The sequence below is a fragment of the Brassica rapa genome, chromosome A02, assembly GCF_000309985.2.
Source record: "Brassica rapa cultivar Chiifu-401-42 chromosome A02, CAAS_Brap_v3.01, whole genome shotgun sequence".
Lineage (NCBI taxonomy): Eukaryota > Viridiplantae > Streptophyta > Magnoliopsida > Brassicales > Brassicaceae > Brassica > Brassica rapa.
The window spans coordinates 27,044,469-27,183,390 of record NC_024796.2 but is presented as its reverse complement, the minus strand read 5'-3'; the positions used below and the strand labels follow the sequence as shown (position 1 = coordinate 27,183,390).

Sequence of the window (138,922 nt, the reverse complement as noted above, 5' to 3'; positions counted from 1 at the left end):
GGGGTATGATGGATTCTGCGAGATTAATGGTTATACGCACCATTATCTCGAGAGAGGGTATTGGAGAGAAGATCCCACATCGAATATATGAAAGGGACTTGAGTAATATATAAGTGACTTGGATCAATCCACTAATTGCCAATTGGTTTTAAGTTGGAAGCCCAAGAAACTTATCACTAGATTCCACGTTATCCCATGTGAATCTCAATTGAACTTGGATTTAGATTTTTGTCAATAAACATACTGTCTCTTCTCCTCAAAATCTAATGTTTAGATCACTTGATTCCGCCAGTTTCTAGTGGGTGTTTTTCCTTAAATGGTAGTAGTAAATTAGTTAGACAAATATACTAATTCTGTCGTTTAAAAAATAAATAAAACACCGTGTTTTCAAATCTTAAATAAAATATGAAAATTCATCTTCGTGTATTGACATGTCATCTTTTTTGTATCCAAAATTGCATTAGTAGCTACGAACTTGAGATTCTTGATCTGAAATAAGAATATAATATAATTAGTTTACAAAAAAAAAAAGAAATAAGAATATAATTTGACTTGACAAGTAGAAAGAGAAGCATGTTATTGTAATATAGAGTTTGATTGGTAGCTGTGATTTTATTTTTTAATTGTAGCTGTGATTTTTTTTTGTTTTGATTTTAAATTTTAAAAAAATTTAAAATCTTTAAATTTGGAATGTAAAAGTTTTTTTTTTTTTTTGTAAATCCTCTGCCTTCTCTCTAGAGACCCCAACCAGTTCTTATGTTCTCCGGCTCCGGCTGCTCTCATAGAGCCGGAGTTCGGTTTAGTTCTTTCAGATCTGTTTTCTTTTGTGTTTGTCGGGTTAGATCTCTTTTGGTTCTCTTGTCTCTCTCAACGGTTGAATCTAGATCTTGTTCTAGTCTTTTTCCTATATGGAGTGATTGGGGCTCGCTCTTGATCTTCCTTTGTTCATCACCTTGATGCATGTGCTTTCTGACTGACCCTTCGATGTTCTATTTGGTCCCTGGTTCTGTCGGATCATTTGCATGTTGGTCTCAAGATTTCTTTGCTTCGTCTCTGGTTCGATCTTCTGCCTTGCTCGTCTTCTGGTGAGTGGTGAAATCCCGAGGTGAAAAGTTCGCTCCTTGTCATTAACTTATAGATCTGTTCGAGATCTAATCTTTAATCAAGCTTCAGTTTGGTGGTTCGAATCAAATCTCTTCGTTTCCGCCGAGTCCGGTTTCTTTCTCATGAACTTTTGTAGTTCAATGTTGCCTGTCTCCGAAGCTGTTGTTCTCAATATGTTTGGGCTTATTCACTATAGGAGGATTCGCTAGTCTTTGGACTAATCAATTGGAGTCCATTGATTCTTCTCCGTCAAAAAAATCTCTTGATGACTACATGCATGTTTCGATTTTAGGTTATGGGCATCAATAGAATTATCCTTTGTTCTTCATTAGGGTCTGTTGTAATCAAGGTTTATGTGTATGGTTTTTATGTCTCTGGGAAAACTTGTTGTTTTCGCCGGCTACTTTTACCGGAGTTATTCATTTGTACTGTCGGTCTGTATCTATTCCACCTTTGTATATTTCAATGTTGAATGAAACTTTTAGTGTGAAAAAAAAAAAGAATGTAAAAGTTTATCTATGCGGAACAATTATAAATACATGAATTTAAAAAAGTATTGTGGATTTAAAAAAGACTGTAAATTTAAAAAAAATACAAATCTAAATTGGTGTAGATATAGAACTGTAGATATAATTGTGGCGGCAGAGAGCATTGATAATCGATATCAATACTCTTCATGTGAAAATTATTATAATAAATTGGGTTCCATGTGAAAATTTGACTTTGATTTGACAAAGTCAAAATTGGACTAAATATCACAACGCTCGAGGATATTTTCAATCAGGATGACTTGACTAAGCGCATCAAAGTGGCTAGGGCGCGATGCGCAGGTGCACATGGTTTGAATGGTAAACACCAAAACATGTGGTATAAATTAAGTAGATCATATGAAGAAACATAATCACTTCCGAAGATATATACCATGTATGGTTTGATACGAAATAAGTTGGCTTAATAACTGTTGATTCGGGGAATCTACAATGTTATTTTGATGGAATATTTGTCTTTTATTTTCCTGAGATTCTCCCCCGAACTAATATTAAATAGTCCTCTCAAAATCTTTGACTCCCAGATCCTACGGTCAAAATCCCCAAATAGGAGGAATATTTTACGTGGCTCTAAACAAAGATTAGTAATAATGATAAGAAGCCTTTTCAAAGGAAACAAAAGGCAAAGTTGAAGAAGACTAAAGTGGCATAATATTTCGTTGTAAGCTAAAAGTCCAAGCCTAGCGAAATGGCTAAGCACTAATCCTACAGTGTGACACATAGTTTTTTACATATATAATCTCTGCATCAAAATTTAATTATAATTTTTCTCAGATTTTATTTTATAAGATTGGTCTATTAAAGGAAATCAAAAGAGTAAATTAACTCGATATACTCAAAAGAGTGGGATACCATTAAATTGGCCAGTATATGGTGGTTTCGGCCATCCTTGTGGTGGCTGCGTTGCATCCATAACGAATCTGCGGGCTTCAGCTAAATTTATGATTTAAATATGCAATTATTTTATATATTGGTACATTATTTATTTATTTTTATTTTTTTTTGTCAAAAGTACATTATTTATTTATACACCTTTGCTGTATAAGAAGCTGGCAACAATGAATCTGTAATGGATTTTTCGAATGATAAAGAAATATAGCTTATATTATATAAGTTTAGGATAAGCTCATAAGCACACTCGTTTTGGTTTTATGTAAAAGCGTCATTGTCTCTTAGTTTTAGGGTCAGATATCAGATTTAGGGCTTGAAACATTTTTTAAGAAGTCTAGTAAATTTTTCTTTTTATGTACTTTAGAGGTTTATAATAATATATAGAAATTTTTAAAAGAAATTGGAGATTATAGTCTAAAGCTAATGTTTCATCGTTCTGTGCCAAAATCTGGCCCTTCTTAGTTTAACATGGAAAATTTTAAGCAAAAGAAAACCGACACATGTTTGCTTGATTCCACCAATAAGGAAAAATATTAAACCCCCACCCATAATTTACTAGAGAAACATTAGAACGTTCGTAACTTAATTTGATATTATTACTTTAGTTGTTAGCTCTTAATTACGAAGAAAAGGATATAAGTCATAATACTTTGATATCATATCTATGTAGGGATCTATATATAATTAGACATGGATTTGATGGATGCACAAGTTCAACCAAAGTCACATGCATCACAATGTTTTGCAACTACCCACACTTTTTGTCTGTTAAAAACTGCTAAGGGCTTTACGCATTACAATCGTAGATGAAGAAGCCATACATCTTATTTTTAAAGAAAAAGTGATAAGAAGTTAAAAAAACTTTTTCATCAATGTTGAAACTAAGAAGAATAACCAACACACTGCTAGAAAATATTCTTATAGCTGAGCTTTGGGGTTGGCTCCACTATAGTTCTCTTTATAACACCCATGTGTGAAGGTCCCCATTACATTTTCTTTTGGTTGTTTCATGTCCAAGTGCTTGTCTTGGCTGTTGTTTCTTTTTCTCTATCGTCTTCAGCTTTTCTTCATTTTCAAATATTCAGTATTAATAGATATGTGTGTACATTTATTTTTAGAAAGGATACGAATATATTATATCCTCTCATCCATATCAACAATGGTTCTATCAAATGAGCAAAAATAATAATCTGAAATGATGAGTAAACTAGTTGCATTCCCCCACCCCCCCCCCCCCCCCCCCCCCCCCCCCCCTCCTTTTCTTTTTCTTTTCTTTTTCTTTCTTTTTTCTTCTAGGCGCACATCTATATTAACCTCTGTTTTCTTTATCAAATATATGGAAAAGTAAGTTATCATTTGTTTAGCCATGCGAAATTATTTGTTTACACCTCATTTAAAAATTAGAGTTGGATTATTCATCGGCTTCGACGTCTTAGGGGTTTATTCAGACTCGGTCGAGACATCCACACTAACAACAAAATATCGAAAGTATGTATTGATATGACAAGTCATATTCATAGGGTTTGATAGATATATTACAATCTAGGTTTGGTAGCTTTGTGTTATGGACGTCGTCTGCTAGTTCCGTTAAGTCATAGTTCTTGTACTAGTTGACTTCACTAATTTCGGATTTAGTTTGAATTAGCATGAAGGGTTATAAGATTTTTTTTTGCCAAGAACATAAAAATTTATTAACCTGTAATGGAAGTCTGATTACAATAAACTTGAAATCTCATATGCTTAAAAGCTATTTAGATCCTAATTACTGCAATAACAAAGAACTAAGAATATAGATGAACAAAATTTAGAACTAAGCTTATTGCAATAAACATCACCTTTTGTTTCTTGCACAAGCACTTAATAATACCTGGACTAAGCTTGAAGTATCTAGGAGCATGATAAGTGGAGTTGATTTGCTGAAGACAACCCCAAAGCTTCTTTCAAGCTACGATGACATCAAAAAACCCATTCGGAAGACTTCGATTAAAAACAACACCACTAACCACTCGGAACGCTCACTTATAGACTAATCAAGATGTTCACACTTGCCAAAAAAATGAAGGATGAGACCATGATCAAGTGCATGGGGTATAAATGCTCATGAATCCGGCCACGCGACGCAATGGAAAATCAGAGGATAAGCGAAGACTTCAAATCTGCAACAAAAAAACATCCTAGAGCTTGACGGATGAGATGAAGAGCAGGAGAAGCCAGAAGACCTCTCAAAAGCAGGTGAATCCCAGTGCACGTAACACTCAAGCATTGTGACTTGGATGAAACACATCAAGACTATCCTCACAAGTGTTTACAAGTGAAGGGTTAGAGTCATGCTCTGCAAAGTCAGCCTTGTGCCCACGGGGCGAATTGTCACATAACAATCGATTTTTATTGTAACAACATGTCCTGTGGACCCCATCCTCCCGTGGACTCTATGCTGGCTCTGCAGAGCACCGACCTTAACCCTTCACCTATTTGGAGAGAGCTTAGAGCTTACATGTGAGGGGTTAGGATCGGTGCTCTGCAGGATCAGTTTGGGGTCCAAAAGACAAGTTGTTATAGATTCTCTTCGGGTCTCATCTCTCCTTTACCACAAGTATCTTTTGTTATGTTTTAGCTGTCTTCGGATTTCACCTAGCCATCGAGTATACCTCTGATATATGGTGTTTTATACATCTTGTATATATTCTTTTAAATTGGTTTTCAAGTCTTTATCGAGTCTTCCTAGTCTTTTTTGAGTCATTACAGGTCTGGAGTTGCATTAGATGGGAGATGGACCAGCTGGAACAAAAGAGGCAGAAAACAATGCAATTTGGTAGTTTTCACGCAGAACAGTCTTGATGACTGTTCCGGATAGCGGAGCAACCCGAGTGACTGTTCCGAGTGAGTGTTCCAGCGGCAAAGATTTTTAAGGAAACTACAATCATTACGGGATTTGCCCTAATTATCCCTATTTTCTCTCCCAGCCGCCTGTGGCTTTGATATATCATATTTTTCTCTTTCTTTTTACATTCTACGCTGTTTTGGAGACAAGAAACCAGACCTTAGAGTTGGAGACTTGAGATTCTGCTACTTTGTAAAGGGAGAAGGCCATCTCTCTCGATTTAGAGAAGAACCCCCTGAACCCTATTACTTTATTTCAGTCATATTTCATGTTGCTTTATATCTCTGTCTCTGTGTTTTCTTGCTCCATGGCTGAGTAGTCAGCTTGCTTAGTCTAGGGTGTTAGGGTGTTAGATCCGTGAGCTTGACATAAATAAGTTATAAATCGATTGTCTTCATTCATTGTTGTTCTTAAGGCTTGCATCAAGTTAACCACTTAGTGCCTGATTCTAGGTTTAATCTATTCATCAAAAGTGTTATAGGTTGCTAGACATAACTTGAATGAGCATTGCATCCCTAACCAGCGAAAGTAGATGTTAGGGTGTTTTGTGAACATATCGGACTTGACCTCTATTGCTTGCTGTCGCATCTTGATCCAAACGAGAGTTTAGGTATCAAGATCGATCAGCATATGGAGCAGTACCACGACAGTGGGCTGTTCTACTTGAGTGATTCGAGTTCTAGACTTGCTCTTAATTAAACTTGAATAATTGTTTGGCTCACACTTCTTTAACGCTCGATCAAACCACCCTAGGCTAGCATTTTTAATCATCTGAAATTTTTAATTAATCTTTTTACTTGCTTGTTACGAAATCAACTTTAAAACCCCAATATTGTTTTAGCTTGATATTGATCCCATAAAGATAAAGTGTAATAGTTGGTCTCTGTGGATTCGATCCTAAAGTGCCACATCGACATACCATTCGATTGTGGTAGTGTGCACATTAGGTTAATTGGTGTGCGTATACACGTAATATCAATTTGGCGCCGTTGCCGGGGACCATCTTTTTACCTTTATTTTTCGGTTATTTATTTAGTCTAAGACCTCTAACTTGCCTTATCCTTTTTGTTGCAGCTAATGTTCCAGGTGCAGGACCAGTAGACATACTCGAAGAAACGCACAAGGAGAGTTAGTTACATTTACCAACCAGGAGCTAGCAAGGTTAGAAAGAACAAATCGTCAACAGCCAAGGCAAACTGACACCACTATGGGTGATCACGCCAATCAGGATGATCTCGCTGCGGCTATGGCACTCATCCTGCAGTAGATGCAACAAATGCAGCAGACCATCCAAGCTCAGCAGGATGCTGCTGAACAGACTGCTCTCGCGCAGTAGGAACAACATGCGCAGACTGTTCCAATCGGGCAGAGAAACCTTCCGCGTAACATCCCTACTACGCGCTCTGCCATTGTTCCTCCACTCTGCACCAGGTAGGACTTTGAGATCAAGCCTGCTTTGATCGGTCTAGTACAGAGAAAGGTGTTCTCTGGTCTCTCTACAGAAATTTCAATGGAGCATATTGAGAGCTTCGAAAAAGTTTGCAGTTTCACTCGCGTGAATGGTGTTCCAACAGACTACATCACGTGCATGTTATTCCCATTCTCTCTTGATGGAAAAGTTGCACGGTGGTTGAACTCTCTCCCTACCGGCTCTCTCACTTCATGGGAACAGGTCCGATCAGCGTTCCTCAGCCATTTCTACTCTAAGGCGAGAACAGCTGCATTGAGGAACAAGATCACCTCCTTCAGACAGCTCATTAATGAGCCTTTCTGCGACACATGGGAGCGCTTCAATGACTATCGCAGAGAATGTCCTCACCATGGATTTGATGATGATTATCTCCTGGACATATTCTATGATGGAGTGGACTGGAAATACCAAGGTGCTCTAAACTCTGCGAGCAATGGAGATTTCATGACTCAAACCACTGCTGGAGCGTTTAAGCTGATTGAGAACATGGCTGCTAGCTCAGCTAATAAAAAAGAAGAGAGTGATTGTTCCATGAAAGGGAACAGTTCTGACGCCTAGAAAATAGATGAGCTGACTGCCAAGGTTGATCAGCTACTGAAAAACAACCAAGGGCACGTCTTCAGCATGGAGCAAGCTATGGCTGGGGATATTCAGAACCAGAACAAGCGGCAACCGCAGAGCAATCAGCAAGCTATTCCAGCTGACGGGAACAGTCAACCAGATGAGCTGAAGGGTCTGGGTATGATGATGCAACAATTGTTGCAGGGTCAGCAGGTTCAGGCCAAGGCGTTGAATCAGGTAACCACAGAAATGGATACCAGGATGGGCAACATATTCACTGAGCTGAATAACAAGTATGACAATCTTGCGATCCACATAAGAAAGATCGATGTTCAGCTTGCTCAAACAACTGAGAGTGTCAAGAGGCAACAAAAGACGCTCCCTGGAAGAACTGATAAAAATCCTAGGACTGAGCATTGTAATGCAATAGAACAGCCGTTTGCTGAGACTGCTCCAGGTGCAGAAGAGAGAGCAGAGCAGTCTGCTAGCTCTGGAGTGACTGCTCCTAGCGAACCTGCTGAGACTCCACCATCTCGAGTCTATGTTCCCAAGGTTCCCTATCCAATTCCACCTTGACATCTGATGGATCCCATTAGTGAAGAGCAGTTGATAGGTTTTAACAAGATGGTGAGAAGGCTACCTAAAGAACTTGCATTCGAAGATGCTCTGCAGATTCGTCCATTGCTCCAGTTCTTTAAATACTGTAGAGAGACTCAAGAGGAGATCAAGGTCCTCTATATCAAAGCATTGTCTACACCAGCATTGAAGGTATTGCCTGAGTTTGATGATCCTGGAAAGTTTGTTTTCCCATGCTCCATCGCAGGAACAACCTTCAAGGATGCTCTGTGTGACTCTGGTTCTTGTGTGAATCTCGTCTCAAAGGCTATTGTAGACGATTTAGGTATTGCTGATGTTGAGCGTTCTCAGCTGACCCTGACCTTTGCAAACTCTTCCAGAGCAGTCCCATATGGAACCATCCGCAGCCTTCATGTTCAAGTAGGGGAATGCATTGTTCCTGCTGAGTTTCCAGTTGTTGAGATGAACAAGGATCATAAGATGCCTTTAATATTTGGAAGAACATTCATGGCTACTGTTGGAGCAACCATCGATATGCCCAACAAGAGAGTCTGTGTGACACCCCCGATCTGGTCTAAGTATAAGTTGACTCGACCAGCCGTGCAACAATCAAACAAGAACATGCACAGCCGATCACTCGTAACTGAAACCAAACCGAGAAGCCACAATGTGTACATAAACGACTAACCCGAAGTTCCCGAAATAAATCCAGGTACCTTAGGCCAACCGCCTAAGTACACATATCCTATTAGGTACAACCCGAGGCTTTACAACCTTAAGAGTAATACCCAATAGTTGGTTCGTCCGGACAAGGACTAATATCATTTGGAACCCGTACTTTAAAAACATTCTTTATACACTATATACTTATTCATTTAAAAGAATCTTACAAAATCTTATAGATTAACCTCGAGGTTTTCGGTCAACAAACCTTATACATAAAGTATATCAAAACGACTGCAAGGATAATAAAACTACCGCTGGCTAATGCCGTTCCTTCCCGTCCTAGAGTAAAGGTCTCCCACCTACTGGTTACCTGCATATCAAATGAGTCATGAGTAACTAGTTTACTCAGTGAGTCTAATCCCACACCCAAACACATATCAATAGTATCCCGAGCAAGCGACACCATTTGAATGCAGTGGAATTATATTCCATAATTAATATAATTATAAGGCCTCTCAATCCATCCATGTGAATCTATCTTAAACATCACCTCCACGATACCCGCCAATCACTCATACTCTTAATATATATATATATATATGCTAAACCCGGAAAACCACCAAGGCTAACCGAGCCTAACGGGGAATAAATATAACCATCATCTCCATCAGATATTCCAAGATAGAACATCCAACGCTGCATGCAGTTACACGGCCTCCAGGGTGCGACCCCATCATCGTGTCTTCATGACCTTGATCCATATCGCAGGACCAATTCACGGTAATGCGGGACTTTCGGGAGAGTGAGTATACAATAAGACTTCACATGATTCATACTTATTAATAGAATACTTATAGATTAGTACTTGAGAACAAGTACTAAGGCTCGGGATAACCTCAAAGAATTATTCTTATTAATTCTTAAGTATTTAAACTAGATAAATACTTCATATATAAATATAGATCAAGGGAGAATACTTAATCAATCAACCATAATTACTCCTTAATTAATTCATGATTAATCTTTAATTAATCAATGATTATCCCTTAATTAATTCATGATTAATTCTTAATTAATCAACCATATTCAATATTCAATATGCAATCATGCATACTCATTCATAATTCATTCATCATCTAGACTCACCTTTAAATCCATGAGATTGGCTAAGGAAGACTAGACTCGAGCTCAAGCTAATCACACTTCACTTCTGGATCACTCTCGGTTTAGAACCATCATAAGGATCCGGCTGATCCGAATACTCTCCTTGGCCATCTGAATTCAAAACATAACAGTTGGAACATAAGGTTCACTAGTTGGTTCAAGAAGAAACTCAACTCAGTTCATAACATTTCAGTTCAGTTCTCTCATATCAGTTCGGTTCAAGACAGATTGATACCATGTTCAGCTCGGCTCAGATCAGATCAGAACATACTCAGCTCATTTCAGTTCTAAACAAGATCAAATCAGTTCGGTTTAATTCCCATAATTCTTATCAGTTCGTCTACTGGTTCTATGAGACTGATTAAATCATAAACCAACCAAGACTGAAGAGAACAAGACCTTAGACAACTGATCCTGACAGGTTAACCAACATACAGCAATTGGTTCTCATCAAAACATGGCTGAATCAAGAAGCTGAAGCTTACCGGTTTTACTCAACTAATTAAACTTGACTGGTTGTCTCTCTTCAAGCTAACCACGAATTAACCTGATCAACACCACAAGAATCCATGGTTGGATTTATTCAGAATTTATCTCCAGTGTAGGCAAACCACCAAAACTTCTCAAAGAAACTGATCCACAACCATCTTACCGATCAAAATCAAAGGCTGAAGAATATGGGTGATTCTAAACTCTTGGACACCAAACCTTCAGCTCTTAACCACACCAGTACACACTGGATAAAGTCACAGGATGGTGAGAAAGGTTTGTCCATGCTCAATTCTCTTCTCTGAATTTTGTTTCTGAATTTTTCAACTAGTTTTTCTCACAAATTTTTCTCTCTTCTTTCTCTCTTTCTCTCTGAATTTTTCTCTGGTTTTTCTTGCAGGTTATGAACGTCCAGAGGAGAGAAGATGGTGTTTTATAACATAAGAAGTTGCTTCAGGTGAGGGTTTACTTAAACCAAAGCAAGTTGCTGTCCTTTCCCTCCTTTGAAGAAAGATTATTTTGTTTTTATTAAACAAGCAACCAGCTTGTGACTTTCATGTGACTTTAGTGAAGCAAGCAAGCAGGTAGGTGCAGCTCATGTGACTGATTTACTGAGAAAGCAAGAAGAATAGCTGGTGAAGTATTAGACTGGTCGGAATTTAGTTAAGAAACTTAACGACAATTTCGGACAGTTTTCGACTAAAATTTCTCATCCTTCGAATCTCGTCTTGCTTTCAACTAAGCTTGCCTAGCTTAAATAAAATTCGACCAACATTATTAACACTCTACCAGAACTATCAATGAGAGGCCTTTCGACCACAAGACAGTCCGTCGAGGTATTAATTCACCGGGTCGACTTTATTTTTAAATCTGATCGACCAACTCCAAACTGGTCGAGCGGAGTTTTTCTCGACCAAAAATTAACTGGCTCGTGAGGGTTATTACATTCTTCCCCCCTTAAAAGAATTCGTCCCCGAATTCTCAAAACATAGCTGTACAGACTTTTACTGAACACTGGAGTCTCTGCAAGAAGTTTAAGATAACCAACTCTGAACTTATCCTCATCTGCCCGTGTCAAAACAACTGATGGTTCCCCAAATACTTGAACTTTTACAAATTTTTCCTTTTCTCCAATCTTCTGATATGGTGCTCACCTATCCGCAAAGGACCTTTAGGATAGGCTAAATAGGGTTACAAGTTTTCTTGTCTCAGCAGTTCTATCATACTGGGTCTGATATAAGATTACGCAAAATCGGCTCACCAATAGCATAACTAAAAGAAGTTCCGGTCAACAGATAACCATTTCAATTCTGAACAACTCGGTACATACCAAATAACAGATTTGCGGATTTCCCCAACTTTTCTAAAATAATTCTTTCTTTTCTGAGCAAACACTTTCACGATAACCAATTCTTCATCGCACATAACTTTCATATACTGCGGTCTACATACTTCCTTTGACATCGTTGAATCTCTGAATACCATTACTTCTGAAACTTTCTATCTGCTTTCCTCCAGTTCAATAACATGGAAATATGGAACGTCAGGTGATGTGCCATACGTGAAGGTAACATCTTCAGTCTGGTCAATGTCAACTTGATTAACCGTGCAACAATCAAACAAGAACATGCACGATCAATCACGCTAACATGATTCAGACCAAGGGTGCCACTCTCAAATACACACACACACACTTATTCCAGGAATGATTTCCTTACAGTATTCCATACCCTTCTTATCTATCTGAGATACTCTTCAAAAACTTCTGAACGACTCAATCTCACTGAAGTTTCGCATATCCAAGTCTTGTTCTATTACTTTCTGATTTCCTTCTTCTGTCTAGTAACTGAGGAATCAACAAGTCCGCCTATACCAAACTTGATTTACCAACGAAGTACTCTTGTATGATGACTTCACACTTTCTCTGTTAATACATCTTCTAATTCTTAACAACTTGAGCATTCCCATATGCCTTATGGTTATACCTTTTTCCTTGCACTCTTCAATCTTCCTTGGGATTTACTTCACATCTGCTTAATTTTAGGTTGAATTTGGGTTCCTTCTCCCACATCTCCACTTTATGAACTTGTACATGACACAGTCCTCATACTATTCTTCAAATTCTCTTCACCCAGTTCCTTCTATGAATTCCTTAGATTCTCATCGTTCAACTGAGTTCCTCAAATACGAATGAATAAGCCATCTTGATTTTCTACTTGCAATCTTGAAGGTTATCTATTCTCTCCAGACTGATATGAGCGAGGCTCCAACACTTAGTAGAATACGACTGCAGGCCAACGGTAACTGGTCATCTCTCAAAGACTTCCTTCCTCAACAACATCCTAATTGAGCTCGATAACTAGATAGCCAATCTCATTCTAGATAGAAACAAACCGCTCTAATGGAAGTACTAAGGAATGGGGATGGGATACGAAGGCATACCATAACTCTAAATGGCAGCCAGTACTTCCACGAATAAGAACAGTGTACCTGAATTCACTAAAGTGAATCCTTCCTAAAACAATGACACTACCCGAGAACTACATCTATGTGTTGTTCCCGCATCAAACACAATATGGGCGGAAAATTCCGTCCATAGGCAAGGTCTCATACGACACCTTGATCACTCCTTCACTAATTTATTTAATCATTCATAAATTTTTAAAATGCACACAACACGCAATGGGATAAGAAGCAAACCTGTGATTGGACCTTTTCAGAGGTTTTGACGGTCCAGGCAACTATAAAGTGTAGGCTCTACCCAAATAGCCAAACACTTAGGTAGTGACTAATGGTAAGGAAAGCGAACAAGTTTAACAAGCGGTACCCTAGGTATAGGCAAAAAGATCGGGTAACTTCATCGGCCATGGTAGGATAACCTCTGTACTCATTACTGGCACCACCGAAGCGCAAATGACGTAAGCGATCGAGGATTTTATATACTTGAACAATCATCACCTTACTCTCCTTTCTAGCCAAAACCAAAACAACTCAGGGTCCTCGGTCTTGATCTGATGAAACGTCCAACAAAAATTATCTCCATCGACTTTCTTGTTTCATTACTTGAAACTGACCTTCTATCTGAATAGGTTGATAATTAAATAATCTGCATGACTTAGTAAACTTCTTCAGTAAAAACGGCTTCTATAGAATTCATGTGATCCTCCACCAACTCCTCATAGCTCTTAAGCTTTATAGTTTGGGTTACTCTGAGATTAATGGCTAAGTCACAATAGTACATCTTCATGATCTTTAGCTCATCCTCCAAACCATAATGGATAAATCAGATTAACTTGACTTCAAAATCTTGGCGGAAACATCTCACTGTGCGAATTCCATATCGCTCCCATGTTTTGGGTAGAAAACACTCCATCTTGAACTCTTGAAAGAAATCCGCCTAACTTGGACTAACATTTTCCAAAAGATGCTTGACGCTTAATCACCAACTTACTGTATCATTCTTGATGATGTATGGTTCCATATATTTCTTGCAATTTTGTGAACAATGGGCCATGTTAGTTGTTCTGCTCCTAGTGTTGCATTCGAAATCTTCCTCTATACAAAATCTACATCAAATGGTTTAGTACTTGTCGGTGTTGTCCCAACTTCTTTATCTTGTTCACAAACTTCAAGATGTCTTGTTGCAACGGAATGGTGCTGGTGCGTCCATCGTCTTAAACTACTGCTGAACTATCTCCGCCACCAACGTTAAGATTGAAACAAGTGCTGAATCAATCAGGCTTGTACGTCTCTGGTTCTGGTACGTTTGGGCATAAGCTGGATTGAACTGAGCAGCCGAAAGAATAAGTCATATGAAGTCGGATATTCTGAACCGGATCATCACCAACAACGTCAACTTTGACTTCAATAAAACACGGGCCAAAGATGTAATTGATGTGTCAACTCTGTCTCATATATCTTTGAATATCGGTATCCACACTAGAAATTGTAGGAACCGCGAGAAAGCATGATGATACCAACTCCGAGCATGATGGTAGCAAACACGAGCACATCGTTAGCTCACCCGAGCATGATGATAATGGATTGAAGCATGACCGGATTGAACCAAAACATGACGATAACAAACCGAATCATGACGGTAGAAAGCTCAATCATGATTGTAGGAATCTCGATCTTAACAGGATCAAAATTGGTAAGAACACTCCACTCCGTCGAGCTTGTCTTGATGCATCTCGTATGAAAGATAACAGTAAGGTAACTACCCATGACTATCTATCTTAATATGAAGGAACTAGCCAGCACATCCGAATTATCCTTGCGACTCATTTTGACTCGAAAAACGTTTGAAACAAGTCCCATTCAAGCATCGTATAACCATGCTCTGATACCACCTTTGTGACACCCCCGATCTGGTCTAAGTATAAGTTGACTCGACCAGCCGTGCAACAATCAAACAAGAACATGCACAGCCGATCACTCGTAACTGAAACCAAACCGAGAAGCCACAATGTGTACATAAACGACTAACCCGAAGTTCCCGAAATAAATCCAGGTACCTTAGGCCAACCGCCTAAGTACACATATCCTATTAGGTACAACCCGAGGCTTTACAACCTTAAGAGTAATACCCAATAGTTGGTTCGTCCGGACAAGGACTAATATCATTTGGAACCCGTACTTTAAAAACATTCTTTATACACTATATACTTATTCATTTAAAAGAATCTTACAAAATCTTATAGATTAACCTCGAGGTTTTCGGTCAACAAACCTTATACATAAAGTATATCAAAACGACTGCAAGGATAATAAAACTACCGCTGGCTAATGCCGTTCCTTCCCGTCCTAGAGTAAAGGTCTCCCACCTACTGGTTACCTGCATATCAAATGAGTCATGAGTAACTAGTTTACTCAGTGAGTCTAATCCCACACCCAAACACATATCAATAGTATCCCGAGCAAGCGACACCATTTGAATGCAGTGGAATTATATTCCATAATTAATATAATTATAAGGCCTCTCAATCCATCCATGTGAATCTATCTTAAACATCACCTCCACGATACCCGCCAATCACTCATACTCTTAATATATATATATATATATGCTAAACCCGGAAAACCACCAAGGCTAACCGAGCCTAACGGGGAATAAATATAACCATCATCTCCATCAGATATTCCAAGATAGAACATCCAACGCTGCATGCAGTTACACGGCCTCCAGGGTGCGACCCCATCATCGTGTCTTCATGACCTTGATCCATATCGCAGGACCAATTCACGGTAATGCGGGACTTTCGGGAGAGTGAGTATACAATAAGACTTCACATGATTCACACTTATTAATAGAATACTTATAGATTAGTACTTGAGAACAAGTACTAAGGCTCGGGATAACCTCAAAGAATTATTCTTATTAATTCTTAAGTATTTAAACTAGATAAATACTTCATATATAAATATAGATCAAGGGAGAATACTTAATCAATCAACCATAATTACTCCTTAATTAATTTATGATTAATCCTTAATTAATCAATGATTATCCCTTAATTAATTCATGATTAATTCTTAATTAATCAACCATATTCAATATTCAATATGCAATCATGCATACTCATTCATAATTCATTCATCATCTAGACTCACCTTTAAATCCATGAGATTGGCTAAGGAAGACTAGACTCGAGCTCAAGCTAATCACACTTCACTTCTGGATCACTCTCGGTTTAGAACCATCATAAGGATCCGGCTGATCCGAATACTCTCCTTGGCCATCTGAATTCAAAACATAACAGTTGGAACATAAGGTTCACTAGTCTGGTTCAAGAAGAAACTCAACTCAGTTCATAACATTTCAGTTCAGTTCTCTCATATCAGTTCGGTTCAAGACAGATTGATACCATGTTCAGCTCGGCTCAGATCAGATCAGAACATACTCAGCTCATTTCAGTTCTAAACAAGATCAAATCAGTTCGGTTTAATTCCCATAATTCTTATCAGTTCGTCTACTGGTTCTATGAGACTGATTAAATCATAAACCAACCAAGACTGAAGAGAACAAGACCTTAGACAACTGATCCTGACAGGTTAACCAACATACAGCAATTGGTTCTCATCAAAACATAGCTGAATCAAGAAGCTGAAGCTTACCGGTTTTACTCAACTAATTAAACTTGACTGGTTGTCTCTCTTCAAGTTAACCACGAATTAACCTGATCAATACCTCAAGAATCCATGGTTGGATTTATTCAGAATTTATCTCCAGTGTAGGTAAACCAACAAAACTTCTCAAAGAAACTGATCCACAACCATCTTACCGATCAAAATCAAAGGCTGAAGAATATGGGTAATTCTAAACTCTTGGACACCAAACCTTCAGCTCTTAACCACACCAGTACACACTGGATAAAGTCACAGGATGGTGAGAAAGGTTTGTCCATGCTCAATTCTCTTCTCTAAATTTTGTTTCTGAATTTTTCAACTAGTTTTTCTCACAAATTTTTCTCTCTTCTTTCTCTCTTTCTCTCTGAATTTTTCTCTGGTTTTTCTTGCAGGTTATGAACGTCCAGAGGAGAGAAGATGGTGTTTTATAACATAAGAAGTTGCTTCAGGTGAGGGTTTACTTAAACCAAAGCAAGTTGCTGTCCTTTCCCTCCTTTGAAGAAAGATTATTTTGTTTTTATTAAACAAGCAACCAGCTTGTGACTTTCATGTGACTTTAGTGAAGCAAGCAAGCAGGTAGGTGCAGCTCATGTGACTGATTTACTGAGAAAGCAAGAAGAATAGCTGGTGAAGGTATTAGACTGGTCGGAATTTAGTTAAGAAACTTAACGACAATTTCGGACAGTTTTCGACTAAAATTTCTCATCCTTCGAATCTCGTCTTGCTTTCAACTAAGCTTGCCTAGCTTAAATAAAATTCGACCAACATTATTAACACTCTACCAGAACTATCAATGAGAGGCCTTTCGACCACAAGACAGTCCCGTCGAGGTATTAATTCACCGGGTCGACTTTATTTTTAAATCTGATCGACCAACTCAAAACTGGTCGAGCGGAGTTTTTCTCGACCAAAAATTAACTGGCTCATGAGGGTTATTACAGTCTGCTTCTCCAACATCAACAAGAAAGTTTTCTACAAAGCTGTACCCACCAGATCTTCCTCATCACACGCCTCTCGCATCTTATGTAAAAAAGCTGAAGATTGTTCTAGAGAAGGAGCATGGTGATAAGGGTGAGAGCAGGCTGTTCTCTGATGAAGATCCTAGCACTGATCCTACTAAATTTAGAGGGAATTCAAGAGTGAAACAGAAAGTCCAGAAGAAAATGATCAAGGGAGATCCTACAATGACTTTGATACCTCTCAAGTGTGATGAGAACTCCATTGAGTATGAGGTAAAGTGCAAGGGTACCTCTAAACCTTTCTCTAAAGTAAGAGCTATTCTCACACATGAGCTGAAGGAGAAAGGGAAAGCTGCTGTGAAAGGGTTGTTGAGCAGAGTTCTGGAGCTGAACATGTCTGATTGTGGAGCTTGTTTTGGAACAAGCCCTCCTGCTCAACCCGATTGATCCCAGTCACCAAGTCAAGCTAGAGACTTAAACCAAGCGCTTGGTGGGAGGCAACCCACTGGTAAGTGTCATTAACATTAGAATTTTCTTTTTACTTATTTTTGTTTTTAGTTTGTTGAGTCTCAGGACATAAATCAGAAAATCCGAGACCCTTGACTGGAGCAAGCAGCTGGCTGCTCTTATTCCAGAGCATCCTTTACCGGAGCAACCGCGTCTTGCTCTGTCAGGCTGCTCCGCGCCAGGTAAGTATCTCGACCCAAAAAAAAAATAAAATTTATTCTTGTTTTCTCCTTCTCTCTGATTTATTTTCACACCAGGGACGTTGTGAAGTAAGTCTGGGGGAGGGTTTTCATCGTTTACTAACTCGTTTCTTTCTTTTGTTTTTCTTTTGGGTCAATTTGAGTAAGTTTTTATTGAACCAATCAAAATTTTGTGGGAATTAGGACCTTATTCTGTGTTGATCACTGACCACCTCGTGCTTTAGTTATCTTATTCAGTGACCTTAGCAGTGGCGAAAGACACACATGTGGATCTGGAACACTCTGATATATCTCACTTGATTCTCCAGAAGTTCTCAGCCGATCAGGTTACACTGGGTAGACTTAACTCCACCTTACTTAACATAATCTTGACTGAAATTCTTCTTGTTATGGGCATTAGATCAGGGAAACGAGAACACACTCATGACTTCTTACCCTTTTTATCCATCTTGCTGATCCTGAGTAGCTAGCTCATGTTTAGCTAGTTCCCACCCTGCACCTTAGCCTTTATTCCACCTTCATGTATTTGTTTTTCAGTGTCATATGTGCAGATATGTGCAAAAAGGTCGGAGAAGAAAGGATCAACGCAGCCTGCTACTCGTTACTGTTATAGAAATTCAGTAAGAAAGGAGAACAAGCAGATTAAGGGAGCAACCGCTCCATAACCAATGAACTGCGCAAGAGCAGGGGTGGAGAACCAGAATGGTCGCGAAATCAGAACCACCAGTGGCACTCAGAACGATCATGTATTACCTCCTTCTTCGTCACATCACCATAACAATATTCAAAAAAAAAAAAACGAGATTAATGTGATGGAGAAGGGGAAAAAAGAAAAGAAACATGGAGCCACTGGAAAAGTCGAGCAAGAAGTTGGTACCAAGTATTGAAGAGTGTGTAGAGGAAAGTGGAAAGCAGAACAATCAGTTGCATGTTCTATCATCAGAACAGTCGCACCAGATAGAGCAAAAACGAGTAGAGGCTGTGGACATCAATGGATCTATCCTCTCTTGCCATTTTGTGTGATATCCTGCATCCTCTTCAATGAAATGGTAGCCCCTAAACACTTTTAACTCCACCATTAAATAGCCTGTTCCACACCTAGACCGTCCACCCTGAATGATGCCTATGATGAGAAGCTCACGCTACTCTTAAATGAATGTAGGGAGTTCTGTCTCGATAGTGTTACTTTTTCAGGTTTGAGATGAAGAGTATGGAGCCGATTTTTGGACAGCAGTCAGTGGGGTTCCGGTAAGGGTGTGTTGTCCTAGTTTTACTGCTTGTATGGTTCAGAGATTCGTGGTTAAAGTATGGTTGCTGAGAATAGGAGAGTTCCCACACTTTCAAACCTTTCTCCCTGTTCTTGATACTTGACATTGTTTGAGGACAAACAAGGATCTAAGTCTGGGGGAATTGATATATGGTGTTTTATACATCTTGTATATATTCTTTTAAATTGGTTTTCAAGTCTTTATCGAGTCTTCCTAGTCCTTTTGGAATCATTACAGGTCTGGAGTTGCATTAGATAGGAGATGGACCAGCTGGAACAAAAGAGGCAGAAAACAATGCAATTTGGTAGTTTTCACGCAGAACAGTCTTGATGACTGTTCCGGATAGCGGAGCAACCCGAGTGACTCTTCCGAGTGAGTGTTCCAGCGGCAGAGATTTTTAAGGAAACTACAATCATTACGGGATTTGCCCTAACTATCCCTATTTTCTCTCCCAGCCGCCTGTGGCTTTGATATATCATATTTTTCTCTTTCTTTTTACATTCTACCCTGTTTTGGAGACAAGAAACCAGACCTTAGAGTTGGAGACTTGAGATTTTGCTACTTTGTAAAGGGAGAAGGCCATCTCTCTCGATTTAGAGAAGAACCCCCTGAACCCTATTACTTTATTTCAATCATATTTCATGTTGCTTTATATCTCTGTCTCTGTGTTTTCTTGCTCCATGGCTGAGTAGTCAGTTTGCTTAGTCTAGGGTGTTAGGGTGTTAGATCCGTGAGATTGACATAAATAAGTTATAAATCGATTGTCTTCATTCATTGTTGTTCTTAAGGCTTGCATCAAGTTAACCACTTAGTGCCTGATTCTAGGTTTAATCTATTCATCAAAAGTGTTATAGGTTGCTAGACATAACTTGAATGAGCATTGCATCCCTAACCAGCGAAAGTAGATGTTAGGGTGTTTTGTGAATATATCGGACTTGACCTCTATTGCTTGCTGTCGCATCTTGATCCAAACGAGAGTTTAGGTATCAAGATCGATCAACATAGGGAGCAGTACCACGACAGTGGGCTGTTCTACTTGAGTGATCCGAGTTCTAGACTTGATCTTAATTAAACTTGAATAATTGTTTGGCTCACACTTGTTTAACACCCGATGAAACCACCCTAGGCTAGCATTTTTAATCATCTGAAATCTTTAATTAATCTTTTTACTTGCTTGTTACGAAATCAACTTTAAAACCCCAATATTGTTTTAGCTTGATATTGATCCCATAAAGATAAAGTGTAATAGTTGGTCTCTGTGGATTCAATCCTAAAGTGCTACATCGACATATCATTCGATTGTGGTAGTGTGCACATTAGGTTAATTGGTGTGATACGTAATATCAACCTCCTTTGGACCGTTAATTTTAATATAAGTGTTCTACGTTCAGGAAAAACAAAATACTCAGGACTATTCAACCATTTCCACAAAAATGATTTTATAGATTTTTTTTGGATATAATATATACTATTATAATTGATCATGCATATAGTTACAAACGCATGTGTATATGAAATTGATAGGTATGTAATGAATGACGAAGAGAACAAAAGAGGAAAAAGGTGAGTGTTAGCCCCAAATTCACGTTGCCCCCTCGTGGGCTTATTGATTCCAAATCAATTCTGTGTCCTTATGGTACGATCTGTGCGCTAATAGCAACGTGCCTTGATGTGATCACTAGCCGGTTTTTTCCTTCGTCTCCATTATGTCTTCCTTGTGATTCTCTTTCACACGAAATTTCTCTAATTGATTAAATTACAGTAAAAACTGTAAAAACTGAATCACGAATCTTCATCTCCAACTTAATATATAGCCAGTTCCTTATGTATCGCTTGCAATTTTCGGTGGATTGATTTAACATTTAGATTAAAAATCATTTCATTTTTCTTTTTAGACTAAGAAAATTAGAAAATGAAACAAATTAAACATTTATAACAAAAAAAAGTTCCAGTGGACTTAAAAAAAAAGGGGGTTCCAGTGGACTGAAGAACAAAACTACAAACTCTTATTAGATGTCACAAGAAAATTCATTAAGAAAAAAACTTACAAAAATTGACTAATACGAGTTTAGAAAGTTTTTTCTGGAAAAAAAGATTTTGATCCCAAAAAAGCAATGATTCAGTCAATGTAACTGTATAAAATCAAGACTGATATGTTGGTTTGATGTAAAACATCATACAATATACAAAGAGTACTTGCTAGTTTAAGCTACAAAAAATGTCCCCAAATTACAATAATATTCGTACGAGCTTATATGGGCTTCTATATTAAATTATTTGGGCTATTCTATTAATTTGCATCAAATTTCATTATTCCATACTTAAATTATATGGGCTTATGTACTAAATTCAAGCCCTACTGAGCTATATTCTCTCTATGTAGTTCAACAAAGCCATTGTTCAATTAGCGGGCCTTTGATTAGCTGCAATTATGTTTCATATTACATTTGGAGTTAGAGATGTTTATTATGCTTAGAATTATAGTGTCCGTGTCCGTGTGTGTGAAAGGAAAAAATCATCACACAGTAGACCACTTTCTGAAACAAATACAATGACACTTCTATAAATTAATAATGTTGGACTACACCAAAACTATAATTTTTTTATTAATTTATAAAAATATTAATTTATTGATATACTAATTGAAACAAAATCTCAATTTGAGACTATAAAATTATATTGTTTTATAGAAATTTTTAGTGTATATTAATTTATAGATTATTAATTTAAAGAGGTTATACTGTATACCGTTAGCCATATGTTATTATACTTCTCTATTTTCTGCACTACTTTGAGCAACTTGACTTAAGCCCATTACTCCGTACTTTTAAATATACTAGGTATTTTTCTATGACATGTACAAAAATAAAATATTTAAAATTTAAATTATAATCAAATTTTGTTAATTTTTATATTTTATTATTTTTTTACAATATTCATTTTTTAATTTTAATTTATTTATATGTAAAATTTAAGATTAAATAAAATAATATATATGTATATATTTTAAATTATAATCTTGGAAATATTTTTAATCTTTTTTTTGGTTAATATATATTAAATCAAATTCTATAAAATTAAGAGAAATTTTTTTTAGGTATATAACTATCAAAACGTAAAACAAATAATATTTCTAAAATTTGGTATATATTAACAAACAAATGTATTACAAATTTTTTTTTAAAACATCATAAAATTTGGAAGAATTGTTTTAGTAATAAAAACATATATAATTGCAACATGAACGATTTCTAATGATTTCTAAGGGATCACTAACGATTTTTATTCCCTTGTAACATTAACTTTCTTAGGCATCACTCCTAAGGGATAAATCTCCATGAATTTGCGTTAGTTTTCTGCTACACGCAATGTTGTAAAAAATTATTTCTCATCAACACATGTATTTGTTATTATTGTAAGCCTAAGCACCAATACCCTCCAACATATTATAACAACCATTTGTTCCATATGTAAAGTCATCTTCATTGGTGAATCTTTCACCAATTATATTAAATATTTAATTGGTGAAAATTATTGTCAAATTCACCAAATATAAATACCGTAAGGCATTAACATAGTTAATTATTTATTTTAGTCATCATGATATGCGTTTGCTTGCAAAATAACTATGTTCATTCTAATTAAACTGCCGTAATATCGAGTTGAAACTATCATAACTACTTTTCCAAAAATGGTAGATGATAGTTTCTTGCTTTAGTTGTTCCAAATCCAATTTTGAAGTCAAATGAGAGAAAATATACAGAGATTTGTTACTAAACAAGGCCGAGTACTTTTCATATGTGTCTTACTTTGCATGTATTCCCAATATTTGAATATAGTGATGGATTCCCAATATTCTAATATATGGAATGAAATTTTTTTTTAAATTGACTATAAAATAAGGGAGGAAAGCAGATACTATATATATGTAAGTCACATCCCTCCTACGTGTAATAGTCTCTGTTCTTCAATCTCTCCGCTCTTTTACGTCTGACCTTAGGTTTGTTCCCTTCTTCTCTTATCTCTCTCTCTCTCTCTAAAATTCCTGTGATTCTATCTCAGTTTGATATGTTCTTGCTCTCTTCTTCCACAAGTTATCGATCTCGACGGTCTCGTGGGTTTCTTCTCCTCCTTTTTCTAGTTTGCTCGATAATCTTGTTTCTGTTTTGTGGAACCAAACATGGGTTTTGTCTTTTGCATTTAAACTTTTAAAATCTATTTACTTTTCTGATCTCGAGAGTGTTTAAAGCCTGAAAGGCTGAAACAGAGCTTTTTTGTGGGTTCTGAAATATCATTCTTGTACACTTTGATTTTCTTAAGTTGATCATATTTGCATGTGATTTTCTTTTTGGCCTGTTTGTGTGTGTTAATATGATCAAAGCAATTTATGTTTAGATTTTCGTTTAGTTCTCTAGTCTTACAAAAACACACTTGCAAGTTGTAATGCTAATTCGAAAATTGTTGCATTAAGGTCATGATTTTGGGTCTATGAGGCATGGTTTCTCTTTAAGTTAATGCTCTACTTAGCACCAATCTGCATGATCATTCTTTTGGCATTGTGAAGATTAAGTATTATTATTACTATTATTACTATTACTATTATTATTATTAAATTTTAGTATTAGAAACTGCAATATGAATCTGTTGATAATTGGGATTCTATGTGTTTGTCTAGTTAAGCGATATCTCTGATCATCATTCTTGTCGCTGGCTAGACTTAATGGAGGGATACTCTAACTGGAAGCCTAACGAACAAGGCAGAGACTCGCTTGCCAATAACGCTAATGATTGGAGATCAACGCATGAGTTTGATCTACGAAAAAGGGTTATTATCGCAATGTAAGACTTCTATCCACATAATAAACAAATACACAAATGTATCACTATATGATCATTTGATTCTAGTTTACCAAAAAAATAAATGATCATTTGATTCTATTCATAAAAGTGAGAAAGGTTCTTGTAAAAGAGTTCATGCTTTAGTTGTGAACTTGTAAGCTTGCACATAATAACGATTCCTACATTACACCAGTAAACACTTATTATAATTCATTATTGGCCTTGTAAAACCTAACATCAACCTTTCATGCTTTTTTAAAAAAGTTTTAGCATATTCTTTGCACCTCCATTATGATATATTCTCTTTGTTTTCATGTGTGTGCAGAGTGGAAAAGTTGAAGATATGTTTTCCTAAACATAGCCAAAATGATATCAACAATACTGCTTGTAAATTTGAGGGTAAGATCTATGGCATGGCCACAGATAAGGTACCAATATACAAATGGTTTCTATATATTACCTCAGCCCTTGTGAAGACACTTGTTGATCTTTTTTTTTCCTATGTTTCAGAGTGATTATCTGCGGAAAATCAGTGAAAAGATAATGGTTTTCGACCAAAGATTCAAAAGTGTGCAGTCTGGTTCTTTAGTCAATGAACCTAATACTACTCAAGATCCAGGTAATAAGAACTTAATAGTTGTTTTGGTTCCACTATGATTTTTTAACATTGCTGCATTGGACTAGAACTTCTCTATTGGTGGGTCTAATATCAGAAACAAATCATGATGGAACAGAACTCACATCTTGTGTCTAGAATATAGAACTGTTTCAGAACATGCAAGTTACTGAAATGTTACTTACAACTCTAGCTTACCAGGTTTTCTTTTGATGCCTTTATCTGTACAGCAGCTCAAGCTCTGAATCAAGGGCCATCACTTCCCACCTCGTTGTCATATACACAGACTCCAACAAGCCAACAATGGTTTCCTCAAAACAACATTCATCAGTCTTCTGGCTTCTCAAATCAGGTCCCTATAACCGTCTCCGCGGCTCAGAGCCAAAACATTCAAATGGGTGAAGGAGTTCATTCACATCTCCTCAGCAATTCTCAAAGACAGATTCAGGGAAGAAAACAGTTTTGTACTCAGCCTCAACAGCAGCTACAGAGTTGTAACGACATGTTTCAAAGTCAAGTGAATCAACAGCTTCTAAAAGAGAACACCCATCACTTACAACCTCCTTACATGCAGCAGCACCAGCACCAGCAAAGTCTGTTAAAACAACCTATTCATCAGCATTTGCCTCATCACACATCATTGTCTACCATTCAGCAGTCCTTTCCTCAGACTTCTGTTCACTCTAGTCTAACATCATCAGGCCAACAAAACTCTCAATACTTACCAAGACATATGTATGTGCAGTCTCAAGAACAGAAACAACAAGAATACGAGCAACTCATCAGTCAACTGATGAATGGTCAAGACACGCAGCAGAATCATCTAACATCACAGCAAAACAACTGGGAGCAACGAGGAGCTTTTACAGTATCGCCTTCCCAGCAGAACAACATTGTTAGCTTTCAAGAAATGGGACAACAGAGTAGTAACCCCCATACTATGTACCTGCAACAACACCTTTATTCTCATAGTAATAATGCTTCTTCATCCTTGGCGTCACAACAGCAGACATACATGCCTGGCGGTCAGTCTGGTAACTTTAATGTGTATGAGTCAAGTTTGTTGGGTACTCAAGGCCAAGGTTTGGGACAATCTCAGCCAATGATGCTACAACAATACCAACAGCCTCAGAATAGAATCTTACAGCAACATTTGGATGATACACAAAGGCTTCATGAAGCAGTCTCTTTGCACCAAACCCAAAACGTAGCAAACCAACAGAATCAGCCATATCAATTACAGAGAGCCCCTACGGAAAATCCATATAGTATGTTTCATTCTATTCCATTCCATCAATGAATACAATTTTTCATTATGTCCTAAGTTCCAATATTGTTTTGTAACATCTCAATATTCTACAGTAAATGCAAGTGGTGGGGACTGGCAGGAGGAGACCTATCAAAAGGTATCTGCATTGTTTCTTAACGTATTAACATTAGAAACTATGATTCATTCATCCTATGAAACCTATTATTATCTGCAGATAAAGGCCCTCAAGGAAAAGTATTTGCCTGTTCTGAGTACACTGCTCCAAAAAGTATCTGAAAAATTGGGGGAGGTACTTCAGACATAACATAACTGTTTCAATATGATATATTTTTTTTTTCAAAAGAAATATTAATAAGAAAATGTGTTAATTTCCAGGTTGATTCTCTTCCTCAACAAAATACGCAAAATGAGCCTATTGAAAAGCTAAGGGTAGGCAAATCAATGTTGGAACTAGTTGTTATGTTCTTAAATGTACATAGGGACAATATATCAGAGAGTCACAGAGATAAGTTTAGTCTGTATGAGGAACAGGTATTGAGGTTCACCAAGAATCGACAGACCTTGACTCAGAGACCAATGCAGCACCAACAATCCCCAAGTGGTCATAATCAACACTCTAATATCAGTCTACCTCAGTCTTGTATGTTTCATGAGAAGCAATTTCATCATCTCAACCAGCTACTGCATAGTCAGCAGCAGCAACAACCACAAACCAACCAGCAGCAGCCTCAGATACAGAACTACTCTTCTCCTCAGTTTGTGGACCATCAGATTCTTTCTACAGCATTTCACAACACAGGAACCTCATCACAGTCTCTTGCTCCCTCTCCAAATCTTGTGGATCTTGAAAAGCCTATCTATGTTGAGTCCCTTGTTTCACATGATTACCAACTCCAAACAGCACCTCAGGAGCAGCCTATTGATCGTCTGATAGAAGCTGTGCACTCAGTTACTACCACTCCGCCTCTAGATATCATATCACAAACTGGTAGCTACAAACGGTTAAGTAGCCTTGAATCTGAAGCTGATTCCACCGCATCATCTGGCTCCAAAGCTCAAAAGATTGAGGTAAGTTTTGGAACCTGTAAGTTTCATTTGATTGATCAAACCTTCATTTTCAAAATAAGACCATTTCCTCCTAAATCTTGCAGCCTGCTTGTACCCTCCTGCAAGAAATCAAAGATATAAATGGGAGTCTTGTAGAGACAGTGGTAAACATATGTAATGAAGAGGTTTATCCAAGTGAAGTTACTCCAGGAACAATTGTCACGTGTTCTTATTCTCCTGTGGCTCTCAGTGACACATTCGAAGCTCATTACAAGTCAGGACATATCGTAAGTTTCTCTAAACTATAAACTTCTTGTCTGCTCTTTCCTCAGCTCTTTATGTCTCCCATGTTTAATGTAGTCACAGATTCAGCCATTACGCTTACTAGTTCCTGTGAATTACCCATCTTCCCCAATCCTTCTTCTAGAGAAACTCTCATATGACTCTAGGTAAGAAAAACATTTAGTGGAAATTTACTGATGACAAGAGAGAACTACACATGTTTGATATTTCTTATGTGTTTATTTTATCGTGTTTCAGTCTACACAAATATGATGATTTATCAGCGAGGACTAGATCGAGGTTCGGTTTGTCCATGAAGGAGTTTTCAGAACCTATGTCTCTTAAAGAAATAGCTCAAGCTTGGGATGTTTGTGCAAGAGAGACGATGGCTGAGTACGCTGAGCAGCATGGCGGATGCACTTTTAGCTCTAACTATGGTCATTGGGATCCTGTCTAGGAGCTTCATGAGCCCTAGAGGTGAAAACTTATCAGGTGGAGACGTTAGAGCACAAGTTAGGTTTTCTTCTTTGCCTTGCGGTAAAAGAAACATCAATATTATGTTTATACAAGTGCATAGTGTTTTCATGTGAGTCTGGCTCATACCAACATATTTTTAAATTTGATTTAGATTTTACATCAATATATATTTTACATTATCGTGATTTAGATTTTTCTATCTTTTTGTTTTTGGTCAAAAGATTGTCTATCCATTTATAAATGATTTTGGTGGCTATTCTAACCGAGTAAAATGTCACAATTAAGCCAATTTGTAGAATATCCATGATTAGTAGTCTAGTAGAGATGGGAAATTGAGTCATAATTTGCGGGATCCGCTCTCTTTGATCTGTTACGGAGCGCATGCGGATAGACAGCTTTGAAAATTTTGAATTACATGTCAAGGTATGGGTTAAGTTTAATTTTTGATGGACGCAGGTCGGTAGAATTTGAATTGCCTGTATTTGAATCTGATTTTTTTTTTAAATAAGAATTTAATTTCTTAAAAAAATAAAAATATATTTATACAACGTTAATTATAAATATATAATATAATTTTTTATTAAAATATTAAAATAATTTGGTGTAACTTACTTTCCTGTACTAATGGTTACTAGCATGCGCAACACTGAAGGTGACTTTTTTCACTGGACCATAATTTGATTCAACGTTTCTAACTAACTTAAATAACATTTAAAGACGTGTTTCAATTTTTTCCAGAGATTTGAAGCAAATATGATCTTGATACTAGCTATCACAATACAAAGTGAATCATTTCCAAACTAACTAATTTCAATTTTAAGCATTATAGTAACATTTATGATAAGAATCACAGTAACATTTTAATTGTATAACCATTATGCAGTACATTTGCTTAAGGATATTACCGGCTGACGTAGTTACTTAGTTTAGCGGTTGTTGTAAAAAAAAAACAAAAAAAAAATACTATTGTTAAGAACCCTCCTCCATTGTTTCAATGATAGCTGATTCCAAGAGGTAAATTATATTCCCACTCCTAGAGTCATTAGTGACTCGGTTTAATTGTTTCTACAACTACCACCGCATTGGATACCTGTTCCATGGACACTTTTCTCCCAAAATATTACAGCCGTTATAATATTTATCTAGAATTTCATCTAACCAAAAATATACTCCCTCTGTTCCCGAAAGTAGGATGTTTTGCAGAATTTTGATGTTCCAATATATAAGATGTTTTCATTTTTCTAGGTAACTTTTATTTTATTAAAAACTGTGTACCCAATCATATTTTAATAGTCTATTTTGTAATTGGTTGAATACTATTAATTTATAGTTTTAATGATACTTTCTAGACAAAAAATAATTTTCTTAATATATGTGTTTCTACCTAAAAATCTTATATTTAGGAAGAGAGGGAGTAATATTTATTCCCAGAGTGGTGGTTTCGGGTGGATGCGTGTGGCCAGAGTGGAGGTTTATGGCTGTTATGAAGGGAGGAGATAGGAGAGCTTGAGGTGGTCAAGTCGTCGGATCAGTTTATACATGCTCGAATAGGGAACGGAGCAGAGGTGATTAATATGGTTGTTGTGTATGCGTCCCCTTCACCGAGCCGTAGAAGTGGCTTATGGGCTGCTTTAGAAGAAGTTTTACGTAATGCGGAGGGCCCGGTGTTCGTTGGGGGAGACTTTAACACAATAGTGAGGATAGATGAAAGGAGTGTGGGAATGGGAGATTGTCTGAGGATTCTCTAAAGTTTGGTGATTGGATAAATGATATGTCACTGATTGATATGGGATTTCATGGCAACCAGTTTACATGGAAAAGAGGGAAAACTGAAAGCACATTTGTAGCGAAGAGGCTGGATAGAATATTATGTTGTGCCCAGTCTAGACTCAGGTGGCAGGAGGCAAGTGTGAGGCATTTACCTTTCTTAGCATCAGACCACGCTCCTTTGTATTTACAGCTCACACCGGAGGTGAAGGGTGATGCACGTCGACGTCCATTTCGTTTTGAGGCGGCATGGCTACAACACAATGAGTTTCAAGACTTGCTAACAGCTTCATGGGATCGTGATATTGATACAAGAGAGGCTTTGCAGAGGTTGGAAGTGACACTCCGAAAGTGGAACAGAGAAGTTTTCGGAAATATCCAAAGAAGGAAAGAGGACTTGTTGAGGCAGATTACAGAGATACAGGATAAATTGAGCAAGACCTCTCTGATGATATCTTGGCAAAGGAGGGAGAGCTACTAAAAGAACTTGAGATCGTCCTTGAGCAAGAAGAAGTGCTCTGACTCCAAAAGTCGCGAGAGAAGTGGTGTGTGCATGGAGATAGAAATACCAAGTTCTTTCATATGTCGACAATCATTAGGAGAAAGCGAAATCGAGTGGAGATGCTAAAGAAAGATGAAATTCAGTGGGTATCAGATGCAAATGAACTTGAGAAGCTAGCGGTGGATTATTTCAGAAAACTATATTCTCTGGAAGATTTGGATACAGACACACAAATGCTAATGGAGAGGAGATTTGTGGGGCTTACAAGACAAGAGAGAATGGATCTTGACAAAATGTTTTCTGCGGAGGAAGTAGAGAAGGCGGTGAGAGCTATGGGCAGCTTTAAGGCACCAGGTCCGGATGGGTTTCAACCAGTTTTCTATCAGAAGTGCTGGGAGACCGTTGGTGCATCTGTGATCAGGTTTGTCCTTCTTTTCTTTGAGACGGGGAAGTTGCCGGAGAATACTAATGATGCACTCGTGGTGCTAATTCCGAAAGTGACAAAGCCTGAGTATATTACTCAGTTTCGACCTATAAGTCTCTGCAATGTGTTGTTTAAAACTATCACGAAGGCCATGGTAGGGAGACTGAAGAGTATTATAGCGCTGTTCGTTTGGTTGCCGCCGGTACCAGCGGCAGCGGCAGCGTCAAGAATCTGCGTCAACTCTTGTTCGTTTCGTTGCCGCAGGAAGCTGCGTCTGACGCCGCGTCCGAACGCTGCGTCCTGCGGCTGACGCCGATAAAACCTGCGGTTGCGACATGAAATCTGCGGCTAAAAACGTAATTACTATTTTACCCTTATTATTTTTTTGTATTTACAAAAAACCTAAACCTAAATTTGACGCTGCCGCATCTTTGGGAGAAGTTTGACGCAGCTCTCGTATCTCTCTCGATCTCCATTTCGACACAGCTCCATCTCTCTCGATCTCCATTTCTGACGACGCAGCCGCAACTCGACTCCTCCATTGACGCAACTCGAGCTCTCTCTTGTCCTCCATAGACGCATCTGGAGCTCTCTCTCCATCTCCGACGCATCTCGAGCTCTCTCCGTCTCGACGCATCTCGAGCTCTCTCCGTCTCGACGCATCTTGACCGAGCTCTCTCTCGATCTCTGACGCAAACCCATCTCGAGCTCTCTCTCTCTCGATCTATGACGCAAACCCATCTCCGAGCTCTCTCTCGATCTCTTCTCCGAGCTCTCTCTCGATCTCTTCTCCGAGCTCTCTCTCGATCTCAAAGGTAAGAGCTTTGTTGCGTTCCTTGTTTAATGTGAAATGGAATCGTAGTAGCTCTAATTACGCTTAATTATGGTTCTCTCTCTGTTCATAGCTCTTGTTTGATTGTTGACTTGTTCATGTCTCGTGTTCGTTTACTTGGTTACTTGCATGATAAGCATTGCTCTAGAGTCTACTCTAGAGTCTAGGCTTGGAACTGACAGATACATTTGTATTTGCCTGGTCTACCTTGAGGAATTATTTGTTTGATGTCGAATTATTTGTATTTGACAGATACAATTATTTGTTTGATGTCGAATTCATTGCCCTGAGGTTTGAAGAGGAGGATGTTGTTGTTGACAGGTGTACTTGTTAAAAGTTGAGGGGATCTCTTTTCGCTTCTTGCCAGATCCTATCCAAATAAAGAATGCATTGGAGGTTGTTGCTTCATCCTACACTTCTCCTGCAGTTGTTATTTACTAGTTATTTGTTCTACAAATTCTTTTGCTCTTAGACATCAGTCATTTGCTTGGCCTCTTTTTTTTTCTTATTTTGCTTACTCCTCTGAAGCTAAAGTTTGTCTACTGCTGCAATTAGTCTGGTATAAAAAAAATTAAAAACAATCGAAGAGATGCACTGTAATGCCTAATGAAGTTCCCTTATGTTTTGGTGTTTTTGCTATGTCTTTGCTTGATTTTCATCTCTCGTTATTTGCTCTCTGCAGTCTGAGCTTCTTGTTGTGAGGAAGAAAAATACTTTGTTGTTGAAGGTACAATTTCAAATACTTTTTCCACATTTTCTCTGTTCTAAATCATCTCTGTTCTTAATCGTTTGAGTATTTGTTTTTTTTTTCAGCTGTGTCTGTGTGTCTCAATCTCTCCTAAGCTTCGTCTGTCTCCCTCACTCTCTCAAGGTATGATGTTTTTGATTGATTAGTTCTGTTCTGTGACTACACTCTCTCACTCTCTCAAGGTATAATCGTTTTGAGTATTTTTTTTTTGCAGGACTCAGATCCTCTCAAGCTCACTCTCTCAAGCTCAGACTCTCTCAAGCTCACTCTCTACCGGTGTTCCTCTCACTTTTTAAGATGTCGACGTCAAAAGATGTAAGTTTCTCTCACACTAGTCTTAATGCTTGAATGTGCATCTTTTTTGTATGGAACTATATTTAGGTTGTATGGAACTGTCTTTAGGATGTATGGAACTGTCTTTAGGTTGTATGGAACTGTCTTTAGGCTGTATGGATCTCTCTTTAGGTCTTTTAGGTCATATGCTTAAGGGTCTGTGTCTTGTTTTGGTGTGTTTTAGAATTGGAAACCTGAGGAAACTAGGTATTTTTTCCAACTCTATGCGGAAGAGAAAAGAAAAGGAAATAAAGTTGGTCAGCAAATGAATAAAGTAGGGAAAAAGAACATCATGGATGCGTTTGAGCTGAGGTTTAAGAAGGGATTTTCTGATTGGAAGAGGGACTACAAGAACAAGTACGACAGCAGTAGAAAGAAATACATCAGGATTAGGATGCTGACTCAGAACAGGACAGGACTTGGGTATGATGACATGGGAAGGATCGACATGTCAGATGATTGGTGGAAAGAGCGCGAAAGGGTCAGTTTCTCATTTTCTCTTTTGTGAACTTAGCTGAATGTACTTGTGTTGAAATAATAGAACTTAGCTCAGTTTCTCACTGACTTACTCTTTCTCTTTTGTTATATAGGAGTGTCCTGGGATTAGAAAAGCTTTCTGCAAAGAAATTGATAACATGGATATGTTTGAAGCAGAATTTGGTGGTGTAGTAGTTACTGGAGCAGAAGGTTGGAGCGCTCAACATGGAGAAGCAAGCTTGGATTCGAGAGTTGGTGGAGATATTGGTGAGGATGAAGCTGATTCTCAGCCAGCAGCAGAGACTCAAGCATTGGAGACAGAAACCCAGCGCCAAGCTCCTCGCCAAACTCAACCAGCGGCTCAGACTCATTCTGGAAGTTCAAGAGCAAAACGAAGGCGTAAAGAGAAAGATGTGGCTGTGGAGGCTTGTGAAAAACGGACAGCTGCGCTTGAAGTGAAGAATATGCTAGCAAAACAATTGATGGAGCGTGAACAACCATTCAGTGTTGAGACCGTATTGGAGATGTTGTATGCTCTCCCTGAAGTGAGAGAGTGGTCGCCTTTATATGAAGCATCGATTGAGCTTCTGATAGATAGTGAAGGGAGCCGAAGGGGATTCATAACGATGAAGACAGATGAAGCAAAGACTAAGTTTCTGGAGCTTAGGACCAAGATAAAACGTGATGAGTAGAGGTTTATGTTGAGTAGGAACTTAAGTTTGGTACTGCTTTGTGTTATGAAACTAGTATGGATTTGTTGAGTAGGAACTTAAGTTTGGTACTGCTTTGTGTAATAACAATGTTGTGTCTTCTCTTTTTTTTGTTAATAACAGGTCTGATCGGTTATCTTGAGTCTTTAAACCTCAAAGAGTCGTTTAAATATTGTTTCTTATTGGTCTTGGTCGGTTTCTTATTAACAGCAACAGATCACATGTCTTGTTTCTTTTTTCTATCTTGAACATTTATTTACTTGAATTTGTGCATTGGCTGATGATGATTTATTCAATATGGTTTTGTAGATGCTTGAAAGATGGTTGTTGGAAGATGAAGATGGTGATTATGATGATGAACTTGGTTTGTTTGATGTGGCTATTACTGAGAGACTGAGTCATAGAACAGATCGAGGAGCAGGATGGCGTTATGTTCAGCAACTTATGTACGAATCTGATCAGCAATGTTACGACATTCTGCGCATGAATCAAAGGACGTTTGAAGCTTTGTGCAAGATGCTAGCTCAGCGATATGGATTGGAAGAGTCTCACCATGTCTACCTTGAGGAATCTGTTGCGATGTTTCTCGAGACTGTTGGTCAAGATAAGACGAAGAGGGATATTGCTGCAAGGTATCAAAGATCGTTGGATACAGTACAAAGAAAGCTTGATGAAGTCTTGAGTGCTCTTCTCAAGTTTGCAGAGGATACACTAAAACCAGAAGAAGGTGAGTTTGCAAGAGTGAGTCCTGTTTTGAGAAACGATGATCGGTATTGGCCTCAGTTCAGAGATTGTATTGGAGCACTTGATGGAACTCATATCCCGGTTCGCCCTCCAAGTCAGAATGCAGATGCATACAGAGGCAGAAAGCAAGATCCTACAATGAATGTTCTTGCTATATGTAACTTCGATATGAAGTTCATATATGCATATGTCGGTGTACCTGGTAGAGCACATGATACCAAGGTCTTGACTCATTGTGCGAGAAACGAGGCTTCTTTTCCACATCCTCCTGCTGGAAAGTATTATTTAGTTGACTCCGGATATCCGACCAGGACAGGGTATCTTGGTCCACATCGTAATATGCGATATCATCTTGGTCAGTTTGCTACAGGAGGACCACCAGTTAGTGCAAGAGAGTTATTCAACCGAAAGCATTCAGGTCTACGATCAGTGATTGAGAGGACATTTGGAGTATGGAAAGCAAAATGGAGGATTTTGGATCGTAAGCATCCAAAGTATGGTCTGGTCAAGTGGATTAAGTTGGTGACAGCGACGATGGCGCTACACAACTTCATACGTGATTCACATCGGGAAGATCTTGATTTTGTACAGTGGCAAAATGGTGATGATGGAGAAGGAGAAGAAGCTGCTAGTGACGGTGATGAAGAAGAAGGTGATGATGATGATGATGATGAAGATGATGGTGGTGGTGGAGGTGGTGGTGGTGGTGGTGGACATATTGTTTATGAGCCGACAGGTGATAGAGCGATGGAAGATTTGCGTGATAACATCACAAATGAATATGGTAGAGGTCGTTTACCGTATTAAATGTTTTAGTTGATGATTTAATTTTTTTTTTGCTTATAACTTTGATTGTCATTTAAATGTGATATTTAATTAAGACTTGATGTAATATTTAGCTTTCGTTTATGATAAATATTTTGAAGTATTATTTTGTTTCTAATTTAGCTTATGATGTATGAAAAAAAATTATTACATTTGTATAATTTACATTTGTATAATTGACCAAAAAATTATTACCAAGTAAACATAATATTTTAATGGATGTAAATATATTTAAACTACACTTGATTTATTTAAATACAATTTTACAAAAATTTTAAAATAAATCTGAAAAAATGAAAATAGCCGCAGCGTCTATCAAACGAACAACCCAAAAATCTACTTCCTGCGGCAGCGTCAGCGTCGACCTCAACTTCCTGCGTCTTCTAAACGAACAATAATCGGCGGCAGCGGCAGCGGCAGCGGCAGCGGCAGCGTCAGCGTCTGCGAAACGAACAACAACTGTCCTCATTGACGCTGCCGCTGACGCTGCCGCTGCCGCTGCCGCCGAAACCTGCGGCAACCAAACGAACAGGGCCTATGCCTAAACTGATTGGTCCTGCTCAGTCTAGTTTCATCCCGGGCAGATTGAGTGCGGATAACATTGTTGTGGTTCAGGAAGCTGTTCATTCGATGAAAAAGAAGCAAGGCCGCAAGGGTTGGATGCTGCTGAAACTGGATTTGGAGAAAGCCTATGATAGGCTGCGTTGGGATTTTCTAGAAGATACACTAAGGGCTGCTGGTTTGTCTGAGAATTGGGTCAAGAGGATTATGGAATGTGTGTCTGGTCCATTAATGTGTATTTTGTGGAATGGGGAAAAATCTGAGCCGTTTAAGCCATCAAGAGGACTGCGACAAGGTGATCCACTGTCCCCGTACTTGTTTGTCTTATGCATGGAGAGATTATGTCAACTGATTGAGAAAGCAGTGGAGGATAAAAGATGGAAACCGATAAGATTGTCGAGAGGTGGTCCACATCTATCTCACATTTGCTTCGCAGATGATTTAATCATGTTTGCAGAGGCATCGGTGACGCAGATTCGAGTGATCAGGAAAGTGTTGGAGAAGTTCTGTAAAGCCTCTGGTCAGAAAGTAAGCCTCCAGAAATCAAAGATTTTCTTTTCTAATAATGTCTCTAGAGGAAGAGAAGAGAGAATAAGCAGAGAAAGCGGTATTGCATCAACAAAGGAGCTGGGAAAATACTTGGGGATGCCGATACTACAGAAAAGAATTAATAAAGATACTTTTGGAGAGGTACTGGAGAAAGTAGCTTCACGGCTAGCAGGATGGAAGAAACAAACATTAAGTCTCGCAGGAAGGGTAACATTGACAAAGTCGGTTCTGTCATCAATCCCGGTGCATACGATGAGTACGATTAGCATGCCAGTGGGTATACTGGAGAAGCTTGATAGCCTAGCGAGGAGCTTCGTGTGGGGAAGTGGACAACACTTAGTCTCTTGGGATAAAATATGCAAACCGAAGGCGTCTGGAGGTTTGGGGATCAGGGTGTCGAGAGGTATGAACAAAGCCTTGTTAGCTAAAGTGGGATGGCGTCTGTTACACGATACTGAGAGCTTATGGGCCAACGTTTTACGAAGTAAGTACGGGGTGGGGGACATACATGACACATATTGGATGGTAGGGAGCAGCTCTAGCTCGTCAACATGGAAAAGTGTGGTAATGGGGATAAGAGAAGTGGTTCTTGTGGGCCATAGTTGGATCACTGGTAATGGGAGGAATATCAGGTTCTGGACGGATAGTTGGATAGCAGGCCAACCACTCATGACTGAAGTGATTGCAGGGCTTCCAGAAGGATATGAAGATATAACAGTTAGAGATATGTGGGGGGAAGGTGGAGGTTGGGATTTCGATAGAATTACCCCGTTTGTAACAGCTGAGAGAAGACTAGAGCTTATGGCAGTAGTAGTGGATACTGTTACTGGAGCAAAGGATCGTTTGGCATGGGGGCAGACTCCGAATGGGCAGTTTACGGTGAAGTCTGCATACACCTTGCTTACAAGAGATGAAAATCCAAGACCGCAGATGGGGAGTTTCTTTCGATCTATGTGGCGCGTTGTAGCATCTGAGAGAGTTCGAATGTTCCTCTGGCTAGTGGCAAACCAAGCAATCATGACAAATGCAAAGAGACATCGAAGGCACCTGAGTGGGACTGACTTATGCCAGGTTTGCAGAGGAGGAATTGAGACTATTATACATGTGTTACGTGATTGTCCTGCGATAAAAGGTATATGGGAGAGATTTGTTCCGAGAATGAGAAGGGAGGCTTTCTTCAGAATGTCGTTACTGGAATGGTTATATAAGAACCTATGTGATAACAATGCAGGTGGTGGTGTTCCGTGGGCTACTATATTCGATTTGACTCTATGGTGGGGATGGAAGTGGAGATGTGGAAATGTATTTGGTGATACCCGACTGTGGAGAGATAGAGTCAAGTTCTTACGTGACTTGGCTAAGGGAGTTATAACAGCAAATAGAGCAGAGAATGCTCACATAAAGGAGAGACATATGGTTGAGATAATGGTGGGATGGAAGCCACCTTGTGTGGGGTGGATGAAACTGAACACGGACGGGGCATCACATGGGAACCCGGGGCCGGCGGCTGCAGGGGGAGCACTGCGAAACGGAGAAGGCGAGTGGTGTGGAGGTTTTGCGGTTAATATAGGTAGCTGTACGGCACCATTAGCGGAGTTATGGGGTGTGTACTATGGTTTAGTGGTTGCTTGGGAGAAAGGGGTGAGAAGGTTGGAGGTAGAGGTCGATTCTATGATGGTGATGGAGTTTCTTACGATAGGGATTGGGGACACTCATCCGCTGTCTTTTCTGGTACGCTTGTGCCATGGCTTCTTGACAAGGGACTGGCTGGTCCGATTTGTTCATGTATATAGGGAAGGAAACCGCTTAGCTGATGGTTTGGCTAACTTTGCATTTACTCTTCCGTTTGGTTTTCATAGTTTTGTTGTGGCACCGATTGAGGTCGCTGTTTTAGTTCATGAGGATGTTGCTGGACCGTTGCGGCCACGACAAACTCGTCTTGTAAGCTGAAGTTTGGGTTTCTTTTTTAAATAAACTGGGAGTCACTCTCCCATATTCCTACCAAAAAAAAAAAACACTAGATAAAAATTATTGTGCAATCATAACCACACAAAGTCCTATACACTGACCATGTTTTAGTCATAAAAAGAGTCACAGTTCAAAGTCATACTATATACATACTCTATCCATGTCTGGCCATTACAGTAGATAAGATTTTCGTCAGTGGCCTAAAAGTTTATTTTAATGTGTGGTCCTAGCCCATGGTTCCTTGTCTTACGGATCTGGTTTAGTGTTACTTTTTAGATAAAAATGTCCGGGTGAAGAGTAACCTGCACTCGTGATTTAAAAATGAATTACTTGTGAGCTAAACAATTAGTACACCTAATTGTTTTGCCCTTTTATTTGTTACATTAAAACTACAGTGTTTTCCTTTACTAATCCCCGAACAAAATATAATGATTTGATTCTACTTTGTTGATGAGAATCATACGATAAACTTACCAACCTGTTAGCTGTTCATCAAGAAAAAAATATCAATCGTCTCAATTTCATATACAAACATTTAGATTTATGATATTTGTTGTTTTGTGTATTAAAGATAAAAGATAAATTGCTATGTACACATGATGCATGTAATACTCAATTTTGGATCCTTTCGAGAAACACCACAAAAAAAACTAATTAACTAAATATGAATATTCCAATGAATTTATTACTCTGCTTTGACACTTTGCATATATAGGTACATTACAAGAAAAAATTACATTACAAGATCTCAAACAAGAGAAAGTCATAAAAGCCAGAAAAATATTTAATTTACCAATCCATCATTAAACAAAGAAATAAATACATGCATCTCATGTTTCTTCAAACACAAACCGACCTGCACACCACCGGACATATCTCTCTCCGACATCGAGAACGCTTCATTCCTGTCTATCGAAACGAACTCAGTATTAACCGGTTTTCCCCACCCGAAATCCGAACCATATAGCCCAAACCGGTTTGAACCTGCAATAGTCCCGAGCTGTGTACCCGGTTTCACTCTCTTCTTTCCATCCACGTACAACTCGCAAAGTTGCTCAATCCCTAATAAACGCAAACCTTTGACCGAGTCGCCGAGGATCTCGACGGCTTTGACAAATCCATCTTCTCCCAAAAACGTCTTAGCTTTGTGTCCGAAGCAACCGATGGGGAACACACAGTTCCCTAAGTATCCCTTATGAACCGGCGGGTCTAACCGGTTCCTAAAGTCAGCAGCATACATGAGACGAACCGGTCTTTCCCCTTGGCCTCCATGCGTCTTCACCAAGCAAGTCCACATGTAGGCGTAAGCCAGAACGAACGTGGACAAGTGAAGCTCAGAATGAGAGCGAGTTGACTCGCTCTTAGCTCGCTCCCTAAGTTTCTCTACGTTTTCCAGAGTCAACTCAAGCGTGATCCTGAATATGTCATGGCCGATCTCTCCAGCTTGAGGGATCTTGAGGGTTCTTTCACCTTGAAGAACCAACATCTTGGCTTCAAGATAAGCAGGGACATTGATGATCGTGCGGTCTAAACTGGGAGTTAAATCATCAGGTAATAATATATTTCCATGTGTTTGTGATTTACAGATATGAGCCCATGATTTATAAAAATTCACTACCGTTTTGCCATCCATGACCGCATGGTTTGCTGTTATGCCTATACAGAACCCTTGGTTAGGGAACAAGGTAACTTGTAAAGAAAGGACACACGGCGAGTCACAAGAAGCCGGAAACTCGGTGACCAGGGCACGTGTCTCGCTCGCGAGACGTTTTCCCTTGCCTGAAACACTGCTGAAATCTTCCTCGCTCTCAGACACTGTCAACGTGACAGTGTCGTGCGGGAACACGACGATGCAAGGCTTAGGATCTTGCGGGTTCCAAGTGACGTGACCCGCAAGGGGGAGGAAGTGACCGAGAACAAGAGAAAGAGATGCCTCGAGTTTAGGGATGATCACGGAGTAGAAGAACTTGCGTGATGATGATGACTCGGTGAGTTTGTAGAAGACGACTTGCTGTACAGAATCTTTTAGCCACTTTAGGTCGAAGAAAGTGAGTGGGACAACGAGTGGGTCATATAATGAATCTGCATAGGGGCTGACATGGGAGATCTTGATGATATTTAGCACCATCTCCGATGAATGAAACCTCTTCTTGATTATTTTTTCCAGCAATGATGAATGTAAACTTTTTATAGCATCTCCATCCTTATCCATGGGAATCCAAAAGAGATTTTTCCAACAAAAAGTAAAATTAATATTTAAAAAAAATTAATTTATAATTAAGTTTTTATTTAAAACATAATTGAATTAACAGATATGTGAGATATTTTCATGGGATCCCTATTTCCATAGGGATTTTTATAAATTTTCAAAGTTTTCATTTAATTTGAAAATATCACTTTCTATCTTCTTTTTTCTAGTATTATTGTTTTTTAAATAATATAAGGAACTCACATTAAAATTAGATATTACCAATTCTGATGCATTTAGTGAGCATCCTTAAATTTACATTTAATTATAAATAATTGTGAATTATTAACATATAATAGAAATATTCTATAATAGTTTTACATAATATTATATATATATATATATTTTTTTTTATTTTAACAGAACAATTTATTTATACATATCAAAACCAAAATTTAAAATTGGTTAAATATATAATGTGCAGTTATTAAATACATGTAAACAAATTAGACTATGAAAATTATAATACTATGCTAAACTTATAAAAAATATAATCTCATGCATGGCCTACAATTCACTGAATATATTTAATCATTTTCACTAGTCCTTTGGACGATTTTGAAAGTTGGAAGTATATACACAAATTAAAATTTATTCATAGTCATATATATGTTTAATTTATTTGATGAAAGTTATGGTTTCTCTAAAATATTTTACAATAATGTTGTCACCAACTAGACACAATGTATTATAATTGTATTTCTTTATCAATTGGTCAGGAAAATTATGGATGCAATTATTGCGATCTTTGCTTAATGACTTCTCCATTTTTTCTAAAAATCTATCGATACTTAGGGGGGTTTAACTTTCAATGCTAATTATTTTCTTCCTCATCATACCATAGAAAGCATTAATGCAAATGAGTTTTGTTAGGTCTAACTATGTACGTATTAAATCATGTCAACGTCCACATACGTAGATTTATGCTTTTACAATAAAAGATTGTTGATCTAGTAGCTAGTTAACTAATATTTTAGTGTTTCTGCATTGAATTTTGGACTCGATTTTAATATATGAATTTAATTTACGGTATTTTTATTTTTATCCTTTTAATTTAGTATCCCCGCTCATAATATGGAACAACCCCTATCTCATTATTTATATAATTCTTTATATTTTCCGACCATATTTTCATATTTCTAACATAAGAAATTTATTGTTGTGTGGCTGTCAATTACATGCATAGGGAATAGTTACTAATAACTAGATTTTTTAACCGCGCTACGCGCGGATAAGATTTTATATGTATTTCTCAATTCTAAAAAAATAATGTATAATATTGTATTACATTATTTGAAGAATATAAAATAAGACTACATAATATAAATATATTTTTTAAATTTTCTTTGTGGAAATCATTATGTTGTTTGATTGTTCTACTTGACTCACATATTTGCATAGTTATTTGTGATAGATGAATAACTATATTTTTATTATCAGTAAATAATATATATTTATTATATAATATAAGAAAAATAAAATTATTTACTTTTAAAACAAACTTGTCTCATGTTGGGGACTTGGTTATAGACATATCATATTCGAATGAGACATTTTTACAGTTATCAATCTTCTTAACAGTCAAGAAACAAATCTGAATATCAAAACAATCTCATACGATCTCTTTGTGGAATAACTGCTCTGAAGAAATTGAATTTAAGCATCAAAAGGACTGAAAATGGATGTGTAGATGTGTTATCTAAGTCAGCTTTACAAAATACTATTCATAGTTCATATATCATTTATGTCCATTCTATTTTTTTGTCCATCATTTCTTAAACATCTTGAAATAACTGATGCTAATTAATAATAAACTTTTGGCTAGCAAAAAAATCAAATTTGTCTAATTATCGTTTAATTTGTCTAACTGATATATATGTATTTCTCAATTCTAAAAAAATAATGTATAATATTATATTACATTATTTAAAGAATATAAAATAAGACTACATAACATAAATATATTTATTTTAAATTTTCTTTGCAGAAATCATTATGTTGTTTGATTGTTGTACTTGATTCACATATTTGCATAGATATTTGTGATAGATGAATAACTATATTTTTATTATCAGTAAATAATATATATTTATTATATAATATAAAAAAATGAAATTATTTACTTTTTAAACAAAGTTGTCTCATGGTGGAGATTCGATTATAGACATATAATATTCGAAGGAGACATTTTTACAGTTATCAATCTTCTTAACAGTCAAGAAAAAAAATATGAATATCAAAACAATTTCTCATACGATCTCTTTGTGGAATAACTGCTCTGAAAAATTTGAATTTAGGCATCAAAAAGGACGGGAAATGATGTGCAGATGTGTTATCTAAGTCAGCTTTACAAAGTACTACTATTCATAGTTCATATATCATTTAAGTCCATCATTTCTTAAATATTTTGAAATAACTAATGCTAATTAATAATAAACTTTTGGCTGAAAAAAAATCAAATTTGTCTTATTATCGCTTAAATATTTTATTAATATTGTCTAAGAAGCTTTCAATTGATATCATAGTTTAATTTTTATTAGTTTTTTTTGTTAATTTTAGAGTTTTTTGTATTTAAGATTTTTTTCCATATTAAGCTTATATTTCTTTCACATAATATATATATGTCATAAAAATTACCATCAAATCAGTTTTTAAATAATTTAATTTAAAATAAAATTATATTTTAATTTGTTGTATTCTAACAATTTGATTGATTTAATTAATTTGTTTTGGTAGATAACTTAAAAAGTTTTCATATGAATCGGGGAAAGCAAGCTTATGTTGTTATATTATATTTATTTGTATATATGAAATCTATATATAATGCTAGTGTAATAAAGAAAGAACATTATTTTTTTGTAACTTCAAAAAGATACATTATTACAATTTGAATTTAATCAAAATTGAATAAAATGGTAATTAAATAAATCTAATTGTTTTTTTTATCTTATTTAGTTGGATTCTCATGAAAAGAAATCGATAGGTTAAACAAATGTTTCAAAATTTGTTGTGTTATTGTTTTGTTTATAAATTACAAAATTTATTGAATTGATATATTTAATTATTGCACCCTTAAATAATATTTTATTAAGACATTAGAGAACTATGTTTTGAGTTGTTTTGTCAAAATTGTACAAAAATCTATGCTTTTCATATTTGTCACGAAAATTTATATGTTAAACTTACTTTTACAAAATTCTTAACTTTGTCACGAAAACAAAAATCTATTTCTTTGTGGTATATGTCAATGTTCTCACACTTTCAAAGAATATATTAGCTTAGTCACTTACTTATTTTTTTTTTACAAAACAATGTATTGGAGTCTTGAAAGTTGAATCCATATTATTGTAAATGTACATAAGAGTGTGATTACATATTTAGTGATTCTTGTATATGTGTCCAAGAAAGTCTCAATGGCTTAGTGGTATCTCTCATATATTCATGTCATTCTAACCCGGGTTCGATCATTTCCTTTGCATTGGTTTTTCATTTTTTACGAAAAAATAAATGAGATGACGTGGCAACTTCGGACTCTCTGATTGGACGATTTTTTGTGCCTACGTGGACACTCTAAGAGGAGCTTATATCCTCCTTTTAGTATAGTACGAAAATTTATATGTTAAACTTACTTTTACAAAATTCTTAACTTTGTCACGAAAACAAAAATCTATTTCTTTGTGGTATATGTCAATGTTCTCACACTTTCAAAGAATATATTAGCTTAGTCACTTACTTATTTTTTTTTTACAAAACAATGTATTGGAGTCTTGAAAGTTGAATCCATATTATTGTAAATGTACATAAGAGTGTGATTACATATTTAGTGATTCTTGTATATGTGTCCAAGAAAGTCTCAATGGCTTAGTGGTATCTCTCATATATTCATGTCATTCTAACCCGGGTTCGATCATTTCCTTTGCATTGGTTTTTCATTTTTTACGAAAAAATAAATGAGATGACGTGGCAACTTCGGACTCTCTGATTGGACGATTTTTTGTGCGTACGTGGACACTCTAAGAGGAGCTTATATCCTCCTTTTAGTATAGTATAGATATTTGACAAAAAAAATCAAAAAATAATTATTAATAATAAAGAAAAATAAATCTACAACAACACTGATATATGTAATCTTACAATAGACATAATAACATTTAGCATGCAAATACAATTAGCCCTATAGAATTGAGATAGCTTCATAATAGTCACTCACATTAACACACTTGTAAGGTATGAACCGGGTCAAAATCACGATATTTCTACGTGAATCCCTTACATAAGAATCAAAACAGAAAAGAAAGTGATGAGAAGTACGATGAATGGCGAGGTTGCAAGTTTTGGAGTTGCGTTAGGGAGCCATGGATAAGAATCTGGAGGTGGCATAACGCAGTTATCTCCGTTGAAGTAAATACGTCTTGGAAACGCCCACCCTTTATCGAGTGTGAACTTTGACGGGCTCTTTCGGAAGAGAATTTCTGACTGTACATTTCCTAGTGGACCGGCTTGGCTCAACATATCGTTGTAGAACTTGATTCCCCATAGAATGGCCGTGTCATCTGCAATGAACGATCCAAATACATGAAATTGATTACCTACAAAAACCCTCCATATCACAATCTAATCACCCTTAGTTTTGTTTATAGGCATCATAAGGGTATCCGAGCCTACGATCAAAACTAGTATACTATAGGGAACAAAAGGGTATCCGAGCTAATATATCGCCTGATCATTTAGTACCCAAAAAGTCAAAATGAATGTGATTACTTATTTTGGCTGGAATTTATTGATACGGTTTCACGCAAATAGTTATAACCAGGCTTTAAATCATAGTTTCAATTTAGACAGACTGGCTAATAGGTGGGACAAATGGTGCGACCAACCGGGGCCAGACCATGTTTCTGTATTAAGTTGTCTCGATTTTTTTTTATATATACATATTTTATACAAAAATAAAATTTTAAAAATAATGATATAAGAAAAAAGCTAAAAAATATTTTTATATGTATATAGTTTAGTTTTCACCAAAAATTTATAAAAATATTATTCATGTAATTTGAAAAATAAATAAGTTATTTAACTTAAAAAAGATATAAAATTTCAAAGTCTAATTTTTTATCCTAGAATCCATAAAAATGTTGAACCGGCCTTTAGTACCTAACCCCATGCCTACCAAGAGTTATGCATACTAACAAGAGAAAAAAATGTGAATAAAGGAATAAAAAGCAGCTTGGGCTTACTTATGCCAGCGTAAGGACTAAGGGGTTTGTAGTTAAAGCTGAAAAGCTTAGTGACATTGTCGAAGTTGGGATGCTGTGCAACCATATTCCACAGCGAGTAATTCATATTGTAATTAAAGTTTGTGATTGCAACCTTCACTCGCCAGTACTCTTTGTAGTTAGTTTTTACATGCCAATGAACTCGGATGGGACACATATGCTGCGTACATTGCAATAGCGGTTGATGGTTGTTCTTCCCTGAAGCTTGTATTACCGAAGCTATTTTCTGGCTGTTACAATAAATGATTTAAGAAAACAAACAAACCCAAGATTAAGTTCCTTAAGCGAACATGAACTTACTTGACACATGTACCAGTTTGAGAATTATTTTGACAACCACACGAACAAGTTGGGCATGGTACGATAGTTTCATTGTAGAAGGATGAGAGTGAGACACAACAAGTGGGAGATTTCTTGGCTAGAAACTGCGAATATGTGCACGTCATGTTCCATGTCACTAAATATAACAACAATAAAATGTTAAATTAGAAGCAAGAAAATAAAACATAACTTGGAAAGAAACTTTAAAACCTCTAAACTTACACATAGCCTGAGTCTTTCTTCGTTTATCATCAGAAAAGAATTTGGTCGGCGCAACGGTTTTCGCGGGGCCACAAGTATAACCAGGTCCTGGTGCCTTCAAAGTGATGTTCCTAGGTGCTCTAACCGTTGTATTAGTTGTTCCAGATTGGCCAACACTAATCTGAAAAGCAGAAACAGCGGTTGCGGAGTCTTGTGCCCACGCACTAACCACACCGCCTCTACAACAGTTTGATATCTGGTGGTTGTATGGAGTTCCTGGTAACAAGTCAACGACAGTTGGAGTTTTCTTGCAGCAATGAGGAGGGTCACCTTTGAACTTAGAACAATCTCCTTGTTCTGTTGCTTGTGCACCAACCATATTCCATATCACTTCCTTCTTTAACCAAGTCCATCCCAATTGCCAACCCGGGGACTCAATGTGACGGTATTGTTGATAATTGAAGATTGTTACACGAGCCTGACGAGGAAAAAAATGTCATGAATCAGTTTGTGTGGTAAACATAAACTCCTTTGAAGAAACATTTGACAAGATTTTGGTTATATAACAAGTGGCATTTAAAAAACTGTGATTTGAGGAGTAAAATGTTAAAGATTTCTTACCACATAGCCATCAGGAGTCCAGCTCAGGATATCCCATTTTATGGTAATGTTTCCAGTTGGATCAAGTGCATCATAAGCTTCTGTGTAAGAGATAATATCAAATTGGTGAGCTCATAAGCCAAAACCAGAAATAAACCAAAAAAATCGTTTCTAACAATTGGTTAATGATTTTACCAAAAAAAAAAACTGGTTAGTGAAATAATATATCATATCAAAGCTTATGCATTCAACAAGTTGATCACCACCACCATCATCTTGGCATTGAGATGGATGTTTCAAATGTAAATTCCTATCAGTGTTTCTTTACTTTTCACCTTTTCTAATCGATTTCAATGGATTTCTTAGAACCAACAGTAATTATTACAGAATGCAAAGGAGCCAAAACTTTATAAAACAAAAAGAAAAAAAACTTTTATCAGAGAATTGAGCAGACCTGTTGTGGTGAAGCTGGTCCAAGAAAGGAGAAATAGAAACAAAACTGAGAACTTAGAGAGGAGAATTTTCATTTTTGTGATTTCTGGTCTTTGATCAACCGTTTCTTGATCTCAGAAGAAAACTTCTCGAAGATGTAAAAGGGAGAATGAAAGAGAGACAGAGCTGGCTTTAGTTAACTTTAAGACTTGGGAGCACTAAAAAACAAAACTTCCTAGTTTTAATCGGTCTTTTACTTGCTTAAACTTTCCATATATTAATAGATAATAATTATAAACCTTGACCAAAAAGCTTAATAATTTAAAAACTTTCACAAGAGTTGCATTACTACTATTGTAAATACTTTGAAGAAGCATTCACTATTTTATATACATCACGCCTATCTTGGGTACTGGCGTGTTGTTGCTAAAGATGTATTTCTTATATGAGATTAAGCTAGAGTAGGAAAATGAAATTAGGTTAAGAGTAGGCCATAGGTACACGCCTAAATCATTGATGATGTATGATACATCAGTCATAAGAAAAAATCTACTTGTTGCAACATTACATTCCGTTAGAATTTCCATTAGTGATCTGCAAAAGAAATAAATATTATCATGTGCGAAGGTTTGTTTTCTCCGATGGTACTAATTTTTTTTGTTATAAGTGTTCAGAAAGTGAGAAAAAGATATACAAATGCTAAGTAATTTTTTAAACTTGTTAAACAAAGCCTAAATCCCAAACTATAATGATTTTTTGTCAACTTAATAAATTTGTTAAACAAAGCGTAAATCTTCAGCCAGCCAAATAAATCGAATAATATTAAGCGAAAAAATTAACTATTCAACTGAAATATATTTTATTCAGTCTCTTTATCCTATAGCTAGGCTATTTGCAAAGTACAGTTGTTTCAAGAAAGCGACCGCATATTTGTCTATTCGTTTGGTTGGGTCCATCAGAATCTAAAACCTCAATATCTATCATTCGTCTGTCACGGAGAAAAGCATCACCGCCAATCGTTATTGCTGCCTCGTCAACAAGCCGCGTTACTTTTTCGTCAGGTTGTGTTCTTTTTCTGCTTTCTGATAATATTTTTTTACTATATCGACCGTTACTATCAGTTACAAAACCTTGAAAATTATTCAAGTAATCATATGGGCTTCGGTTTTAAAATTGAACCAAGCCCAGGTAACTGATTTTTTGTCGCCTCGCCCCACAAAACCCACAACAAAAATGTAAATTAGTAACAAGTAACAACCTCCCTACATGTAAGCTGAGGTTATCATTTTCTCGTTTTTGTGGTACAGGTTCTGCGACCAGAGACTGAATTAGCGATTAGTTTTACCTCAAAAACTTAACCGATGATCTTGCATCCGATGCCATCATCAGCTATCCTCTCTTAATTTTTTTGATTGAGAAAACCTTTGTAAGCTAAAGTCCTTTATGAAATAAGAAAACAATTTCAACATTGTTATCTTCTTTAATTTTAATTTTTCTTTTTTGAAACTATCTTCTTCTAGTTATTTTTTTTTTGTTGATCTAGGATATCCAGCGGTCGAGACCTAACAACTAATCTTCATGTTCATCGATGCCGGCTCCAGACAGATCTAGTTGCTCGCAGGAGAAATTAGATACTCTTGTCGCCTAACCACAAGAATTAGTAATATGAATGTGAGGTTTCGAGCCCGAATCCCTTAGGGACTCTCCGAGCCACCTTCGTCACCCACCAAATCAGCGTGGTTTCTTCTAGTTCTTTTAGCTTATGTTTTCAATATTGATATGATCAAATTAACCTTTAAACTACTTTATCAAATAATTGGTTCATCGTAATGTTTAAGGATCGAATCCGTATGAATTGGAGGTCAGACAATAAACTTATAGTTTTAAATTAAGCTAAGCAATAAAGTAGAAAGCAATAAAACAAAGCAGTAAATAATAGATTGTAAAATAGATAGATAAGCATTAGATCTAAGAATATAAAACATGTAATCATAACTCGGATGAACAGTTTCCAAGGCTTTTATTAAGATAAGTCCTAGAACTCGAATTCATAAGTTATCTAGCTCTCGCATGCAATTACTATCAGATGCCTGAAATATCAGATGCCAACTCTCGTTGTGGATCCAATTATTCTAGAGAAGCGTTAATGTTCTAATTAGGCATGGACATATTTCCCGGATCCGAAGATCCGAACCGGTAATTACCCAAAAAATCGGGTTTTGGATTGGATTCGGTTATCAAAAATTACCCGGTCGGATAAGGTTTATAATTTGGTCGGGTACCGGGTCGGTTTCGGGTTATACCCGGGATCCGTACGGATGTCGACTTAACCCGAGTTAGCCTAACGGTTAGTAAGTAGTAATCTAGTTACCCTACACTAGTTAATGCGCCCACGCGCCCACGCCTTAGACAAGTTCTATTTCCAAAATCCAATCTTCTCTTGATACTCGTAATCGCTGTTTCTTCTTCACGACATAGACGACCTTTGCGATTTCAGATGGTCTTAAGCTGCTTACTAAAAGAGCAGACTTGTTGGGGAGATGATTATCGGAAACAAATCTCAAATTCAGTCTCTCCCTCTTGCTTCTGAGTCATCGAGAAACATATCTCAAGTAAGAATTCTTTTTTGCATGTCGGTTTTGATCTCAAGTAAGGATTGTCTGATTGTGTTTCTGTTTAGTTCTTATGATCAATTTAGTTTTTGCATCTCGTTTTTTGATCATTAATTGTAGGATTGTCAGATTCTGTTTCTGTTTAGTTCTTGTGATCAATTTAGTTTTTGCATCTCGTTCTTTGATCACTGATTGTCAGATTGTGTTTCTTTAGTCTTTATCACTTGAAATCGATTTGTTGTGTAAAGATGGGATTGAAATCAATTTATCTTCTCTTATTGATGTTCTTTATTTTGTTCAACATCTTATTGGTGTTCTTTTATTTGTAGATGGATTCTTCACCATTGCCAGATAACAATGACTCTGAGACAGAGAATGGAGTTCAAGCAACCCAAGAGGAGATAACACGGCATGATAAGAAAGGCAAAAGGAAGGTTCGTTCAGGAGGTAGTTCTCAGCCAACTACAAAAAAGCAGCCAAGCACAAGATCTGATGTCTGGGAATACTACACAAGAACAGAGGACGACCGTGACAAGTGCAGATGCAACCATTGTCAGCGTATCTTCGGCTGTGCGTCTTCGCAAGGAACTTCTAACCTTAGGAAGCATCTACTTTCATGCAAGTCTCACTTGGCGTGGAAACAGAGCCAAGGTCCTGGTTCAACCGTGATTACTAATGACGGAGGTCTGACGAATGCTAGAGTTTCTGAGGCTGTGTTCAGAGAGGCGACTAATGAGCTAGTGGTGTTGGGTGAATTGCCACTCTCTTTCACTGAGAGTGTTGCTTGGAGGCACTTCTGCGATCGTGCTGGTCTCTACAAACCTCATTCAAGAAGGACTGCAACTAGGGACATTGTGCAGATGTATGTGAGAAAGAAGGAGGCTCTGAAGAATTGGTTTAAGGTCAGTAAGCAGAGGGTTTCACTTACCACAGACATATGGACAGCACATGCTACAAGAGCAAGCTACATGGTGGTTACGGCTCACTTTGTTGATGATACTTGGCAGCTAAGGAAGCTTATCATCGGCTATACAATGATTACTTCAACGAAGTTGAGAATGGGAACAAAAGGATAGGACCTCCTGCGACTGTTGATTGGAATGTAGTGGAGAGGTTGGTGAAGTTACTTATCATCTTCTACAACTCTACACTAGTTGTCTCAGCTTCGACAACAGTCTCCTCTCATAAGTGTTATGGTGAGATCGTCATTATAGAGACGAATCTGACACGGCTAAGTTAAAGTTTGGATAAGGAGTTGAAAGGCAAGGCTGATTGCATGAAGGCAAAGTTTGAGAAGTATTGGGGAGGCATAATGTCAACAAGATGGTTATTGTCGCTTCTGTCTTTGATCCGACTAAGAAAATGCAGTTTGCGAAGCTGTGTTTTGAGAAGCTTCACGGCAAAGAAACACAAGAGGCTAAGGCGATGTATCAGTCAGTTCACATTGTGTTGACTGATATGTTCAAGGAGTACAGTCTTCGCTTGAGGAGAGATTCAACTGGTGGACAATCATCTCAGTCTACTCAAGCTTTGTCATCAAATGGGCAAGATCAAGATCAGGATCAAGGGTTAGGTGAAAACGTGGAAGAAGCAATGGATTTGGTCGATGATCTCTGTTATGAAAGGATGGACTTTGCGTATACTGAATTGGTTGCTGAAATAGGAGTTGAAGAAGCAAGGGATGAGCTAGAGCTGTATTTGAAAGAGAAAGTAGAGAATCCTAAAAAATTTCTTGGAACCGAGTATGATGTGTTGTCTTGGTGGAAGCTTAACTGTCAGAAGTATCCGATCTTAGCAGAGATGGTCAAAGATGTACTTGCAATGCAAGTCTCCTCTGTTGCATCTGAGAGTGCTTTCAGCACCAGTGGTCGGCTTATTGATCCATTTAGGAGTTGCTTAACACACTACATGATTGAAGTCTTGATGTGCACAGAGCAATGGATGAAGGCTGATATCAATCTATGTGAGAAACGTGTTACCAATGCTCAAATGCTACCTGAGGTTGAGCTACATGACAAGCTAGAGAAAGGTACATTCTCTTCTTTTTTAATTCTTACATTGCTTTATGTTCTCATGTTACATATTCTAAGTTGTAACACAATCTTGTAATATATGTAGAGTTTGATACTCTAAACTTGACCTAGAAGAATGTATGGAACTCGGGGAAGATGGAGATGAAGGGGAAGAAGAAGGTGGTCCGAAGAGTGAAGTTGTGTTGTTGCTTGCTTGCTTTGTTGCTCTGTTTTCTTTTAAGAACTTATGTTGGCTTTGCTTTTCTCGGTTGCTATCTTTTTTTCAAAACGGATGATATGCTTGTTTTCATTTTGGAGATTCAACTTTGGTTTGGTAACTTTGGTGATTCAAAATGGTATTTTTAGGCTTTTATTTGTTCATTGCATCAGTTTTGGATGCTTCAATTAAGTCTTCAATAGTTTGATAATGGTTGGAGTAGAGTTCTCATGAAATCATTAGTAATAGTTTGGATATTTTTGGTTCTTTTGGATTATGTTCGGTTCTAGCGGGTTTAATGGTTTGGTATATACTAAGAACTGAACCGAATCCGTTAATATTTTGGTTACTTCGGATATAACCGGATCCGACAAGTACCGAACCGTAACCGAACCAAAATTTTAAATTATCCGTACGGTACCATTTTTTCTAGTTCCGAAATATCCGAAATCTGAAAGACCAGATCCGGATCCGAACCGGTTATCCGAATGCCCAGGTCTACCTGGGTTGACCAAAACTAATTATCAATGGTCCATAAAGAATATCTACTTAAATGGATATTGGTCGACGCATATTGGTAATTGGATGGCCATGATTTAACTAGAAACTTTCATTAGTCTGTTACTCTGTTATATGTACTGACAACATTCATCGTGGTTGCATCATATTTCTTGCAGCATATTTTTATGAAGAATCTTGTTAATATATAGATGTGGCAACGAATTATAGACAACGTAATTAATGAAAAAGTTTCAGACATGATCACCAAGATATATATTTTTGTGTATGCACATACCTCTTATGTAATTCTAAAAGGTATTTTTCTTCTTAAAAACTTTGATTATATAAAAAATTGTTTTCAAAAATTTATATGCAGTTTCTATCAATCAATGTTAATAAAATGTAAAGTGCAAAAATACTACTTGGACAAATTTGAATTTATTAAATTATTATTGGTTCATAGTTATGAGAAAGTGTTTAGTATATATGTCAACCTTATGTATTTATAACTTAATATTGATTGTCTTATTTATATGATTTTTGTAACATCGTTGTTTTATTAACTAAAGGTGCATTAAATTTTCAGTGATTAGAGGATCACCAACAATTGATTACAATTAGCGACAGCTATGAATGAGTGGCATATCCGATGAAAATGCTGTGCTATGCCTACTGCTAGCAACACAAAACATGAAAGAGAATATTATGTGCATAGAAAAGAATATTATGTGCATAGAATATTTTTTAGTACAGCTACAACCCGGGTAATATAAATACTTTAAACATACATATTCCCTTCAAGTATACACATGCATGTCAAAAGATTGATTTTTTTTAAAGATTGATTTATTATTAGTATTGTCTCGTTTTTTTTTTGTTTAATAGTATTGTCTCATTGCTATTTCTGGTAAATACGTTTTCAGTATTTTCAAAAATATTTCACGCAAAGATAACTTATTAGTTTTCTGAAACCTAAATGATACACAACTTGAGTATCAACGCATGCAAACTCAATATAAACTGACTACTCTGAAAGCAAATTAAAAACGATCGGTAATGAATATCAAGCATGTTACTGATCTGAAAAAAAAAAATCTACTTTGAAACACAGATATTTTGTAGTGAAAAGATATTCACCTTACTGCAGCGTTCCAAGCCACCAAAAAATGGTCGTGCCATAATGAAAATATCACGTAGCTTAAGCTGCCTTCTGTTTGACAGCCCAAAGAATGAAAAACCTGCTCTCGAAATTACTTCCAGAAATTCAAACTTTGAAAATTTAATTATATTATTAAAATAAAAATCAAAAAGAGTAACCCCAAAGTTGTTTCATTGTTTTATTCAATACAAAAAAAAACTCGGGATATATATATATATATATCACCAGAATGATGACAACCATTAATCGTGCTCTGTTTTTTTTTTTCAGATATATAATCCTTACGTTTGATTCAATGGAGTGGGTTCGAGGAGAAACAATTGGATACGGAAGCTTCTCTACAGTCACTCTAGCCACGCCGACTGATAACGACTCCGGCGAGTTCCCACCGTTGATGGCCGTGAAGTCATCAGACTCATACGCTCGCCAACGAGAAATCGGTTTTGGATAAACTCGGAGGCGACTGCGACGAGATCGTACGGTGCTACGGGGAGGATCGGACGGTCGAAAACGGCGATGAGATGTATAACTTGTTCTTGGAATACGCTTCGAGAGGAAGCTTAGGGAGCAATCTCAAGAAACTTAACGGCGAAGGTCTACCGGAAGCTACCGTGTGCCGCTACACAGGATCGGTGCTTCGTGGTCTACGACACATACACGCCAACGGATTCGCACACTGTGATTTAAAACTCAGGAATATTCTGTTGTGCTGTGACGGTGCCGTTAAGATTGCTGATTTCGGACTGGCGAAGAGAACGGAAGAAGTAACGGCGTCATCAGGGGTGCAGATTAGAGGTATGCCGTTGTAAATGGCGCCGGAATCCGTTAACGATAACGAGTACAGATCAGAAGCTGACGTGTGGGCTTTAGGATGCGCCGTTGTTGAGATGTTTATCGGCGAAACGGCGTGGAGTTTTAAGGAAGGATCACACTTCATGTCGTTGTTGATACGCATGGTGTCGGAAAGGAACTTCCGAGGATTCCCGAGAACTTGTCGGGACAAGGAAGAGACTTTTTGTCAAAGTGCTTTGTTAAAGATCCCAAGAAGAGATGGACCGCTGAGATGCTTCTAAACCATCCATTCATAGCCGTCGATCTTGATCCCGATGATTTGGAAGAAACTGATATTCACTTGAAAACAGAGGACGTGTCCACATCGCCGAGATGCCCATTCGAATTTGCCGATTGGGTTTCTGCTTCCTCCGATTCAGAAACGCAGTATCGACCTTTCGATTCGCTGGATGAGAGGATTGCGAGTCTGGCGACTGATTTGATCCCTGATTGGTCTGTCACCAGTAACTGGGTCACACCGTAAGGTGACGACAGTTGTCAAAAAAAACAGCGGACCAAAACAGAGTTGCACTGAAAGGTTAAGAGCATCAACAATGCCAATATTCTGAGCTCGATAACCAAGGTAAGTTTTTAAATTATTTTATTATTTTCATTTTTTTTTAGTTTAAAAAAAAAAGAATCAATCTTGGGTTTTCACGTGGCGATGGGATCTGCGCACAGTAACGAATCTGTGGAAGATTAATCTTTAGCTAAGGATTAATTTGGCACATATTCTTAAATTTAACGGGTCCCGCAGATTATTATAATAACTTTAATGGTAACAATTTGTTAAAAATCAGCATTAGAGGTGGTCTAAAAAGCTTTAAAAAAAAAATTCTTAGTCAGATCCAACAATTCTAATTAATTTATTTGTATAATTGTTTGTCAATAGAAAGAAAAGTTTTTTTTTTCACTAGTAATATTATTAAACAAAGTTTACAACGTGGGACAAGGTCCATCATGCCCATCTAAACTTAAAGCCCGAAGGCTACACAATAATTACATAAGAGGGCCAACATAAGGCCAGACAACACCCCAATAGAGAACTCGGAAACTATCCGACTCGACACCACGTGTATGAAGAGGAGACACGCGTCGATAAAGGAAAACACCAACTCCGTTCACTGACTTGAAGGTCGTCACCGGAAATCAATCGGCAGCCACCGGAAACCAACCGGAACATTATGCACAGATGATTTCAACCAATAACGATGCAAGCAGGAATTAGAGAGAGAACCACCATCGCTTGAAGGAAGAAAAAGATTCAGCCACATGCAATCGATCAGATTCAACAGATACAGAAAACGATAAAAGAAATATAAAAGCCGGATAAACCAGCGAGGAGCCAGCTGTCAACCCCGAAAGAGAAGGTCTGACGCCGGAGACCAAAGCCGAACAAGCGACGCTGGAGGAGCCATCGTTTCCGGAGACAAAGCCCATTCACACGGGAGTCGTAACGCCGACTGAAGTTACGATTGATAACGAACCGTCTCTCTCTCTAAAAGATTTTGAAGAGATAAGAGAGAGAGAGCTCGACTATAGTGTGTGTAGACACCAGTTCTTGTATTCTTGAGCTATAGTATATGAAAATATTAAATTTGTTTTCGTGATCTTAGTCCATGAATGTTAGCACAATTATCGCAGGCTCTTAGTGGGCTTCTAATAGGCATGGGCATTCGGGTCGTCGGGTCGGATTCGGGTCGGGTATTTTCGGGTCTAAGAGTTTAGGACCCAATAGGGTAATTTCAAATTTTTGGTTCCGGGTCGGTTCGGATCGTGCCGGGTCCGGGTCGGGACGGGTCTTAGATAGTTAGACCCATTCGGGTAACTAGAATTTATCGGTTCGGAATCGGTTCGGTTTCGGGTCGGGTTCGGGTCGGGTTCGATTTAAATAAAGATCTAAAGATACAAAAATATATCTGAAAATATTTATATATCTGAAAATATTCGAAATTTTATTCATATTTTGTGTTTTTATGGATACCGTTCTTACTCGAAGGGTATTTTGGTATTCTTGCAGATTTCTCGTCAACATGGCTCTGATACCAATTAAAGTTGCAAGAACATAAAAGATTACAAGAACTAACTCTTTTTAATAGACTTAGAAACTCTCTTAAAACTAAATCAATGTGTTTTTCTTTTTATGCGTTCTTCGAAAGCCTTCAATGTTCCAACAATGTCTTTGAATCCCGTTGAATTTAGATGTAACACTTGTTCTAACGAAGATACGATGTGAATGAACTTTTTTCTTGGAAGTCCCTTCAAAAACTTTTTTACCATCTTCGATTCTTCCATTATCTCTCCTAACGCGGCTGCTCTCGATGCTAAGCCTGAAAGTTTCCTACATAGTCATCCACTGTGTCTGTGTCTGCCATCTTCAATTTGTTGAACTCAGACATCAAAGTCTGTAACCTTGCTTCTCCATGCGATCAGCACCTAGGTTATAGGATTTGATAGCTTCCCAAATCTTCTTTGATGTATCATGTTCACCTATCTTAAGTATTAACTCCCCCGAGACTGATTGAAAGAGTAGAGCAATCGCCATATTGTTCTTCTTTGCATCATCACTCCCTGGGTCAATCGTATCGCAAACTTCGTATAAATTGTGTGCCTTTTTCATCTCAAGACTTTATCACGGGCTTGAGAATTTTTATCGTCTCATGTTTTGATCGAATTATAACTCCTCTTGTAAACGATTTTTGAACCATGGAGCTCTGATACCAATTGTTGGGATTTATTAAATCCATGTCCAACTTTATATTGTTTGTTTAGACGATATTGTCCAATTTGGACCTTAGGCAAGCCCGTATGGTTTTACTTTTGGTTTCCTTCCCAAAAATCCTCGTACTAATTAGAGTTGGACATCGCTTTTATATATTAGACACTCTTTGTCTAATTCTCCAATGTGAGAGTTAGTTTGATATTTCACAACATTGTAGCTTTGCTTCTCGTTTTTCTTGCTGAACATTAGTCTCTTTGGCTCTGTCACAATGTTTATCCCTTCAAGCCTCTCATTCTCACGCTATAGCTTATCTTTGCTTCCCCCATGTTTGTCAACATTCTTTGAATAATCTTGGGACCTCGTGATACAGATCACGAAAACCAATCTAGATAGGCAACATCGTTGTAAAATGACGAAAGGGGATTTGGTTTTCTGCTATCGATTTGTATACTATTGACTCTCCATAAATGATTTCACTTTCTACCTCTATAAAATTGTGCTTTCGTTTCGTTTCTGTTTCACTGATATGGGTTTTGTTTCTTGTTTTTAAATTATTCTGTGAATTCGATGAATTACATAAGTGTCAATTTAAAAAGATGAACATCTTTAAAAATTAGTTTCACTCCAGATGCATATCTAAGTGCATATCTAAGAATCAATTTTTTGTAGAAAATCACCGGCAAACTCTATTCACATGTTAGTGTTCAAATCTAATATATCAATCGATCGCCACATATGGGCCAACACAGCTTGAAACGAAGAGATTTTCAGATCCACATCAGAACCAGCAACCTCGCTGTTGGCTTTCGCTTTGAGCTCAGATATATGTCTACTTGTGAACCGAAATATCATCTTTTGTAGATCCGCCAACGATAAGAAACAACCTCAACAGGTGATGATATAATAAACCAGCCACAGGGAGGCAAAGGAGGAAATGTTTTCAGGTCAAAACCGGTAGAGCAAATCTCAGTCCATATTTAAAAAAAAAAAACTCCAAAAGGAAGTTCCGTCAGAAACCAAATGGTTAACGCCATATCCGATGAACACTCCATCTTTCAACTCCGTTACTTGGACCGCAAGCAAAGACTCTGAGACCTCTTCCTAGCTTTCAACTCTGGAAAAAAACTCAGTCTAGTAAGCATTGTCCGGTCTAAGACATCACTCACCGAGACAGTTTTAGCCGCTGCATGCACGAATTTGACACCTGAACCATCGCATTCTACGAAAAATATCACATGTTTATCATTTACCTGAATGCGCCGGGAGTTCGAATCCTCTTGCTGAATCTCGCATCGGATCGATCCTTCCACGACGTGGAGTCTGCCGAAACAGATCTTATCGGACTGAAGCCATTCGCTATGCTTTTATCCCACGGAGACCTCACGTACCACCACGAGAAATGTATGCTCGAATGTCTCCTCTCCTCTTCTTCTTCCTCGATATTGGAGGAAGACGTGTCTGAAGCGCTTTTACCATTTTTTATATTAATTTTTATATAAAATTAATAACAAATTTCAATATATTTTTTTGTTAATTTTTAAAATTGTACAAGAAGAAAAGGAGATGAAGATACATGTATCAATATTTGTTATTTATATTTATTTATGACAAATACATAGTATTATTATAAATATTATTCGAGTTTTAATGTATATAAAAAATCAGTTAGCGCAGTCAATCTCACATTGGCATCCGTAATTTATTCTAAGGCATTTACTTATCAGTGCTTTTTTCTTTGTGAAACATAAGGCTTTACAGCTATCGGGAGTACATCTTGGAGGGTTTGGATTTTTTGATGATGGTACAGGTGTTAAAGTTGTGTGACACCACCTATTTTCTCCTATCCGAGCAATAGCCCTTTCTCCTGTTATTAATAATTAAAACATAACTTTATTTTTCATATTTAAAGTAAAAAAAAAATCATTTCTCGTAAAAAATATGTTTAAGGAGTATTCTGCATTTTTTTTAAACGGAAAGTTTATTCATCTTTTGTTTATCACTGATTATTCTTAGAAAATCATTAAACTCAATAATATAAAATTAAATATGTAACCTATGTAGGTATATAAAATAAATGGCATCAAATAAAATTTATTTTTGAATGATTATAAAATACATTAATAAAGCTGTAAATGTAAACACAAACCAAACAGAAGAATTGCGAGCATAACGAAACCAATAAACTAAGGTTTGAAAGCAACTTTCATTTTTGATAATGAAATAATGGTGTTTTAAAAATTAGAACGACATAGAAGTACATTTATAGATGAATCACAAATTGAAACAAGTCTAATTTAAGCTATACATCTTTTCAAATTCTAATATAAACGGATCTAGTTTGACAAAAACAAAAAATCACAACCACTTATTTTTAATTTATTAAATAAAAATAGCCTTTTTATATTTAATTTAAAGTATTTTTGATATGCATAAACAATAATTCGATTAAGTCACAGATTCAGAATTTATATAATATATATATAGTCTATTATATATGTTTGGAGTCTATTTTAGAGTCATTTCAGGTTCACATACGTTTGAGGAACTTTGTTGATTTCAGAATTATTTGAGTTGCAGAACTGTAAAGACGTGTCCGAAATTTGGCGATGGACGGAGACCTTCCCACGCTGGGATTGAGCTTATATTTTGACACAAGATAGAGATTTGAGTTACCTTTCCTATTCCATCGGTTTGAGGTCCATCTGAAGGTTAAATATAGAGTTATGATCATTTCACTGAAGAATGGTATGTCAAACTCGCGAGAGGAAACTGTCGAAGAAATGAAGGAGTGTCGATCAATAATGACCCTTTGGTGTCGATCGACACTGATGAAAGTAGATGGCCGAGTCTATTTCAAGATCGACTGAGACCCATAAGTCACCACAAATTAACAGGATGCCTTTGGCCGACTCAAAATTCTATTTATGTGTTTTATTAGTTGTTGTTTAGGCTATTCTTTCTTTTATGATTTATATTATTTTATTTTAGGTTTTCTCTTAGGTTAAAAAAATATAAAAGAATTCCTTCAGAATCTTCTTGGAACTCCTTTGGTTTTTGTATTGATTTCTATTTTATATATTGGATTGATCGATGGATGTCGAGAAGGATGCCAATGACAATCTATAATGCCCTGCCCTACATGTTTCTTAGATGGTTTTTTTGCAGCGTATTATAAAACTGTTTTGCATGTTAAGTTCTTCCCTGCTATTATCAGAAATTACAGTTTCATAAAATACATTTGTAACCATATCATAATATAAATTTCTCTGATGCTCATCATACACATCACCCACATTATTTCCAAATATATAATGTACTTGGTCCTCGTAATAAATAGCATTGCACTATAAGTTGGTCTTTCGAACTGTTTTGTTCACAAAAGTAGGCACGTTTTTACCACCAAATAAAATAATGCCAAAACGTGTATCTATCTATATTATTAAAATTAATATAATTTTGGTATTGTTTGGAAACATGGATAACATAACAAATGAGAATTGTTTGGAGACACATGTAGTAGATTAAATATTTATTTTTATTTACACATTTAGTCAATGTATTTATAATAAATTAAATACTTCAGTTTTGTATTTCGTTTTTATTTACACATTTCATCACTGTATTTAAAATCAATTTAAATTAATTAATTTAAAATCAATTTAAATTAATTAATTAAACTATTAAGATCAGAATAATTTTTCAATGAAAATTTAGAAATCAACATATTTATATATTTTTATATAGTATATAATTTTATTTAAATGATATTAATATATATATATATTAATGAGACTTCATATTCATACAATTTATGATCATGTGTATCTTGTTTGAACAAAAAAATTAAATCATTGATCACAAAATTTTTCCTTGTGAGACGTTTACCTTTTTTTATTAATTTATAGTCGTTTTAAAAATTCAAAATATAACATATAAGAAAATATCTATTATTGATAATCATTAATTTTCATATATATATTAATCATATAAGGTAATTTCATAGCTTTTATTTAAGGAAAAATTAAGAATATTCTTTTGTACACTAATAATCAATTTGATAGTTAGTTTAACAAAAGTATAATATGTATTTATGTGGACCGACTTATCTAAAGATTCTAAGAATCATTATAGTGATGACATGTGGTTACGAAAACATGTTGTAATGTTCAAGAATTAATATATGGGGGATAATTGATTTTGTACTTTAATATATAAAAGTGATAGTAATAATAATAATCAGATTTCTTACCCAAAATAAAAATGCAATTTTGGATATTTTATTAAACTTTTTTAATAATATAAGCTTAGTATAGAGCTGGATGGGTGGAAAATCAGTAAATGAACGGTTGAAAAGTAAGAGTATTTATAATATAGGATACTGATTAGGCCCGGGCGTTTGGGTCTTCGGGTCGGGGTCAAGCCGCTTTCTTTTGGGTCTGTGTCCTTCGAATCCTAGACATTTAGACTCAATAGGTACTTGTAAAATTTCGGTTCGGATTCGGGTCGGTTCTTCTCGGGTCTGAGTCGGTTTAGGTCTATAATTAAATTACATATAAAATACATATAATTTTTGTATCCCTATCGAGTCCGGATCAGATTCGGATATTTAAGATCTGAAGAGGACATGAGATATCTAAAATCCATAATTTAGTTAATATTTGTCATATATATCTAAAGTTTTACAAAATAATTTTATACTCAAATTTTTAGACTTTAAAGCTTCATATTACTTAAAATGTTACAAAATAATAAAAAAATATTATTGACAAAAGATATTTTAACTAAATCATAAAATAATATAAATAAAATAGAACATAAAAAATCATAGTTTTGGATATACATATTTTTAAGTCGGGTACAAATTGGTTCTTATCGGATCGGTTTTTTCTGGTCTGGATCTATTCAGGTCGGTTCTTTTCGGGTCCAGGTCTATTCGAGTTGGTTTCTTTCGGTTCCGATTTTTTGGTTAAAAGAATTTTAGACCTAAAAGGTATTTGTAAATTTTCGGTTTGGTTTCGGATCGGTATTTTTAGGTCGGTTCCGGTTCGAGTTTTCAGGTCCAAGTTAAAATGCCCACGTCTACTGATAGTTATAAGTTTTCCTTTTTATTTATTATGACTAAACATGAAAAAAGGCAATCATTTCAAAAGTAAGGTCTTGCAAGAGTTTCACCATTTTTCGACAAATTACAATAAAAAGTTATTGTTTTCCACAAGTAAAGTTTGTCTCGTGGAAGGTGATAATAGACGGCATACATTTTGGTAGAATTTTTTTTGTTTATTTTATTGAATAAAACTTCCATATTGTCCATTTGAAATGACTCTGATTCAGTTTCTCAAACCATGAATGATGTCTTGATTTTCAGAATCTTACGGTTCGGTCAAAGAAAGCAGGCCAGCCACAACCAGAGTTCGAATTTGGTGGCGGATTTGTATAGAGGAGTTTGTTGTATACATAGATACCGTCTGCGAACAGTTGCATGGTTGTATTCCCATGTCCTTGGATATTTACATTTACATGTGCAGACCACTGATATATAGTGTTTTTATACATTATTAAGCATTCTTTTTGGTCATTTTAAGTGTTTAAATATTGCATTTAGGTGTATTATTAGAAGTTGCATATGTACATTTTGCATATACAGGGGCTTGGATAACATAATCAGAAGTTTTGGAGCAAAAACGAGGAAGATGTGCACCAAATGAAAGTTCTGGGGGACAAAGCCGAAGACTCTCAAACAGCGGGGACCAAATGTGAAAAAAGGGAAAAGACTATTCTTGAGCCATCGAGGATGGTGAATATTGAGACCGGTTAAGTTCGGTCTGATCTGGTTTGATATACGTTCTAGAAGTGGTGAGTGATAAGGCCGAGTTGGTATGAAGATATGCTTGATAGATTGAGATAAGGCTTTGGTAGATTGTGTTTGTTAGAGATTACTATCGATCTTGTTTCACTACAAGAAAACATCGGAATACTGAGGGAAAAAATCGTCGGTATGTCGTCGGAATAACGCTATTCCGAGGACATACCGACGAAAAAAGTCCTCGGAAATATCTCCTTGGAAATTCATACTTCCTCGGAATTCCGTCGGAAATTTCCGACGGAATTCCGAGGAAACAAAATTCCGAGGAAACTCCGAGGACACAAAGTTCGTCGGAAGATTCCTCGGAATATACCGAGGGAATTCCGATGGTCCAATCCTCGGAAGTTTCGACGAAATATTCCTCGGAATGTTTATCGGAAAATTCCGAGGAACATATGTTCCTCGGAATTTTCCGAGGAACGCCTTTCCCTCGGAAAATTCCGAGGAACGACATCCGGCGGAAAATTCCAAGGAACAAAACTCCCTCGGAAAGTTCCGAGGAACGACACTCCCTCGGAAAATTCCGACGAACGATAAGTTCCTCGGAATTTTCCGACGGAAGAAAGTTCCTCGGAATTTTCCGAGGAACTCCATTCCCTCGGAGTTTCGAAAAAATTTATTTTTTAAAAAAATTTATTTTTTTTTAAAATTAAAATTTTTTAAATTTAAATTCAAAAATTTAAAACTAAAATTAAAATTGAATAAAACATAAAATAAAACATAGTAGATAATATTCAAAGTTAAATAAAACATTCCGAGTTTTTGGTAAAAAACAAAAAAAACTACGGGTCTTGAATGTTCGGGAAGACCTCGTTCGGGTACATCCTCTTCATCATCTCCATCATCTGCTCGTTGAGCCTCTTCTGGGTCTCATAGCCCGCCTGTTGAGCTGCCATCTGGGTCTCCAACGCAGATATCCGATCATCCTTGTCCTTCAGCTGAGCCGTAAGAACTTTGGGATCAACATATGGCGGTGGTGCAGAAGAAGGAGCAGCCGACCGGGAGCGACGACCCAAACCGACCAAACGTCCCTTTATCTTTGGAACCGACTGAAATATAAATAACCAAATTTAGATAATATAAATTGATGATAAAATAAAAATCAAGAAATAATTAAATTGAACTTTAAAAAAAAAAAACTTACCGATTCAACGATTTCGTTGATTCGAACCCGGGACAAGTTGGTCGAGGCCGTCGAATCGTCATCATCGGTTTGAAGCTGAGACACTTCGTCATACACCTGAGTTTGGACCAGGTCGACCACGTCCCTCACAAGACCATCATCAATCTGGCCGGTCTTCTTGTTGGTATACGCCCTTTTCATAAGGGCGAGATCATCAACCGGGCCGCCCTCATTTTCTTCTGCCTTGAAAAAAAATAAATTAAACAAACATTAGAAATTTAAAAAAAAGCACAAAAATTAAAATTCTGAAACTTAAATAATTGAAGAAAAAGCGGTTGAACTTACCATGCGATCCGCCAGAGTGGCAATAGATTGAGCACCCAAGTTATGCTTGTAGATGCCCTTTCCTTTACGGTCGCTCCTGCGGTTGTTGGAGTTGGTGGAAGAAGTTTCTTTCGTCCCTTCTTTATCCCAATGCGCACACAACTCCTTCCAGACAGTGTCGTTCATCGACTTTGGGACCTTTTAATTTTTTTAAAAAAAAGTTTAATAATTTAAAAAATAGTTTAATAAATTGAAAATTGTTAATAAATTAAAAACTACCTTGTTTACTTTCCACTTCTTCTTCCACTCGTACATCTGCTTCCCATAGTTGTCCATAACTTTATGGACAAAATGGTGATAGATAGAGAGCGTATCATCGGAATTCCAGTTGAATTCTTGCTGAAATAGTTTAAAATAGTTTTTAAACACAAAAATATAAATAGTTTAATAATTACAAAAAAAGTTTTAATAAATAAAAAATAGTTTAATAAATATAGAAAATAGTTTAATAATTTCAAAAATAAGTTTTAATAAATAAAAAATAGTTTAATAATTAAAAAAATAGTTTTAAAAATTAAAAAAATAGTTTTAATAATATTTAAATATCTAATAAATATAAAAAATAGTTTAATAATTACAAAAAATAGTTTTAATAATATTTAAAATGTCTAATAAATATAGAAAATAGTTTAATAATTACAAAAAAATAGTTTTAATAAATAAAAAATATAAGTTAAAAATTTGAATACTTACCGCAAACTGACGAAACCACAGATGCTGCTTCTCGACAGGGAAGTGAGTGAAAGTCGGATGTCCCCTGTCGAGGGCCGAGTACATCATACGGTTGATCCTTGCGCTGATCCCGTTCCCGGATCGGTTGAACCTAATAAAAAAAACAAATTATTAATAAAAAAAACAGTTTAAATAAAAAATAGTTAAAAAAATAAAAGTTAAATTACCATGTTTGACCATGTCCATGTGGATACTCAGTGAGATAGGGAAGATGGTCACGACCGGGCTGTCGAACCAACTCCGCAACACTCATCACTCCCGGAGGACCCGGAGGAGCAGGAGCGGGTGTAGCAGCGGGAGCGGGAGCAGCAGGAGCGGGTAATGGAGAGGGGGATGTATGGTAGGAGCTGTGGGGCGAAACGGAATCCTGAACATGGCTGGACGAACCCCGAGACTGGCTCCCCATACCACCCCGGCTACGACGCTGTCGAGGCCGGATCTGATCATCATGAGACCTGTAAATTAAAAAAAAATAGTTTTAATTAAAAATAGTTTTTAATCACAAAAATATAAATAGTTTAATAATTAACAAAAAAAGTTTTAATAAATAAAAAATAGTTTAAAAATTAAAAAATAGTTTTAAAAAACCCCAAAAACAGTTTAAAAATTAAAAAAATAGTTTTAATAAACCCCAAAAACAGTTTAAAAATTAAAAAAATAGTTTTAATAAACCCCAAAAACAGTTTAAAAATTACAAAAAATAGTTTTAAAAATATTTAAAATGTTTAATAATTACAAAAAATAGTTTTAAAAATATTTAAAATGTTTAATAATTACAAAAAATAGTTTTAAAAATATTTAAAATGTTTAATAAATATATAAATGATTTTATAATGCAAAAAATAGATTTTATATACAAAAACGTTTTGAATATATATATATATATATAATTATAAAATCGATTTTTATAACCACAAAATCAATAAAAACCAAAAAAAAATCCAAATCAAGTGAAATACATAATCAAACTCGATTTTACACAATCCTACCATTCAACCTAACAAAAATCTATAAATCTCATTCCAAAATCATCAAATCTACTTAAACACCATACAAATCTACCCTAAGAGAGTGGGATAGGGTTCATACATGATGCAAGGACTGAAATTGAGGAGGATTGGGGCGGATTCACCGGAAATCGTCGAGAGAAACGGGAGGAAACGGCGGAAATCGGGAGAGAGAAGAGAGAGTGCGGCGGAGAGAAATGGGGAAGAAAGGAAGTAAATATCCATCCACCAAATTCTCTCTGCTTCATTTCTTCTAGTTCGTCCTCTGTGGCGTATCTATATTCGAACCGCTTTTTGCCATGAAAATCCTTTCATATTGAAGAACATCTTCGCAGTTGGTGAGTAAATATGTTTGCAAATGACTGCGCTCCTGATCAGTAAGTCGACGGTCCTTTGGTTTTCTGCTAAGTCGTCCAACGTCTGTGAAAATGTCTGGAACCTTCCAATGATATGTTGCCCGTTCGCCTATATCATCATGCCGAGCAGGTCTTCTGTTTTTGGTCTGAACTTCTGCTGGAAAGTAGTACTCGGCAAAGTTTGAAGTTTCTTCATTGATCATATGTGCGACTATAGAACCTTCCACCCTACTTAAATTTTTCACTATCTTCTTCAAATGGAACATATACCGCTCATACAGATACATCCATCTATACTGCACAGGACCACCAAGTTCCAATTCTCTTACCAGGTGAATAACAAGATGCTCCATAACATCAAAAAATGAAGGAGAAAATATCTTCTCAAGGTTGCACTGAATCACGGCTATCTTAGTCTTCAAATTTTCAATACCTTCAAGAGTCACTGATCTCGTGCATAAATCGCGGAAGAAACCACTTATCCCTGCAATTGCTTCATGAACATTTCGTGGTAATAGTTCCTTGAAGGCAAACGGAAGGAGGCGCTGCATCATTACATGGCAATTGTGGCTTTTCAAGCCAGTAAACTTTCCTTCCTTTCTGTCGATACAGTTACGCAAATTAGATGCGTAACCGTCTGGAAATTCCACATCGTTTGAAATCCAATCAAAGAACGCATCCTTTCCCGCTGCATCAAGTCGGTATATGGGAAAAGGAGCCCTACCACTCTCATCAACATGAAGTTCTGAACGAGCACATATATCGACTAAATCCAGTCTTGACTTCAAATTATCCTTTGTTTTACCTTGAACATTAAGGATCGTGTTCATGAGATTGTCAAAAAAGTTCTTCTCAATATGCATGACATCTAAATTATGCCTTAGTAGATGATCCTCCCAGTATGGCAGATCCCAAAAAATACTTTTTTTGTGCCAGTTATGTAGGTTTCCAACACCATCTACCGGAAAATGCTCATGTCCACCGACGTCTGGCGTCCTTTCTGTACCAAAATCTCTAAGTTGTGTCTTCAAATCTTTCCCACGAATTTCCGGAGGTGGACTGTCAAACACCCTCTTGTTCTTCGTAAACAAATTCCTACTTTTACGATATGGATGATCTGGTGGTAGAAATCTCCTGTGACAGTCAAACCAACACGTTTTCCTTCCGTGTTTTAGTTGGAAAGCATCAGTGTTATCTTGACAATATGGACATGATAGCCTTCCATGCGTTGTCCATCCAGATAACATACCATATGCTGGAAAATCACTTATTGTCCACATTAGTACTGCCCGCATTTGAAAGTTTTCTTTATACGAAACATCGTATGTTTCAGCACCTTGAGCCCATAGTTGTTGCAACTCATATATTAGTGGCTGAAGAAACACATCAAGTGATCTCTTAGGATGCTCTGGTCCGGGAACGAGAATCGAGAGAAACAAAAACTCTCGTCGCAAGCACAAGTTTGGGGGTAGGTTGTATGGTGTAAGAATGACTGGCCATAGAGAATACTGTCTTCCACTCTTGCCAAACGGGCTGAAACCATCAGTACATAATCCAAGGTAGACATTTCTTCTCTCATACGCAAAGTCGGGATACTTTGATTGGAAATACTTCCACGCTTTTGCATCTGAAGGATGTCTGATCTCACCATCTGTTGAATGCTCCGCATGCCATCTCATTGGTTGCGCTGTGCGTTCAGACAGATACAGCCTCTGCAACCTTTCCGTCAAAGGCAAATACCACATCCTTTTATATGGTACTGGAACTCTTCCACTCGTATCTTTATAACGAGGCTTCCCACAAAATTTGCATGAAACCCGCTGTTCATCCGCCCTCCAATAAATCATGCAGTTGTCTCTGCATACATCTATTACCTGATACGATAAACCAAGACCAGCTACGAGTTTCTGAACCTCGTAGTATGAGCCAGGAGCTACATTATCTTCGGGTAGAATACCTTTTACATAATCAGCAATCGCATCCACACAGTCTTCAGCCAAATTATAATCCGTCTTAATGCCCATCAATCTTGTAGCAGATGATAAAGCTGAATGACCATCTCTGCAACCTTCGTACAATGGTTGCTTTCCAGCATCCAACATATCATAAAATCTCCTAGCTTCGGCATTGGGTAAATCTTCCCCTCTAAAATGATCATTTACCATCTGCTCAGTACCTACACCGTAATCTACATCCATTCTAATTGGATCTTCTAATCTAACCGCTGGCTGAGGTTCGCTAGTACTACCATGTTCATAATCAGTTTCTCCATGATGATACCAAATTTTGTAACTTCGTGTAAACCCACTCAAATATAGATGAGTCCAAACATCCCATTGTTTAATAACTTTTTTATTTTTACAATTAGAGCAAGGACATCTTAACATACCTGTTTTTGCTTCCGGTTGTCGGTGAACTAACCCCATGAATTCGGTTATACCTTGTTGGTATTCTTCCGTAAGCAATCTCGTGTTCGGATCCAAATGAGGTCGATCGATCCAAGAACGAAAATAATTTGAAGAAGACATGTTTTTTATGAATCAAATTCGTGTGTAAAGAAAGTGAGAGGGAGGATGAAGATATGGAGTGAATGAAGAGGAAGAGGGGTGCTTGTATTTATAGTTGAAATCCTGCCGATAGTCCGAGGAAATTCCGACGGAATTCCGATGCAAACGGCTAGTTCGTCGGAATTTCCTCGGAATTTTTAAAATCCCCCAACGGCTCTCCAACGGCTCTCTAACGTCTATAATATTTCTTCGGAATTCATCGGTTTTTTCCGAGGAATACTAGTTTCCTCGGTATTCCGTCGGAATATTCCGACGAGATGAATTTTCCTCGGAATTCTGTCGGTATATTTCGAGGAAATTCCGAGGAAGCCAAATTTTGTGTTTCCTCAGAATTTCCTCGGAAATTCCTCGGTATATTCCGAGGAATTTATTTTCCGTCGGAACGTCCGTCAGAATACTGCTGTTTTCTTGTAGTGTTTGAGAATATCTTTGTGTAACGTGAGTATATATATATGTACGTGACATGAGTACTCAATAAACATACAGTTCAATCTATACATTCTCTCTTAGTTTACAGTGAATCGATCGCCTACGACGACCCGATCTCTCGGTCTGACGAGCTCGAACCAGCCTTCAGTCCTTCGATCCGAGCTGGACGAATCGACCGATGGACATGAGCCGGTCTGCTCGATGTGGTGCTCTCGGCCTAAGCCTCACCTCATGAGCCTCCAATCGATAGATGGAGATGTGATGGCGTCGAGAAAAGAAGACGCAGACACGACGGCGCTCCGTTGGTCGCAGTTACGGAGACGACACAGCGGCGAGAAGATCTGACAATTCTGTAAAGGTGCGGCGACGGTCACGGCGAGAAGCTTGAGTCACATACTCACGGAGGTGAAGAAGAAGATGATGAAACATAAAGACATTTTTACAAGTCGCTGCGTTTTCATTAAAACAAGAGTCAAAATCACTGATGACTAAGGAAGCGCCTTTGTAGCTCGGAGACAACAAAGCTTCAAGGCGAAAAACAAAGATGGAGGTTCAAGACACAATGATGGAAGTGAAAGATCTTACATGGATAAGAAAAAGTTCAAGTGCTACAGGTGTGGAAAGCTTGGGCATTTCAAAAGGGATTGTCGAGTCAAGTTGAAGGAAACAAATATGGTGGAGTCAAAAACTCATATTGAAGACGAAGAATGGGGGAAATGTTTCATAGTGGAGGCTACACATCCAGATACACCCACAACTAAGAACTTGAGAAATGACTGGATCGTAGATTCCGGTTGTAGCCATCATATTACCGAAGACGAGAAGTTATTTTCTAGTCTTCAACGTCATGACGGGAAATAAGCCATTATTACCGCTGATAATTCAATCCATTGAGTTGAGAAGGAAGGGACTGTTGTCACTAAAGGAGAGGATGAAAAGCCGATCACCTTCAAGAATGTGTACCATGTCCCTATAGTAAAGAAGAATCTTCTTTCGGTGGTGAATGCGGTCGATTCATGTAAATATGCTCTATTTGGCCCAAAAGACGTTAAGTTCTTAAGGAATATTAAAGAATTAAAGGCAGATGTTGTTCACACTAGAGCACGCGTCAAAGATTTATATGTTTTATCGGCCTCACACGCCTATGTGGAGAAGATGAGTATGAATGACAATGCTTCCATCTGGCATGCAAGACTTGGCCATATAAATATGACCAAGCTTAAGGTTATGGTGAATAAAAACTTGGTTCATGGGCTTCCAAAGTTGAAGATTCAAGATGGAGGAAAAATTTGTGAAGGTTGTCAATATGGAAAGTCACATAGACTTACATTTGATCATTCAGCTTCAAGATGCAGCAGTCCATTGGAGAAGGTCCATAGTGATTTGATGGGTCCAACAAGAACATCTTCTTATTCCGGGTTTCGCTACATGTTGTTGTTCGTAGATGATTTCTCACGGTACACTTGGGTATACTTTGTGAAGGAAAAATCAGAAGTGTTTCAAAGATTCCAAGAATTCAAGGTTACCGTGGAAGGAGAGTTTGGTCGGAAGCTGAAGACTCTAAGGACGGATAATGGAGGAGAATTCATGTCAAAGGAGTTTCTCTCTTTTTGCCAAAAGAATGGTATTAAGAGAGAATATACGTGTCCGTATACACCTCAACAAAATGGAGTAGCAGAAAGAAAAATTAGATATCTAACCGAGACGTGCAAAAGTTGACTACATGATAAGAATTTGCCAAAGGCTTTATGGGCAGAAGGCATGAGATGCGCAGCCTATGTCATCAACCAGATGCCACTCAGTCCAAACAACATGAAGTCGCCTTACGAGATGATTCACGGGAAGAAGCCGACGGTGAAGCATCTCAGGATATATGGATCAGTCTGCTCCATCCATGTGTTCGACTCCCAAAGAACAAAGTTGGAAGCAAAGGCAAAGAAGTGCATCTTTGTCGGTTACGATGAAAAACAAAAGGGCTGGATGTGTATGGATCCAGAGACACATAAATACACAGTGTCTTGTGATGTTGTCTTTGACCAAGTTTTATCCTACTATGGACCACATCAAGTCTTAGATGAGCAAGATGGGTTCCTCTAAGAATGATGAACAAATTATTCAAATTCCAAATGATAATGAAAGCTTTGAGAAGGAGGCTCAAGGTGAAAGGGGGAAGCGTTGACCAAGATGAAGAAGAGGAGCATGATCATAGTTCTGTCGCCAATCAATGACCAAAATGGAACATTGTCAAACCTGCTCGGTTCAGAGATGAAAGGTTCGTCACCACTTACTCTTGTTACTTTGCAGCTCCTCTAGATGAAGATGAACAATCATCTTATGAAGAAGCAGAAGGAGTTGAGGAATAGATGACCGCAATGAAGGAGAAGATTAATGCTCTCATGAAAAATGAAACTTGGAATTTGGTTCTGAAACCCAAGGATGCTCAGCCTGTTTCTTGTAAATGGATGTATCGACTAAAGCGAAAAGCAGATGGGAGCATTGATAGATACAAAGCAAGGTTGGTTGCTCGAGGGTTCTCTCAGAAGTACAGAGAAGATTATGATGAGACCTTCAGTCCAGTAGCAAAGATGACTACGATACGCTCACTCTTATCTTTAGCTGCAAGCTTTGGATGGAAATTATGGCAGTTAGATGTGAAGAATGCTTTTCTATATGGTGAGCTTGATAAAGAAATATTTATGAAGCAACCACCTGGTTTTGAATCACAAGAGTATCCTAACCATGTGTGCAAGCTAAAGAAGGCCTTGTACGGGTTAAAACAAGCTCCACGAGCTTAGTATGGAAAGCTTGCTCAATTCCTTCAGTTTTGCGGTTATATTGCATCAAGTGCTGATCCACGCCTATTCTTCAAAAGAAGTGGAAGAGCTCATGTAGTAGTTCTCCTCTACGTGGATGATATGATCATTACTGGAAATGATGATGCTGAAATTGCTCGTCTACAAGAGGATATGTCGGTGAGGTTTGAGATGAAGAAGTTAGGCGAGCTGAATCACTTTCTTGGTCTAGAGGCCGAGAGGGTAAAGGATGGAATATTCATCGGCCAACAAGGTTATGCAAAAAGGATTGTTGACAGGTTTGGAGTACACCAAGGAAATGTACGTTCTACTCCACTAGATACTAACATAAGGCTCAAACGCGATGAAGGATCCTTGTTAGCCAATCCTCGGCCTTATTGCTCTCTTGTTGGAAGTCTTCTATACTTAACCATTACAATACCAGATATTGCCTTTGCGATTGGTCTTGTAAGCCGGTTCATGCAGGAACCAAGGAAGCCACATCTAGATGCGGCAAAGAAGATACATAAGTATGTGAAGAGAACTCTTGGCATGGGACTGATGTACAAGTATAATGCCAAGGTTTCTCTTCATGGTTTCACAGATACTGACTTTGGTGGAGATTTAGATGATCGAAAATCAACTTTGGGTTTTGTGTTCTTATGTGGAGACACAAGCATTTCATGGTGCAGTAAGAAGCAAGCAACGGTGTCGTTGTCTACTACCGAAGAAGAGTATAAAGCTTCAACACTCGCAGCCCAAGAATGTATATGGCTTCGAAGACTCTTTGAAGACATGTTCGAGCCAATCAATAAATCGATTACCATCTATGGAGATAATCAAAGTGCTATCAGGCTGGCCAATAATCTAGTGTTCCATGGAAGAACGAAACACACTGAATTGGAACATCATTTCATAAGAGAGAAGGTGCTTGATGGAACAATTGAAGCATTGGAGGTTCGAAGCGAGGACAACATTGCTGATATCTTCACCAAGTCGTTACCTAAAGGTCAGTTTGAGATACTCCGCTCCAAGCTCGGAATGGTGGACAAAATCAAGTTTAAGGGGGAGTATTGAAGTTAAACTTGATTTTTGGCTATGCTTAATTATGGGCCAATAAACTCTTATTGGACTAAACCCAAAATTAAACTCAAGTTCTAGAATCTTCTAGAATTATCATCACCTCCTCAAGAAGAAAAAATCTAGATATTGTAGTAGAAAAATCTAGAGAATATGAAAAAAAAAATCTAGGAAGTAAGGAGGTTATAGTAGAATAATCTAGATATTTGTAAGATAGTTTAGAAGGCTATAAATACCTCTTCGTCCTTTCATTTGTAACAACACAAGAAGTTGAACAAGTGTAATAATAAGAAAATTTCATAAAGAAAGAAAGAGTGTTCTACTCGAAGTTCTCTAAATCTTTTTGAGAATTCTTCCATATTATTCTTCATACTTAGAAATTCTCTTGGTTCTTTCGGGTTCTCGGGTATTACGGTCTTGGGCTAGTGTTAAGCACTATCAAGGGTGGTTTCTTTACATCACATTACCTAGCGTCTATAATCGACATGGTGATCTGGTTCACTGTGCAAGATTCACGGTCTCGCTGTTTACTCCAAGTCGAATAATTTCCTATGACGCAATAACCTGGCGGTTTAGGTTGAGGAATATCTGCTGCTTCGCTTTCCAGCATGAAAACAACTGCCGACATAATTGGTCTATCATCTGGACGGGCTTGAACACACAAGAGGCCAATTTGTAAACACCTTTGGATATCACGTGGCCTGAACGTTGGTGATGAAGAATCTATGATGACCGTGTCTACAATCTCTAGACCTTGACCTTCTTTCCAATTCCTCCACACCTGGTGCATAAACGTTTAATCTATTCTTAAGTGATATCTTCAGATATTTTGAGTGTGCGTGCAACACAATCAAGTTAAAGAGGTTTCAAGCTTACACAATCGAGAAGATTGTTGTCACGGCCCAAGTTGTTGAATCCTTTATTCCTCTTGCCACTTATAATTTCAAGAAGCAAGACTCCAAAACTGAAGACATCTGACTTCATAGAGAATATCCCTTCCATAGCGTATTCTGGGGACATGTAGCCGCTGCGTAGAAAATATAGCTATCAGGTTTTAAACTGTGTTTGGGTAGCTCTTAATTGCTTCAAAAATGTGATGATGTTTTTTTTTTTAACTACTTACTAAGTTCCGACCACCTTCCTTGTGTTAGCTTCCGTCTCATCTCGTCCAAAGATCCTAGCCATTCCGAAGTCCGAAATTTTTGGAGTCATATCTTTGTCAAGCAAGATGTTGCTTGCTTTCAAATCCCTATGGATGATTCGAATGGATGAATCTCGGTGAAGATAGAGAATTCCTCGAGCAATACCATTGATGATATCAAATCTCATTTGCCAATTTAGCATACTGCTTCTGGTTAAACCTACACATCGTACGTTAACAACATAAACTTATTAATGTATTGACTCTTGTGGAGACTTGAGGCACTAACCAAAGAGATGAGAATCGAGGCTTAGATTCTCCAAGTACTCGTAGATCAAGATCTTCTCTCCCTCATCAACGCAACATCCAAGAAGCCGTACAAGGTTTATGTGCTGAAGCCTTGCAATTAGCCTGACTTCATTCATGAATTCATTGGTACCTTGAGCTGACATTTCTGATAGTCTCTTCACCGCAATTTCTTGCCCGTCAAGTAACCTTCCCTGGTTACACATATTACATCAATAAAATTAGAAACAATGATCGTGACAAAAAAAAAAAAAATTAGAAACAATGACTTAAGCATTTGATTTCAAATAAAACTTTGTAGCATGTTTACAGATATCTTTATTTTATATGGTGTCAAGGTTTTTTTACAGCTTTCCAAAAAAGTCTAAGTTAACTGTTTTCTAGCAGAAATTTAGAAAAGGCACCAAGAAGCTACAGAATGAGAAATTTAGCTATTTGTATGTAAATTGTGGTAAAAAAATTACAAAAAAAAATATCATAAAATAAAATATGACTAAAAATATTCACAATTATGCCACAAATATTTCTTGACAAAACAAAACTACAATAAAATAAGTGGCTAAAATAACAAAATAGGGATTAGCGGCTATAAATCTACCTTGTAAACAGCGCCGAAGCCACCTTCTCCAACTTTGTTACAGTTAGAAAAATGTTCGGTGGCTGTGAGAACAGCTTCAAACTCCATCAATGGAAGTTCCAAATCTTCTACCGCGTTCTCTTCAGACAAGTTTCTCCGGGATGGTATTTGTCTTGGTAATACCACCCCGATCATTAGACCTTGGTTTTGAACTTAACATTTGAACAGATAAAGGATTAGAAAATAAAATTAAAATTACTGGAAATTAAATAAAATATAAAAGTGAAGGTTATTACTGATTTACCTTATAGGTGTTTTTTTTTAAAAAGAGCCTTATTTACCTATAGGTTTTTTTTTTTTTGAAAGCTGGTTTGTTTACCTATAGGTGTTGCAGCTGGTTTTGCTTGCTTCTGTCTCCTTTTCCAAAAGCAGAACACGATAACACTCAGAATAAGCATTAAGCTGACTCCTACACTCCAACCTATTTTTTTTCCATTTCTGTCTCTCTCCTCGTCCGAGGAAAAAACTGCATATACAGAATTAGTAATCATAAATACTTTATAGAATTTATTTATACTCCTATTCATTTATTTAAATATATTTAGGTGACAATAGATATGTCAGTCTTATAAAGAAATTTTGATATCAATTGTTACCTAAATATATTGGTACCACAGGATATCCTGATGTATAAAGAAATAGAGCTAACCTGTATCAGCAGCAGCCAATTTGACATAGAGATCTTGACCACCGATGGAGTAAGTCCGGGTATCATTAAGCTGCCTGGTCCACATCACACAACCCGTTCCGCCATTTCGAACATCCGCAGCCGCGAACGAAGTACAGGTACAATCCCTAAGGCACCTCTCTTCACATTTCTTCAAGTTAATTCTCCGATCAAAACTAGCCATCTTGGTATCTGGAAGTTTCGTCTTCTTAAGCAATAAAAACCTATTTCCGCTGCAACTCAGCGGTGTCCTCCTCACACACCCTTCTGATCGTTCTCTCGCGCTCCACTGCCGCGGGTTCATGGGGTCGAACCCTTCCAAACAGTGACATGTATTGTTTAACTTACAATAAGCATTGGGTCCACAGATATTATAATAATCGCATTCTGCCGTTGGTAAAGCATCGAAATCCCTCCATCCAGATGATGGCGGGATCCACGTGGATAGATAGAGGGACCCATAGTAAACGATGGTAAATCTAGAGTAGATGCTTTGGTTGGCACTAAGGAACGTGTACGTGACCTCCTCACTGTTATCCGTGTAATTGTAATATAGTTCTTGATCCTTAGGCTTCGATATGCCACTAAACTCGATTCCATTCCACGGACCGCCCCGATACAGTTCAATATCGTTATACATCACAAAGAATTCGGGCAAGCCCCTTCGAGTGTCGAGTTCGTACGTGAAATACCCGCTTGAGGGATCATCAGAACTTCTCCATGATGTGAGGAACCTGCTGCGCCCTGTTTTGCGATGGTAACCTAGTTTCATCCCCGGAAGTAAAGTATCCGTCGGAAAATCGAAACTCTGCCACAAGAATCCACTTTTGTTGGAGTATCTCATTACAAAATTACCGTTGGGAAGAAGCTCTGCTACCACCGGAGAACTAACATTTCCTCTAGTAAGATTCGAGGACCACAAAACAGAGTGACCTAGCAGGACAAGATTGTTGCCAGAGATTTTGAGGGTTCCAATGGAATTGGACAGAGGGTTGTCTCGGTTGGCGACCCATGCGTAGGTTTTCTGATCAAAGACTTTTCTATACCATATTCCCAAATACCAACGCTGGAGCGCCGATGGTTTGAAGAAACCAAGCTCGAAGACTCCGCCGGGAGAAACAAGTGTTCTGTTGCTTGAGATTGTAAGAGATTCTGTGGACGACAAAGTGTTGACATCGACCGAAACGGTAGGATGATGAAATAGTAGAATCGAGACGAGCAATAACGACAAGGTGTAAGAATGGTGGCATGTGCTCTGTGCACCTTTCATCTTTCTTCTTCATCTTTTTTTTTTTTTTCCGTTTATGTTTGAACTTTTCTTGATGAAAGTAACTTGCATGTGTTCCTATTCATATATTAATCTTTAGTTACTTTCGCAAGAAAATTCAAACTTAACTAATTAATTATCATCACTAACCTACCAGACAAGCAAAAGGTTGTGTTTCCTTTTTCATGACTTTCTCACCCTTTCAATCAATCCATTTCCACAAACCTTACACAGTGAAACCTATATAAATTAATAATGTTGGGATTACACCAAAACTATAATCTTTTTATTAATTTATAGAGATATTAATTTATAGATATGCTAATTGAACAAAAACTCAATTTGGGACTACACAATTATATTATTTTATAAATTTTTAGTGTATATTAATTTATAGAGTATTAATTTAAAGAGGTTATATTGTATATCATTAGTCTACATTTTTCAAATTTACGTTTTATTAGTTCTCACGCTGCCAACATGTCATCTATGTTGTTCCGCAAGTATAGCATTCTTTCTTTTTTGAAACAGTCACAAAAATACTCTAAACCGTTTGGTGTTCTGCAAGTATGGCGTCCCTAAGAGCATCATACGATCCAGTAGAGTTTGTGGTTGCATCCGGATGCATGTGGATAAGTAAATGTAAAATATTTTAAAATTGAAATATCATAAATAAAAATTATAAACTATATTTATACTCACTAACAATATTATAAAAACTTTAAAACAAAAATATTCCCTATAATTTTTAAATATTACTATATATACATGTATACATTTATATAAATTATATTTCAGTGAGAAGAAGAAAAATGAGAGCAGCTGAAGAAGGGGAAGGACAAACTGCTCATGCATGCATGGTGCACTGGTAGCCTGGTAGGGCAATGAGTACGGAGTACCATTAGTTGGCTGTAAAGTATAACCTTCCATGTGTTACCGTTTGGTTGCTCTTGCAGGAAATGAACTTGGAGTTCTCATGTCAAACTTAAAGACATATGACCAAGTCATCACTAATGCTATAGTTAACTAACATATATGTGGTTGTAACGAATAAACTAGGAAACTTCACGGTTTTCTCTATACGTGTGTTTGTTTGTTGTATAAGAGATTCTAAATTTTTGGTGATTTCACCTTTCTAATTAGTAAAGATATTTATTCGACACAGTTGGAATTGAGATTTGCAACAAACTACTTAAGAACAAAGACCATGAGCATCATACAGCTCTTTTAAATACATTGAATCGATCGAAATAGCTTATTGTCCAGATAATTTTTGAGTTTCTTTGTTAAGCCTTGATCTTGATCTGTCTGAACAGAGACATGGATCTTAACATCATGGACACCATCAGTCTGTCCATGTCAAGCTTCCAAACAAGTGGCCACACGATAAATATTAAGGACATACAATCTCCCTATCAATCTAACTCTAAGCACACAGTCAAGCTATTAACTCTTTCTTGAAAAGGGAATTTCTCGAGAACTTGCAAGGCGTCTTTGATATTAGGCCTTCTCTGTGGCATTGGAGAAGCACATGCCTATTTTCAAACAGGCTAACACAGCTTCGTCTTTGCCCTCTAAGTCTCTAACTTTACTCACCTCTTATAGCCATATCTAATTCAAAGAGGATATTAATAGGCTTGAGAATATTACCATGCACGTGCTTCTTGTCGTGTAACTTTACTGACCTCATATGTAAGTTAGCGTACGTGTATGTAAGTAAACACAGCTTCTTCTTTGCTATTTTTTATAATTAAATTCTTGACTGTGCAGAAAAAATATTTGGTAACTAAATTATTTTCTGTGTAAATTGCACGTAATGTGATAACAAATGTACTAAAACTATGCTGACGTCGCTTCTGTCGTTTCTTACGTTTATAATCAACGTGAACCAACCATCATTATTAATTGTTTTTTCAAAGAACGTAACAAAAGCATATGAATCTGGATATGTAGATATCTTTGCTAGAGTATAAAATATTATCTATGTATTTCTTTTGATTGTGCGATGTTCCGAAAAAAAATGTGACGTGGGATGTCATGACGTGTGTGAATACTAATCAGTTAATTAATATTGAAGAAACATGACCAGATGGGAGAGAATGGTATCTTTCATATAAGACATTCAGATAAGTTTGAAGTTTTACAGGTCCCTCCAGAGACGTACTTACCCTTGTCATGAGAAAGATAATTGCCTTAGACCCCAATTTGTATAACACATTTTAGGGGTTCTATTTTAATTTCACTTTAAATTGGTTATATTGTATATATAAACTTCTCTTAGTTTTGGATTTAAACAATAATTTATTTATGCTATTTAGACTTATTTTATTCTATTTTAGACTTTTAAATTTAATTTATCATCTATCTTCATAAAACTATGACTTTATTTATTTAATTTTTAGACTTTAAATTATAATTTTTTAGCCTGTATAATTTAATTTTAACTATTGTAGTAATACATTTATAAGCTTACCATTTAACATATCTAAATAAGCACATATTTAATTAAACAATTATAAAATCTTCATAAATAATTTGAAATTTTGCATTTTTGGTTTAATAAACTATGTATTTTGTATTCTTTTAAGAAATAATATGTTTAATTTTTCATATGAATCTATAAATATTAAATACATATTTTTTGTAAAGTTTTATGTAATAAATATTTATTACTAATTATAAAAACTTATTTACTCTAGCCTTAATTAGGCCCCCAAACACCTAGGCACGGCACTGGGTCCCTCGCTAGTTACTAAGTGATTTACTAAACATAATCATATACGTAAAAGACCTGAAAATTTCGATATGAATATGTGTACATATGTCATAGCAATAAATAATCAATTAGAGAATGACTACTAGTTTGGTGGTGGACAAGTGCCTAAGAAATGCATGGCGTGTTCTACTTAACATTTTGCAAAGCTTCAAACACTATCGCCTTGTAAAATTACACCCAATTCGACAGTTTTTCAAACAGTGAACATACAATAATAATAGAGCCATTGATCAATGTCACTTGATCGGTCGGGTGTTTTCTCTTTTTGGATATGTTATGATATCTGCTACGACTTTGTATTTCTTTGGTTCTCAACAAAACGATTTAGTAACAACAAAATAGAAGATTTCAAGGGTAAATGAATAACAATACCAATGATATTTATATTTGTTTTATATGTCTATCAAGTGATGAATGAACACATCGAAGCCATTTAGTAGTAAGCTACTTTCCGGTAGTTTTTAACAACGACGTCAATGATTAAGTGAAATGGACCATAGTTTATTTTATAGATAAGTTTTTTTTTTGTTCACTTAATACTTTCATTAGAAAACTAGAAATCTGGGCCTGGCCCAATTACAACACTAAAGCTGAGTTGAAACAAAGAGACGATCGAATGGTCGCCTTAGCTAAAGAATCCGAACGAAAGTTTTCGGATCTAGGAAAATGAGAGATAGAGATAGATGCAAATTCAGAGGAAATCATGCGTATATCGTAGATGATGCCGACGATTTCTTTTCTCTGGAGGTTGCTGTTGATTGCTCTGACGAGCGTTAGGTTATCGGTGAAGGCCTTGATCTTGTGGAAACCCAAAGCCAGGGCCTTCCTTAGTGCTGATCGCATCGCTACTGCTTCAGCAATCAGTGGTGAGCTGACGGAGTGTTGGATCGCGGAGCCTTGGAGCCGATCTGGGAGTCCTTGTCCTTCGAAAGTCCAAGCCAAGCCTGCCCGTTGGGTGTCTTTTTCCCAAGCCGCGTCTGTTGTGCATCTGATGGTCTCGTTGCTGTCTAGGCCCACGTCCTTTTGTTGATTCCTCTGGTGCGTGATCTTGGGTACCTCCTTTGGTGCTTTCTCTTTGTTTTGTGCTACGTTCCATTCTCTCGCTAGTGCTAATCCTTTTGTGGCTGTTTCCTCAGGTGAGAATCTTCTGTTCTCGAAGATGAGGTTGTTTCTGGAGGTCCAGAGAATCCAGCATACCCAAGGTAGTACGTCTCCTGAAATTCCAGTAGGGGGAAGGCAGACTAGTCTCCTGAAGATGTTTATCGCTCCGTGGAAAGTTTCCCCCGCAGCTAGGTGAACTGCATTCTTCAGAGGTATCAACTCCCACACCTTCTTAGCAAAATCGCATTCAAAGAAGATATGCAATGTAGTTTCTTCCTCATCGCATCTTGGGCACTTGGTGTTTACTAATAGGCCTCTTCGCTTCAGATTCTCTCCTAAGGGCAAGGCGTTGTGGAGGATTGTCCACATGAAGAGCTTCAGCTTGGGGGAGATCGAGTCCATCCAAACATCTTTGATCCAGTTCACCTCCGGAACAAAGGGATTTGTCGTTGGCTGTAGGGTCTTCAGAGTTGCCGCATAGTACCCGGATTTTGTGGAGTAGACTCCAGAAGGGAGTGGTTGCCATATTATCTTGTCCTCTGCTCCAAGTTCACTCGGGTGCAGGCCTTTTATTTGTGCCTCCAGTTCTGGTAAGACCTCTTTGATTCTCTTGGTGTTCCATTGTAGTTCCGTGGTTAGTAGGTCTGCTACTGTAAGGTCTAAATCTGCTTCTTTAATTGGACCACACGGTTTCACTTGATCATCCAGAGAGATCCAGACATCTTGCCAGACTCTTGTAGTCTGTCCATTTCCAATACTCTTCCCTAGCTTTTCCTTTAGGAGTTCTCTCCCCCAGAGAATGCCTCTCCATCCATGTGATGCAACACTGGGGTTAGCTACATTTAGGAAACTCTGATTTTTGCAGTATTTTCCTGTTAGTATCCTGGCTAGTAGGCAATTAGGCACTGTGATGATTCTCCATGCCACTTTTGCTAAGAGAGCTTGGTTGAACAGTTGTATGTCTCTGAAGCCTAACCCCCCTTCTGCTTTTGGTTTAGTTAGCTTGTCCCAAGACACCCAGCACATTTTCTTGTTACCCTCTGGGCCGTCCCACCAAAATCTCGTTAACACACTTTGAATTCTTTTGCAGAGGCTGACTGGGATTTGGAAGCACGACATGGTGTGGGTTGGGATTGCAGTGAGGACCGACTTTAGCATTGTCATCTTCCCTGCTCTCGACAAGCGCCTTGTGGAGAGACTAACTGCCCTTTGGCGAATCCTGTCGACTACTGAGGTGAAAAGATCTTTCTTTCTTCTCCCGAAATGCTCTGGTAGGCCTAGATACATACCAAGCCCCCCTTCCTTACTGATCCCGAGTATTACTTTCGTGGCTTCTTTGACTTCAGGTGGCGTTTTTGAGGAAAAGGTGACCGCTGACTTCGCTGTATTTATCTGTTGTCCTGATGCGTTACCATACTCGTGAAGTATCGCCATCAGGGCCCTGCTACTTTTTGCTGAGGCTTGCGTGAAGAACATTGTGTCATCTGCGAAAAGCAGATGATTGACTCTAGGGCATCCCCGGGCCACTTTGATTCCATAGAGTGAGCCTTCCTGTTCTGCTCTCCTGCACAGGCCTGAAAGGACCTCTCCGGACAGAATGAAGAGATATGGGGACAAGGGATCTCCCTGGCGTATTCCTCGGTAAGGTTGTACTAAACCATACACTGTGTCATTGATGAGATAGGAATAGGAAACCGTTGAGATGCATTGTAGTAGCCAGTTAGTCCATATTTCATGGAAACCCAGTCTTCTCAGCACTTGTTCAATGAATTTCCACTCTACTCTGTCGTATGCTTTCGACATATCCGTCTTCACTGCCATTGTGCATTTCTTGACTGCTTTGGAGGTCTTTAGGAATTGTAGAACTTCGTGGGTTATTAAAACGTTGTCTGAGATGATCCTTCCTGGAATAAACGCTGACTGGTTTTCTGAGATGATTGAGCTTAGGACTGGCTTTAGACGTAGAGATAGTAGCTTCGAGATGATCTTATAATAGACATTGCACAGAGCAATTGGTCTATAATCTTCTACTCTTTTTGCATCCAATGACTTGGGGATTAGTCTGACATAAGTTTTGTTTATTGTCTGTGCGAGTGTCCCCGTGGTGAAGAAGCTCTGAATCTCCTTCGTGATTGCTGGGGCTAGCACCTCCCAGTTTGATTGAAAGAAACTAGCTGAAAAGCCATCAGGCCCTGGTGCTTTATCTGCATGGATTGAGAAGGTAGCCTCTTTGATCTCTTCTGTTGTTGGAATCTTAATAAGATCCTCATTTTGCTTCTGGATCACGCATGGTTTCAGGGCTTTTGAGATTGTCTGCGTTCCATCAAAATTGTTTGACGTGAAGAGATCAGAGTAGAACTTGCAGATGACTGTTGAGATCTGTTCTTCTTCGTATTGAGGTATCCCATCCTCATCTTCTAGAACTGACATTCTGTTCTTTGCCTTTCTGATCTTGGTAATCGCATGAAAATAGCCCGTGTTCGAGTCTCCTAATGTTAGCCATAGGTTCCTACTGCGTTGTTTCCAGAATTCCTCTTCCTCCTTGTAATGTTTCAAGAGTTTAACATTGATCTCATGAATCAGGCCTTCGTCCGAGAGGGGATCCGACATAGCTTCATCCAACTGCTTCTTGAGCTTTCTAAGCTCTTCTTGCTATTTTCATGGTGCTTCTTGCACCAACTGCAAATGGCGTGCCTTACTCTGGAAAGCCTGTCCTCCACTTGTAGGTAGGGAAACTCCTCCCAGGTTGCTTTCACTAGGAGCTTAACTTCTTGATTTTCCTTAAGTCTTTGATCGTATCTGAAGATACTTAAACCTCTTTTCCTTGTTGTATCCAGGAATGAGATGAGAGGTCTGTGATCAGACCCTTCGAACCTGAGATAGACGCTTCGGCATGACGGGAAGAGGTCGGTCCAGTCACTATTGCTGATTGATCTATCCAGCCTGCATTGGACTAAGTGTGAGTGTCTTCTCCCCCTCCATGATAGGTAACTTCCTGAGTGCTTTAGATCGAATAGGTCGTTTTGTGACAAGAAAGATCGAAACGCTCCAAACGTGCTCTCTGCTCTATCCGGTCCTCCACATTTTTCACTATTATCAATGAGCTCATTGAATTCCCCTGTTAGGAACCAAGGGCCGCTTGTATTTAGCTTAGAAATTTCGTTCCATACTTCCAGTCTCTTCGTGTGGTCTGGTTCACCATAGACAAAAGTTGTATGATAGGACAGTCCTTTGTAGGAGATAGTCGTATCTATATAGTTTTTTGTTGCCGAGATGATTGTAACTTCTATGTATGGTTTCCAGGTTAGGAACACTCCTCCTCCCGTGCTATGTGGAGGAACAGCATAATACTTCTCAGGGTATCTCCACTTTAGATCTTCAAGGACTGTTTCTGTGGGGTTTTTTGTCTCCATGAGAAAGACGATGTCAGGAGAGTTCCTGCGGTCGATCTCCTTTAGGCGCTGGACTGTAATGGGGTTCCCCAACCCACAACAGTTCCAGCTCAGAATGGCTAAGGAGCCTGGTGTGGAAGAGACCGAAAATCCGGTTTCTTCCTTGCCATAGCCGGGATTAATTGGATTGGTGGGTTCCTAGAAGCATCAGATGGTCCTGTCTTATCTGTAGTTCTCTCTGTCCTTGCGCCTCCTTTAGATTTCCTCTTTTCTGCTGTCACCCCTTTAGGTGAGTTCTGGACTTGTGACAACTTCCTCTTCTTTGAGCTAGCTCCTCTGAGAATATTAGGACTCGCTCTTATTTGCTTCCTTTTTGCCGTCCTAGTTGACTTTCGTCGCACCTTGTTCTGGAACTCTTTTAGTGTCTCCTCTCCGTCTGAGTCTTTTTGCTTTGTTTGCTCTGTTTGTGATTCAGTACTTCCCGCTGCTGGGCTTACAATGATTGACCTTATTCTTGTTTGTTGGTTCCCTTCTAAATCAGTTGTCTCTTGTGTCGCAACCTGGAGGACATCACTGTAACGCGGATCTTGTCCCCAGTCCTCTTCTCTAGTGGGTGGGGTATAGGGAGTAGAGGGGTCTGGGAAGAGAGGTGCTTGAAACGGGTTCTCATTTAGCGGAGGAGGTGTGACTGGGTTGCTGTCTGCTGCTCTTTGTCTCCTCTGTTCGGTCGGGACTCCTTGCCCAGATGCCAAGAGTCTCTCAACTGTTTCTTCCAGCATTCCATTGGCGTCCCCATATAGAACTCTTTGTCTCCTAGCTGCTGCTTCTACTGGGTCCGGGCAGCTCAGGTACTGTCTAGTAACCTCTTGTAACTCTTCCATTATAGCTCCCCTAGCTAGCGCCTGATCGTTTATTAAAACATTTGGTGGAGCTTCTTGATGCGCAGGTAGAGTTGTTTCCTTTGGTGTGTCGTCACTAGAGGATCTGACGTTTCCTGTGGTTGTGTCAGGAACAGAAACTAGTCTCGGTCGCCATTGTCCCAAGCTTCTCTGGGGGAAAAGGTCTTTTCCTCTGCTACCCTGTCTGCTAGAGTTCTCTCTGTTTCTTGAGTATGGTGGGGAGGCATAGCTCTGAGATCTCTCTTGCACAGGTTTGCTCTTCCATGTTTGGTTGGAAGTTTCCAAACCAACAGTGGTTTTCTCTGGAGGAGGATTACGGGTTTGCTTTGTGCTTACTCTTTCTCCAAAGCTCCTGCCATGTCTGTCTACCCTTTCATGGAAAGTGTTGGGAGGTTGCTTGGGAAGGTCTGTACTCTTCTCCCTTGGATAGTTTCCTGAGACCTTTCTTTGGGTGGCTGAGGTTTGATAGTATCGGTTCTCTGGAGTAGGCCTAGTACTGTTAGAGGTGTGAGGGTATTCTCCTCCTCGGTTGGAGGTTTTTTCCTCGACTCTTGTCTCCGTGAGCGTCTGTTTGTAGTCTTCCTCCTTCTTTTTCTTGGGGCACTGTTTTCGCAGGTGGAGTAGCGAGTAGCAGTATGAGCAATGCGCCTCTAGTTTCTCATACTCCAAGTAGATGGGGCTTTCTTCTCCTGAGTCGAATTCGACAATCGATTCTTTAATTAGTGGTTTCAGACCATCCACTAAAACTCGCACTCTTGCCGACGTCCTGGTTAGCTCATGGTTTTCGAGTGTTCCCAACTCTTGGCCCACCCTGACTACCATATCATCGTGCCAGTAATGTAGAGGTAGTCCTTTGAATTTTATCCAGAACGGAATCATTGATGGGAAAGTAGCAGAAATGACAGGTTCCCACCTTTGGAGAATGACCATCCAGTAAGCGAAGTGGTAAGGTCTATTGTCTAGAACTCTCCTTAAATATCTTCTCGTTCAAATCTGAACTGGAAACAGTTGTTTCCCAGATCTGAACCTACAGCTCTTCCTTGCAGGTTCCATTTCCGTGGTAGAGCAGGTATCAAAGCCCAGATTCTCTGCTCTTGGGGGTTTGTAAGTCTTCCTATGAGGGTAAGTGTGTTGTCCTTGATAAGAGCTGCAGTATCAAGGCTAGGTGCCTTGATTCTTTTGATTCCTTCCCCACCGCCTTCTCTCATATGTTTCTTCCCTTTCTCTTCTTCAGTGTATCTAGGTGCCATGATCTCGTTACTTCTGCTTTGAGTCAAGAAGCCTTAGTAACCAAACCGTCTGCTGGAGGAGTTGACAGTCGACTCCTATCTGTCACAGTTTGAGGTGTGCTTGTACGTAAACTTAGTGTGGGATTGGGACTGTAGCTTGTGACTTGAGCTGGGGAGTGAGCAATGGTTTGTGGGGGAGTATAGATGGTGCTGAGGCTGTAGATTTGTGTGTGAAGCTCAAAGAAAATGGAGATCTGAGACTTGAAGCTTCAAAATCTAGTTGATCGCCTTTGCGGAGGATGCTTCTTCAGGTAACAGAATAGGGCTTCCAAGAGTAGCAAGGAGAGAGACTGATGTTTTCTTTCCTAACTTGGAAAGAAAGTGAGTAGTCCCTTTCCTACTTTTGTCCGTTGGACTTTGCTATACCTTTACCTCGAAACCCGTGCCTGGGAGAGAACTCTCGACCAGCGTTCTCACAAGAGAATCTTTTATAGATAAGTTAAGGAAACAAATTTCGATATAAAAAAAAGAAGACAAAAGCTTAAACTCCCCTTTTGCTTTGTTAATGATGTGACGGAACTAATATGCGATGTTTTGTACCCGCTAGATATCATAGTTCTTTACATATCAAACGCTCTTGAAGGATGATATAACTATAAAATATACACAACTAGGATCAGCCGCTCTACGCGCTGAATATTTGTCATTTGTCTAATTAGTGACTGATCGTATTTTACAACGTTAATTTTTGGATGAAAATGTGGATTGGATTGTAATAGCATGTGTTTGTTATTATATACCTTCGGAGGCGTCTCTGAGCAGAGCAAGCTTAGGCCTATGCCTTATTTTATTTTAAATGTTATATAATTAAAGTAGAAATGCTTCTCTGTATATTGAATTGAAAAGAAAAAGAAAAAAGCACTAATAAAAATTCATAATTATCATACTTATATTTTAGTTTCAAAAATTAAATTGGGCTTTTGGCGTGTTAGGAATTTCGTTGGCGTTTGTCTTTATATAAATGAAGTTCTTGTTGATTTTATCTTACAATTACGAAAATTATGACATGTTTACCGTAAAAATATGTATTGAAATAATATGCTATGCATTGTAGTGGTAAGTGGCCCTAGAGTTTATAACAGGTGACGTGGCCAGAGTTTTGTTTGTGGTGGTATACGGAACTAACAGCTCTCGGAGAAAGAGCTATGTCCGCAAATAATGTAAGCTCGGTAAAGTAGGTAACCTACCCAAAGTCTACCAATATGTTCAAGCGTCATATCTTCATTCAAAAGGTATATTTTCATCTTCTCATCTCGGAGTCTCTTTGATCAGTCGAAGTAGCTAGTTATGTGTTTCTAAAAAGGTAACGTGAGGGTTAGATCATTAATTTTATTTTATTTTATTTTACTGTTTATCAACCGCTGGTTTTGATTATTGTTCCATGGATATCAATGGATTGGTTTGATCCGTTTTGCCTTATTTTCCATTAATAAGAGCATCAACTTGAGATACAAGTTAGAACACAAGCCCATGCGGCCATGCAGTTCTCAGGTAAACAAGGATTTTACCGGTCCATCTCGAACCGCAATCGGTTTACCCCAACCAAAATCGTTTCCAAACATATTGAACCGTGGAGAGCTAGCAACAAGGACCAAATTGTTCACCACCAAACCATTCGGTATTTTCGGATCCTTCACCTAATTGTCAGCAACTCGTTTGAATTCTTCATTTGTCACCCCACAGTTTTGTTTAGTTTCAAAGCAGCTCAGCCCAGTCCATTGTTAAGCATTTCTCCAGCGGTTGTGGTGGCTGTCGCCAATCCGATTGGAGGGTTTAGTCTCTGTCTCATATTGCAATGAGTCACTTCTTCCGGGTTGAGCCCACTCTTTCTGATTATCGATCGCCACATATGGGCCAACACAGCTTGAAACGAAGAGATTTTCAGATCCACATCAGAACCAGCAACCTCGCTGTTGGCTATCGCTTTGAGCTCAGATATATGTCTACTCGTGAACCGAAATATCATCTTTTGTAGATCCGCCAACGATAAGAAACGCCATATCCGATGAACACTCCATCTTTCAACTCCGTTACTTGGACCGCAAGCAAAGATTCTGAGACCTCTTCCTAGCTTTCAACTCTGGAAAAAAACTCAGTCCAGTAAGCAGACATCACTCACCGAGACAGTTTTAGCCGCTGCATGCACGAATTTGACACCTGAACCATCGCATTCTACGAAAAATATCACATGTTTATCATTTACCTGAATGCGCCGGGAGTTCGAATCCTCTTGCTGAATCTCGCATCGGATCGATCCTTCCACGACGTGGAGTCTGCCGAAACAGATCTTATCGGACTGAAGCCATTCGCTATGCTTTTATCCCACGGAGACCTCACGTACCACCACGAGAAATGTATGCTCGAATGTCTCCTCTCCTCTTCTTCTTCCTCGATATTGGAGGAAGACGTGTCTGAAGCGTTTTTAACATTTTTTATATTAATTTTATATAAAATTAATAACAAATTCCAATATTTTTTTTTGTTAATTTTTACAATTGTACAAGAAGAAAAGGAGATGAAGATACATGTATCAGTATTTGTTATTTATATTTATTTATGAAAAATACATAGTATTATTACAAATATTATTCGAGTTTTAATGTATATAAAAATCAGTTAGCGCAGTCAATCTCACACTGGCATCCGAAATTTCTAGTAAGGCATTTACTTATCAGTAGTTTTTTCTTTGTGAAACATAAGGCTTTACAGCTATCGGGAGTACATCTTGGAGGGTTGGGATTTTTTGATGATTGTACAGGTGTTAAAGTTGTGTGACACCACCTATTTTCTCCTGTCCGAGCAATAGCCCTTTCTCCTGTTATTAATAATTAAAAGAGAAACTACTTAGAATGACTCTAAACAATCATGAAATAACTAAAGTAACTCTTATAAATTTAAAACTACTAGAGTAACTTTCAGAACATTGAAATTTACGATTTTGCCATTATTAATAATTATACCAAAATTGAAAAAAAAAGGAAAATAGAATTTACCTTTTGTCGGGGTTCGACAACGACAGAAACACAAAACCTCTCCTCGTCGTCTCCGTCATCTCCATCTCCAACCCTCTCTTACCTCTCCTCGTCGCCTCCGGCATCTCCATCTCCGACCTTCTCTTTTCCTTCAGAAGATAAGCAAATCGTTTTTGTCTCAGTCACATCGGCCTTCGTCTCCGTCTCTTTGTTTCTGGACAAACCCAAATCGATTTCGGCTCAGTCACATCCGGTTTCAGTTGCAGCTTACTCTAATCCGTGAGTCTTTAATCTATGCTATTCAAGTTTTTTTTTTATTGTTTATTAGTTGATTCCAAGTTAAAAAATTAGAACCCTAATTCCCAATTTCTTCTAAACTTCGAATTTCAAATCAATTTAATTAAAAAACGTGAGAATTGTGAAAGATTCTATTTGATTGTTTGAAATTGTTTCCTTTTTGGGTATGATGTTTTCATCGGATTGTAACATTGCTTCTTATTTTTTGTAGGTATGGCTTCTTCTTCGGGTGCAAGAAAGTATCCGAAAAGGCTGTATGATGTTGATAAAACCCCAATTCAGAGTAGGAGCATGAACCATAGTTGTTTTTTGGCCAACATTCAAGCGGTGGTAGAAGCTGTCGGGGATGATGTTGTGTCTGAGTTGAGGGAATCAGCTGTTGGAGTGATTCTGAAGCTAAAAGAGTTGGAATACACTTGGTCTGCTTCTTGCGTTCACCATTTTCTCGCCAATCAATTGGCTATCGAGAGCACTCATGAGATGTGGTCCTTGATAGACTGTATGCCGCTGCGGTTTTCTTTGTACGAATTTGGAGAAATTACGGGGCTAAATTGTGATCCTTTCGACAATAATGAGATTTGGGATGTGGAGCATGAAAGTTTCTGGCTGGAGATGAACGTGCCGACATCAGAAGGACCTACATTGAAAGAGCTACAAGCCCTTTTTCCTATTTGCAGAAACTGGTCTCGAGAGAAGCGAGTGATGATAGGTTTGTTGTGTCTGCTATGCATTGGGATATTTGGAATTTCAAGCAACAGCAGAATCCCTTTACATTGTGCTAAAAGAGTGATGGATCCAGAAGCTTTCCAATGATATCCATGGGGTCGTGTAGGATTTACCAGCCTTCTTGAGTCTATTAAAGTACTCACCTATGATGGAAAGAAGAGTTACACACTTCATGGTTGTGTTCATGCGCTCTTAATATGGGTTTTTGAGTTTGTCCCTCGTCTAGGAGAGAAATATGGGAATCGGAGAGAAGGTGCTGGTGTCCCTCTTCTGTCATGGCGGGGATCTCGTCCGCGCATTAACTTCTCAGATTTCTGTGCCCAAGAAAAGAGAACATATCAGAAGGTATGTAGAGAAGTATTAAGTTTCTGTAATTAAATTTAAATTATTTTTTAACTAATCATGTATATATTACACAGGTTCGTGTGAGACACATGGTTGAAAAGCCAATAGAGGATAGATATCCGCAGTAGGAAGATAATAAATTACATACTGAGCTGGATAACTTGATTCAGGACATCCTCAAAGGTCAGCTTGATGAAAGGTATTGGGAAGTAATGCCTGCTACGAAATCGACAAAGAGAAAAAGTCACGTGAACCCACCTTGTGTTCTTGATACCATGGATGTGGGTCCTTCTACTAAGCGAACGAAGGACACAGAACATGTCAATGGTTGCCACACATCAGAAACGGTATGTAGCTATCATTTTGAATGAATATGTTATTTCTGACCAGTGGCTTAATTTTTCTTTGGTCTGTGAATTGCTTATAGGTTGTATCTCACAACATCGCCATACTTGGGTTGGTTGAGTCGGTGAAGAACCTGACTGCAAAAATTGATGGAATAGATGTTATTGTAGCTGACAAGGTTAGCGAGAAACTGGACGCAACCATACAAGCTAAAGTGGATGCTAAGGTGGGTTTATATAAGGATGAGGTAATGATGAAGATTGCCATGTTGGTGGAAGACGTAAAGAATCTTAAAAAGAAGGCTGGTGTCAACATTCCTATCGATGTAGCTAACTCCAATGATCACAACTCCATTGTGCCAGAAGAGGATGATGCTTCTAGCAATGAGTTGGTATGTTTTCTGAGACTCATCTTCTCTGTTAATTTGTTAATATCACTAACACTTGTATTCTATTACACAGTCATGGATGCTTCAGAAGAAGATAAATTCACAAGATGGTTTACCAATCGAATGTGTTGTTAAAAAGGAGAAAAAGAAGACGATGGTGAAGCCGGAGCGTAAGACCACTGATGTGAAAAATAAAGGGAAGAAAGCTGAAGTGCCAGTGAAGAAAGTGAAGAAGGAGAAAGCATTTGTCATCCCAGAACTAAATGACAAATCTATTTCTTCAGGAGATTGGAAGAATCATTTGGAGTGGGAAAAGAGTAATAAGTGTAGACAAGTGATGCAAGAACTTGCTTCAACTTTGGAGAAGGTAAAGCTCAAACGAAAACCCCACTTGACAAAGACTCAAGTATGGCCGTTTGTAGGGAACTCAACTGTCAAGCGTATAATCACTGGCGTCACTCCATCTACGGTGTCGTACGACCCATTTGCTAAAGTTGAGTCACAGAAATTGGTGAAAGTTATGGACTTTATTAAGCGAGATTTGTAAGTGTCTTCTCTTGCCTCTAATATTCTCTTCCATCCTATTTCTTCTTATATATATGGTGCTTGAATGCTCTGTTTTAGGGAACAAGAGGAATCTGGATATGGTGAGTTTTGCGCTCAGTTTTACTTAAAGATAATGGTGCCAAGAGATGAGTGGCCAACAGATAAGTACGGCTGGCTGTCTGACTCGGTGAGTTTTCTAAACTGAGCATCGGATTCATAAGATTAATGGCTTACAGATTTTAAGTAATTGTTTTCATTGTTACAGCACATTGCCGCAGCGATGCTCATGTTTCACAGACGTTCCATGCAATCCTTATCTCCATATTCTTCATCTCGAGTTGCATTTCTAGATCGGTGGTTCGTGAAGTCATGGGTTAATGACTTCGAAAAACAGGACAAGAAGAAGATTGAGGTGTCAGATATGTACATCAAGGCTTTCAATGGAGAATATCCGGAACAGTTTGTGACCGGGAAGAAATGGTATGAAGATGTCGACACCTTGTTCCTCTGCCACCATGTTAACGGAGACCATTGGGTTGCTCTACGCATTGATTTACGGAAGTCGACAATCCATGTATATGATAGTATTCCGAGTGTGGTGAAGGAACATAAGGATCTGACGGAGGAGTGCAGACCGTTCATGAAAATGATTCCACTGGTGCTTAACAAGATGCTGCCTCCAAATTCGGGAAGGAAGAAGACTGAGCAGCAGTTCGCCTTACGTAGGCACAAGGATGCCCCCCGGAACGATGACCCAGGAGATTGTGGTGTGTACTCTTTGAAGTACATTGAATGTCTTGCTATTGGATGTACTTTTCAGGGCTTGAGTGATACGATCATACCGGAACAAAGAATGAAGTTGGCAGCAGAGATCTATGAAGAGGTGGCCGAGGTTGATGCAGAAGCATGATTTACTGGTTGCTTTGACCATCGCATTCTACGAAAAATATCACATGTTTATCATTTACCTGAATGCGCCGGGAGTTCGAATCCTCTTGCTGAATCTCGCATCAGATCGATCCTTCCACGACGTGGAGTCTGCCGAAACAGCTCTTATCGGACTGAAGCCATTCGCTATGCTTTTATCCCACGGAGACCTCACGTACCACCACGAGAAATGTATGCTCGAATGTCTCCTCTCCTCTTCTTCTTCCTCGATATTGGAGGAAGACGTGTCTGAAGCGCTTTTACCATTTTTTATATTAATTTTTATATAAAATTAATAACAAATTCCAATATATTTTTGGGCTTCTTTCAAAACCAACCTAAAATTTGGAGTCAATTCCAAAACCAACCTCTTTTTTTTTGTCATTACTATTCATCCTTGAAAGTTCCAAATCCTCCTTATGTTTTTCAATTATTTACCAAAGTGCCATTATTAAATAATTATTTAATAATTTCGAAAATGAGAAAAAACCTATTACACCCTAAACATTTCTTCTTATTTACAACAATGCCATTATCATCAATTTTCCAACCACCATGAACCACCATTTTTGAGCTCTTAAAACCTCAAGAATTCAATTTGTAACTACTTTTTTCTCTTTCTAAACTAACAAATCTTCATTTTCTCTCATTTCCTCTTCATTTTCATCTGAAAATCTTTCATAACTTCCATTTTTGTAATCTAAACTTTCATATTTTCGAGTTTATTCAGTGGTTAGTCGAAAAAGGTGGTTCTTTTTGGTCATATTTGGAGCTTGGACGGTGGTAAATGGTGGAAACGAGCTTTACACAAGAAAAAAATAACTATTTACTGGGTTTTTGTCATTTTTCATATCTGTGTCGCGATAGTAGACTGTTTTGTATGTCTACTCTTATGTGTAGACGTACGATGCGATCTATTGTTCAACGCACAGGTTACTTTTGCAATTAACCAAAATAATTTTTTTTTGTATAGTAGACTTCCCTAGAAGTCTGCATCTTAACCTTTGAAAACAAAAACAAAAAAATAGGTAGACTTACTAAGAAGTCTACGTAAAGAGGTTAGTTTTTGCATTTGGCCAAACTCTATGCAACTTTTGACTTTTCATAGTAGACTTCACCAGAAGTCTACATTATGTAGACTACTATGGAAGTCTACAAAAGGTCAATTTTGCATTTGACCAAAACTTTAACTCCGTTGAATAGGTTAGTTTTGTATTTGACTAAAAGATTATATAGTTGACCAAATCAAAAAATAGTGTAGACTTCATATTCAGTCTACTATTCTCAGGAAAAAAAACGTAGATTGCATATGAAAGTCTACTTTTTTATTTTGGTCAAATGCAAAACTAACCTTTCGAATTTGGGGTAGATTTCAGTTGAAGTCTACACATGTGTAGACGTTCATATCAATCTATTTGTACTAAGTCAAATTTGGTCAATTGCAAAAACTAACCTGTTTTAAAAAATTAAAAAATGTAGACTGTAAATGAAGTCTCCTTTGGAAAGTCAAATTTTGGTTGAATTCTGGTCAATTGCAAAAACTAACCTTTTCAAAATGTAGACTGAAAATAAAGTCTACACGTATAAAATTACAACTTTTTTTTAAATACAAATGATAACCCATGGATTTTTCAATTGCAAAAACTAACCCTAATTATAGACTAAGTTGACAGTCTACAAACGTAAACTGAAAAAACAATCTATTATTATGTAGACGGATTATAAAGTCTACATATAAAAATCTATAATAGATGGATTTGTGTATTATTCGTAATGTATTTTCAAGATTTTTTAGTTTGACAGTGTGCGTTAGTTAATTCTAATGGTCTTGAGGTATTTTGAAAATATAATCTTTTATAATTATTAAATTATCAACATTTTGATTTTACTGTCTAGTTAGCTAATAAGTGTAGATGTCTTTATAAGTCTACTTTATAATTTCAAAAGTGAAAAGAGAATACTTGTTGTGGTTGAAGAATGTTAGTTTATGGAAGAGTGATATGTAAGATCATTTCTACGTACCTTGAGAAAAAAATCAGAAATATTAGAATGGGACTCTCTTATGTTGATTATTAGTATTTATGTGTTTTTATTTATTCCTTACTGCACATAATTTTACAATAGAGATAGACAAGTGTGAAACTTATAAACTTATATTGAATTTGTGGTCTTGAGTCAATATTATGTGCCATGTTTTATTGCTTTTAAGTTGTGTTACGTGATGAAATTTTGTTGAACTGTGAGTCTTAACTTTGATGTATTCCTTTGGAGTTGTATTAAACAAGTCTACTTTCGGTCGAGTACACTTCAGTACAGAATATCCAAGAAAATTACATAATACAGCAGTGATACAAAAGCACAATACAATATAGCTAGTACAAAGGCATATAATACAAACACCTATTACCAAAAACTTCATATCCTCCAATTCTAGCCAAAAAATGGTTGCACAATCAGGGCAGTTGAAGCGGCCACAAAGAGTGCAATCAACGATAGAACATAGACTTGGCCAATGAATGTGGCCATGGCTTAAAATACAAGAACTCCATAGACATACTGATGCTGCAAAATTAAACAGAGGAGAGTTGATTTTTAATACACACTCATGGATCTATAAAAGCTATGTCTATCTAGAAAACATAAGTTCGGTAATCTAAAAATCAATTTGCATTAATAAAAGGCAAAAATTAGAAACCTGCAATGTCCGTAACAGTTGGTTGTGATACAGTATTGACAGTGGATACAAAGCTTCCGCCTTCTTGCAATTTTCTCGTCTCAGAGAGTTTCAAGATCGCTATTGAAGTCTACAACCGGTGGAGAATCTCTCTTAAACGCCTGTTAAACAAACAAACAAACAAAGTAAGACTCAAATCTTTTTTTGCTCTTCTGATTAAGAGAATTAAAAGTGGGACCAACCTAGACCGAGCCATGCCAAGACGGTAGGTCAGTCCTCTAAAGTGAAAGTCCCAGCCTGATAACCGATAGGCACCTCACTTGCCAGCAAGCTGTCAATGCCGGTTATGGCAGAAGAATCATCACTACTCTAGCTAGATTGCTTATAGCCTACTCATGATTTCTCTTGAAAAGAGTAGAGAAGCTGAACCTGCAAGGAAAAAGCAGACTAGAAATGTCAAGGGAAAACTCCAAGGATTAACTATCAAGTTCAGTGAATATTACGAGCTGAAGTTACAATATTGTTGTGATTAGTTGTTTTGAGGTGGCCCTCTTCTTTCTCAAGCCCTTCAAAAGCTGCAAAAAAACAACCACTCGAACTTAAACCAGGCCCTTACGGGTAAAACAAAACTGAACTCTGAGATTTAACGAATCAGTTTGTACATTCACACAAGACATGAACCAGATAAAGAGAAAATTACCCCAACAGTTGGATAGAGAGACATACATACACAATGTTCCTTCGCCGGCTCAGATCTGAAAAAAAAAAGCAAAAGGTTACTTAAAAACGGCACGACTCTGACAACGACGACGAGACACGACATCGACAAAGACTTCAACAAAGACCAAAATCTGTGAATCAACATGAAACAGAACAAATCGAAGACTACTACCTTGCAGAGGGAAGATATAGCAGCAGCAGCGGGACGGCAACCAGTGTAAGCGGCAGAAACGGGTTGACTTCACCGGAAATCGCCCGAGAGAGAGAGAGAGAGAGAGAGAGAGAGAGAGAGAGAGAGAGAGAGAGAGAGAGAGAGAGAGAGAGAGAGAGAGAGAGAGTAACGGCCGCTAGGGTTTGTCTTTTTTTACCAAATGAAGACTAAAAATTGTATTTATATGTCGGGAAAGTTATCCGGTTAGGTTAAAACTTTTCTGGTTTAATACTTGTTAGATTATATTATTTTGGTTAAATTAAATTGTTTCCGGTTCTGTAGACACACAAGTAGGTCTACAATCGGTATGTCTATTACAATTTTTTATATATATTTTTATATATTTGAATAATTTATTTTTTTGTTCTTTATTTATATATATATAATTTATTTATTTTTTCTTTATTTTTATAATAAGTTTAATATATGATATCATTTCCGTTTCCATAAAAACAAAATTTAATCAATCTTTTTTGTAATTTCAGGTCTTATTAAACTAAAAAAGACGTCTACTATACCCTAAATTAATCAATTGTATCCTAGTAGACCAAAAAGACGTCTACTATACCCTAAATTTAATTTAAAATTTAAGATATTTTGTAAATACCAATAAAATAGACTGAAAAGGACGTCTGCAGATAAATAGACTTTATTGTAGGTCTACGAAACCCTAAACCCTAAACCACAAATCTCAAACACTAAATGTTTTGCTTGATAATCAAAAAGTCTCAATTGTACAAAATATAAACTACTAAACATTACTATGCAGATTTAAGATAACAAAACAATAAAAAAACAAAATCTAAAATCCAACCCTATGAAATCAACCACTAAAAGACATAACATGTAAGAACATTTTGTTTCTAAACTATGAACATTGTCTAACACATGATAACCAAATTAGTATATATTCTTCAAAATTGTTCAATTATATGAAATTTTAATTTATTTAGTTCATGTTATCCATTATATTGATGATTAGTTAAAAATATCACAATAATTATTTTTATACATTTTCAAAATTAAATTATTAGATCAAATTAGAGTGTAGACTACAAAATAAGTCTATAAGGTAGACATCGTAGGAAATCTATATATATGTAGACTTCTTTTATTACGTGTAGACTTCCGAAGGATAGAAACGTAAAATACATTTCTGTTTTTTTGTTTGGTCATAAGGGTTAACTAGTATTTTCACTATCCTTTTAAGTTGGTTTTGTATTTGACTGAAAGTGGGGTACACTTTTAGATTTGACTTGAATATTTGGGTTGTTTTTAGCAAATGTCCCTATATTTTTTTGTTAATTTTTACAATTGTACAAGAAGAAAAGGAGATGAAGATACATGTATCAATATTTGTTATTTATATTTATTTATGACAAATACATAGTATTATTATAAATATTATTCGAGTTTTAATGTATATAAAAAATCAGTTAGCGCAGTCAATCCGACACATGCATCCGTAATTTATTCTAAGGCATTTACTTATCAGTGCTTTTTTCTTTTTGAGACATAAGGCTTTACAGCTATCGGGAGTACATCTTGGAGGGTTGGGATTTTTTGATGATGGTATAGGTGTTAAAGTTGTGAAACACCACCTATTTTCTCCTGTCCGAGCAATAGCCCTTTCTCCTGTTATTAATAATTAAAACATAACTTTATTTTTCATATTTAAAGTAAAAAAAAAATCATTTCTCGTAAAACATATGTTTAAGGAGTATTCTGCATTTTTTTTAAACGGAAAGTTTATTAATCTTTTGTTTATCACTGATTATTCTTAGAAAATCATTAAACTCAATAATATAAAATTAAATATGTAACCTATGTAGGTATATAAAATAAATGGCATCAAATAAAATTTATTTTTGAATGATTATAAAATACATTAATAAAGCTGTAAATGTAAACACAAACCAAACAGAAGAATTGCGAGCATAACGAAACCAATAAACCAAGGTTTGAAAGCAACTTTCATTTTTGATAATGAAATAATGGTGTTTTAAAAATTAGAACGACATAGAAGTACATTTATAGATGAATCACAAATTGAAACAAGTCTAATTTAAGCTATACATCTTTTCAAATTCCAATATAAACGGATCTAGTTTGACAAAAACAAAAAATCACAACCACTTGTTTTTAAATTTATTAAATAAAAATAGCCTTTTTATATTTAATTTAAAGTATTTTTGATATGCATAAACAATAATTCGATTAAGTCACAGATTCAGAATTTATATAATATATATAGTCTATTATATATGTTTGGAGTCTATTTTAGAGTCATTTCAGGTTCACATACGTTTGAGGAACTTTGTTGATTTCAGAATTATTTGAGTTGCAGAACTGTAAAGACGTGTCCGAAATTTGGCGATGGACGGAGACCTTCCCACGCTGGGATTGAGCTCATATTTTGACACAAGATAGATATTTGAGTTACCTTTCCTATTCCATCGGTTTGAGGTCCATCTGAAGGTTAAATATAGAGTTATGATCATTTCACTGAAGAATGGTATGTCAAACTCGCGAGAGGAAACTGTCGAAGAAATGAAGGAGTGTCGATCAATAATGACCCTTTGGTGTCGATCGACACTGATGAAAGTAGATGGCCGAGTCTATTTCAAGACCGACTGAGACCCAGAAGTCACCACAAATTAACAGGATGCCTTTGGCCAACTCAAAATTCTATTTATGTGTTTTATTAGTTGTTGTTTAGGGTATTCTTTCTTTTATGATTTATATTATTTTATTTTAGGTTTTCTCTTAGGTTAAAAAAATATAAAAGAATTCCTTCAGAATCTTCTTGGAACTCCTTTGGTTTTTGTATTGATTTCTATTTTATATATTGGATTGATCGATGGATGTCGAGAAGGATGCCAATGACAATCTATAATGCCCTGCCCTACATGTTTCTTAGATGGTTTTTTTTGCAGTGTATTATAAAACTGTTTTGCATGTTAAGTTCTTCCCTGCTATTATCAGAAATTACAGTTTCATAAAAATACATTTGTAACCATATCATAATATAAATTTCTCTGATGCTCATCATACACATCACCCACATTATTTCCAAATATATAATGTACTTGGTCCTCGTAATAAATAGCATTGCACTATAAGTTGGTTTTTCGAACTGTTTTGTTCACAAAAGTAGGCACGTTTTTACCACCAAATAAAATAATGCCAAAACGTGTATCTATCTATATTATTAAAATTAATATAATTTTGGTATTGTTTGGAAACATGGATAACATAATAAATGAGAATTGTTTGGAGACACATGTAGTAGATTAAATATTTATTTTTATTTACACATTTAGTCAATGTATTTATAATAAATTAAATACTTCAGTTTTGTATTTCGTTTTTATTTACACATTTCATCACTGTATTTAAAATCAATTTAAATTAATTAATTACAATTTTGTCGTTTCTTTGTGGTGAAAATAAAAACTAAAACTAAAATATATAGTATATATATTATGTAAAACAATTTTAAATATAGTATTACTTTATTTAGTTTAGTCAAATATAAAAAAAATTGAGAATTCAGTTTTCAAAAGAACAAAATATCATAAAATCTATAATAATAAAGTTGGGTATGCTCTTTCCTCGTTAAGCCACATCAGCACGCAGGGGTGGGCAAATAATATGTTACCGGTGATGTGTGTCTATGCCGCATATAAAAAAAAGTATTTCTGGTTTTCATGGAATTACGGTGACGTGAGCAATTTGGTGTTTCGAAAAGCATGGAACAAGACACAGATGTGATCCACAATGAAAGGAGTAACGAATGGAGATTTTTCTTTGATAATTTATGATTTTTGTTGGTATGCGATCTGACTTTCTCTCCATGTAGATTGATCGTTGTTTCACCGCTTCAAGTGAGTCGAAGCATAGATTTGAAAAAAAATTCATTGACGTACGGGATGGAGTCTATCACTTGGGCAGGAAAGGATTATCTTGGTCTTTTTAATACTAGGAGAAAAAAGAGTGAGCTTTGCTTCGTATGGAGTTTGATCTTCAGCCGTGTGATACTTCTTGTTGGGGCAATAGTGGATTTGTTGGAAGTGGAGTCTACAGCAGGAAAACAAATATTTTTGTCAGATCGCTTTTCCTAAGTGCAAGGTTCATCCATTTTTCTCTTGTGGGATCATTGTCACGTGGGATGTGGAGGAGTCTGAGTTTGTGTATCAAATATTAGATCATAGTTTATCTTCCATCCTTACATGTTTATGATACACGCTATGGTATCACATACATAAGAAATAAGATTCAAAAGTAATATTTCCTTAAAGCATTAAGAATAGAGTTTTGGTATTTTTCCTTTTAAGATACTTTAAGCAGTTTTTCAAATATTCGTAGGGTTATGATTTGTATAACCCTATATAAAAAGAGATCTAATCTTACTATACAAAGCTTAGTTTTTCAAAGTTGTTAATTAACATGACGATGACACATGACAATTAAAAATTTAAGATGATGATATGTGTTAAAATTTATCATATTTAATAATATAAATATAATAAGATAATAACACAAAAGAATTATTTAATCGTAGTTTTCCTTTTTAAATACTAAACAAAGATAATAATAGCAAAAGATTATTTGATGGTTTTTACTTGACAATAATTTCCTTTTTCTAATTTTTTTTTTCCTTTTTACAATTCCTAAACAAAAAATATGTATAATAATTTACTTAATAGTAATTTTTCGTTTTGTAAAATCGTTTTTTAAAATACTAAATAAAGATAACATCAAAAGATTATTTGATAGTTTTTTTTAGTTGACAATAATTTCATTTTTATATTTTTTTCCTTTTTACAATTCCTAAAAAAAATATGTATAATAATTTACTTAATACTAATTTTCGTTTTCTAAAATAAAAAAATATAAATTTGAAAATTTGTTTGATAGTAATTATCCCTTTATAAAATTTTCTACAAAATGAAATTGGTTAAAAAGTGTTTAATTGTAGTTTTCTCTTTTTTTCAAATCTAAAAAAATGTAAAATAAGTATTTCAAATATTTTCATATAATAATAGACTCTATTATTTAAATACTAAATTTATGTTTAAGAAATCATAATCCAAAAAGGATTACATTATTTTTTGTAACTGAAAGGATTACAATTATTCACATCTATATATAAGATTAAACTCTCCTATATTTTGTGACCAAACATAATTGCTTAATATATCATAATTAATCATATAAATATAATAAGATAATAACACAAAATTCTTTAATAGTAATTTTCCTTTTTAAAATCCTAAACAAAGATAATAGCAAAACATAATTTGATAGTTTTTAGTTGACAATAATTTCCATTTTCTGATTTTTTCTTTTTTACAATTCTTAAAAAATGTATAGTAATTTACTTAATAATAATTTTCGTTTTCTAAAATCATAAAGAAAATATAATTGTAAAAATTTGTTTGATAGTAATTATCCTTTTATAAAATCTTCTACAAAAAAAATTGTTAAAGACTGTTTAATTGTAGTTTTCTTTTTTCTTCAAATCTAAACAAAAAATGTAAAACAAGTATTTCAAATATTTCCATATAATAATAAACTTTCTTATTTAAATAGTAAATTTTATGTTTAAGAAATCATAATCCAAAAAGGATTACAATATTCTTTTCTTTTTTTTTGTAACTGAAGGGATTAGAATAATTCACATCTATATATAAGATAAAACTCTACTATATTTTGTCACCAAACATAATTGATTAAAATCAGAACTCTCTCATATAAGAAAAACATTAGGTGCACTTTTTTTTGATATAACTTTATAATTATCATAAAATATGATGTTGTTGTGCGTAAGTTATTGACACAATTATGTGTGTTAGTTCTTATAGTCGATATAAAATTGGTTATTTTGTCATAGTAAGTCAATGTCAACATCAATTTATTATGTTACGTCAGTAACGATTGATCAATTCAGTATAAACGGTTTATTATGGTTATGTGAGTTAGATAATAATTTTAAATACTTGAACAAGAAGAAAAGGAGATGAAGATACATGTATCAATATTTGTTATTTATATTTATTTATGACAAATACATAGTATTATTATAAATATTATTCGAGTTTTAATGTATACTAGATATTGACCCGCCCTCGAGAGGGCGGGTATATTTTTTGTTTTTAAATTTTTTGCCTAATATAATTTATATGTTTGTGTGTTTTTATAGTTAGATCCAAATGTCTGCAGTCCAAAAAAACCAGACCTAAAAAAATTGAACCAAACCTATTCCAAAGACTCAGGCGTTTATGTTTAAAAAAATAACTGATGAATTTTAATTTTAAATATCCGTGAAATAATTACTTAATTTAATAATCTTATAAAAAAGTTATTGTTATTTATTATTTATCTTAATTGATTCATGGATTTTTTTTGGTTTAAATTTTAATTTGATTTGAAAACTATATATTATTAAGTTATATATATTTGCTATTTATATATACTGATTTATGGGTTGTTGGGTAATTGTATGTCATGATAATAATAAATATTTTTATTATATATTATTAAGATAACAAATATTTCTTTTTGTCTAAAACTAACAAATATTATTGAATGTGGGTTTGTGTTTGGATTGCATAAGTGTCCTTATCAGAGGAATATTTCGTGGAGGCTGTATACGTTTCGTACTGATGAATAATATGTACCTCTCAATTTTTTATGTATTAAGTATATTACGGTTAGTTATTTTTTGTAAGCATTACGGTTAGTTATAAGAAAGAAGAAGTACATTACGGTTGCATAAAATTCGTTGCTAATGGAAGTGGTTAATTACCATTCTAACATTAATGAGGGCAAATGAGTTGTTTGAAAATCTGATGGCATTTTAAGTAATATTCCACGGTATTAGAAGGGTAAATAATAAGAGTGATTCTGAATTAATAATATTGATAAAAAATCAGTTAGCGCAGTCAATCCGACACATGCATCCGTAATTTATTCTAAGGCATTTACTTATCAGTGCTTTTTTCTTTTTGAGACATAAGGCTTCACAGCTATCGGGAGTACATCTTGGAGGGTTGGGATTTTTTGATGATGGTATAGGTGTTAAAGTTGTGAAACACCACCTATTTTCTCCTGTCCGAGCAATAGCCCTTTCTCCTGTTATTAATAATTAAAACATAACTTTATTTTTCATATTTAAAGTAAAAAAACAATCATTTCTCGTAAAACATATGTTTAAGGAGTTTTGCATTTTTTTAAAGAAAGTTTATTAATCTTTTGTTTATCACTGATTATTCTTAGAAAATCATTAAACTCAATAATATAAAATTAAATATGTAACCTATGTAGGTATATAAAATAAATGGCATCAAATAAAATTTATTTTTGAATGATTATAAAATACATTAATAAAGCTGTAAATGTAAACACAAACCAAACAGAAGAATTGCGAGCATAACGAAACCAATAAACCAAGGTTTGAAAGCAACTTTCATCATTTTGATAATGAAATAATGGTGTTTTAAAAATTAGAACGACATAGAAGTACATTTATAGATGAATCACAAATTGAAACAAGTCTAATTTAAGCTATACATCTTTTCAAATTCCAATATAAACGGATCTAGTTTGACAAAAACAAAAAATCACAACCACTTGTTTTTAAATTTATTAAATAAAAATAGCCTTTTTATATTTAATTTAAAGTATTTTTGATATGCATAAACAATAATTCGATTAAGTCACAGATTCAGAATTTATATAATATATATAGTCTATTATATATGTTTGGAGTCTATTTTAGAGTCATTTCAGGTTCACATACGTTTGAGGAACTTTGTTGATTTCAGAATTATTTGAGTTGCAGAACTGTAAAGACGTGTCCGAAATTTGGCGATGGACGGAGACCTTCCCACGCTGGGATTGAGCTCATATTTTGACACAAGATAGATATTTGAGTTACCTTTCCTATTCCATCGGTTTGAGGTCCATCTGAAGGTTAAATATAGAGTTATGATCATTTCACTGAAGAATGGTATGTCAAACTCGCGAGAGGAAACTGTCGAAGAAATGAAGGAGTGTCGATCAATAATGACCCTTTGGTGTCGATCGACACTGATGAAAGTAGATGGCCGAGTCTATTTCAAGACCGACTGAGACCCAGAAGTCACCACAAATTAACAGGATGCCTTTGGCCAACTCAAAATTCTATTTATGTGTTTTATTAGTTGTTGTTTAGGGTATTCTTTCTTTTATGATTTATATTATTTTATTTTAGGTTTTCTCTTAGGTTAAAAAAATATAAAAGAATTCCTTCAGAATCTTCTTGGAACTCCTTTGGTTTTTGTATTGATTTCTATTTTATATATTGGATTGATCGATGGATGTCGAGAAGGATGCCAATGACAATCTATAATGCCCTGCCCTACATGTTTCTTAGATGGTTTTTTTTGCAGTGTATTATAAAACTGTTTTGCATGTTAAGTTCTTCCCTGCTATTATCAGAAATTACAGTTTCATAAAAATACATTTGTAACCATATCATAATATAAATTTCTCTGATGCTCATCATACACATCACCCACATTATTTCCAAATATATAATGTACTTGGTCCTCGTAATAAATAGCATTGCACTATAAGTTGGTTTTTCGAACTGTTTTGTTCACAAAAGTAGGCACGTTTTTACCACCAAATAAAATAATGCCAAAACGTGTATCTATCTATATTATTAAAATTAATATAATTTTGGTATTGTTTGGAAACATGGATAACATAATAAATGAGAATTGTTTGGAGACACATGTAGTAGATTAAATATTTATTTTTATTTACACATTTAGTCAATGTATTTATAATAAATTAAATACTTCAGTTTTGTATTTCGTTTTTATTTACACATTTCATCACTGTATTTAAAATCAATTTAAATTAATTAATTACAATTTTGTCGTTTCTTTGTGGTGAAAATAAAAACTAAAACTAAAATATATAGTATATATATTATGTAAAACAATTTTAAATATAGTATTACTTTATTTAGTTTAGTCAAATATAAAAAAAATTGAGAATTCAGTTTTCAAAAGAACAAAATATCATAAAATCTATAATAATAAAGTTGGGTATGCTCTTTCCTCGTTAAGCCACATCAGCACGCAGGGGTGGGCAAATAATATGTTACCGGTGATGTGTGTCTATGCCGCATATAAAAAAAAGTATTTCTGGTTTTCATGGAATTACGGTGACGTGAGCAATTTGGTGTTTCGAAAAGCATGGAACAAGACACAGATGTGATCCACAATGAAAGGAGTAACGAATGGAGATTTTTCTTTGATAATTTATGATTTTTGTTGGTATGCGATCTGACTTTCTCTCCATGTAGATTGATCGTTGTTTCACCGCTTCAAGTGAGTCGAAGCATAGATTTGAAAAAAAATTCATTGACGTACGGGATGGAGTCTATCACTTGGGCAGGAAAGGATTATCTTGGTCTTTTTAATACTAGGAGAAAAAAGAGTGAGCTTTGCTTCGTATGGAGTTTGATCTTCAGCCGTGTGATACTTCTTGTTGGGGCAATAGTGGATTTGTTGGAAGTGGAGTCTACAGCAGGAAAACAAATATTTTTGTCAGATCGCTTTTCCTAAGTGCAAGGTTCATCCATTTTTCTCTTGTGGGATCATTGTCACGTGGGATGTGGAGGAGTCTGAGTTTGTGTATCAAATATTAGATCATAGTTTATCTTCCATCCTTACATGTTTATGATACACGCTATGGTATCACATACAAAAGAAATAAGATTCAAAAGTAATATTTCCTTAAAGCATTAAGAATAGAGTTTTGGTATTTTTCCTTTTAAGATACTTTAAGCAGTTTTTCAAATATTCGTAGGGTTATGATTTGTATAACCCTATATAAAAAGAGATCTAATCTTATTATACAAAGCTTAGTTTTTCAAAGTTGTTAATTAACATGACGATGACACATGACAATTAAAAATTTAAGATGATGATATGTGTTAAAATTTATCATATTTAATAATATAAATATAATAAGATAATAACACAAAAGAATTATTTAATCGTAGTTTTCCTTTTTAAATACTAAACAAAGATAATAATAGCAAAAGATTATTTGATGGTTTTTACTTGACAATAATTTCCTTTTTCTAATTTTTTTTTTCCTTTTTACAATTCCTAAACAAAAAATATGTATAATAATTTACTTAATAGTAATTTTTCGTTTTGTAAAATCGTTTTTTAAAATACTAAATAAAGATAACATCAAAAGATTATTTGATAGTTTTTTTTAGTTGACAATAATTTCATTTTTATATTTTTTTTCCTTTTTACAATTCCTAAAAAAAATATGTATAATAATTTACTTAATACTAATTTTCGTTTTCTAAAATAAAAAAATATAAATTTGAAAATTTGTTTGATAGTAATTATCCCTTTATAAAATTTTCTACAAAATGAAATTGGTTAAAAAGTGTTTAATTGTAGTTTTCTCTTTTTTTCAAATCTAAAAAAATGTAAAATAAGTATTTCAAATATTTTCATATAATAATAGACTCTATTATTTAAATACTAAATTTATGTTTAAGAAAACATAATCCAAAAAGGATTACATTATTTTTTTGTAACTGAAAGGATTACAATTATTCACATCTATATATAAGATTAAACTCTCCTATATTTTGTGACCAAACATAATTGCTTAATATATCATAATTAATCATATAAATATAATAAGATAATAACACAAAAATTCTTTAATAGTAATTTTCCTTTTTAAAATCCTAAACAAAGATAATAGCAAAACATAATTTGATAGTTTTTAGTTGACAATAATTTCCATTTTCTGATTTTTTCTTTTTTACAATTCTTAAAAAATGTATAGTAATTTACTTAATAATAATTTTCGTTTTCTAAAATCATAAAGAAAATATAATTGTAAAAATTTGTTTGATAGTAATTATCCTTTTATAAAATCTTCTACAAAAAAAATTGTTAAAGACTGTTTAATTGTAGTTTTCTTTTTTCTTCAAATCTAAACAAAAAATGTAAAACAAGTATTTCAAATATTTCCATATAATAATAAACTTTCTTATTTAAATAGTAAATTTTATGTTTAAGAAATCATAATCCAAAAAGGATTACAATATTCTTTTCTTTTTTTTTGTAACTGAAGGGATTAGAATAATTCACATCTATATATAAGATAAAACTCTACTATATTTTGTCACCAAACATAATTGATTAAAATCAGAACTCTCTCATATAAGAAAAACATTAGGTGCACTTTTTTTTGATATAACTTTATAATTATCATAAAATATGATGTTGTTGTGCGTAAGTTATTGACACAATTATGTGTGTTAGTTCTTATAGTCGATATAAAATTGGTTATTTTGTCATAGTAAGTCAATGTCAACATCAATTTATTATGTTACGTCAGTAACGATTGATCAATTCAGTATAAACGGTTTATTATGGTTATGTGAGTTAGATAATAATTTTAAATACTTGAACAAGAAGAAAAGGAGATGAAGATACATGTATCAATATTTGTTATTTATATTTATTTATGACAAATACATAGTATTATTATAAATATTATTCGAGTTTTAATGTATATAAAAAATCAGTTAGCGCAGTCAATCCGACACATGCATCCGTAATTTATTCTAAGGCATTTACTTATCAGTGCTTTTTTCTTTTTGAGACATAAGGCTTCACAGCTATCGGGAGTACATCTTGGAGGGTTGGGATTTTTTGATGATGGTATAGGTGTTAAAGTTGTGAAACACCACCTATTTTCTCCTGTCCGAGCAATAGCCCTTTCTCCTGTTATTAATAATTAAAACATAACTTTATTTTTCATATTTAAAGTAAAAAAACAATCATTTCTCGTAAAACATATGTTTAAGGAGTATTCTGCATTTTTTTTAAACGGAAAGTTTATTAATCTTTTGTTTATCACTGATTATTCTTAGAAAATCATTAAACTCAATAATATAAAATTAAATATGTAACCTATGTAGGTATATAAAATAAATGGCATCAAATAAAATTTATTTTTGAATGATTATAAAATACATTAATAAAGCTGTAAATGTAAACACAAACCAAACAGAAGAATTGCGAGCATAACGAAACCAATAAACCAAGGTTTGAAAGCAACTTTCATTTTTGATAATGAAATAATGGTGTTTTAAAAATTAGAACGACATAGAAGTACATTTATAGATGAATCACAAATTGAAACAAGTCTAATTTAAGCTATACATCTTTTCAAATTCCAATATAAACGGATCTAGTTTGACAAAAACAAAAAATCACAACCACTTGTTTTTAAATTTATTAAATAAAAATAGCCTTTTTATATTTAATTTAAAGTATTTTTGATATGCATAAACAATAATTCGATTAAGTCACAGATTCAGAATTTATATAATATATATAGTCTATTATATATGTTTGGAGTCTATTTTAGAGTCATTTCAGGTTCACATACGTTTGAGGAACTTTGTTGATTTCAGAATTATTTGAGTTGCAGAACTGTAAAGACGTGTCCAAAATTTGGCGATGGACGGAGACCTTCCCACGCTGGGATTGAGCTCATATTTTGACACAAGATATATATTTGAGTTACCTTTCCTATTCCATCGGTTTGAGGTCCATCTGAAGGTTTTTTTTTTTTTTTTTCAGATGGACCTCAAACCGATGGAATAGGAAAGGTCCATCTGAAGGTTAAATATAGAGTTATGATCATTTCACTGAAGAATGGTATGTCAAACTCGCGAGAGGAAACTGTCGAAGAAATGAAGGAGTGTCGATCAATAATGACCCTTTGGTGTCGATCGACACTGATGAAAGTAGATGGCCGAGTCTATTTCAAGACCGACTGAGACCCAGAAGTCACCACAAATTAACAGGATGCCTTTGGCCAACTCAAAATTCTATTTATGTGTTTTATTAGTTGTTGTTTAGGGTATTCTTTCTTTTATGATTTATATTATTTTATTTTAGGTTTTCTCTTAGGTTAAAAAAATATAAAAGAATTCCTTCAGAATCTTCTTGGAACTCCTTTGGTTTTTGTATTGATTTCTATTTTATATATTGGATTGATCGATGGATGTCGAGAAGGATGCCAATGACAATCTATAATGCCCTGCCCTACATGTTTCTTAGATGGTTTTTTTTGCAGTGTATTATAAAACTGTTTTGCATGTTAAGTTCTTCCCTGCTATTATCAGAAATTACAGTTTCATAAAAATACATTTGTAACCATATCATAATATAAATTTCTCTGATGCTCATCATACACATCACCCACATTATTTCCAAATATATAATGTACTTGGTCCTCGTAATAAATAGCATTGCACTATAAGTTGGTTTTTCGAACTGTTTTGTTCACAAAAGTAGGCACGTTTTTACCACCAAATAAAATAATGCCAAAACGTGTATCTATCTATATTATTAAAATTAATATAATTTTGGTATTGTTTGGAAACATGGATAACATAATAAATGAGAATTGTTTGGAGACACATGTAGTAGATTAAATATTTATTTTTATTTACACATTTAGTCAATGTATTTATAATAAATTAAATACTTCAGTTTTGTATTTCGTTTTTATTTACACATTTCATCACTGTATTTAAAATCAATTTAAATTAATTAATTACAATTTTGTCGTTTCTTTGTGGTGAAAATAAAAACTAAAACTAAAATATATAGTATATATATTATGTAAAACAATTTTTAAATATAGTATTACTTTATTTAGTTTAGTCAAATATAAAAAAAATTGAGAATTCAGTTTTCAAAAGAACAAAATATCATAAAATCTATAATAATAAAGTTGGGTATGCTCTTTCCTCGTTAAGCCACATCAGCACGCAGGGGTGGGCAAATAATATGTTACCGGTGATGTGTGTCTATGCCGCATATAAAAAAAAGTATTTCTGGTTTTCATGGAATTACGGTGACGTGAGCAATTTGGTGTTTCGAAAAGCATGGAACAAGACACAGATGTGATCCACAATGAAAGGAGTAACGAATGGAGATTTTTCTTTGATAATTTATGATTTTTGTTGGTATGCGATCTGACTTTCTCTCCATGTAGATTGATCGTTGTTTCACCGCTTCAAGTGAGTCGAAGCATAGATTTGAAAAAAAATTCATTGACGTACGGGATGGAGTCTATCACTTGGGCAGGAAAGGATTATCTTGGTCTTTTTAATACTAGGAGAAAAAAGAGTGAGCTTTGCTTCGTATGGAGTTTGATCTTCAGCCGTGTGATACTTCTTGTTGGGGCAATAGTGGATTTGTTGGAAGTGGAGTCTACAGCAGGAAAACAAATATTTTTGTCAGATCGCTTTTCCTAAGTGCAAGGTTCATCCATTTTTCTCTTGTGGGATCATTGTCACGTGGGATGTGGAGGAGTCTGAGTTTGTGTATCAAATATTAGATCATAGTTTATCTTCCATCCTTACATGTTTATGATACACGCTATGGTATCACATACAAAAGAAATAAGATTCAAAAGTAATATTTCCTTAAAGCATTAAGAATAGAGTTTTGGTATTTTTCCTTTTAAGATACTTTAAGCAGTTTTTCAAATATTCGTAGGGTTATGATTTGTATAACCCTATATAAAAAGAGATCTAATCTTATTATACAAAGCTTAGTTTTTCAAAGTTGTTAATTAACATGACGATGACACATGACAATTAAAAATTTAAGATGATGATATGTGTTAAAATTTATCATATTTAATAATATAAATATAATAAGATAATAACACAAAAGAATTATTTAATCGTAGTTTTCCTTTTTAAATACTAAACAAAGATAATAATAGCAAAAGATTATTTGATGGTTTTTACTTGACAATAATTTCCTTTTTCTAATTTTTTTTTCCTTTTTACAATTCCTAAACAAAAAATATGTATAATAATTTACTTAATAGTAATTTTTCGTTTTGTAAAATCGTTTTTTAAAATACTAAATAAAGATAACATCAAAAGATTATTTGATAGTTTTTTTTAGTTGACAATAATTTCATTTTTATATTTTTTTTCCTTTTTACAATTCCTAAAAAAAATATGTATAATAATTTACTTAATACTAATTTTCGTTTTCTAAAATAAAAAAATATAAATTTGAAAATTTGTTTGATAGTAATTATCCCTTTATAAAATTTTCTACAAAATGAAATTGGTTAAAAAGTGTTTAATTGTAGTTTTCTCTTTTTTTCAAATCTAAAAAAATGTAAAATAAGTATTTCAAATATTTTCATATAATAATAGACTCTATTATTTAAATACTAAATTTATGTTTAAGAAAACATAATCCAAAAAGGATTACATTATTTTTTTGTAACTGAAAGGATTACAATTATTCACATCTATATATAAGATTAAACTCTCCTATATTTTGTGACCAAACATAATTGCTTAATATATCATAATTAATCATATAAATATAATAAGATAATAACACAAAAATTCTTTAATAGTAATTTTCCTTTTTAAAATCCTAAACAAAGATAATAGCAAAACATAATTTGATAGTTTTTAGTTGACAATAATTTCCATTTTCTGATTTTTTCTTTTTTACAATTCTTAAAAAATGTATAGTAATTTACTTAATAATAATTTTCGTTTTCTAAAATCATAAAGAAAATATAATTGTAAAAATTTGTTTGATAGTAATTATCCTTTTATAAAATCTTCTACAAAAAAAATTGTTAAAGACTGTTTAATTGTAGTTTTCTTTTTTCTTCAAATCTAAACAAAAAATGTAAAACAAGTATTTCAAATATTTCCATATAATAATAAACTTTCTTATTTAAATAGTAAATTTTATGTTTAAGAAATCATAATCCAAAAAGGATTACAATATTCTTTTCTTTTTTTTTGTAACTGAAGGGATTAGAATAATTCACATCTATATATAAGATAAAACTCTACTATATTTTGTCACCAAACATAATTGATTAAAATCAGAACTCTCTCATATAAGAAAAACATTAGGTGCACTTTTTTTTGATATAACTTTATAATTATCATAAAATATGATGTTGTTGTGCGTAAGTTATTGACACAATTATGTGTGTTAGTTCTTATAGTCGATATAAAATTGGTTATTTTGTCATAGTAAGTCAATGTCAACATCAATTTATTATGTTACGTCAGTAACGATTGATCAATTCAGTATAAACGGTTTATTATGGTTATGTGAGTTAGATAATAATTTTAAATACTTGAACAAGAAGAAAAGGAGATGAAGATACATGTATCAATATTTGTTATTTATATTTATTTATGACAAATACATAGTATTATTATAAATATTATTCGAGTTTTAATGTATATAAAAAATCAGTTAGCGCAGTCAATCCGACACATGCATCCGTAATTTATTCTAAGGCATTTACTTATCAGTGCTTTTTTCTTTTTGAGACATAAGGCTTCACAGCTATCGGGAGTACATCTTGGAGGGTTGGGATTTTTTGATGATGGTATAGGTGTTAAAGTTGTGAAACACCACCTATTTTCTCCTGTCCGAGCAATAGCCCTTTCTCCTGTTATTAATAATTAAAACATAACTTTATTTTTCATATTTAAAGTAAAAAAACAATCATTTCTCGTAAAACATATGTTTAAGGAGTATTCTGCATTTTTTTTAAACGGAAAGTTTATTAATCTTTTGTTTATCACTGATTATTCTTAGAAAATCATTAAACTCAATAATATAAAATTAAATATGTAACCTATGTAGGTATATAAAATAAATGGCATCAAATAAAATTTATTTTTGAATGATTATAAAATACATTAATAAAGCTGTAAATGTAAACACAAACCAAACAGAAGAATTGCGAGCATAACGAAACCAATAAACCAAGGTTTGAAAGCAACTTTCATTTTTGATAATGAAATAATGGTGTTTTAAAAATTAGAACGACATAGAAGTACATTTATAGATGAATCACAAATTGAAACAAGTCTAATTTAAGCTATACATCTTTTCAAATTCCAATATAAACGGATCTAGTTTGACAAAAACAAAAAATCACAACCACTTGTTTTTAAATTTATTAAATAAAAATAGCCTTTTTATATTTAATTTAAAGTATTTTTGATATGCATAAACAATAATTCGATTAAGTCACAGATTCAGAATTTATATAATATATATAGTCTATTATATATGTTTGGAGTCTATTTTAGAGTCATTTCAGGTTCACATACGTTTGAGGAACTTTGTTGATTTCAGAATTATTTGAGTTGCAGAACTGTAAAGACGTGTCCAAAATTTGGCGATGGACGGAGACCTTCCCACGCTGGGATTGAGCTCATATTTTGACACAAGATATATATTTGAGTTACCTTTCCTATTCCATCGGTTTGAGGTCCATCTGAAGGTTTTTTTTTTTTTGACATCAAAAAAAAAAAAAAAAAAAACCTTCAGATGGACCTCAAACCGATGGAATAGGAAAGGTCCATCTGAAGGTTAAATATAGAGTTATGATCATTTCACTGAAGAATGGTATGTCAAACTCGCGAGAGGAAACTGTCGAAGAAATGAAGGAGTGTCGATCAATAATGACCCTTTGGTGTCGATCGACACTGATGAAAGTAGATGGCCGAGTCTATTTCAAGACCGACTGAGACCCAGAAGTCACCACAAATTAACAGGATGCCTTTGGCCAACTCAAAATTCTATTTATGTGTTTTATTAGTTGTTGTTTAGGGTATTCTTTCTTTTATGATTTATATTATTTTATTTTAGGTTTTCTCTTAGGTTAAAAAAATATAAAAGAATTCCTTCAGAATCTTCTTGGAACTCCTTTGGTTTTTGTATTGATTTCTATTTTATATATTGGATTGATCGATGGATGTCGAGAAGGATGCCAATGACAATCTATAATGCCCTGCCCTACATGTTTCTTAGATGGTTTTTTTTGCAGTGTATTATAAAACTGTTTTGCATGTTAAGTTCTTCCCTGCTATTATCAGAAATTACAGTTTCATAAAAATACATTTGTAACCATATCATAATATAAATTTCTCTGATGCTCATCATACACATCACCCACATTATTTCCAAATATATAATGTACTTGGTCCTCGTAATAAATAGCATTGCACTATAAGTTGGTTTTTCGAACTGTTTTGTTCACAAAAGTAGGCACGTTTTTACCACCAAATAAAATAATGCCAAAACGTGTATCTATCTATATTATTAAAATTAATATAATTTTGGTATTGTTTGGAAACATGGATAACATAATAAATGAGAATTGTTTGGAGACACATGTAGTAGATTAAATATTTATTTTTATTTACACATTTAGTCAATGTATTTATAATAAATTAAATACTTCAGTTTTGTATTTCGTTTTTATTTACACATTTCATCACTGTATTTAAAATCAATTTAAATTAATTAATTACAATTTTGTCGTTTCTTTGTGGTGAAAATAAAAACTAAAACTAAAATATATAGTATATATATTATGTAAAACAATTTTTAAATATAGTATTACTTTATTTAGTTTAGTCAAATATAAAAAAAATTGAGAATTCAGTTTTCAAAAGAACAAAATATCATAAAATCTATAATAATAAAGTTGGGTATGCTCTTTCCTCGTTAAGCCACATCAGCACGCAGGGGTGGGCAAATAATATGTTACCGGTGATGTGTGTCTATGCCGCATATAAAAAAAAGTATTTCTGGTTTTCATGGAATTACGGTGACGTGAGCAATTTGGTGTTTCGAAAAGCATGGAACAAGACACAGATGTGATCCACAATGAAAGGAGTAACGAATGGAGATTTTTCTTTGATAATTTATGATTTTTGTTGGTATGCGATCTGACTTTCTCTCCATGTAGATTGATCGTTGTTTCACCGCTTCAAGTGAGTCGAAGCATAGATTTGAAAAAAAATTCATTGACGTACGGGATGGAGTCTATCACTTGGGCAGGAAAGGATTATCTTGGTCTTTTTAATACTAGGAGAAAAAAGAGTGAGCTTTGCTTCGTATGGAGTTTGATCTTCAGCCGTGTGATACTTCTTGTTGGGGCAATAGTGGATTTGTTGGAAGTGGAGTCTACAGCAGGAAAACAAATATTTTTGTCAGATCGCTTTTCCTAAGTGCAAGGTTCATCCATTTTTCTCTTGTGGGATCATTGTCACGTGGGATGTGGAGGAGTCTGAGTTTGTGTATCAAATATTAGATCATAGTTTATCTTCCATCCTTACATGTTTATGATACACGCTATGGTATCACATACAAAAGAAATAAGATTCAAAAGTAATATTTCCTTAAAGCATTAAGAATAGAGTTTTGGTATTTTTCCTTTTAAGATACTTTAAGCAGTTTTTCAAATATTCGTAGGGTTATGATTTGTATAACCCTATATAAAAAGAGATCTAATCTTATTATACAAAGCTTAGTTTTTCAAAGTTGTTAATTAACATGACGATGACACATGACAATTAAAAATTTAAGATGATGATATGTGTTAAAATTTATCATATTTAATAATATAAATATAATAAGATAATAACACAAAAGAATTATTTAATCGTAGTTTTCCTTTTTAAATACTAAACAAAGATAATAATAGCAAAAGATTATTTGATGGTTTTTACTTGACAATAATTTCCTTTTTCTAATTTTTTTTTTCCTTTTTACAATTCCTAAACAAAAAATATGTATAATAATTTACTTAATAGTAATTTTTCGTTTTGTAAAATCGTTTTTTAAAATACTAAATAAAGATAACATCAAAAGATTATTTGATAGTTTTTTTTAGTTGACAATAATTTCATTTTTATATTTTTTTTCCTTTTTACAATTCCTAAAAAAAATATGTATAATAATTTACTTAATACTAATTTTCGTTTTCTAAAATAAAAAAATATAAATTTGAAAATTTGTTTGATAGTAATTATCCCTTTATAAAATTTTCTACAAAATGAAATTGGTTAAAAAGTGTTTAATTGTAGTTTTCTCTTTTTTTCAAATCTAAAAAAATGTAAAATAAGTATTTCAAATATTTTCATATAATAATAGACTCTATTATTTAAATACTAAATTTATGTTTAAGAAAACATAATCCAAAAAGGATTACATTATTTTTTTGTAACTGAAAGGATTACAATTATTCACATCTATATATAAGATTAAACTCTCCTATATTTTGTGACCAAACATAATTGCTTAATATATCATAATTAATCATATAAATATAATAAGATAATAACACAAAAATTCTTTAATAGTAATTTTCCTTTTTAAAATCCTAAACAAAGATAATAGCAAAACATAATTTGATAGTTTTTAGTTGACAATAATTTCCATTTTCTGATTTTTTCTTTTTTACAATTCTTAAAAAATGTATAGTAATTTACTTAATAATAATTTTCGTTTTCTAAAATCATAAAGAAAATATAATTGTAAAAATTTGTTTGATAGTAATTATCCTTTTATAAAATCTTCTACAAAAAAAATTGTTAAAGACTGTTTAATTGTAGTTTTCTTTTTTCTTCAAATCTAAACAAAAAATGTAAAACAAGTATTTCAAATATTTCCATATAATAATAAACTTTCTTATTTAAATAGTAAATTTTATGTTTAAGAAATCATAATCCAAAAAGGATTACAATATTCTTTTCTTTTTTTTTGTAACTGAAGGGATTAGAATAATTCACATCTATATATAAGATAAAACTCTACTATATTTTGTCACCAAACATAATTGATTAAAATCAGAACTCTCTCATATAAGAAAAACATTAGGTGCACTTTTTTTTGATATAACTTTATAATTATCATAAAATATGATGTTGTTGTGCGTAAGTTATTGACACAATTATGTGTGTTAGTTCTTATAGTCGATATAAAATTGGTTATTTTGTCATAGTAAGTCAATGTCAACATCAATTTATTATGTTACGTCAGTAACGATTGATCAATTCAGTATAAACGGTTTATTATGGTTATGTGAGTTAGATAATAATTTTAAATACTTGAACAAGAAGAAAAGGAGATGAAGATACATGTATCAATATTTGTTATTTATATTTATTTATGACAAATACATAGTATTATTATAAATATTATTCGAGTTTTAATGTATATAAAAAATCAGTTAGCGCAGTCAATCCGACACATGCATCCGTAATTTATTCTAAGGCATTTACTTATCAGTGCTTTTTTCTTTTTGAGACATAAGGCTTCACAGCTATCGGGAGTACATCTTGGAGGGTTGGGATTTTTTGATGATGGTATAGGTGTTAAAGTTGTGAAACACCACCTATTTTCTCCTGTCCGAGCAATAGCCCTTTCTCCTGTTATTAATAATTAAAACATAACTTTATTTTTCATATTTAAAGTAAAAAAACAATCATTTCTCGTAAAACATATGTTTAAGGAGTATTCTGCATTTTTTTTAAACGGAAAGTTTATTAATCTTTTGTTTATCACTGATTATTCTTAGAAAATCATTAAACTCAATAATATAAAATTAAATATGTAACCTATGTAGGTATATAAAATAAATGGCATCAAATAAAATTTATTTTTGAATGATTATAAAATACATTAATAAAGCTGTAAATGTAAACACAAACCAAACAGAAGAATTGCGAGCATAACGAAACCAATAAACCAAGGTTTGAAAGCAACTTTCATTTTTGATAATGAAATAATGGTGTTTTAAAAATTAGAACGACATAGAAGTACATTTATAGATGAATCACAAATTGAAACAAGTCTAATTTAAGCTATACATCTTTTCAAATTCCAATATAAACGGATCTAGTTTGACAAAAACAAAAAATCACAACCACTTGTTTTTAAATTTATTAAATAAAAATAGCCTTTTTATATTTAATTTAAAGTATTTTTGATATGCATAAACAATAATTCGATTAAGTCACAGATTCAGAATTTATATAATATATATAGTCTATTATATATGTTTGGAGTCTATTTTAGAGTCATTTCAGGTTCACATACGTTTGAGGAACTTTGTTGATTTCAGAATTATTTGAGTTGCAGAACTGTAAAGACGTGTCCAAAATTTGGCGATGGACGGAGACCTTCCCACGCTGGGATTGAGCTCATATTTTGACACAAGATATATATTTGAGTTACCTTTCCTATTCCATCGGTTTGAGGTCCATCTGAAGGTTTTTTTTTTTTTGACATCAAAAAAAAAAAAAAAAAAAAACCTTCAGATGGACCTCAAACCGATGGAATAGGAAAGGTCCATCTGAAGGTTAAATATAGAGTTATGATCATTTCACTGAAGAATGGTATGTCAAACTCGCGAGAGGAAACTGTCGAAGAAATGAAGGAGTGTCGATCAATAATGACCCTTTGGTGTCGATCGACACTGATGAAAGTAGATGGCCGAGTCTATTTCAAGACCGACTGAGACCCAGAAGTCACCACAAATTAACAGGATGCCTTTGGCCAACTCAAAATTCTATTTATGTGTTTTATTAGTTGTTGTTTAGGGTATTCTTTCTTTTATGATTTATATTATTTTATTTTAGGTTTTCTCTTAGGTTAAAAAAATATAAAAGAATTCCTTCAGAATCTTCTTGGAACTCCTTTGGTTTTTGTATTGATTTCTATTTTATATATTGGATTGATCGATGGATGTCGAGAAGGATGCCAATGACAATCTATAATGCCCTGCCCTACATGTTTCTTAGATGGTTTTTTTTGCAGTGTATTATAAAACTGTTTTGCATGTTAAGTTCTTCCCTGCTATTATCAGAAATTACAGTTTCATAAAAATACATTTGTAACCATATCATAATATAAATTTCTCTGATGCTCATCATACACATCACCCACATTATTTCCAAATATATAATGTACTTGGTCCTCGTAATAAATAGCATTGCACTATAAGTTGGTTTTTCGAACTGTTTTGTTCACAAAAGTAGGCACGTTTTTACCACCAAATAAAATAATGCCAAAACGTGTATCTATCTATATTATTAAAATTAATATAATTTTGGTATTGTTTGGAAACATGGATAACATAATAAATGAGAATTGTTTGGAGACACATGTAGTAGATTAAATATTTATTTTTATTTACACATTTAGTCAATGTATTTATAATAAATTAAATACTTCAGTTTTGTATTTCGTTTTTATTTACACATTTCATCACTGTATTTAAAATCAATTTAAATTAATTAATTACAATTTTGTCGTTTCTTTGTGGTGAAAATAAAAACTAAAACTAAAATATATAGTATATATATTATGTAAAACAATTTTTAAATATAGTATTACTTTATTTAGTTTAGTCAAATATAAAAAAAATTGAGAATTCAGTTTTCAAAAGAACAAAATATCATAAAATCTATAATAATAAAGTTGGGTATGCTCTTTCCTCGTTAAGCCACATCAGCACGCAGGGGTGGGCAAATAATATGTTACCGGTGATGTGTGTCTATGCCGCATATAAAAAAAAGTATTTCTGGTTTTCATGGAATTACGGTGACGTGAGCAATTTGGTGTTTCGAAAAGCATGGAACAAGACACAGATGTGATCCACAATGAAAGGAGTAACGAATGGAGATTTTTCTTTGATAATTTATGATTTTTGTTGGTATGCGATCTGACTTTCTCTCCATGTAGATTGATCGTTGTTTCACCGCTTCAAGTGAGTCGAAGCATAGATTTGAAAAAAAATTCATTGACGTACGGGATGGAGTCTATCACTTGGGCAGGAAAGGATTATCTTGGTCTTTTTAATACTAGGAGAAAAAAGAGTGAGCTTTGCTTCGTATGGAGTTTGATCTTCAGCCGTGTGATACTTCTTGTTGGGGCAATAGTGGATTTGTTGGAAGTGGAGTCTACAGCAGGAAAACAAATATTTTTGTCAGATCGCTTTTCCTAAGTGCAAGGTTCATCCATTTTTCTCTTGTGGGATCATTGTCACGTGGGATGTGGAGGAGTCTGAGTTTGTGTATCAAATATTAGATCATAGTTTATCTTCCATCCTTACATGTTTATGATACACGCTATGGTATCACATACAAAAGAAATAAGATTCAAAAGTAATATTTCCTTAAAGCATTAAGAATAGAGTTTTGGTATTTTTCCTTTTAAGATACTTTAAGCAGTTTTTCAAATATTCGTAGGGTTATGATTTGTATAACCCTATATAAAAAGAGATCTAATCTTATTATACAAAGCTTAGTTTTTCAAAGTTGTTAATTAACATGACGATGACACATGACAATTAAAAATTTAAGATGATGATATGTGTTAAAATTTATCATATTTAATAATATAAATATAATAAGATAATAACACAAAAGAATTATTTAATCGTAGTTTTCCTTTTTAAATACTAAACAAAGATAATAATAGCAAAAGATTATTTGATGGTTTTTACTTGACAATAATTTCCTTTTTCTAATTTTTTTTTTCCTTTTTACAATTCCTAAACAAAAAATATGTATAATAATTTACTTAATAGTAATTTTTCGTTTTGTAAAATCGTTTTTTAAAATACTAAATAAAGATAACATCAAAAGATTATTTGATAGTTTTTTTTAGTTGACAATAATTTCATTTTTATATTTTTTTTCCTTTTTACAATTCCTAAAAAAAATATGTATAATAATTTACTTAATACTAATTTTCGTTTTCTAAAATAAAAAAATATAAATTTGAAAATTTGTTTGATAGTAATTATCCCTTTATAAAATTTTCTACAAAATGAAATTGGTTAAAAAGTGTTTAATTGTAGTTTTCTCTTTTTTTCAAATCTAAAAAAATGTAAAATAAGTATTTCAAATATTTTCATATAATAATAGACTCTATTATTTAAATACTAAATTTATGTTTAAGAAAACATAATCCAAAAAGGATTACATTATTTTTTTGTAACTGAAAGGATTACAATTATTCACATCTATATATAAGATTAAACTCTCCTATATTTTGTGACCAAACATAATTGCTTAATATATCATAATTAATCATATAAATATAATAAGATAATAACACAAAAATTCTTTAATAGTAATTTTCCTTTTTAAAATCCTAAACAAAGATAATAGCAAAACATAATTTGATAGTTTTTAGTTGACAATAATTTCCATTTTCTGATTTTTTCTTTTTTACAATTCTTAAAAAATGTATAGTAATTTACTTAATAATAATTTTCGTTTTCTAAAATCATAAAGAAAATATAATTGTAAAAATTTGTTTGATAGTAATTATCCTTTTATAAAATCTTCTACAAAAAAAATTGTTAAAGACTGTTTAATTGTAGTTTTCTTTTTTCTTCAAATCTAAACAAAAAATGTAAAACAAGTATTTCAAATATTTCCATATAATAATAAACTTTCTTATTTAAATAGTAAATTTTATGTTTAAGAAATCATAATCCAAAAAGGATTACAATATTCTTTTCTTTTTTTTTGTAACTGAAGGGATTAGAATAATTCACATCTATATATAAGATAAAACTCTACTATATTTTGTCACCAAACATAATTGATTAAAATCAGAACTCTCTCATATAAGAAAAACATTAGGTGCACTTTTTTTTGATATAACTTTATAATTATCATAAAATATGATGTTGTTGTGCGTAAGTTATTGACACAATTATGTGTGTTAGTTCTTATAGTCGATATAAAATTGGTTATTTTGTCATAGTAAGTCAATGTCAACATCAATTTATTATGTTACGTCAGTAACGATTGATCAATTCAGTATAAACGGTTTATTATGGTTATGTGAGTTAGATAATAATTTTAAATACTTGAACAAGAAGAAAAGGAGATGAAGATACATGTATCAATATTTGTTATTTATATTTATTTATGACAAATACATAGTATTATTATAAATATTATTCGAGTTTTAATGTATATAAAAAATCAGTTAGCGCAGTCAATCCGACACATGCATCCGTAATTTATTCTAAGGCATTTACTTATCAGTGCTTTTTTCTTTTTGAGACATAAGGCTTCACAGCTATCGGGAGTACATCTTGGAGGGTTGGGATTTTTTGATGATGGTATAGGTGTTAAAGTTGTGAAACACCACCTATTTTCTCCTGTCCGAGCAATAGCCCTTTCTCCTGTTATTAATAATTAAAACATAACTTTATTTTTCATATTTAAAGTAAAAAAACAATCATTTCTCGTAAAACATATGTTTAAGGAGTATTCTGCATTTTTTTTAAACGGAAAGTTTATTAATCTTTTGTTTATCACTGATTATTCTTAGAAAATCATTAAACTCAATAATATAAAATTAAATATGTAACCTATGTAGGTATATAAAATAAATGGCATCAAATAAAATTTATTTTTGAATGATTATAAAATACATTAATAAAGCTGTAAATGTAAACACAAACCAAACAGAAGAATTGCGAGCATAACGAAACCAATAAACCAAGGTTTGAAAGCAACTTTCATTTTTGATAATGAAATAATGGTGTTTTAAAAATTAGAACGACATAGAAGTACATTTATAGATGAATCACAAATTGAAACAAGTCTAATTTAAGCTATACATCTTTTCAAATTCCAATATAAACGGATCTAGTTTGACAAAAACAAAAAATCACAACCACTTGTTTTTAAATTTATTAAATAAAAATAGCCTTTTTATATTTAATTTAAAGTATTTTTGATATGCATAAACAATAATTCGATTAAGTCACAGATTCAGAATTTATATAATATATATAGTCTATTATATATGTTTGGAGTCTATTTTAGAGTCATTTCAGGTTCACATACGTTTGAGGAACTTTGTTGATTTCAGAATTATTTGAGTTGCAGAACTGTAAAGACGTGTCCAAAATTTGGCGATGGACGGAGACCTTCCCACGCTGGGATTGAGCTCATATTTTGACACAAGATATATATTTGAGTTACCTTTCCTATTCCATCGGTTTGAGGTCCATCTGAAGGTTTTTTTTTTTTTTGACATCAAAAAAAAAAAAAAAAAAAAACCTTCAGATGGACCTCAAACCGATGGAATAGGAAAGGTCCATCTGAAGGTTAAATATAGAGTTATGATCATTTCACTGAAGAATGGTATGTCAAACTCGCGAGAGGAAACTGTCGAAGAAATGAAGGAGTGTCGATCAATAATGACCCTTTGGTGTCGATCGACACTGATGAAAGTAGATGGCCGAGTCTATTTCAAGACCGACTGAGACCCAGAAGTCACCACAAATTAACAGGATGCCTTTGGCCAACTCAAAATTCTATTTATGTGTTTTATTAGTTGTTGTTTAGGGTATTCTTTCTTTTATGATTTATATTATTTTATTTTAGGTTTTCTCTTAGGTTAAAAAAATATAAAAGAATTCCTTCAGAATCTTCTTGGAACTCCTTTGGTTTTTGTATTGATTTCTATTTTATATATTGGATTGATCGATGGATGTCGAGAAGGATGCCAATGACAATCTATAATGCCCTGCCCTACATGTTTCTTAGATGGTTTTTTTTGCAGTGTATTATAAAACTGTTTTGCATGTTAAGTTCTTCCCTGCTATTATCAGAAATTACAGTTTCATAAAAATACATTTGTAACCATATCATAATATAAATTTCTCTGATGCTCATCATACACATCACCCACATTATTTCCAAATATATAATGTACTTGGTCCTCGTAATAAATAGCATTGCACTATAAGTTGGTTTTTCGAACTGTTTTGTTCACAAAAGTAGGCACGTTTTTACCACCAAATAAAATAATGCCAAAACGTGTATCTATCTATATTATTAAAATTAATATAATTTTGGTATTGTTTGGAAACATGGATAACATAATAAATGAGAATTGTTTGGAGACACATGTAGTAGATTAAATATTTATTTTTATTTACACATTTAGTCAATGTATTTATAATAAATTAAATACTTCAGTTTTGTATTTCGTTTTTATTTACACATTTCATCACTGTATTTAAAATCAATTTAAATTAATTAATTACAATTTTGTCGTTTCTTTGTGGTGAAAATAAAAACTAAAACTAAAATATATAGTATATATATTATGTAAAACAATTTTTAAATATAGTATTACTTTATTTAGTTTAGTCAAATATAAAAAAAATTGAGAATTCAGTTTTCAAAAGAACAAAATATCATAAAATCTATAATAATAAAGTTGGGTATGCTCTTTCCTCGTTAAGCCACATCAGCACGCAGGGGTGGGCAAATAATATGTTACCGGTGATGTGTGTCTATGCCGCATATAAAAAAAAGTATTTCTGGTTTTCATGGAATTACGGTGACGTGAGCAATTTGGTGTTTCGAAAAGCATGGAACAAGACACAGATGTGATCCACAATGAAAGGAGTAACGAATGGAGATTTTTCTTTGATAATTTATGATTTTTGTTGGTATGCGATCTGACTTTCTCTCCATGTAGATTGATCGTTGTTTCACCGCTTCAAGTGAGTCGAAGCATAGATTTGAAAAAAAATTCATTGACGTACGGGATGGAGTCTATCACTTGGGCAGGAAAGGATTATCTTGGTCTTTTTAATACTAGGAGAAAAAAGAGTGAGCTTTGCTTCGTATGGAGTTTGATCTTCAGCCGTGTGATACTTCTTGTTGGGGCAATAGTGGATTTGTTGGAAGTGGAGTCTACAGCAGGAAAACAAATATTTTTGTCAGATCGCTTTTCCTAAGTGCAAGGTTCATCCATTTTTCTCTTGTGGGATCATTGTCACGTGGGATGTGGAGGAGTCTGAGTTTGTGTATCAAATATTAGATCATAGTTTATCTTCCATCCTTACATGTTTATGATACACGCTATGGTATCACATACAAAAGAAATAAGATTCAAAAGTAATATTTCCTTAAAGCATTAAGAATAGAGTTTTGGTATTTTTCCTTTTAAGATACTTTAAGCAGTTTTTCAAATATTCGTAGGGTTATGATTTGTATAACCCTATATAAAAAGAGATCTAATCTTATTATACAAAGCTTAGTTTTTCAAAGTTGTTAATTAACATGACGATGACACATGACAATTAAAAATTTAAGATGATGATATGTGTTAAAATTTATCATATTTAATAATATAAATATAATAAGATAATAACACAAAAGAATTATTTAATCGTAGTTTTCCTTTTTAAATACTAAACAAAGATAATAATAGCAAAAGATTATTTGATGGTTTTTACTTGACAATAATTTCCTTTTTCTAATTTTTTTTTTCCTTTTTACAATTCCTAAACAAAAAATATGTATAATAATTTACTTAATAGTAATTTTTCGTTTTGTAAAATCGTTTTTTAAAATACTAAATAAAGATAACATCAAAAGATTATTTGATAGTTTTTTTTAGTTGACAATAATTTCATTTTTATATTTTTTTTCCTTTTTACAATTCCTAAAAAAAATATGTATAATAATTTACTTAATACTAATTTTCGTTTTCTAAAATAAAAAAATATAAATTTGAAAATTTGTTTGATAGTAATTATCCCTTTATAAAATTTTCTACAAAATGAAATTGGTTAAAAAGTGTTTAATTGTAGTTTTCTCTTTTTTTCAAATCTAAAAAAATGTAAAATAAGTATTTCAAATATTTTCATATAATAATAGACTCTATTATTTAAATACTAAATTTATGTTTAAGAAAACATAATCCAAAAAGGATTACATTATTTTTTTGTAACTGAAAGGATTACAATTATTCACATCTATATATAAGATTAAACTCTCCTATATTTTGTGACCAAACATAATTGCTTAATATATCATAATTAATCATATAAATATAATAAGATAATAACACAAAAATTCTTTAATAGTAATTTTCCTTTTTAAAATCCTAAACAAAGATAATAGCAAAACATAATTTGATAGTTTTTAGTTGACAATAATTTCCATTTTCTGATTTTTTCTTTTTTACAATTCTTAAAAAATGTATAGTAATTTACTTAATAATAATTTTCGTTTTCTAAAATCATAAAGAAAATATAATTGTAAAAATTTGTTTGATAGTAATTATCCTTTTATAAAATCTTCTACAAAAAAAATTGTTAAAGACTGTTTAATTGTAGTTTTCTTTTTTCTTCAAATCTAAACAAAAAATGTAAAACAAGTATTTCAAATATTTCCATATAATAATAAACTTTCTTATTTAAATAGTAAATTTTATGTTTAAGAAATCATAATCCAAAAAGGATTACAATATTCTTTTCTTTTTTTTTGTAACTGAAGGGATTAGAATAATTCACATCTATATATAAGATAAAACTCTACTATATTTTGTCACCAAACATAATTGATTAAAATCAGAACTCTCTCATATAAGAAAAACATTAGGTGCACTTTTTTTTGATATAACTTTATAATTATCATAAAATATGATGTTGTTGTGCGTAAGTTATTGACACAATTATGTGTGTTAGTTCTTATAGTCGATATAAAATTGGTTATTTTGTCATAGTAAGTCAATGTCAACATCAATTTATTATGTTACGTCAGTAACGATTGATCAATTCAGTATAAACGGTTTATTATGGTTATGTGAGTTAGATAATAATTTTAAATACTTGAACAAGAAGAAAAGGAGATGAAGATACATGTATCAATATTTGTTATTTATATTTATTTATGACAAATACATAGTATTATTATAAATATTATTCGAGTTTTAATGTATATAAAAAATCAGTTAGCGCAGTCAATCCGACACATGCATCCGTAATTTATTCTAAGGCATTTACTTATCAGTGCTTTTTTCTTTTTGAGACATAAGGCTTCACAGCTATCGGGAGTACATCTTGGAGGGTTGGGATTTTTTGATGATGGTATAGGTGTTAAAGTTGTGAAACACCACCTATTTTCTCCTGTCCGAGCAATAGCCCTTTCTCCTGTTATTAATAATTAAAACATAACTTTATTTTTCATATTTAAAGTAAAAAAAAATCATTTCTCGTAAAACATATGTTTAAGGAGTATTCTGCATTTTTTTTAAACGGAAAGTTTATTAATCTTTTGTTTATCACTGATTATTCTTAGAAAATCATTAAACTCAATAATATAAAATTAAATATGTAACCTATGTAGGTATATAAAATAAATGGCATCAAATAAAATTTATTTTTGAATGATTATAAAATACATTAATAAAGCTGTAAATGTAAACACAAACCAAACAGAAGAATTGCGAGCATAACGAAACCAATAAACCAAGGTTTGAAAGCAACTTTCATTTTTGATAATGAAATAATGGTGTTTTAAAAATTAGAACGACATAGAAGTACATTTATAGATGAATCACAAATTGAAACAAGTCTAATTTAAGCTATACATCTTTTCAAATTCCAATATAAACGGATCTAGTTTGACAAAAACAAAAAATCACAACCACTTGTTTTTAAATTTATTAAATAAAAATAGCCTTTTTATATTTAATTTAAAGTATTTTTGATATGCATAAACAATAATTCGATTAAGTCACAGATTCAGAATTTATATAATATATATAGTCTATTATATATGTTTGGAGTCTATTTTAGAGTCATTTCAGGTTCACATACGTTTGAGGAACTTTGTTGATTTCAGAATTATTTGAGTTGCAGAACTGTAAAGACGTGTCCAAAATTTGGCGATGGACGGAGACCTTCCCACGCTGGGATTGAGCTCATATTTTGACACAAGATAGATATTTGAGTTACCTTTCCTATTCCATCGGTTTGAGGTCCATCTGAAGGTTAAATATAGAGTTATGATCATTTCACTGAAGAATGGTATGTCAAACTCGCGAGAGGAAACTGTCGAAGAAATGAAGGAGTGTCGATCAATAATGACCCTTTGGTGTCGATCGACACTGATGAAAGTAGATGGCCGAGTCTATTTCAAGACCGACTGAGACCCAGAAGTCACCACAAATTAACAGGATGCCTTTGGCCAACTCAAAATTCTATTTATGTGTTTTATTAGTTGTTGTTTAGGGTATTCTTTCTTTTATGATTTATATTATTTTATTTTAGGTTTTCTCTTAGGTTAAAAAAATATAAAAGAATTCCTTCAGAATCTTCTTGGAACTCCTTTGGTTTTTGTATTGATTTCTATTTTATATATTGGATTGATCGATGGATGTCGAGAAGGATGCCAATGACAATCTATAATGCCCTGCCCTACATGTTTCTTAGATGGTTTTTTTTGCAGTGTATTATAAAACTGTTTTGCATGTTAAGTTCTTCCCTGCTATTATCAGAAATTACAGTTTCATAAAAATACATTTGTAACCATATCATAATATAAATTTCTCTGATGCTCATCATACACATCACCCACATTATTTCCAAATATATAATGTACTTGGTCCTCGTAATAAATAGCATTGCACTATAAGTTGGTTTTTCGAACTGTTTTGTTCACAAAAGTAGGCACGTTTTTACCACCAAATAAAATAATGCCAAAACGTGTATCTATCTATATTATTAAAATTAATATAATTTTGGTATTGTTTGGAAACATGGATAACATAATAAATGAGAATTGTTTGGAGACACATGTAGTAGATTAAATATTTATTTTTATTTACACATTTAGTCAATGTATTTATAATAAATTAAATACTTCAGTTTTGTATTTCGTTTTTATTTACACATTTCATCACTGTATTTAAAATCAATTTAAATTAATTAATTACAATTTTGTCGTTTCTTTGTGGTGAAAATAAAAACTAAAACTAAAATATATAGTATATATATTATGTAAAACAATTTTTAAATATAGTATTACTTTATTTAGTTTAGTCAAATATAAAAAAAATTGAGAATTCAGTTTTCAAAAGAACAAAATATCATAAAATCTATAATAATAAAGTTGGGTATGCTCTTTCCTCGTTAAGCCACATCAGCACGCAGGGGTGGGCAAATAATATGTTACCGGTGATGTGTGTCTATGCCGCATATAAAAAAAAGTATTTCTGGTTTTCATGGAATTACGGTGACGTGAGCAATTTGGTGTTTCGAAAAGCATGGAACAAGACACAGATGTGATCCACAATGAAAGGAGTAACGAATGGAGATTTTTCTTTGATAATTTATGATTTTTGTTGGTATGCGATCTGACTTTCTCTCCATGTAGATTGATCGTTGTTTCACCGCTTCAAGTGAGTCGAAGCATAGATTTGAAAAAAAATTCATTGACGTACGGGATGGAGTCTATCACTTGGGCAGGAAAGGATTATCTTGGTCTTTTTAATACTAGGAGAAAAAAGAGTGAGCTTTGCTTCGTATGGAGTTTGATCTTCAGCCGTGTGATACTTCTTGTTGGGGCAATAGTGGATTTGTTGGAAGTGGAGTCTACAGCAGGAAAACAAATATTTTTGTCAGATCGCTTTTCCTAAGTGCAAGGTTCATCCATTTTTCTCTTGTGGGATCATTGTCACGTGGGATGTGGAGGAGTCTGAGTTTGTGTATCAAATATTAGATCATAGTTTATCTTCCATCCTTACATGTTTATGATACACGCTATGGTATCACATACAAAAGAAATAAGATTCAAAAGTAATATTTCCTTAAAGCATTAAGAATAGAGTTTTGGTATTTTTCCTTTTAAGATACTTTAAGCAGTTTTTCAAATATTCGTAGGGTTATGATTTGTATAACCCTATATAAAAAGAGATCTAATCTTATTATACAAAGCTTAGTTTTTCAAAGTTGTTAATTAACATGACGATGACACATGACAATTAAAAATTTAAGATGATGATATGTGTTAAAATTTATCATATTTAATAATATAAATATAATAAGATAATAACACAAAAGAATTATTTAATCGTAGTTTTCCTTTTTAAATACTAAACAAAGATAATAATAGCAAAAGATTATTTGATGGTTTTTACTTGACAATAATTTCCTTTTTCTAATTTTTTTTTCCTTTTTACAATTCCTAAACAAAAAATATGTATAATAATTTACTTAATAGTAATTTTTCGTTTTGTAAAATCGTTTTTTAAAATACTAAATAAAGATAACATCAAAAGATTATTTGATAGTTTTTTTAGTTGACAATAATTTCATTTTTATATTTTTTTTCCTTTTTACAATTCCTAAAAAAAATATGTATAATAATTTACTTAATACTAATTTTCGTTTTCTAAAATAAAAAAATATAAATTTGAAAATTTGTTTGATAGTAATTATCCCTTTATAAAATTTTCTACAAAATGAAATTGGTTAAAAAGTGTTTAATTGTAGTTTTCTCTTTTTTTCAAATCTAAAAAAATGTAAAATAAGTATTTCAAATATTTTCATATAATAATAGACTCTATTATTTAAATACTAAATTTATGTTTAAGAAAACATAATCCAAAAAGGATTACATTATTTTTTTGTAACTGAAAGGATTACAATTATTCACATCTATATATAAGATTAAACTCTCCTATATTTTGTGACCAAACATAATTGCTTAATATATCATAATTAATCATATAAATATAATAAGATAATAACACAAAAATTCTTTAATAGTAATTTTCCTTTTTAAAATCCTAAACAAAGATAATAGCAAAACATAATTTGATAGTTTTTAGTTGACAATAATTTCCATTTTCTGATTTTTTCTTTTTTACAATTCTTAAAAAATGTATAGTAATTTACTTAATAATAATTTTCGTTTTCTAAAATCATAAAGAAAATATAATTGTAAAAATTTGTTTGATAGTAATTATCCTTTTATAAAATCTTCTACAAAAAAAATTGTTAAAGACTGTTTAATTGTAGTTTTCTTTTTTCTTCAAATCTAAACAAAAAATGTAAAACAAGTATTTCAAATATTTCCATATAATAATAAACTTTCTTATTTAAATAGTAAATTTTATGTTTAAGAAATCATAATCCAAAAAGGATTACAATATTCTTTTCTTTTTTTTTGTAACTGAAGGGATTAGAATAATTCACATCTATATATAAGATAAAACTCTACTATATTTTGTCACCAAACATAATTGATTAAAATCAGAACTCTCTCATATAAGAAAAACATTAGGTGCACTTTTTTTTGATATAACTTTATAATTATCATAAAATATGATGTTGTTGTGCGTAAGTTATTGACACAATTATGTGTGTTAGTTCTTATAGTCGATATAAAATTGGTTATTTTGTCATAGTAAGTCAATGTCAACATCAATTTATTATGTTACGTCAGTAACGATTGATCAATTCAGTATAAACGGTTTATTATGGTTATGTGAGTTAGATAATAATTTTAAATACTTGAACAAGAAGAAAAGGAGATGAAGATACATGTATCAATATTTGTTATTTATATTTATTTATGACAAATACATAGTATTATTATAAATATTATTCGAGTTTTAATGTATATAAAAAATCAGTTAGCGCAGTCAATCCGACACATGCATCCGTAATTTATTCTAAGGCATTTACTTATCAGTGCTTTTTTCTTTTTGAGACATAAGGCTTCACAGCTATCGGGAGTACATCTTGGAGGGTTGGGATTTTTTGATGATGGTATAGGTGTTAAAGTTGTGAAACACCACCTATTTTCTCCTGTCCGAGCAATAGCCCTTTCTCCTGTTATTAATAATTAAAACATAACTTTATTTTTCATATTTAAAGTAAAAAAAAATCATTTCTCGTAAAACATATGTTTAAGGAGTATTCTGCATTTTTTTTAAACGGAAAGTTTATTAATCTTTTGTTTATCACTGATTATTCTTAGAAAATCATTAAACTCAATAATATAAAATTAAATATGTAACCTATGTAGGTATATAAAATAAATGGCATCAAATAAAATTTATTTTTGAATGATTATAAAATACATTAATAAAGCTGTAAATGTAAACACAAACCAAACAGAAGAATTGCGAGCATAACGAAACCAATAAACCAAGGTTTGAAAGCAACTTTCATTTTTGATAATGAAATAATGGTGTTTTAAAAATTAGAACGACATAGAAGTACATTTATAGATGAATCACAAATTGAAACAAGTCTAATTTAAGCTATACATCTTTTCAAATTCCAATATAAACGGATCTAGTTTGACAAAAACAAAAAATCACAACCACTTGTTTTTAAATTTATTAAATAAAAATAGCCTTTTTATATTTAATTTAAAGTATTTTTGATATGCATAAACAATAATTCGATTAAGTCACAGATTCAGAATTTATATAATATATATAGTCTATTATATATGTTTGGAGTCTATTTTAGAGTCATTTCAGGTTCACATACGTTTGAGGAACTTTGTTGATTTCAGAATTATTTGAGTTGCAGAACTGTAAAGACGTGTCCAAAATTTGGCGATGGACGGAGACCTTCCCACGCTGGGATTGAGCTCATATTTTGACACAAGATAGATATTTGAGTTACCTTTCCTATTCCATCGGTTTGAGGTCCATCTGAAGGTTAAATATAGAGTTATGATCATTTCACTGAAGAATGGTATGTCAAACTCGCGAGAGGAAACTGTCGAAGAAATGAAGGAGTGTCGATCAATAATGACCCTTTGGTGTCGATCGACACTGATGAAAGTAGATGGCCGAGTCTATTTCAAGACCGACTGAGACCCAGAAGTCACCACAAATTAACAGGATGCCTTTGGCCAACTCAAAATTCTATTTATGTGTTTTATTAGTTGTTGTTTAGGGTATTCTTTCTTTTATGATTTATATTATTTTATTTTAGGTTTTCTCTTAGGTTAAAAAAATATAAAAGAATTCCTTCAGAATCTTCTTGGAACTCCTTTGGTTTTTGTATTGATTTCTATTTTATATATTGGATTGATCGATGGATGTCGAGAAGGATGCCAATGACAATCTATAATGCCCTGCCCTACATGTTTCTTAGATGGTTTTTTTTGCAGTGTATTATAAAACTGTTTTGCATGTTAAGTTCTTCCCTGCTATTATCAGAAATTACAGTTTCATAAAAATACATTTGTAACCATATCATAATATAAATTTCTCTGATGCTCATCATACACATCACCCACATTATTTCCAAATATATAATGTACTTGGTCCTCGTAATAAATAGCATTGCACTATAAGTTGGTTTTTCGAACTGTTTTGTTCACAAAAGTAGGCACGTTTTTACCACCAAATAAAATAATGCCAAAACGTGTATCTATCTATATTATTAAAATTAATATAATTTTGGTATTGTTTGGAAACATGGATAACATAATAAATGAGAATTGTTTGGAGACACATGTAGTAGATTAAATATTTATTTTTATTTACACATTTAGTCAATGTATTTATAATAAATTAAATACTTCAGTTTTGTATTTCGTTTTTATTTACACATTTCATCACTGTATTTAAAATCAATTTAAATTAATTAATTACAATTTTGTCGTTTCTTTGTGGTGAAAATAAAAACTAAAACTAAAATATATAGTATATATATTATGTAAAACAATTTTTAAATATAGTATTACTTTATTTAGTTTAGTCAAATATAAAAAAAATTGAGAATTCAGTTTTCAAAAGAACAAAATATCATAAAATCTATAATAATAAAGTTGGGTATGCTCTTTCCTCGTTAAGCCACATCAGCACGCAGGGGTGGGCAAATAATATGTTACCGGTGATGTGTGTCTATGCCGCATATAAAAAAAAGTATTTCTGGTTTTCATGGAATTACGGTGACGTGAGCAATTTGGTGTTTCGAAAAGCATGGAACAAGACACAGATGTGATCCACAATGAAAGGAGTAACGAATGGAGATTTTTCTTTGATAATTTATGATTTTTGTTGGTATGCGATCTGACTTTCTCTCCATGTAGATTGATCGTTGTTTCACCGCTTCAAGTGAGTCGAAGCATAGATTTGAAAAAAAATTCATTGACGTACGGGATGGAGTCTATCACTTGGGCAGGAAAGGATTATCTTGGTCTTTTTAATACTAGGAGAAAAAAGAGTGAGCTTTGCTTCGTATGGAGTTTGATCTTCAGCCGTGTGATACTTCTTGTTGGGGCAATAGTGGATTTGTTGGAAGTGGAGTCTACAGCAGGAAAACAAATATTTTTGTCAGATCGCTTTTCCTAAGTGCAAGGTTCATCCATTTTTCTCTTGTGGGATCATTGTCACGTGGGATGTGGAGGAGTCTGAGTTTGTGTATCAAATATTAGATCATAGTTTATCTTCCATCCTTACATGTTTATGATACACGCTATGGTATCACATACAAAAGAAATAAGATTCAAAAGTAATATTTCCTTAAAGCATTAAGAATAGAGTTTTGGTATTTTTCCTTTTAAGATACTTTAAGCAGTTTTTCAAATATTCGTAGGGTTATGATTTGTATAACCCTATATAAAAAGAGATCTAATCTTATTATACAAAGCTTAGTTTTTCAAAGTTGTTAATTAACATGACGATGACACATGACAATTAAAAATTTAAGATGATGATATGTGTTAAAATTTATCATATTTAATAATATAAATATAATAAGATAATAACACAAAAGAATTATTTAATCGTAGTTTTCCTTTTTAAATACTAAACAAAGATAATAATAGCAAAAGATTATTTGATGGTTTTTACTTGACAATAATTTCCTTTTTCTAATTTTTTTTTCCTTTTTACAATTCCTAAACAAAAAATATGTATAATAATTTACTTAATAGTAATTTTTCGTTTTGTAAAATCGTTTTTTAAAATACTAAATAAAGATAACATCAAAAGATTATTTGATAGTTTTTTTAGTTGACAATAATTTCATTTTTATATTTATATTTTTTTTCCTTTTTACAATTCCTAAAAAAAATATGTATAATAATTTACTTAATACTAATTTTCGTTTTCTAAAATAAAAAAATATAAATTTGAAGATTTGTTTGATAGTAATTATCCCTTTATAAAATTTTCTACAAAATGAAATTGGTTAAAAAGTGTTTAATTGTAGTTTTCTCTTTTTTTTCAAATCTAAAAAAATGTAAAATAAGTATTTCAAATATTTTCATATAATAATAGACTCTATTATTTAAATACTAAATTTATGTTTAAGAAATCATAATCCAAAAAGGATTACATTATTTTTTTGTAACTGAAAGGATTACAATTATTCACATCTATATATAAGATTAAACTCTCCTATATTTTGTGACCAAACATAATTGCTTAATATATCATAATTAATCATATAAATATAATAAGATAATAACACAAAAATTCTTTAATAGTAATTTTCCTTTTTAAAATCCTAAACAAAGATAATAGCAAAACATAATTTGATAGTTTTTAGTTGACAATAATTTCCATTTTCTGATTTTTTCTTTTTTACAATTCTTAAAAAATGTATAGTAATTTACTTAATAATAATTTTCGTTTTCTAAAATCATAAAGAAAATATAATTGTAAAAATTTGTTTGATAGTAATTATCCTTTTATAAAATCTTCTACAAAAAAAATTGTTAAAGACTGTTTAATTGTAGTTTTCTTTTTTCTTCAAATCTAAACAAAAAATGTAAAACAAGTATTTCAAATATTTCCATATAATAATAAACTTTCTTATTTAAATAGTAAATTTTATGTTTAAGAAATCATAATCCAAAAAGGATTACAATATTCTTTTCTTTTTTTTTGTAACTGAAGGGATTAGAATAATTCACATCTATATATAAGATAAAACTCTACTATATTTTGTCACCAAACATAATTGATTAAAATCAGAACTCTCTCATATAAGAAAAACATTAGGTGCACTTTTTTTTGATATAACTTTATAATTATCATAAAATATGATGTTGTTGTGCGTAAGTTATTGACACAATTATGTGTGTTAGTTCTTATAGTCGATATAAAATTGGTTATTTTGTCATAGTAAGTCAATGTCAACATCAATTTATTATGTTACGTCAGTAACGATTGATCAATTCAGTATAAACGGTTTATTATGGTTATGTGAGTTAGATAATAATTTTAAATACTTGAACAATTGTTATGATTTTGATTGTCATCAGGGTTTAGTCAAAAGGTTAACTAGACACTTCTTACAATAAGACTATGTTTGAAAAAAAAATTTACTATTTTCTAAATGAAATTTTTATTTAATTTGCTATCATGCATTATCAAGGAAACAATGAATTCAGAAGGTTATTTAACACTAAATCAGTTAAAATATTAAAAGATAAGAAATTTGAAAAAAGAATAATGAACTTACAGGAAGGAATATCTCATACTTAATAAACGTAATTTAAAAAAAAAAACTTTTAAACTTTTTATTCAAATTGATTTTTTATTATATAGGAAAATACAATCAAGGTTGTGTGCATCATTCTCTTCTTGAAAATCTTGGAGATGAACTATGTGTAGAAATTATTATCGACATCTTCTATTTATAATGTGCAAGATTGCAGTAAGAACTATAAAGTCTCCGATCATAAATTTCAGATAAGAGTGATTGAGAGAACAACAACTGTATATGTGTGAAACAATTACCTCAAATACTCTGTAAAAAAACATTTGATTTCAACTACAATGATTTTGCTCAACTTAAAGATACAAGAAACTATTAGTTAGATGATAACTTTCATGCAAATATATATATATATATATATATATATATATATATATATATATATATATATATATATATAACTCGTTTTTGTTACAGACAGGAAAATCATGGAGGGAAAGCAAAGACCACGAAGCCAGGAGTGAAAAAACCAACGCCACAGAAGAAGTTTTGGAAAAAAGTAACACCGGCAGAGATGGCGGACACTGGCAGAGATGGCGGACAGAAGAGCAAAAGGACTATGTTTTAATTGTGACGAATTATACGTATATGGTCATGTGTGTAGTCCTGTTCTTTTCTATATCATGCCAGTCGCGGAGGGAGACAACCAGGAAGATGCGTGGATTGAAGAAGATGAGTTAGAAATCTCACTCAATGCCATGAATGGGGAACAAACCGAGCAAACCTTCCAAGTGCAAGCTAATTTTGCCACAGGAACAAGATGGGTGTTACTAGATACGGGGAGCACGCACAACTTTATCAAGAGTAGTTTGGTGGAGGATCTGGGAATTCCGATACACCGGAAATCCAGGTGGTTTGTCGCTCTTCCTGATGGTGGAAAATGTCCAATTCAGGGGTTTTGCCAAGGAATAGTAATGTCTGTACAAGGGCTCCAATTCAAAGCCGACTGTTTTGCGATTCCGTTAAAAGGTTTTTATGTGGTTCTCGGGATCAGATGGTTGAATGCTTTAGGGAGAGTGATCTGGGATGGACTGAATAAGACTATTGAGTTCCATCACAGCTCTAAACCGGTGGTATGGCACGGTGAATCCAAAGCACGTGGGAAACCACAAGTATCCCTTCATGCACTAGAGTGTGATGGTGAGGCATTGGACAACTGGTTCTCTGATGAAGAAGAAGTGTTCACCACACCGGG

The 138,922-nt window shown here is 34.3% G+C and overlaps 8 protein-coding genes, 5 long non-coding RNA genes, 1 other non-coding gene and 1 pseudogene across 20 annotated transcripts; 8 read left to right on the top strand and 7 right to left on the bottom strand.

Moving 5' to 3' along the window:
- Positions 1 to 7,144: 7,144 nt before the first annotated feature.
- LOC117132241 lies at positions 7,145 to 7,251 on the bottom strand. Its single transcript, XR_004455801.1, has one exon. It is a non-coding gene; the product is annotated as a small nucleolar RNA R71 (small nucleolar RNA).
- Positions 7,252 to 20,568: 13,317 nt separating this feature from the next.
- LOC103849797 (probable mediator of RNA polymerase II transcription subunit 15c) lies at positions 20,569 to 29,365 on the top strand. 3 transcript variants are annotated; one of them, XM_033285140.1, is made up of 10 exons: positions 20,569 to 23,414; positions 24,090 to 24,253; positions 24,579 to 24,681; positions 24,764 to 24,872; positions 25,100 to 26,137; positions 26,232 to 26,428; positions 26,515 to 27,207; positions 27,291 to 27,473; positions 27,547 to 27,635; positions 27,727 to 29,365. In XM_033285140.1, the coding sequence occupies exons 2-10, from the start codon at positions 24,135 to 24,137 to the stop codon at positions 27,923 to 27,925; spliced, it is 2,730 nt and encodes a 909-aa protein (XP_033141031.1). In that variant the 5' UTR covers positions 20,569 to 23,414; positions 24,090 to 24,134; the 3' UTR covers positions 27,926 to 29,365. The 3 variants fall into 3 exon arrangements, with proteins under 3 accessions (XP_033141031.1, XP_033141032.1, XP_033141033.1); XM_033285142.1 differs by having other exon boundaries at positions 20,570 to 24,253; positions 26,232 to 26,275; positions 26,354 to 26,428; XM_033285141.1 differs by having other exon boundaries at positions 20,569 to 24,253; positions 25,103 to 26,137.
- A 2,808-nt stretch (positions 29,366 to 32,173) lies between these two features.
- LOC103849808 (protein ANTAGONIST OF LIKE HETEROCHROMATIN PROTEIN 1-like) lies at positions 32,174 to 35,410 on the top strand. Of its 4 annotated transcripts, XM_033285144.1 has the most exons (5): positions 32,174 to 32,197; positions 32,284 to 32,323; positions 32,501 to 32,533; positions 32,736 to 33,032; positions 33,142 to 34,020. In XM_033285144.1, the coding sequence occupies exons 3-5, from the start codon at positions 32,516 to 32,518 to the stop codon at positions 33,718 to 33,720; spliced, it is 894 nt and encodes a 297-aa protein (XP_033141035.1). In that variant the 5' UTR covers positions 32,174 to 32,197; positions 32,284 to 32,323; positions 32,501 to 32,515; the 3' UTR covers positions 33,721 to 34,020. The 4 variants fall into 4 exon arrangements, with proteins under 4 accessions (XP_033141035.1, XP_033141034.1, XP_018511618.2 ...); XM_033285143.1 differs by lacking the exons at positions 32,736 to 33,032; positions 33,142 to 34,020 and adding an exon at positions 34,048 to 35,410 and having other exon boundaries at positions 32,175 to 32,197; XM_033285145.1 differs by lacking the exon at positions 32,174 to 32,197 and having other exon boundaries at positions 32,230 to 32,323; positions 33,142 to 34,021.
- A 3,634-nt stretch (positions 35,411 to 39,044) lies between these two features.
- Positions 39,045 to 41,952, bottom strand: LOC103849800 (BAHD acyltransferase At3g29680-like). The gene has a single exon (XM_009126535.3). It carries the CDS (start codon positions 40,595 to 40,597, stop codon positions 39,170 to 39,172), a length of 1,428 nt encoding a protein of 475 aa, XP_009124783.2. The 5' UTR covers positions 40,598 to 41,952; the 3' UTR covers positions 39,045 to 39,169.
- A 2,749-nt stretch (positions 41,953 to 44,701) lies between these two features.
- On the bottom strand, positions 44,702 to 47,659 carry LOC103849801 (COBRA-like protein 2). Its single transcript, XM_009126536.3, has 6 exons — positions 47,483 to 47,659; positions 47,050 to 47,129; positions 46,450 to 46,906; positions 46,207 to 46,363; positions 45,868 to 46,136; positions 44,702 to 45,186 (listed from the first exon to the last, which is right to left on the bottom strand). The coding sequence occupies exons 1-6, from the start codon at positions 47,553 to 47,555 to the stop codon at positions 44,903 to 44,905; spliced, it is 1,320 nt and encodes a 439-aa protein (XP_009124784.1). The 5' UTR covers positions 47,556 to 47,659; the 3' UTR covers positions 44,702 to 44,902.
- Positions 47,660 to 47,884: 225 nt separating this feature from the next.
- LOC117131886 lies at positions 47,885 to 62,336 on the top strand (annotated as a pseudogene).
- An 11,913-nt stretch (positions 62,337 to 74,249) lies between these two features.
- LOC103849804 (receptor-like serine/threonine-protein kinase SD1-8) lies at positions 74,250 to 77,928 on the bottom strand. Its single transcript, XM_009126537.3, has 7 exons — positions 76,581 to 77,928; positions 76,251 to 76,397; positions 75,893 to 76,083; positions 75,278 to 75,488; positions 74,971 to 75,208; positions 74,724 to 74,874; positions 74,250 to 74,628 (listed from the first exon to the last, which is right to left on the bottom strand). Exons 1-7 carry the CDS (start codon positions 77,866 to 77,868, stop codon positions 74,311 to 74,313), a joined length of 2,544 nt encoding a protein of 847 aa, XP_009124785.2. The 5' UTR covers positions 77,869 to 77,928; the 3' UTR covers positions 74,250 to 74,310.
- A 3,289-nt stretch (positions 77,929 to 81,217) lies between these two features.
- On the bottom strand, positions 81,218 to 84,352 carry LOC117132014. Its single transcript, XM_033285311.1, has one exon. It carries the CDS (start codon positions 84,350 to 84,352, stop codon positions 81,218 to 81,220), a length of 3,135 nt encoding a protein of 1,044 aa, XP_033141202.1.
- A 4,675-nt stretch (positions 84,353 to 89,027) lies between these two features.
- Positions 89,028 to 90,425, bottom strand: LOC108870591. Its single transcript, XM_033285310.1, has 3 exons — positions 90,316 to 90,425; positions 89,442 to 89,595; positions 89,028 to 89,393 (listed from the first exon to the last, which is right to left on the bottom strand). The coding sequence occupies exons 1-3, from the start codon at positions 90,423 to 90,425 to the stop codon at positions 89,028 to 89,030; spliced, it is 630 nt and encodes a 209-aa protein (XP_033141201.1).
- Positions 90,426 to 91,851: 1,426 nt separating this feature from the next.
- On the top strand, positions 91,852 to 96,316 carry LOC117131884. Its single transcript, XM_033284850.1, has 5 exons — positions 91,852 to 92,009; positions 92,090 to 92,398; positions 92,469 to 92,938; positions 93,020 to 93,128; positions 93,207 to 96,316. Exons 1-5 carry the CDS (start codon positions 91,875 to 91,877, stop codon positions 93,849 to 93,851), a joined length of 1,668 nt encoding a protein of 555 aa, XP_033140741.1. The 5' UTR covers positions 91,852 to 91,874; the 3' UTR covers positions 93,852 to 96,316.
- On the bottom strand, positions 96,140 to 104,954 carry LOC103839777. 2 transcript variants are annotated; one of them, XR_004455322.1, is made up of 8 exons: positions 104,888 to 104,954; positions 99,391 to 104,610; positions 97,435 to 99,108; positions 97,243 to 97,297; positions 97,046 to 97,117; positions 96,785 to 96,971; positions 96,564 to 96,703; positions 96,140 to 96,430 (listed from the first exon to the last, which is right to left on the bottom strand). It is a non-coding gene; the product is annotated as an uncharacterized LOC103839777 (long non-coding RNA). The 2 variants fall into 2 exon arrangements; XR_004455321.1 differs by having other exon boundaries at positions 97,059 to 97,117.
- Positions 104,955 to 109,304: 4,350 nt separating this feature from the next.
- Positions 109,305 to 114,052, top strand: LOC117131894. Its single transcript, XR_004455326.1, has 2 exons — positions 109,305 to 110,129; positions 110,192 to 114,052. It is a non-coding gene; the product is annotated as an uncharacterized LOC117131894 (long non-coding RNA).
- Positions 114,053 to 114,057: 5 nt separating this feature from the next.
- Positions 114,058 to 118,832, top strand: LOC117131892. Its single transcript, XR_004455324.1, has 2 exons — positions 114,058 to 114,882; positions 114,971 to 118,832. It is a non-coding gene; the product is annotated as an uncharacterized LOC117131892 (long non-coding RNA).
- A 5-nt stretch (positions 118,833 to 118,837) lies between these two features.
- LOC117131893 lies at positions 118,838 to 123,613 on the top strand. The gene is made up of 2 exons (XR_004455325.1): positions 118,838 to 119,662; positions 119,752 to 123,613. It is a non-coding gene; the product is annotated as an uncharacterized LOC117131893 (long non-coding RNA).
- A 5-nt stretch (positions 123,614 to 123,618) lies between these two features.
- Positions 123,619 to 133,084, top strand: LOC117131891. Its single transcript, XR_004455323.1, has 2 exons — positions 123,619 to 124,533; positions 129,225 to 133,084. It is a non-coding gene; the product is annotated as an uncharacterized LOC117131891 (long non-coding RNA).
- Positions 133,085 to 138,922: the final 5,838 nt, after the last annotated feature.

Excerpts from the sequence above, each read along its gene's own strand:
- LOC103849801 (XM_009126536.3), bottom strand. The coding sequence starts at position 47,555 with ATGAAAATTCTCCTCTCTAAGTTCTCAGTTTTGTTTCTATTTCTCCTT. Across the intron at positions 47,130-47,482 it reads GACCAGCTTCACCACAACAG|AAGCTTATGATGCACTTGAT; the intron begins GTCTGCTCAATT and ends TCTCTTACACAG. Across the intron at positions 46,364-46,449 it reads AAGAAAGACTCAGGCTATGT|TGACATGGAACATGACGTGC; the intron begins GTAAGTTTAGAG and ends TGTTATATTTAG.
- LOC117132014 (XM_033285311.1), bottom strand. The coding sequence starts at position 84,352 with ATGTCGGATCCCCTCTCGGACGAAGGCCTGATTCATGAGATCAATGTT.
- LOC108870591 (XM_033285310.1), bottom strand. The coding sequence starts at position 90,425 with ATGGAGATGCCGGAGGCGACGAGGAGAGGTAAGAGAGGGTTGGAGATG. Across the intron at positions 89,596-90,315 it reads TTGTCGAACCCCGACAAAAG|ACTCCACGTCGTGGAAGGAT; the intron begins GTAAATTCTATT and ends CTGTTTCGGCAG. Across the intron at positions 89,394-89,441 it reads CAGCGGCTAAAACTGTCTCG|CTAGGAAGAGGTCTCAGAAT; the intron begins GTGAGTGATGTC and ends CAGAGTTGAAAG.
- LOC117131884 (XM_033284850.1), top strand. The coding sequence starts at position 91,875 with ATGCCTGCTACGAAATCGACAAAGAGAAAAAGTCACGTGAACCCACCT. Across the intron at positions 92,399-92,468 it reads ATGCTTCTAGCAATGAGTTG|TCATGGATGCTTCAGAAGAA; the intron begins GTATGTTTTCTG and ends TCTATTACACAG. Across the intron at positions 92,939-93,019 it reads GACTTTATTAAGCGAGATTT|GGAACAAGAGGAATCTGGAT; the intron begins GTAAGTGTCTTC and ends GCTCTGTTTTAG.
- LOC103849804 (XM_009126537.3), bottom strand. The coding sequence starts at position 77,868 with ATGAAAGGTGCACAGAGCACATGCCACCATTCTTACACCTTGTCGTTA. Across the intron at positions 76,398-76,580 it reads ATTGGCTGCTGCTGATACAG|TTTTTTCCTCGGACGAGGAG; the intron begins GTTAGCTCTATT and ends CTGTATATGCAG. Across the intron at positions 75,209-75,277 it reads CCTCGATTCTCATCTCTTTG|GTTTAACCAGAAGCAGTATG; the intron begins GTTAGTGCCTCA and ends TACGATGTGTAG.
- LOC103849800 (XM_009126535.3), bottom strand. The coding sequence starts at position 40,597 with ATGGATAAGGATGGAGATGCTATAAAAAGTTTACATTCATCATTGCTG.
- LOC103849797 (XM_033285140.1), top strand. The coding sequence starts at position 24,135 with ATGGAGGGATACTCTAACTGGAAGCCTAACGAACAAGGCAGAGACTCG. Across the intron at positions 24,682-24,763 it reads ATGGCATGGCCACAGATAAG|AGTGATTATCTGCGGAAAAT; the intron begins GTACCAATATAC and ends CCTATGTTTCAG. Across the intron at positions 24,873-25,099 it reads TAATACTACTCAAGATCCAG|CAGCTCAAGCTCTGAATCAA; the intron begins GTAATAAGAACT and ends TTATCTGTACAG.